This window comes from Pholcus phalangioides, unplaced genomic scaffold, assembly GCF_987345545.1.
Source record: "Pholcus phalangioides strain wild (caught in Gottingen) unplaced genomic scaffold, Ppha-v1.0 ptg000009l_1, whole genome shotgun sequence".
NCBI lineage: Eukaryota > Metazoa > Arthropoda > Arachnida > Araneae > Pholcidae > Pholcus > Pholcus phalangioides.
This window is the reverse complement of record NW_028301602.1, coordinates 24126359-24245825: the sequence shown is the minus strand read 5'-3', so window position 1 is coordinate 24245825 and position 119467 is coordinate 24126359. Positions and strand designations below refer to the sequence as shown.

Sequence of the window (119467 nt, the reverse complement as noted above, 5' to 3'; positions counted from 1 at the left end):
TATATAAAAAATTGTACTTTCAAAACTTCAGAAAATTAATCAATTGTTTTTACCAGTTCAGTTGGACCCACTTATAATGAACACATATATAGCAGAGTTTTTCCCCTTGCATGTTTAGTATTGCTTGATCTCGTATATTTTGATCTCTTAAAATAAACAAATTTACAAAAGTATATTCAATAGTTTCAATCAAATAACATTTTTTGATTGAATATTTGCTGATCATCTTATTTGCTAATACAGTTCATGCTTGATGTTATGAACTGGTCCTAACATGTTAAATAAAGGTTTGGTGGACTAGAGGTTATGCACCCCCTGCTATACAGAATAGGCAGAGGTATGAGGGTGATAATCATCACATCATGGGCCCCATTCTCCCTGGACATTCAAGTTTATCGCCACTTATGCTATGCACTTAATCGCAATAACATAATTTAAAGCAAATGAGAAAATTTCATACTCCGGAGAGCTCGTTATCACAGATTTAAAAAGGCAAAGAGGATGTGTTAATATACAGGGTGTTCCAGAACTCCTCATACAAACATGGAGCAAAAGTAGAGAACATTGTTAGGAATCATAATCACATAGTAAAGCAATGGTCGGAAATACCACCCTCAAGTTATAAAGAGACATAAAGGTACAGTAAGGACACAATACAGAAAACAGTTCAAAGTGCTTTATTACCCAAAAAAAGAGTACAATAATAGTTACAAGAATCACAGGAGGTGCTCAAAATTTTGCCCATTGGCAATAATGTATGCACGACATTTACACCGCATGGATTGCCAAACATTTTCAAAGATACCGGGCATTTTGCGGATCGTAGCAGCAGTGATGGCAATTCGTGCCACCAAGTCCATCTCTGAATGTACTGAGGTTTCATAAACAGTGGCCTTCAAGGTGACCCAGAAAAAAAAATGAAGAGTAGATAAATCAGGTGATTGGGGTGCCATTACACCCAATCCATCTACTTCCAAATGTCCATACAGCGCCACCTATCCATTTCCAACCATGCTTTTCTATGTGATTATGATTTCTAAAGATGTTCTCTACCTCCCCTCCAAGTTTGTATGTGGAGTTCTGGGACACCCTGGAATAGGGTGATGAATGAAACATTGGAAAGAAGAGACCTATAAACCACACTTTTTTGATAATATATATTCATCTAACTGCGTAAAAATTTGAATTTTTATTAAACCGTTTTTCAAAGAATTTCATTATTTATTTAGCAAATATTTCTGTGACTCTTTTTGACTTCCTTATAAGCTGGTCCAACTGTATTTTACCAAGTTTTTATTTTTGATGATATCATTGGAATCAAACAATTCAAAATTATGTATTTTTTTTAAAAATCTTGCAATGATATCGATTGTCATGATATTGTAATCAATTGATTTACAATTTGACTTTAAAGCATATAAATTTAATTTACATTCAGATCTGCGGTCATTGGGTTGTGACTATTCAATTATTCTGGTAATTTTCTGTGTAAAGTTTTTTTCAACAAATCAAATGGTTTATGAACATTTTCATTTTCTAACTACTTGAAAAATGGGCTTAAATAATAACAGTTCAGCACATCTACATATTCAGTGCCGCATATGTCAGAACAACATACAGTCAAATCTTGATAAGTCGAATGTGCAGCAGCTTAATACTTCAAGTTATCGTTAGTTCGACTTACCACAAAATCTGATTTGAGAGGGAGGAAAATAAAAGATTTATTGAAATAACAATGTTATTTACGAATATCGTATCGGTATAACATGTCAAGCTACTGGGAATGATGGAATTTGAGAAAAAAAAATTATTCTAACATAAGAATATTTAGAAATAAACTAGACATATATGGTGTACATGATATTCGTATAAATGGAACAAATAATTAATTAAAATTTTTAATTAACTAGCCTTAATTGAGTGTTAAGGGAAAATTTTAACACTAAAACATGGAAAAAGTTCAAGGGCCAAGTGAAAACTTCAACTTAAATACATATTCGAGTTAGCCAAGTTCAACTTATCGCAAATTGACTGTATATATCTGAGATGTGAAGCAGGATGTGTCTGATCCTTCAATATTTAATGTCACAACGATATCCTTCAATATTCAATGTCACAACCATATCCTTCAATATTCAATGTCACAATGATATCCTTCAATATTCAATGTCACAACGATATCCTTTCCATACAAGGTCACAGATACTCAATACATTAATTTTTATAGTTATGGCATAATGTTTGCCAAACTGGCAAAGAAGGATTCTATTCGTTCTATATTAGAGTATTGATTATCTGAAACAATTGGGGGATTGAGGATGTTCAGATAACCAATCATTCGCAGAAAAAAATTGCACCAATGTCATAGGAGCAATATGAAACAAAGAAACAGTAATATTAAACACAAAACTATGTACATTTTGTATCATGCGTCTTACAAATAACATAGAGAACTGATGAGCCTAGTTTGACAAGTTCAAAATGCCCATTAAAGTAGGCCTACAGTTTATGAAAACAAGTCCAAAATTTTCTTTTGCTCCACTATCAGCCGCCAGTGGAACTCCTACATGGCGCGTAAATTTGAATTTGCTGACTGGAATGCTTTTGTTTAACCAATGTTTCGGTTGATCTGTAATCTATTTGGACAATCGATGCTCTACTGTGTACTTCCTTCATTCAATGAATGTGTACTCTCATAATTTTGGATTTTTGAAGAACTTTGCTTGTCTTCTAATATATTCACCCTATCAATTTAAAATATCAGTATTCTCTCTCACTCACACAGAGAACAGTTTCCATAACCACTGATCTGAATGTTTTCAGTGTATGCCTTTCTATTTGAATTCAAGTAAGCAATAAATTCCTGTACGAGTCATACAGTCAAACCTTTGTAAGTGGTTCCCAGTTGAGACGATAAACTGGCTAAGATTTTCTTTCTTCCAATTAGAAAAAAATGGAAGTACATCATTTTAATAGATAAATATCTGGATGTATACTTTTAGCCCGAAATCTTGAAAAACCATGTATATAACTCTCAAGTTGAATTTTTATATTTACAGTGACAGCCTTAGGATTTATGAATTTTTTTTTTTTGGGACCCTCTTTTAATAAGGCCAGGATTATACTATAAAAGCCTTAAAAAATTTAATTTATGAAACTTGTGCTAAACTGCAACCGATAACTGCATCAGTTACATTCACTTCAATCTAGCCAATGCGCTTATTGGTTTAACTTTTTCAAGTTTTATTAATAAAATTTTATAAAACTTTCATAGTGTAATCCCGTCCTTAGGCCATAAAATTGTCTATTGAAAAAGATTTTACTTTTGTTCCTCTACATGTGCCATTTGTTTGAGATCTCCTCTGCAATTGCTTTAATTTCTATGTACTTTATTATTTTGGTATTCTATCATTAGCTAATGAATTTAGACTTGCCAAGTTTAAAAAAAAAATTTGCATGATATGCCCTCATATGACGAAATTTCAACAATAACTTTCACAAACTTGGTTAATTTGAAGCTCAAGTGGACAGCAAAGTTTTCACGTTATCTATTTCATAAATCTATATACATGAAATTGATTCTCTGTCTGTGTGTGTGTGTGTGTTTTCTATACAAATCTACAATTTTAGATCCATCGTCGTCAAATTTTGCATATATACCAAATGAGACCAGACTTGAACGATAGGCTGCTTTAAAATTGAATCAGCCCATTGGGGCAATGCCCCAAATGAGCAAAAAATTGTCGGGCAACTGGTTTTTGGGCCTCAACAATCACTTTTGAAACATTTACTTTGGTTACCGTGGTTCCCTAGCAATGCATTTCAGATACGCATATGCCATTACAATGGTTTCTCACTTCTTCAATGCTGTACGTATATGTATAATAGTTTATGCCTTTATAATGGTTTGCCACTTTTTTCAATCCTCAGTAATGAGAGCTTTTTGAATAGACATCAGCATCACTTTGAGGATGATGGCAAAGGATGATCATCATAGAAATCAGCCTTAAAATTGCCGATTTTGCCGTAGAAATGCGGAAATTTAGTGGGGGTTTCCTACTACATCAATAATTTTAAAAATTGTATTGAATTCTCGATTTTTGAAATACTGAGTTTGCTTAGAGATACGAAGCCCAGAAAATTAAGTATAAAGTAGTTAGCTGGACCTTCTTTTGAATTGGATATCCATGGAATAACACACATTGATTTCACCTTTTTATTTATATCTTCTCAAGCATGAAAATTAATGTCTCTGTATTGTCTTTTGATGTTCAACTGCATAAATTCATGTGGGTTAGGATGTTTTAAAATTAATTATGGGCCCCTAAAAAGTAAATCGAAAAAATTCCACAAATTTAACTAAGCATTTTTGGAAGCTGGAATAGGCAGATGTATAACTTGAAGTTCAAGAGGGGGAGATTCAAAATACCTAGCGCCCTCTTAAAAAAGAAAAAACTATTCATTTCTATGTTTCTTTAATCTAGATTTGTTTCTTTCGTGAGTCCCGCAGGAAGTCACCATATTGGTTAACTTGGACACAATGTATGTCCCTCAAAGAAAGAAAGAGGGAGATATCACATGATCCCAAAAGACTCATTGAAGAAAACCCAGGCAGCGCCAGGTATTATAGCTAGTATAGTATACAACTACACTTTCACAAAAATTCCAAAATTCTTTCCCATTATAAAAATGTGCTGGACACTATCACTGTGCCATCGCTTACTATGCCTGCAAAGTTTAACTGTAGAAGAAAAAAAAAACTGGTGGACTTATATATCAATGTGGATATTGATGAAGTATAGAATAAAGTAAAAGAAAAAAACAGCAGAGTTCTCTCTCTCCTATTCTAACACTAGCAGAGTCTATGGACATGTTAGGGAAAAAAGGCTTTAGAACAAGTTATATTCAGGAGAAAAAAAGAAATCAGTGAACTGTGAATAAAGAAAAGGATGACTGAAAGTTAGCCAGGAGTTTTTAGAAAAATAGAGAAATGACATATCAAACTTCAATTCATCCAAAATGTTAGGGGGATCAAATTAAACAATTTCAACATTAAATTGAATAGGAAGGGTATTTCTTTAAATTTGAATTATCTACTTATTTAAATTAAGTTCAAGTCAACCAAGTTTGCCTGCATTTGTTTACCTCTGTGTAGGACCACTAAAGACTTTTATATTTTATAGTAATGAAAGCTATATTTGCACAATTTCATAATTGAGCATATAGTAAACAAATTTAATGAAGCAATTTCATGTTATTTTGCATGTTTAGATATATATTGTATATATTTGATCTCATGTATCTACTTAGAGAGGTTTGACTGAAATTAGGATTAAGGAATATGCTCACAGGGAATTTTTTTAATCACAGTCCTAGATAACATTAATCTTATGCCATTACTGTAATATGCAATGTTTGTGTTTCTCACTTTTGTTCCCCCTCTACTTCGTTGAAGGGATTTTCTTTTCCCGTCATACTCAAATACTTAGCTAAGAACGAATATAAAAGGACAAACAGCACACACAAACTGAAGGCTCACAATTGTTACTATTTTGAAAGAATAGTTTTGTTCCACTTATCTTTTGATGTACTTTCTTCTGTTCTTTGTTACACTGTTCTGCTAATGTTGATAATATTTTATATATTTAAAAAAAAGCCACAACAAAAATTATTTACTGTACGATATTTCACAGTTTTTAGTCATATATATATTTGTATAGATGTGAAAGCCAGAAAATAAAGAATATTTTAGTTGACTTGTGCAATATTAATCTAGAAGTTTTGATTTATTCATTACTATATACTCGAAGAGTCTGATTTCTGCATGAGCAGGTTTGGAATTTTTGTCCAGTGTCCCATATCGTATATTCACTAAACATCTTTTATTGTAGTCATAGGAACTGCTAATTTCTGCCTTACCCAGCCCCACTTCCATGTCAAAGTCAGGCCCTATATACTCTCACATAATAGCTAACCAGATTGAAAACTACATTGTAATATACAAGATTCATTGAAAGACTGGTTATTTGTGGAGATGAAGGTTACAAGGAAGAAAATTCATCACTGCCCCCACGGGGACTCGAACCCTGGTCTCTTGCTTGCCAGACGAGTGCTCTACCATCTAAGCTATGGAAGCAGATAGAATATTTCAACCTTAGAGCATATATATGTTGAAAGGCACCGTACATGGACGGCGTCAACAATCAACTAATAGCTTGTGAATGACATAATCCAACCAGATGGCCACATGTGCCTTTCAACATATGTATACGCTCCAAGGTTGAAATATTCTATCTGCTTTCCATAGCTTAGATGGTAGAGCACTCGTCCAGCAAGCGAGAGACGGAGGTTCGAGTCCCCGTGGGGGCAGTGATGAATTTTCTTCCTTGTAACCTTTCATCTCCGCAAATAACCAGTCTTTCAATAACATGAACTAATTATCAAAAAGTCCCATCTTTTGCAGCCCATTTAAACGTGAGTGATCTGAGAGAGAGAAGTTGGTGTTACCGCGTGCTTTAACTGGATGGTGTTTGGCGTAAATGATTTTGTTTTAGATAAACGCAGCCCATGTTAAACAAGCAGAGGGAAGTTAGAAATTTTTGTTTCTCCACATGCTTTACATAAACAAGTCTCATTCAGGCATTGGACTGCATTGTATATCTATAGTTGACCAATGACCATCGCAAGAGGTCATTAATTGATGTTCTGGCTCACACAAGGCGTGGTAGTAGACGACAGGGCTCTTGGGGTGGGGGGGTCCAGAGATGGATTTAACAGCGGCCATGCGCCCAGAGCTTCGACTCCTAAAGGGCCCAGAAAAACCAAAGCTCCACTTTTTTTTTCAAATTTAAGGGCCAAATATATTTTCTTTTGCACCCAGGGCCTCAGCCAACTTTAATCCGCCACTGTCTGGGTCCCATGTTGTTCTGCTGCTATTACCATTAACGCACTGCAAACAGGCTATTTTACATACTTATTTAGTATTCGATTATATTTACCATTCGCCCTCAGGGGTGTGCGACAGATGAGGCCACACAGGGCCTGGCACTTAAAGGAGTCCTGCATACGTGGTAATAAAAAATTTTTTACTACATTAGAACAAGATAGCTATTTTTCAACTATAGAAATGATAGCACACAATCATTCCAAATAAACAAGAATTATTCACAACTTGGAGTCCCACGTGTCAATTTCTCTACGGGCTCCAGTGTCTGGTAATTGTGGTCCTGGAATTGACCTAATAATAAGAGTCTACTGACATTTTATTTGGGGCGTGAAATTAGTTTAACTTGCACTATAATGCAGTTATTATAAACCATAATTGAAACCGTAGAGGGGATTAAATGCGACCAATTTTTCAACTAGTTATTTTTTCCATAAACTATAAATGTCTAATAGTGCCCTTTTGCTGCCTATTTTGATCATTTTTAATGCCTAAACTTACGGGCTCTACGTATGATTAATTGCAGTCGACCTCTAATATAAAGAACTCCGATTTGAAATTTTTTCTGAAATTCTGATAAAGCTCAAACCCCTATTTAATTTTTTTTTTTAAATCCTCAATATAACAAATTGTTTTCGCTCGAACTATCCTTTTTTTTTTTCTTATCTCATAACCTAAAACCACACTCCAAAGATTTGACTTCCCAGAATTTGACCCTCAACTCTTATCTAGAGATAGGGGGAGTAGGACTGCATTTTGAGGGAACCAAAATTGTTCGTATATTTTTTCTCACATTTAATTTTACCATAATTTCCTGCAGGGGTGTATGCAGAATTGGTTTTTGTCTGAGGCACAAAAGGTTCCTTTCTGAGAAATTTGGAGTTACTAACCTTCAAAAAACATTTAAATAAAAAATAACCAATAAGAGCATCAGTTGTGTTCGCTCCAATGTAACTAATGCGATTATTGACTGTATTTTTCAATATTTTTATAAAATAACTTTTTAAAACTTTTATAGTGTAATACCGGTCTAAGGTATTGTGTGTTAAAGTTTTATAAAAGATCTATTTTTAATCTATAAAAAATATAATAATTTATATTAAAAAATTAAGATTGCCTTGTGAAAGGGTGACAGTTGTTGGGTAAGCCTCTTGATTTTACGCTTCTGCATATAATCTGCGTATGCAAATTTCATTCATTAATCGTACAATATTAAGAGAAGTATTTCATTATGTTTTTGTGGAAAAAAAAATGATTTTTCTATTTGAATCTATTGTGCATCATCTTTTAATCTTTAAAAAATTATTTTATCAAATTAAGTTTTTAAATATTTAATACTATCATGGAATAGAAAACCGTTGAAAATAAAAAAATTTTCAACCTCTCATGGGAAAAAAAATAATTGACATCAAAAAATTCAGATGTTTTTTCAATGTTGCATATTTATGGATTCATAGAAATAGATTATAAATTGTTACAACTTAGCTAAATGAAGACACAACAATTTTGGAGGAAAATTTTTTTGCAGACAGTTGATGTGCATATTTATTCTTTTAAGAAAAGGAGCAATAAAAAAAACACTCGTAAATAAATCCCATTTCATTGGAATAAATTGATTCATTTCTAAATTTTTTTCATTTCATTGTAGTCCAAATAAACGCCAAGCCAAAGAATATAAAAAAAAATAATAGGTGTATATTATGTACATATGTATAAACATGAATGTCAAATAAATATCACAGAAATTCTTAGATCAAGAGGGCCTGTCAAGAACTTTCATTCGTGAGAATGCTTTGAATTAGATGTTGGATTCGCTTCAGTTTTTCGTCGAGTGACTGGAGGTATTCCACATGCTGAAATTTAAGTAAAAACGGAATATCAGTCAATTAACTATCAAATATAATGGTGATAAAATTATACCATTTCTAAATGTCTTTTTGATCATTTCATTCAAGTATTAATGAATGAACAAAACTCTGGTCACGAAATTCATTTTTGGCCTCGTGACAGTTGACTCTCTCTCTAAAAGACATTTTTGTATAAAATTTCATATTGTTAAAATGATTTAGCTGACCAACCAAATGTCTCGTATTTACTGGGAGAGATGAAAATCAAATGAAATTGTCATATATTCTGTGTGCTTAGTTATATTTTAAGCTTCATCATTAAGCATACAGAACATATGGCAATTTCATTTGATTTTCATCTCTCCCAGTAAATACAAGACATTTGGTTGGTCAGCTAAATCATAAGGTAAGAAATCAGGGATAAAATTGTTTTATGTTCAGTGAATGTTGGGATAAAAACATCATAGTAAGCCAGAACAAAACTTCAAAATGTAAAAAAAAAAAAATCAAGATGAATTGTGTTCTGCTACATGCATGTATTGATAATGTGTGGGAGATGGTTCTGAACTCAAAAGGATGCTTATAGTGAACTGTCCCTAGGAGTGACATTGCATCAAGGTCTGACAGTATACAGGGTGTAACTGAACTAATTAATGGTCAGAACTGTAAGGGGTGATACAACACGCCTAAAACAAACAACTTTCACCATAATATGTAGGGTTAAAAACCAAGGGGCGAGAGGAGGCTTTCTCCAGAGTCGGTGAAACCCTGCCTTTTGCAAAACCCATCGTTCAGCTGCTATTTGTCACCAGAGGTGTAGCCATATTAGAATCCGAAGAAGGCCAATATACACCTTATTTACAGAACCGCAAATGTCAATGCCATAGAAGTAATAAGACTTACCAGGAGCAATTTCTAAACTAGGCAGAACCCAATCTGAAAACATTCCAACGCTTGCACAGGCAATTTGTGGAGGAGACAGCCTTGTTCCTCATCTAAAGATTGTGCACAACTAGCTTGACATTGCCTTTCCGAACAGATGGAGTAGCCACAGTTGGCCCTGAAGACCAGACAAGACCTGGACTCTGACCTCCCAGATCCCCCAATCTGTCTTGCCTGGATTTTTTCTCTTGGGACAACTCAAAAGCATAGTTTTCGAGATGCCCATCGAGTCACTAGAGGGCCTTGTCACCCAAATAAGCATCACAGCTACAAATGTTTGCAAATGATAGGAATATCTGCCAACTTGTATACAATTCACTCTGTTGTCAATGTGACGTGCGTGTATTACAGCTACTGGACACTCATTTAAACATTTGTCGTAAAGTTTACGATAATAAAGATTTTTTTATCCTTTATTATTCGCCCTTACCGTGTTTGCCATTTTAACCAGGCAGGCACCTTTTCGTGACTCACCGCTTTCTTTCCGATTCCCACATTGTATGGTGAAGATTGTTTTGCGGAGTTCTATCACCCCTTACAGTTCTGACCTATATTGATTGTTGTTTAGTTACAGCCTATATTGACTTATGCTAAAGTAAAACCGTAAAGCCATCATTTGTTAGAAAAAGAAATAATGAATCAAATAATACCTGTCCAGGAGCACACTGTAATATGAGATCCCTGCGCATATCTTGTAGCCTTATTAATTCCGACAATTTTATGGAATCACTTTTGCCGATTATACTGGGGAGAAAAAAAAAGATCTATAATATCCTATCAATAATACATCTGAATTAAATCAGTGAGAAGAAGAATACTACAAGTCCAAATTCCACATATTTTGTTCTTTTTAATACACCTGTTTCGTAAATGTAGGTGTAAACCACTCTTTCCCAAAGTGAGTAATATCACCCCCGGTGGGCAATGGAATGGCCCGGGGAAAGATATATAGAAGCTGCAAGCGAGAGAGTATAACATAGGATCCTATGGGTTCACTTGAGTTGGGGATGATGAGAGAAAAATTTTCTGAAAAAAAAGGAGCGATGGAAGAAATATTTTGGAAAACTATAGTGCACTCAACCTTTAAGAGAGTGCTAACCACTTCATTAGGTTGAAAACCGCTTTATTGATGTGGGCTCCGTTAGGTCACTTAAGTTATCTGTAAATGTACTGCTGGCTGCTTGAGAGATTTGGAATTGTGGCACGGTTCACTCGCTGCGGATCTGTAAATATATGCCACAGGTCATTCAAATGAACTGGAAATGTGCCACGGGCTAATTAATTGATTCATAAATGTGTCATAGGTGATCTGAAACAACCCCCACAGGTCATTCAAGTGATCTATAAATGTACCGCAAGTAACTTAAGTGATTTGGTAATGCTCCGGAAGCCATTTGAGTGATGTGCAACAGCGCAGTGGGTTACTTAAGTGATCTAAAACTGTGCCGTGGGATGCTTAAGAGATCCATAAATGTACTGTGGGATGCTTTAGCGATCCATAAATGCGCCCATTTTTACAAAATCAATGAGACAAAAAAGAGAAAGAAGCCACTCAACAAGGTGCGCAACTTGAACAAACAAATTTGTTTCCACCTCAATTTGTTGATCGACCCATTTCCTCCCTTTTTGTGTCTCCCTCTTTCTGAAAAAAAGAGCTTTTGAGGAGGAATCATCATCACATCTTCGCTTTTCAGAATCCCTCCAGTCATTTTCTTCATCCTCCTTTACTATAGCAGACATCTCTTCCTCCACCCTTATGCAAGGTTGGCAAAAGTCAACCCACCGGGTTTGTTGGGTTTTTTCAGGTTTATGATACTGGAGCATGAGGAAAACAAGTTATAAATATAATAGACCTCATGTGTAATGTATGGAAATTATGTAATTATTATATCAGTAGTGACCCATTACAGAAAATTCTAGGAGGGTGGGGGATCATTTTGAATCTTATTATAATAGGTTTATAAAATGGATTTTTCCAGGGGTTTTCCCCCTATATATATAACCCCCTATAATCTAAATTGCATTAAATATGTAGATTTATTAATGTATTTCTCTTCAGATAGAGTATGACAATTCAATAGCGCCATTAATTGTGCACTTGCAAACATTTTGCAAGTGCATTTTCAAGGTGTAAAGTTTGGTGGGTTTCTCCAAGGTTTTCTCTAACCCTCCCTATAATCTAAATAGCATCGAAGACGGATTTATTAATGTATTTCCTCTTTAGATAGAGTGTGACACTTCAAAAATCATACTGTTTGCGAGTAAGTGCAGTTTTAAGGTGTAATTTTTGATGGGTTTTTTGGGTTGGGCAAAATCAAACTAACCCTGCCTTTATATGATTTTTTTTTCTTCCCAATCGCAATTCCTGTACCTCTTCGTCCCAGTATTTTGTATGTGGGCAGTTTTAGGTCAGTGGTCCAGAGAGAGGCTTTGGAGACTGGGTAGGGGTTGAGAGCTTGGATGGTAAAACAACTAGCTAATTGCTTCCACATTGCTGTATACAAAATATTCTTTTGTAAAGAGGTCCATGGCCTTCATTTTATGGGCACAGGGGAGTGTGTGGGACACAAAAGGTTAAGGGCCCCTGACTTGGGCAGTGTAGGTCAGGACAGAATCATTATTTTCCGCTGCCAGGCTTTTCTGTCAATCGCCCTCCCCATATCTGTTTTTAATGAAATCACAATTGAATTTTTTATATTTTTTTTTACTATTATGCCTTGCTTCTTAATAAAACATTAAACACTACTAATACTTGAGTTTTATGGAGTGATAATATAACACATCAAAAAGATTAAATCTGATGACTTACTTATGCGTTATATGCTCGATTTCTTCTTCAGCTGCTTTGTGTCTTGTCAATGTCTGAAAAATAATACAACATGTAACCAAATTTCCAGTGAATGCTTTCATATTTTCTACCATTCAAAACTTTACATAAAAACATAGAGATAAAAACAGGAGACATAAATCACCCAAATGTGAAACATGAGACAGAGAACATCAAATCAACCATCAAGAGAAGATATGACTAGAAATATCAATTGGGGTCGAAATTGACAAAAGTGGGAATTTCTTTCACTATGAGACCAGGAAGCACCCAGACCACATCGTCTTATGGCGATATTGGTCATTTATCTTACGGACATGGGTACCTCTGAATTTCTTTCACTGGAGTACTTTCAAAGTTATGGTGTATGAAGGACCTATTGCCTCCGAACCAGGGTTGGCAGTTTTTGATGATTTAAACTGTCACGTCAAAAACCTCAAATACTACTTTTCAATATAATAACTCCCATTGGAAATACACACGTTAATTGCATGTAATGTTTAAAATTATTATGTTATGCAAAGAATAAATATTTAATATGATTGTAAAATAATTTTCTACTCTCTACAGAATTATTTTAACAATATATATGTTTTTTTTCTTATAAAATATACAATTTGAATAAAGCATAGCATAAACATTGAAGGGAAAACTATGGAATGATTTGACATTCTCTGATTCAAGATGATTCTTGACCTTCCAAAATTTCTTTAACTGCTTATATATGTGCGTCGATATAAACAACTTGATGAACTCTTTTTACAACAGATAAGTGTTTAAAAAATTTTATTACATCATATATGTAATGTTGATTTCTGTTATTATTAAATTATCTAGATAATCACCGAGATACTTAAAATGATACTCTTATTGTGCATAACATTGAAATATATCTAGCGATTAAAATACTAAATTGTAGGACTAAAATGTCATTTAATTTGGTAATGCTACCTTGTGTATGATGCTTGAGAAACTCCTGTAAATTATCCTTAGTCAAACTTAGTTATTCTTTCTTTTGTACTAAGATATGGTATATTTACTATCATTTATGATGCAATGGTTTTCCCAATTGAAGCTGCATTTAAACGTGCAAAATTTGTTTTGCTTTGGGTCCTATCAGCTCTGCTTTGGTTGAAAATACTTTTTAAAACTCTGTGAATTTATACAACCTGAGTTAAGAAACTTTTAGGTGAGAATAAATGAGTTTAATTAATTTATTAACAGATGCTGAGTGAGAATTTTCATATGGAATAAAATTTTGGGCAGATCAGAAAATTTAAAATATCAAAATAGATATTTCTTCTCAATAATCATAATTCCGAGTATAAAACCATTTAATCTACATGAAAGTCAGTGTTTTGTTATTTAATATATTTATCAGGTTAAAAAACTATTTGACAACATTGACAATAAGTTTTTTACTGTTTTAATACTGGTTTAATTTTTGAAGTCAGAAACCTAACCCTGATGCTCTATCATACATATTTTGAATAAGCAGCTCTATTTTGCTTAGCAAATTGAACACTGGTAATGAGTAGCTTAGACAAATAAACCGTAAAATTATATTTTACATGTTCTAGACTCTTTATGTTGAAAAATTCAAAATTGCAAATTATAATTAACATTTTTTTTAATTATTGTAATAAATTAATGTTTAAAAATAAAACATTGTAATATGCAAGAAGGTGAGTTCTTCATCATGTTATATACCTATTATGTTCGAAACATTATCAAAAAAGCATTCATTTACGTTTTTGACGGTTTAAACCAGTTTTTAATGCTTGTCATGTCAAAACCAGTTTTTGACATCAAAAACCCAACCCTGCTCCAAACCTAGACCTCGTGGCAAGAATCAACACGTTAGCGGCAGTGAAACATTCATTACTTGACATCTTTTTAATGTTTGGAGTTTTCAGATATTTGTAGTTAGAGGCATGCGCAGGGGATGGGGTACTCAGGCGCCCCCCTCCCCCCATGCCACTGACCAAATATTTTAAGAAAAAATTAACATAATTGAAGGGAAAAAATTTAAATATAGAAAGAAAATGCCCTTTATATGCTACATTAATCGATTTCTGTTAATTTAAATGCTCTTTGAAGAGAGTGGTAACTCAAAATTCTTCAGGAAGATCATTTTTGTGTGTCCCACCCCAATCCTTTTATGGCCCCTAAAAAGGTATGTCCCTGTTAGTAGTAGATAGGACAAATCTTGTTTCAGAGTTTTTTTTGTAATATCATCATTAGCAGAACAGCGTATCATCACAGAGCCTGTATCTTCCAGCGTGCTGTTAATTTTGAACAGTGAAACTCAAATCGGATATGCATATAGTGTTGCGCAAACTGAGTAAGGTGCTACCATTTGTCCTCTGAATTTGAAGTGACAAATTGGCCATGTTAATTCACTGTGTGTCGAAAGCTGGACCTAAACTTTCGCAATGCAAAGCCATAAGAATACCCATAAAAAAAAAATTCATACCTCGTCATTAGAATACCAAAAAACTCAGTGGGTTGCTTCAGAGGCAACAGGTATTTTAACGCTTTATGTTTGCAGTGCTGGTGAAGAGGCTACCAGATCTCTCAAATTATTGGTCAAATTTTCCTGCGTGAATATGGTTCATGTTCTATATCACCCTCTCTAATTTTTAAAACAAATTTTGATCCCCCTCAAATATAAAAACACATTTTCCTATTAAAAAACAGAAAACCAATTATTTTATACATGCTATAATGAATGCTAAAAAATTTATAAAACGAGCCATTTTTTTAACTTATAAATAATACTGTATTCAAAACCAGTACCTGCAAATCGGGAACAGTGGAAGCAAATCTCAAAAAGATAGGATATCCATCTTTAGGCAAAGAGCAGAATGGGCCAATGATCGGGGCAGGGTCGCACCAAGTAGGGGTCCTTTGCTGCATTTCATAAGCAGTTTGGATAACTTTTGAAGCCAAGCAGCAATTTCTCGAATAAACGGCCTAAAATCAAAAAAATGATTAAAAAAGGTCATCGAAAAAAGGAAATAATCATATACACATTTCCAGCCTTCAGAAGGAAAGATATTGGTTTTTGTTTAAAAATAACATGAAATATCATAATAGTGTTCCAGATAATGTCTCTCACAAGCACTCAAGATGGCAAAGCATGAAGCTTTGAAGGACGACACAGATTTATTTTACAGAACAGCTATGTTGTCAACTGCTCCTTAGTTCTGCTTTAACGGTGCTTCTATGGTCCTAGACAAGTCGAGAAGCTTCTGGAAAGATCCTTTTCTTTTTACAAATTTCTCTGGCACCATGACGCGCCAAATTATCGCAGTTTGTTGCCACTTTGGCGAGATTTACAGAGAAATACATTGATTTCATTTTTACATAAGATAATGACTATTTCCACTATTTACAGGAGGAAAATGACATAATAAAGGATAAATAAGGGCTGTTTACATAATTTTCCGTAATGATAATATTTGATAACCAAATAGAAATGGAATAGAAATTAATATCTTGTGATTATCTGATTTCATGGATAAATTAACCTTTTGCAGTACCTCTGTCAAGATGGACTTAAAATCACGAAAAACTGGTACTTCATTGTTACATCTCCTTAGGATCACAGGAATGTCCTAGTGAATTCAACAACTTAGCAGAACTCATAAGCTATACAAAAAAAACAATAGCTAGCGTTTGAGGAAGGCCTCAAACGCTAGGAACTTTTTTATTTCCAGAATAAGGGAGTATCACCTGTGTAGCATGCATCATTTGAAGCGGATGGTTTCTATTACAGTACAGGCATGACTGAACAATAAAAATATGTATGAAATGTAGATATACCCAGAATATTGTAAAATGACTGCTATACGTGTTTCGGAACTGCATGAAGTTCTTTCTTTAGTAGCAAGACAAAAAAAATAAAATAAATAAAGTACAAAATAACCTCAAAGCCAAGGTATCTCGCTTGTCAAGATGTCAAGATGTCAAGTCAAAATTTTGACTTGCAGTTTTTACGTAGCATCTTGCCAAGTGAGCAACCTCCGCTACATGATGTTATTTTGAAATTTTTTTTATATTTTACTACTAAAGAAGGAACTTCATACAGTTCTGAAACACGTACAACAGTCATTTCACAAATATTTTAGGTATATCTCCGTTGTTTACATATCTTTATTCTTTCACAGAAATATGAAGTGGAAAAGCATTTTGCATTCTCAGCAACAGCATAGCACATCAATTATGCAGCTGCTATGCAGTTTAAGTAAAAATTTTCGTGCACTAGCAGGAACTTCCCAGAAAAGTTGAACTGATTTATAACAAAAATAAACAGTGACACTGTGTTTACGCTAAAAAATAAGCACAGCTGCCATTAACTTCAGAAACAATTTACTAGAGTCAGCTTACCTCAACTTCTTTTGCAGTTTCACATCTTAACAATACCTCTCGAGAAGAAATGCTAAAAGCAACAACGACGTATAGAAGAAAACCAGGTGTGCTGCTGAATATGTGATCCCAAAGGGAAAGCCATTGATCTTTAGCAAATACTTTTGAAAATGAAGTTTTGAGAAGACGGAACCCGTATATCTAGAGCATAAAAAAATTATAAGCTCCTCATTCATTTTTATAACAATCTAGTCTACTAACATTAGTGTTTCTACCATTTACAAAACTTAAGACTTCTGATTTTTAAAGCTGTAACATATATTTCATTCTGCTATTATTTGACAGGAGGCATGATCACTTTTGAATATTCAAATCTGGATATGTGCATGCATATTAACTTGTCAGTTTAATGTATTTATAAGGTCTTGTATTTGTTTTCCACTTAAGACATTTTACACATATAAATAAGCTAATTAACGCTTTAAACGGTGTAGCAGAATTCACTAAAATGTCATTTTTTTCTGTGAGCTTTTTTCCAATTTCCAGTAGGTGCAAAGCAAGGAAGATAGGAAAATAAGTTCCATTGAGAAAAATCAGCTTTACAAAATATTACTGATTGCTATCGCTAAAGTAATAGGATTTTAAAAAAGCAGTATACCTCGTCAATGCAAGTGACAAGGTTAAACTATGATTTTTAGTTTGCACTAATTACTGTTGAACAATACTCCAAATACTGTTGAACAAACACTTAAATTTCATGATTAGTATCTGACAAATAATACAATGGATTAGTTGCAAATCTATAGGAAACGAGAAATTTAAAAGACATTTTCTGAATTTTATGTCGAGGTGAACTCAGAAGGGAAAGTCATCTGGTCTCCGATGGGACATGAACGCAGACCCTCTTGCATGCTGGGCAAGCATGCTACCATCTACACCACTGTAGACACGACTCTCTCACCGCCTTCCTAATTTCACGCACTGTGGTGTGAGGCACTGAAGTCCAGGCAGAGGCCAGGTGACTTTTCTTTCCAAGTTTACTTTGGCATAAAATCCAGAAAATACCCGTTTCCTTGATATATTAGGCTGAGAAAAATCTGTCTATCTCTCTCTACCATTCCATCTGGGGCCATTTTCTGAAGTTAAGAGAGGCTACTAATACCTCTACTTCAGTGCATGAAATAAGGAAGACTGAGTCTTAGTGTAGATGGTAGCATGCTTACCTGGGTTCGTGTCCCAGCAGAGACCAGATGACTTTTCCTTCCAAGTTTACCTTGGCATAAAATCCAGAAAATATCTGTTTCCTTGATATATTAGGCTGAGAAAGCCATATTAGAAATTTACAGTTGGTTGATATTCAGATTTCAATTGATTGATTTGATTCAGTTTTAAATTCAATTTGATTCAGTTTTAAATTCAATTTGATTCCATTTTCAATTCAATTTGATTCCGTTTTCAATTCAATTTGATTCTGTTTTCAATTCAATTTGATTCCGTTTTCAATTCAATTTGATTCCGTTTTCAATTCAATTTGATTCCGTTTTCAATTCAATTTGATTCCGTTTTCAATTCAATTTGATTCAGTTGACAACCAATTTCAGTTGATATTTCAATTTCATAGCAATTTTGAAAAATCGATAAATATGTATATATAAGAATGTTATCTGTATCAGAAAAATTTTAAGCCTCTTTCAAATTATTAAAAACTTCCCTTTTCATAATATTTTCCCCCACACACATTCAAAACAAATGTGTTTTCATATCTTGATGAAAATATTTACTGAAGAATTTAAACAATGAGAAATAGATTTATTCATGAATTTTTGCATTTCTCATTTGTTTGACCTCAAAATTTTCTGTAAACCCTAAAAATTTGTTCTTTTAGTTTTTGGATTAAAAAAATACATGCTTGAGTGAAATTTTTATGTACCCCTGGCATGTCAGACAATTTTTCCCAGCCCTGACGAATGCATATAGGATATGACGACATTTTGATTATTACTAATAGTTATTTAGATACGAATTACTATTCAATATTATAAAAAAATACTACCTCAGGTGAAACTTCTAGCATAAGCAAATGGTGCAACAGACAACGATCATGGTAGAGTAAAAGATTTTCTGCAGCGCAAAGGATGTTAAAGGGTTCGCAAGGTAGATATAAAAACCAATTTTGGCACCAATTACCTAGACATGAAAATGGACTGCTGTGAATTTTTATCACAATGTTATACCAAAACACAAGCTTTTGTGAATATTGAAATACAGTGGAACCTCATTTATACATTGCTCAGTTATGACTTAATAAGACTTTCACATTTACATGACGTTTGGCTTCCATGAAACTCCTAATCTTTTGAAAAACATAATTTATATCCATCAAATGCATACAATTTTTTTATGCAGTGAAAAAACGTTGCTGCAACAATTCTTGCATATTGTCACCACAAAAGCTATAAATTTTAGGGCGAATGATGACGTATACGAAAATAGTGAGAGCTGGCTGATGGCCATTTAGATTGGACACAAGTGATTTGTTTGATGCTTGTTTCTGAGAATATGCAGATGCGGCAAGCCCCATAGAAATGAGTTTCAATTGTTTTGACGACCATATATCTGTTCTTTCAGAATTTTTTCTCTCTCAATGTTTTCAGCATTATCTTATCCCCAGAGGGTAAGAAAGTCCAAACACACATTGTAAGCATTTGGAGGGTACAGGCCTACCAGTAAGAGACACATATGGTGCACATACACAGTAAGTTCTTTCGATCAATTTCCTGTAGAATTTTCATTCATTGTGGTGCTTTGCATGCTGGTTGTGTCAAATCGGCCATTCATAATATCAAGAAAGCAAAAATCGCTTCTTCTAAAAAAACGAAATTTTGGAAGAATTCAATAAGAATTTTGAATTAATAATGAAAGTTGGTCTTGCAAAACAGTTAAATATCCTTGCGTCAACTTTGAAAATGATTATAAAGCAGAGAAACAAAATCAAAGACCAAGCCGCTCTTTTTCTGCCAAAAAATGAGGGTCCAAGATGGGAAATTTTTAGGTCGAGAAGATTTTGCTGCAATTTTTTACCCAATGTCGTGTCCCAAAGGTAAGAATGATTTAATTTTTTTCCCCTCAAGTATATGACTAAAGTGATATTTTTATAACAAAATTGAAGATGCAATCAAACACATTGACTTCTATATTTTGTTATGTCTGGAGGCGAACAAGTCTTTTTTTTAAAAAAAAGGTCTCAGTTGGTGGTGGTCAATGGTGTGCAACAACTAACACATTTATATCACATTTTGACTTGGCCTTTTAAATGTCATATAAATGAGATTCCATTGTAGAAATCATGCAGCAGATTTTTTTTTTTTTTTTGACACAAATAGAATAATCAAAAGCAGGAAATAATATGTAAATCCAAAAATGACATGTATACAGTTTTAAGCTTAGGTTGCTTTTACAATGCAATCTACATTGAATTTTTCATATTATGATCACTGTATGTAAAATATTTGGAGTGAGCAAATCTAGTAGGCTCAACAGGTGTTTTATCAGAATTTGATTAATTTAAAATTACCAGAAAATATAACACAAACTAAAAATGCCGGAAAAAAAATCAGTACTTATGTATGTCACAGCTAGCTCAAAACAAAACTTCAAGTTTTGATGGAACAGTTCTAAAAATGGGAGAACCATAGTCATGATAAAATCTACTTCTTTCAATACTGGACACCAAATGTATAGCATCGACATCAACCTGAAATCATGAGAAAAAATAAATAAAAGGGTATCTGTGAGAAAACATGTCATGTAGAAGTACAAAAAAAAACATATTTGTGGGGTGAAAAATAATTCAATTTTTATTATTTAACTTATTCTGGAAGTTGGTGATACAATTTCACTTTTCTGCTATTTTCAAGGAGAATAGCAAGATTAGATTTTATTTAAATTTAGATTTAAGGAGGTTTTTTAACCCATAAAATTTTACAATAACCAACTAAACTCAATAGGAACAGAACGTTACTTTTCATTGTCATAAAAATGGTAATAAGTAATCTCAATGTAGAAAAAATAGAAAAGTACTAGTCATTCAATAGAAAATGACTTTTTCAGTCATGATTAACAAAAATCCAATTAGCTTTCAATCCTATTCACAATGCATTTTATGGTCTTCTCCGTACACACTTTTTGAGAAAACAATTAATGGTTATTTCCTTCACATAATCTGCAGAGGCAAATTTCACTACCGTGACCAAAAATATGTCGAACTTAGAGCAGTCCTTAATGGTGTGCAACAAGTGCAGCTGTGTTGGGCCCTGAATTTGTGGTAATAGAACCAAAAAAATTAATATATATAATAAAATAATATGTCTGCTCTATGCTGCACCAATGAAAACATTTATTTCAGAATTTTTTCACTCCACAGGGGGGGGCCCTTGGTATTATTTTCGCCCCAGATGCTGTGTCTGAAGGGGGCAGCACCCTGTATAATCCACAGCAGCATATAATCCAGATATTCAAATTAAATTCACCAATCATAAATTAAGGAAGTCTTAAATCTGAAGGAGTTGGTTTTTTTTTAGAAAAAATGACAAATTTTCTACTCGAATCTCTGCAGGCTATCTACAAATTTTTTTAAAAAATAAATTTAGAAAACAGTATTATTCCTACCTCCCAGAAAAAAAAAAGCTGCAGATAATTATTAGCAGTATAATTATCTGCACTAAGAAATTAGTTTTTTTAAAACGTATAATCCACAGATTCCCATATACAGGAAAGTATGGTATACAATAACATTAAAAATACTTTTATAATAATCAATTACGGCAATAATAATATAAAAATAATGTCTATGTCACATTGATATAAATGAATGGATAATGAATAAAATGCATATGCAGTGAACGCTTGTTATAACAACTGTTCCTTATGGCAATCATTCCATTATAAAGACTGTTACGATAAATTCCAAATGTTTCCTATTCATTCAGCGTTATTTTTCATTCTATATAATGACCTGCAAATACAATTCAATCCAATACACCATCCGAACTCAGCTATGTCCAAACACTTTTACACATGTGTTTGACTTTTGGTAATGGAGAATTCTGTAAAATTGTGCATGCAAATTATTAAAATTTTATTATTATTATATAACCTGATGCATTTGCATTGCAACAGCTTGCATCACAACGGAATGAAATTTTTCTTTCATTTAAATATGAAATTGTATCAAAAAAACCCACAAATTTTTTTAAACCTCTCAATATAATGACTGTTTCCCTGTGAAACGATTGGGAAGGAAGGTCGTGATAACCAGCGTTGATTTTATATGTATTTTGACATTAATATTACAGAACTATCACGTAAATGTTTCACATACCGAGACAGAGCTCTCCTTAGTGTTTGGTTATGATGCTGGAAATGGCTAAAGCATTTATGCTGCACCTTCCTAAAAAGCAGGATGAATTCCTCATTTTTTGGGAGACAGAGGAGTTGTGACCAGATGAGCAATCTATACGTATAAAATGTAATTCATCACAAACTACTTGTACAGTAATGAAACTCAAAAGACATATTCTCACCAACAATTCTTCATACCGAAAATTATATATTATATTGAACACTAAGAAGAAAGTTTAGCATCGATCATCAATGTGTTTTTGATGAGAACAGTCATCAAAGACAAATTGAAAAATAAACTATAAAATTGTTTTTGTGAATTCATGAAGAATATTTAATTTTTATTTAATAATGTTTCAAAAGAATTAAACAGCGATACAAGATGACAATACTTTGGTTTTCATAAACATGCGAAAATATTTGCAAATTTTTAAAAATTGGAAAGGTAATATTTTGTGTTGTTCAAAATATATAAGGTGTAGCCGATATAGAAACAACATATTGCTGCACTTTTACCTATGTTTTTCAGGATACTCTCCAGAAGCATACAACATAGATTTCAACTGATCAATCTTTATTTCGCTTCGCTAGAGATAAAAAGAAAAAAAAAATTGACCACATGCCCATTCCTATACAAATGTTTAAAAAAAGGAATATGGTCATAATTCAAATTTGTACAGAAATTTTGATAAAATGAAAGGGAAAAGCTACCTTTTGGGAACTTTTCGGCCTCCCTGTCTTTGGTGACAGGGTGACAAATTTCACTTTAGGCGATTCTTTATTAACAGCTTCCTGAAAGAAGAAAAACTTATATTTTTACAAACTGATATTCAGTGTGTTACTAAGGTTGACTTATACATGCAATTACTTCAATGAAAACTATTTTTAGTGAAATCTGTATTGTGAACTCAAGTGCAAATGTTTAAAATGTGTAATTCAATACATTTTTACGAGTTGGTGTTTAGAAATCCAAAACAATATGGCATTCCATGAAATTAAAACAAATGTGATCGCCCACACAATATACATTTAACAACAGCTAATATACATTTAGTACCGTGCCCCCACATCTTGCAACAGGGCCCTAGGTTGTGAGTTTTGGTGAGCCCCAGGACAGATTTTTTTACAGGTCTCTTAAAAGTGAATTTATAGCTTGACAAAACAAAAAATGATAAGAATTGTTCCGGTGCTCCCAGGATGGAGTCCTGTCAGTCCCCCTCCCCTTGTGGCGGCTATGTTCATTATACTTAAATACAAAAATGCCATTCTTTTGAAAACAGCCGTGGTAAACTTCATTTTGGAAAAAAATAGACACAAAAAAATAATATAAACACTTTAAGTAGATAAAATATCACAGTAATAATAATATATATTATATTAAATTAAGGCCATGATAAGCATACATGTATATACATTAAAATCACGCTGCAGTGGAATTTGATATAACGATAATAACAAATGTTATATCTTGATTAGAATCGTTTTCACTTCATCACTTAATTTCTCTTGACACGAAAAGATAATTAGATATTTTTTCACAATACGATCTATAACAGTGATTCCCAACGTGGGCGTTAACACCCCCTTGGGGCGATGGAGAGTTTCAGGGGGCGGTAGAAGCTACGGGTATAACATAGGATCCTATGGGTTAGATTGCGTTGGGGGGGCGATGGGACGAAAAAGGTTGGGAAACTATGATCTATAACAATATTTGTAGCAAAAACAAAAGAAAATGCCGATTGGCATTTACCAAGGAATAAAAGCAGTATCAAAAAAAATGTAGTAAACTCCCATAATCAAAAAAAAGAAAGAAAAATAAGCTCGTACTATATTTCTAGGCATAAGTGCTAGTGATAAAAAGTTTGTTTAACATAAGCACTGAATTTTCATAAATGCTGGATAAAATTTTGTTCACACGTACATTGTTTCTTATATTCTAGAAATAAATATTTTTCAGCAAAAGCTGGCTAAATGCTCAGACCCAATTTTTAATAGTTCAAATGCAACTGAATCTGTTAATATTTGAATGTTATATAATATTGCTCATAGTCGATTTCTTAGTGCTAAGTTTCTTGCAACCACAATAACATAGGTGGCAGGCCAGGCTGGTGCAAGCATCTCAAGTCTGTTTTTTTTTAATAAACACATAGGCCTGAATGCCAGAACTCTGCCACTGGACTTATCCCATTGCTGAGATCTCTTCCAGTCCATTTTTGTGGCAGAGTCATGGATAGGCCAAGAAATATACTAATTTTAGAGATTGATAGAGGGGGCAAAATTTTGGCAATTCATGGTTTTAGAGTAAGTTAGCCGAAGTTCACTGAAAGTAAAATTGTGATTGCAGTGCTTCTCGATATAAAAATGATTTCCCCCTTTCACTTCATCTTCACAATACCATACGCATTAATTTTCACTATGCAAAAAAATCTGAATTTCAAAGAAATATATAAATCAAACTAAATACCTTTTTCTTAAACACTAATGCTAGGTCATATACATCCACTGTCCATTCTGCAGTAAGAACTGAGAGTATTCCACCATTTTCTGTGAAAGACTCTATTTTCTTTTCAGTTGGTAGATTATAAACGTCCTCTAGCTCTTCAATGTCACAGATGTAGAGTTTTCCATCGCCACTCAGCAATCCCACAGTCTTTTATAAAAAATATAGCACATATATTTACACATCAATTCCTATCAAATTAGTAGAAAATTCTATCTCATATAAACCAATATAACCCAATCAAGCATAAATAGTTTATAAATAATACAGTAAATATAAAACTAGAAATTTAAAAAAAGAAACGCAAATTTTATTTCTATAAATGATGAAAGAAAACGAACAGAAGATACCTATTCCAAGATCAAATGGTTCTGAAACACCTCAATCATAACAATTGTATAGTGGAACCTTTCATAATGAACATTCCTTTTTCCAGATACACATAACGGACACTTTTTTGAATTACCTCAACAGGCTTCAATGTATTAGCCATGTCAGGTAATACATCTATTAATGGATACGCCCCATCAACAGACAAAATTTTCTGTCCCAAGGTTGTCTGTTAGAGGCACTACTGTATTTCCAAATTTGTCATAAATTTTATGTTAGCTTCAAGGACCTAGCATTAAACATATTTGATCACTATTCTTTTTTTTTTATTCTATGATTTGCAGACCTCACTGATCATGTAGATCAGGTATCCCCTGCTTTATGCGATTTTGCTATAATCTGGTTTTGAGAAGTTAATTTTAGAAATTGCAACCCGTGAAATTTTGTATGTGGTTTGATTTTAATATTGAAAACGGGATTGTAAATTAGATCTGACATAATTAAAATGACAAAATCCATTGTATTTGTTGATGTGATGAGACAAATATGGAAGGAAAAACTCAAACCATCTCACCAATCTCACTAATGAACATCTTTTCGTGGCATATCGACAATGCCATCAGAATTTTAATATTAAAAAATGGTACCTAGAATTGTCACATTTGCAAGGGATATTCAGAATTCTCTAGCTTTGCTTCTAAATTTTTTATAAAGAGATGAAGAACGCTGCTTGTCAGCAGAATCTTGACTGCTTTCATCAAAAAAGTTATCAGCCTATCATACCTGGCTCTTCAGAAAAAACATCCAAACCTACTATTGAGGTAAAAAGCATTATGCAAGATATACAGAAAACTGGATTTTGTGTGAAGATGCTGTATCAAGATTATGGACGATCATTCGATTAATTGATGACTGCAAGATTCTTATATGATGGACGGCTATACGCTATCACCTTATAATCATAATTTTGATCGCCTGTTGGCATAGTTTGTTGATATTTTATTTATCTGTTGCATGGTTTCAGATTGCTTGTCTACCATGACTATATCAATTTATTTTTCATTGCCTTTGTCTGAGATGACAATGTTCCTTTGGTTTTAATAAAATTTTCGGATACACCCATTCTTCAGAAACGCTTTGATATCCCTTCCTAATGTAAAGCTGGGTGTGTCCGGTCTTTCATTGTTGAATGTATGAAAATACTGATATTTTGGAAAGATGTTGATTTTTTTTTTTTTTTTGGAAAGAAAAATTCACCTCTGCCTCTACCCAGACTCAAACTTGGGCCTCTCGTATGCCGGACGAAAAACTCTAAACACTATACTACAGAGGAGATGGAAAATTTCTTCCTTGGAGTGTCCCGGTCCAAAGAAGCGACCTTTCAAGTCCCGGTAGAAGCAGAGATAATTTTTCTTCCCCCCCCCCCAAAAAATCAGCATCTTCACACAACAGCCAGTTTCCTGTATATCTTTGCATAAACAAGTGGAGAGCAACATCATGTCACATCAAAAAGTATTAATGAAATGAATTAATGTAACTACAATTGATTAGAGATTTATTTTTATATGTTTGAATAATTCATTCACCCAAACAAATGTATTTTACTGCTGCAAGTTAGGTTTGTTTATTTTTAACCTTTCCCCCCACCCCCCCCCCTCCTGTCCCTATGTTAACCATGTTAAATTTAACTCAATTTCTATGATTTCGTCTTAAGCAGATATTTTGTGGAACCAATTAATCTTCTGAAGGGAGGGATGCCTATACACTTTAAGTAGTTTACTTCTCAAATTTTCAGACTGTGTTTTCAAATTTTAAATAGATATGCAAGATCTTAAACAATACTTATTGTCATAATGAAAATATGTTTCAATATAAATAGAAATAATTTCATTAAATACACCAAAATTGTATTAATAGGATATCATAATTATATATTATGAGAAGTGAAGGAATTTGAAACTTACTCTATACAAATTACTCTCTGAAATTTGGAATGAAAGAAACGAGATTTGTTTCACGGTTGTCAAGTATTTACTGAAGGATATGTTATGCATCAGTGAACAAGTCTTGGCGGACCATATGGACATCCAGTGAGCTTTTCCACAGCATGCTATGATCATTCCATCCCTATTTTTACAGATGAAAAAATTATAGTTATTTATAACATATCTCCAACAAAATTTTCAGTATAATAATTGACAACAACAGAAATGGTGGCAAGATGCCCTGGTGTATGTGCATGCATTGCTAAAACAAATTTCTACATTGAGTGTTTAGCACAGTGTTTTCCGACTTTGGTCTGTGGACCCCTGGGGATCTGAGAGAACTCGGTAGAATCATTTCTGTAGGTCTATATAGGTAGATTCATCTCTGTAGGTCTACAGGCTCATTTTTATTTACTACCATTGCATGAATCACACATTTTGTGCTGTGGAATTGTAATTTATTTTTTTATGATATGCAAGTTATAAAAAAAAACACATTTTGGATTTTGTGGGGAGGCAGCGTGGAAATTGACCTTCACTACAGGGAGTTTGTGGTGCCTTGACCTTCACTAAAGAGGGTCCACAGAAATTGTAGTTTTTCACATTTTTATGATAAGCAAATCAGAAAAAACAATATATTTTGGATTTTATGTGATGAAGGCATCAAAATTTACCTTTAGATGCTTGAAGTTAATTTAACATACTTAATGTATTTTAAAGTGTATAAGGAACCTCTAGATTTTATGGACTTCAAATTTAGAAAAAAAAGTTAAAATTAACTATCTTAATGGATCTATAATATTATCCATGTATAGCAAATCAGCTCCTATTTTCGGGACCCAATTTTTGGCAAAAAAAAGGTTCCTTATACACGTTAAAATACGGTATCTGTCATTTATTGAAACAGAACTTAGTGTCCTATACCTATGTATAGTGTTACAAAAGTACTGAAAATTAATAACGTTATCCCAATCTTGATGATAAGGACATAGTGCTTTTTACTTGCAGCATACAGATTTATTTTTACTTGCAGCATACAGATTTATTTTCACATCCATATATGTGTTCATTTTAAACATCTTAACATCTCTGATAGACCAGTCCATGATTAATAACTGATTTAACATTAACTTTTGTCTTACTGTGAGGCATCTATTGCACGTAACCAGGGACTTTCACTCACGATGCTACAAGTAAAGTTTCCAGCTCGCGTGAAAGATGTATCCCACAAAAAAACCGAATTGTCTTTGAAAGCTGATAGAAGCAATCCCCTCATAGGTATGAAACACACCTGCAAAAAAAAAACCTTCATATACAAACAATTTTAAAAAGGAAACAAATTCATGTGTGTTCAAGAATGTAACAGGAAGTGCATTTAAATTAATATGAATCAATTTAGATTCAATTAAAACCTGAATCATTTGATCTATGATTTACTGATCAAAATAAAATAAAAAGAAAATTTCATTTCATTTTGATGTTTCATTTATTCCAGAAGCTTTATTAATATTGATGCTTTATTAGTTTCCAAAATATACAAATTATACTAATGGTGTAAAATGTCAATTGAATTGGTCCCAGTATAATCTGATGTCCTCGCTCAATTGGATATTGTGTGCTGAAACCATTGATATCTGTTTAAGCAGGGCCGATTGCAAATCTCCCACCCCAAAGCAGAATATTTTACATTGTTCTGCAACAAGCTCTCGACTGACTGAAAATTTTCTATGGTAAAAAATTCTCATGATAGTGTCTTCTGCACTTTTCTTAATTCTTCAAACCATAGGTGGAGATAGACTTGGAAGTCTGGGGGACACAGTCGTTATTGATGGGGTGGCAATGCCTGCCCCCCCCCCCCGTATCTCCGCCCATGTTCCAGACTGTTCTGCAGTAGCACTAACACTGTTCTGTGACATACATGCAGGTTTCGCAAATTCTGCTTCGGGGTGTATAGCACAAATTCCAAATTATGCTCTCATTCCCCGATTAGCAGTCCTGCCCAGCCATATATGGTTTCACTTTTCTTCTTCTGAATGGGCCTGAACACCTTTGAAAATTACCATCACAGCAAAATTCTCTTCTTTTTCTTGAAAATTTTCCATGTACAGTGAAACTTTGATATAATGATACTCTGCAGACCAAGAAAAAATATTGTTGCAGAGGGACTCATTGTTTTATCAAGTATCAAAGTAATGAACTTTCGCTGTATTTCTTGAATTTTAAAATGAACTGCCAAATTTACATTCCTTTCAGACATTTTTGTGAAACACCCTGTATAACAAATTGACTAAAATCTAATGAGCATTCTTTTTCTCTAAAATTTAACCCTTGGTACCCTCTATTCATCTCAATGAGCATTATGTGAAAAATACCTACATTGGGTATATCAAGAGTCCTACAAATACCTGACAGTATAACAAACCGTTACCTGGTTTGTTATACCACTACTCCTGCTTGTGTGGATTTGGTAATTTAACAATTGCTCTGTGATGATTCCATCATATAACATTTGAAACCCTCATGACCCCACTTCCCCCAGGGGGTTGAACTTTTAGAAATTCCGTCTTAGTGAGTTTGAGTTTCTATATTATAAAATATAATACTGACCAAATTTCACATTTATAGCTTCAGCAATTTCGCTAAGCGATGGTTGCCCAATATAACCTTTGATCCCCCTTATGACCCCCTATAGGGGTCGAATTTCAAAAAGTCCTTTTTTAGTGTGTCTTTACGTCATAATATAAAACTACTGATCAAATATCTTATTTATAGTTTCAGCAGTTTCAGCTTGGGAATGATGAATCAGTTAGTCAGGACATGTTATTTTATGTGTAGATAAAAATATGATGATTTTTGGAGTAAATATGGTATTAAAAACTGGAAGATCACAATATTTTATTCATACCTTGAGTATATCAACAACTTTGTTGATAGTCAATCTGTGCAATAACGTGAGTGTATTCAGATCCCAAATTGCAGCATCTTCTACTGACGAGGTAACAGCTTTACTCTTGTCAAAATCCACAAAAATATTGCTCACAGTAGTCCTATGAGCTTGCATTGATTTTCTAACAGCACAGGATACTGAAAAAACACCTCATATTTTACTTCAGATTTTTTTTAAATACAATAGACTCTCGATAATCCAGCCGTGCACTAGTCTGGCCCATCCAGTAATACAGCATTTTTAGGTGGGTTTTCTTCAAACATAGAAGAAGAAAACATGTCACTGCATGTCTGAGTACACAAGTTTATATTATTTAAATGTGATTTTTCAATTAACTCACAGTAATCTGGCAAAAACCCTAGTCTGATATATAGCAAATCAATGAGAGTTTACTGTATTGCACAAAAAGAAATTCTTATTCTTTTTCATATGAAAAAAAAATATTCTCATCACAGATATCTCATTTAACAATCAAAATGATAATCACCATACAAAAATTGCATGGAAAATAGTAAATTTTCCTTTGTGATACTTAGGGCTAGATTTCCCAGTATTTTTGTAGCTGCATTAGCTACTCGTGAACCCTGTTTTACAGGGCTGTATTGGTGTGTGGATAGATTCTATTTCCTAGGCAATGATAAAGCAAATATTATTTGGAATAATCCAGCCATGTGGATATCTGTTTTCTACGTCAAGTAACTTTCACAATTAATAAGTGAATTCGTAACATCTCTTGAATTTCTAACTAATAAAACAATACCAACATATTTACAGTTAGAGTTGCACATTAGTTAATGAAAATAAGACGACTGATATTAGGTTGAGGTTAAAACATTTGCCACCAACAGGTGACACTTCCATTGTTTTACTAGTTTTATCATTGATAGATTTGTTCTAACAGTGACAAGAGGTAGCTCTGGGATACACAAGCAAATACAGGTTTCTCAGACAGGGAGACAGTGTGAATAGTAAATAAGGAGAGTGGGGCGAATATTCACTTCCACCCTTCTGCCAATGACAATAATTTTTCATTAAACAGGGGGTTAGAATCACAATATTCCCCTCCCAAAGCCACCTACACTGGGATCATGTTATCCAAAAATATAATTTTCAAGAGTAATTTCACTCCTCTCGAAAATTTAAAGGCGTATTTTTGTAAAACAAGGGGATTTCTTTCTTTTTTTCCTGTCAATAATAAATAACTCTATTTTAAAAAAATAAAATAAAACCTAAAACTTGAAGTATTTTCACTTCTCAACGAAACTTGGAGTAAAATTTAATTTTGATGTGTGAATCATTTAGATGCGTATTCAAAAACACTGGCCAGGACTGCTACAGTACCATCAATCTATGGTAAATCTAACTATTTTGGCAATTAAATTTTCCTTTGTTAAAAAAATCATGTCTTTCAGTTAAAATTACGTCATAGCTAGTATATATTCTTTCTGAATTTTTACTTTTCCTTTACTTTTGGAATGCATGAACACAGCTTTAATAAAATTAAAATAAAAAAAACTAATTCATAAAAATTAACAATTCATTAAATAGTACCATTTTTAAAACATTGAAAATAAAACATACTGAAATCAATGAATGAAACAGAGCAATCGAGTGTAGCAATTATCAGGTCTCTGTGCGAAAAAAATGCCAAGGCAGTGCATGTGTGGTCCAACCGACATACCAAATGAAACCTGCATGAGGAACATACCAAAATTAAGAATGATGCATGCAAAATCAAATAACCAAGAATTGAAACATTATAATTAAATGCTACTTAATGTAGTCATATCGGGACACAGGATTTCTGATAATAATAACTGATTGTGTGTGTGATAACTATACCCAAAAAAATCCTAGTAGTAAGTACAATAGCCATATGTACCATTCAATCAAGAAGCTCGTACGAAAACAAAACAATCGTTTTTCTTTCCCACAAAAAAGGTTTCAAAGTGTTAAATCATGGTTTTTTTCGACAATTGTTCTAAAAAAAAAGGACCCCCCTCCTCTCTCTACTTTAAGTAAAATATTTTCTTTTAATTCAGAATTTTTGAGGAATTTTGAATGGAATTGTCTAATGTCAATTCAATTGTTATTTTTTAGTGTGTAAAATATGTCATAGATTTTCCTGACAAAATCTTCCGGTCGAAGAACTGTGAATGTGGTCAGTTGAAAGAAACTAGACATGAACTGAAAGAAGAAAGGGACTTTTTTGCTTTAAACATTCTTCCACTAAAGGAAAATCATTGCGAAACAGCATAACATTGATCACAGCATCTATTACAGCCTGATTAGGAGTGAACCAAGTGCAGAAATTTTTGTCAATAACAGAGCCTTCTGCCTTCCTACAGTCTTCCAAATTGATAATGATAACTTATAGGAAAAAATGAGCCTGGGTCAACCTTAGCTTCAAAATATGCAAAAAAGAAAATACTTTCGACAAAAACAAAAATTTATAACATAAACCAAAGTCCCGATAACTATAAATGAATATTTTCTTATGTTATTACATTATCCATAATTTTAATACGTGGCATCCACTGTATTGGCAAGTAAATGTTGAAGTTTTAAGTAGTGCAGTCAGATCTCACTATAACATACTACACATGATGACAATAACAAGAAAGTTTATTCTGCTAATTATGTTTATACTCTAAATTATGTTTATAGCAACTTTTAGAAAGTGATATTATAAGCCAGATGACATTAAAAGTGATAGACATCATACAAAGGATACCACTATAAATTTTGTCAACATGCATTTATTGCACTATGAGTTTGGGTTTTTAATATTTCTGCACCATTATAAATATTTGTAACATTTCCTCCAGATACATTGGTAGATAAATACAACTGAAAACAAGATAGATAAGTAATTAACTACAAAAACTTCAAAAGATGGTTACTTTTTGTCGTAGAGATCAAATATGTATATATTTCCTGAACCATCTACAGCTGCTAACAGAGAGCCCGTGACATCTGAGTTGACTTTGATGAAGCCAATATTTTGGACAATGCCAGCTTTCAAGTAAGAATTTCGTATAGACAAAATGAATCTGCAATTGAATATTGAAAAACTTGATATTTTTATGTCAAAAATAAATATATTTTTCTTCCAGGCAAAAATCATTTTGGAATTTCAAAAATGACAAATAATATTGTATATATTCAAATAAATCATTCTTTGAAAGGTCATTCAAAATGCTGTTGTACAGTGTTGGTTAAAAGAAAGTATGATTTGACATGTAAACAACCTTTTTTGTATACAACCTTTTTTTTACCACTGATATACACAGCTAAACCCCTCTTTTGTGGGCACCAGCAGGAGAAAAAAAATTCATCTATAAAAGTGGGCCAAACGTTTATCAGGAGTTTGTAATGTATGGTTTTATTATACAAGTGAAATTATTATTTGGTCATAAAAGAGGGACGACCATCAAGAAGGAATTCACTGTATTATGATTGAACTGGTCTTGATTGAACCCCCTACCTGGCTGAAAGCACAAGCATGTCAATTCACTTACAGTAATAGTCAGACTTAGGTCATCCTGCATTTATGCCCTCTCATCCAAAATTAGCAACATTTTGTGCAACAATTGAAAATTCTGATGTTGCATTTTCAGAGAACAATGTTTTCTAGAGAGAAAAAAAATCACACAAAAAAACAAATAAATAAAAATGAATTAAAAAAATCATAATTTTCTTTTTTCTACAAATTTACCTCCCTTTTCCTCCTGGGGAAGGTGGGACATAACCATTAACCATTAGAAAAAGTTTACCTTGACTTACGCTGTCAGTCTTGGAACAAATTACTGACATAAGTGGAAGTATCAATGTACAGATTTTCAAAAATCATATTGTCAGTTATTATTATTTATCATTGGAGGGGGAGCACTAAATCACCTGAGACACCCCCGAAGAGGAACCCATGTGGGATGACCTACCTATGCTTCACAAGTAATAGGAAAATCTGCAGGAATGACCATAAAAGCATTAAAATTTTATTTTTTTTTTAAATGAAAGATTAGCACACCAAGTTTTTTCCCCTCTTTTTTTGACAGAAAAAATATTAATGATTGCCAAATAGTACAGCCCAAAAACGAAAATATGCACCACAGAATGCAAATTTGAAATAGTTATCAAAGATTGAGTGCCTGATAAATTTTTCATTCATGCAAGTTGCATGGGACTAATGCATTTTTCGAAAGAGAAAAACCTCAGGTTTGCCATAAAAGTTTTTTTGGGTATGAACAATTGACAAGATAACATTGGCCACAGTAAATGTCATTCTCATTGTCAACTGAATTTTCTATGCCAATGCTACATACCAGTAATTTTTCCCCTGCCAAAAAAAAAGGAAAAAAACAGTGCTGACAATATCGAATCTATCAATAGTACTTCAATAAGATAATTTCTCCATTTTTTAATGAATTTTTGACATTTATACAAATTTTCTGCCCATTCTATAGATTCAACAATAATACAAACCTATTGTATGATGCAGTCCTCTCTTGTTGTAAATTACCTTTATCTCGTTTATGAACATTCAACAAATAAGAATCCATACCATAGTAGCTCAGAATGCAATTTTGAAGGTATCTGTGAATGTAATAACAAGTCATTAGAGGTTCGTGAATTCTGATAAATGTTTTAATTATCATGACAATATACTCAGGATGTTAAAAGAAACATGATGATCCTTTGGTAAATAAATTATAAAAGACGTGTTCTCCCCAGAAAGAAACAGTCAGAATGGGAGCTCGTGTGCAGAACATGGTAAAAATGCATAGGCCTAAATTGAAATTTTTTTTTAAATTCAGTAGAGAAGTCATACTGTTTAACTGAAATTGCAGATGATGCACCAGGGAAATAGCTTAGGGAAGAACACTGAAAAAAAGTAAACATACAGTATCAAATCATATTGATAGATCCTGGGCCGCGATTGGTTAAATGGAAAAAAAGTCAAATTGATTCATTTGTGATAAACACTTGTGAAAATAAGAAATAATAAAATATAATGAATAAATAATAAAATATAATGAATAAATAATAAAATATAATGAATAAATAATAAAATATAATGAATAAATAATAAAATATAATGAATAAATAATAAAATATAATGAATAAATAATAAAATATAATGAATAAATAATAAAATATAATGAATAAATAATAAAATGTCACTTTAGACCAGTGTTTCCCAAAGTAGGTAATATAACCCCCCCCCCCCGGGGCGATAGAATGGTTGAGGGGTGGGAGGCAGATAAAAGCTACAAGTATAACATAGGATCCTATGGGTGTGCTTTAGTTGGGGGGCAATGAGAGGAAGAAAATTTCTAATGGGGGGCGGGCGATGGAACAAAAAGTTTGGGAAACTATGCTTTAGACGAACTCACCTAGGTTGCTGAGAAACCCTGGGTCCCAGCAAAGTAAAATTACACTGTGGAATGTGTGAATTAAATTTTTTCGCATACTTTTCCGAAAACTGAGGATTTTGACTTGAGGGATTAAATTGATTTTGATGCAAGACTGGTGCAAAAGTGAATAGGATGATAAAGATGTTTGGTTTGTCGAAGGATTGCATCATCACGTTATAATGAAAACCTCATACATAATTTTTTTTTCAAAAATCACTTTTTGACAGTTTTAGATTGAGAACATATCTAACTTATTACAACTTTTGGGGGGGGGGGGGAAATTGACAACGATCTGCTATCTATAGAGGAAAAAAAATTACCCTCCCCCCACTTTTTTGTGTGTTATTCAATGAGATGACATCTTTTTTTTTCTCTTCCTGTAATATTGAGAGCTTTTGATGTATGAGGTTTTCATTATAAGGTGACTATATATTACTCATGTTTGGGAACCCTCCCCCAACTACTTAAATAACTTAGAGGTTTTGGGAAACAAAAGCCCCATTTAAAACAAAATGGTATCTTAATATGCAAGTCTACATGAGCACTAGAGATTTTCAGGTGTATAGAGAGGCCCCTGATCCATGCCCGGGTGAGCCCATGCATTAAGACGGCATTGGACAGCCGTATAAGGAGCCCACATGCCGTTGAGAGAGCCTTATCATTTGCCCATGATGAAATCAAACCCAGTCAAAAACCATGTGAGCCTTGTTCATCACCATTCTAAAGAATTTCTAGTGTGCTGATGTGCAGTCGTGTGAGCATCTTATTGGACTTTCATTGAAAAGGTGTAGATTTGCAGTGCCGCCAACGAAAGTGTAAATTTTGCATCCTTGTTGGCGGCACAGTGGTTGTCAGATGAAGTATGTTTTCTGCAGTTTTCCAACTTCAAGGCACAAAAGTGAGCCAGTCTCCCGATTGAAAAAGTTCCTCCACAGAGAGCAGGCATACCTTCGACATGAAGCTTACATAGCATGAAATTTAAGGCACTTGCCATTTACATTTCAAAATATAGGAGACAGATGGCAGTATAACACAAAAACAAACATAAAGCTGCCAACATAAATACATTAGGGCCAGGCACATTCACAACACTTTCATTAGACATTTCCCATGGGAATGTTTACCAGGTACATTGTGCGGTTAAGTAGTAGTAGTAGTAGTAGTATACAGGAGTAACACGGATAATGGCCAGGGACGTCTCAAGAGTATCACAAGCTCTTGAGATAATTCTTGAGATATCCCAAGAGTATCACAAGCTCTTGAGATAATTCTTGAGATATCCCAAGAGTATCACAAGCTCTTGAGATAATTCTTGAGATATCCCAAGAGTATCACAAGCTCTTGAGATAATTCTTGAGATATCCCAAGAGTATCGCAAGCTCTCTGGCAATTGATGATCAGAGGCTATTATCTGGCTAGATTCACCAGCCTGCCAATTTACACTCTCTCAAAAATCATGAAAACAGATCTCATAATCATGGGGACCTCTAGTGCACAAAAGGTCCAGGACCATGAACTAGCTGGCCATGCATTAAGAAGCCACTGACAATTCCCCAGGGTCTAGCATATCAGGGAGGCTCCAGTTGAGCTGATTATATGTAAGATCAAATCTGATCCCAGGATTTCATTCCCTGGGAGAGACAGCTATAGTATAATCCCTTTTTTTCCTTGGCAACTTTCTTTGACAATTTCCTTTTTAGTCAGCACTTTTCTTCCTGGTTGGTGGTAATTGGCTATTTTCTTCCATAGGCATTTTTCCCCATGCAGGTTATTATTACTCCTTCGGCTTCACATTTCCTTTTTTACCATTGGTTATCGTTTGAAGGTGATGTCACCTTCAGAGTTTGCTATTAATTATAATAGGCTTTAGCACAGCATTTGAATTAATTGACTTCATTAGCACATGCACACATATTTTAGAGCTTTTTTGTTTGTTTGTTATACGTTGTACCATTCATACTGTTTTCCCAGTATGTTACATTGTTTTGTTTTGGAATATCTCAGTTAGACTTTTGTGTGCTGACCATTGTGTTATTAAAAAAAAAAAAAGATTCCTGGTTTTTATTGTTTCAAATTCCATATTTGGTCTAGAATAAAAATATAACAATCTTGATCCCTTATTTAGTCTAATAATTTTGTTTTGCGGTTGTTTTTGTGTTGTTAATTTTCTATCTTTTTTTTCCCCCATTTTAACAGCCATAGTTTTATCTTTTTCTTTAGCAGGAAATATAACATCTGAAGATACAGGCAGGCTCATCAAATGTCACAGGGCACAGTAATGGGGGATATGACGGCCAGCATTCACTGTTGTAAAGCACAAGCTATTTCAAACCATTACTTCTTAAAGTTTTCAATTTATTATTTTCTGTTTTTAATATAGGTACGTGGATACTGAACTAGATATTCTTGTCTTCTACAAGTGAAATGTTTTAATGATTTTTTTTCAACAATTTCCAAGACATCGTCCGCCATCACTGTGTTTACAAGGTTTCCCACTCTTACCATTTACAGGCTTCCTAGCAAGAAAGACTTCTGAAAGCATGACTCCATTTTACCCTTGGCGACTTCTCATTATGCTTCTGGGCATTTTTCCTACCAAAGAAAAAATCGCCAACACATCGCCAAAAGGAATTATTGTATAGCGGTTCTATACAATAACTTTATATATAATACTATACATAACTTTGATGAGGGGAGATCCCTGCAGCTCATGGTAAGGCCCTGATAATAACTACATCTGACTTATAATAACTCCTATGAGGGATAGAAATTATTTCAACCTGACTGACATTCAAAAATTAGTAAAATCAAAACAATTTACAATGAAATGGATTCTTTGATTGATGACTGACATGAACTAATGATTTCCCAAGTGTATAAAAAGTAATTATTTTACAAAAGTAGGACTTGTACATACACAGTATAAAACACTCATATAAAACGTTCCTATGAATAAAAACGTCTCGTCACAATTGAATACATAACACAAATGCCTTTTTTGCCATTCTTTTGACTTAATAAACAATATCCTATTTCATAACCAACGTCAAAACATTCATAATACTCACGTAAAACTACATTTCTTGTCTCAGATGCCCATCGAATATTTTTGAACTTTTATACGGACGGCCGAGACTGCCGTTTTTTCCAGATGACAAAAAACAAATTTTAGAGAAAATTAAAAATTATCTTCCACATGTATAATACGCATTAAAATATAAATTCCATATAATAAATCGTTTTATTACGGTGAATGAAACGATCAATTAATTTGAATTTTTAAAAAAAAGTGTCGCAATAGTTTTCAATCAAGTATTTATACATAGGGATGTGGCAACGGTAAACACTGCTGTCTGTAAAAATTTGTGATTTTTAAATACCTCAGCACTTTACAGGGCAAGCGGAAGCTAAGCGGAGTGATCACAGGTGGTTGGTGTTACGCCCCTCTCGCTCTGCGTTAGTGCCTTACCCTTTATTTAATTTTTCACTAGTGTTTCCCTCTTTAAGTACAGTTTTATTTATTTATTTGTTCCGAAGGAATAATTTTATTTAATTTCCTGAAGTGAAGGATCAAGGCTCTTGGTTAGGGCTCTGCCCGTTTCCGGGGTCTAGTTTGACTCCGTCAAATGTGCAGCTATGGCTGTTCAAATAGATACACAGCCAGCGGTCAGTGCAGACAAAATCTCGTCTACAAGTCATAATTGGAATTCTCCATTAACTGATGAAGACATCTTGGACGGTTTTGGTGAGTCCCCTCGTATTTTGCTAACTTTCAAGTTTTCGGGTGCAGAAATTATTCCCAGATCCAGGCCTTTGTGCCTGAAAAAGGATATCTGCTCTAAAATCACTGATCCTAAACACATCTCAGAGATTCGATTCACACGCTCAAGTGAGCTGTTAATCTCTACGGAAAATATTCACACTGCGAAAGAGATAAATAGGATTGATAAAATTTTGAACATTCCCGTTAAATCGGTCCTTTTGAAGGATTCGATTACCTCCAAATTTTTGCTAAATATTCCGTGTGATATTGCAGTAGTGGAAATTGCGGAAGAACTGCAATCGGAGGGGTTACAGGTCATCGGTATTCGAAGATTTATAAAAGAAAGAATTCCCTTACAAACTGTTCTGGTTACGATTCTTGGCAGGAACATTCCGCCGGAAATAAAGTTATGGTTCTTGATATTTCGGCCACGTAAATTTATTGAGCGTCCTAATCAATGCCTTCGGTGCTGGAGCTTCTTTCACCGCTCAAAGTTTTGTAGAGTATCATCTCAGATCTGCAAACGATGCGGCCAAAATCATAACCACGAAACCTGCCAAAACCCTATCTCCTGCATTAACTGTAAGGCTTCCACTCATCTTGCCTCTGACCGTCAGTGCCCTGCTTATGTCTTGGAGTCAAAAGCATATCACTATAAAGCCGATCATCATGTTCCAATAAACATCGCTCGAGAAAGATGTAAAATGAATTCCTCTTCATATGCTGCTCGGACCAGCATTTCCATGTCATCTGACTTCAGTGCTCTCAAGGCCGAGATCAGTTCCCTGGTCCAAGCGGAAGTATCGGCCATTAAAGAAATTGTACTTAAAGATCTGAAAATAAGTCTTCAGGAATCGCTGAATGACTCTATTAGAGCGCTTATTCCTGAAATAGTCAATTCGGTTAACCTAGCTGTACATAAGGTGAATATAATACCGTCACTTAATTCGAATGTGAATATGGACACTTCTGGTCCTTCGACTGCTATTTTCAATCAACCTTTGCCCCCTGAGCATAATGACGACAGTGACTTTTCTCAAGATCCTGAATCGAATATTTTCTACACGTCTCCTGCGGAAAGGGTTAAACAAAGACGATTAGCTAAGAGACTGAAAAATGACTCAGCCTCAAATGTGAAAACCTAGTTTTCACTTAATTTCGTTTTTTGTCTCCCCCCCCCCTTTTTTTTCCCCCCTTCTCGCTTAAAGTTTGTTCCTCGCTTGATCTTTTTTCCTTTCTCTCTGTTATCGAGTTTGATAATGGTTTTTCTTTACCTCATTTAGAGCTGACAAGAGTTCAGTATTCTTATTGTTGTGATCAAATCGAGTTTGGTTTGGTTTTTTTTTCTTTTTTTTTTTTTTTCCCCCTCCCTTTCCTATTGTGTTTTTCTCGCTTGATATTTCCTTTTTCTTTCTCAAAAAATAAGTGTTTTTTATTTTTTTGTGTTTTTTTTATTTTTATTTTTTCTGTGAATTTGATGCTTTTTCCCTATATTCAGTTCAATATATTTTTCTAGTTAATCCTTTCCAAAAAAAAAAAAACTATGAATAATATGAATTTTAGAATTCTTCAATGGAATGTCCGAGGCATCAAGTCCAAATCATCCTTTATCAGAAATTTTTGTTTAAACTATGATATGTTATGTTTACAGGAGACTTTTCTGGAACCGAAGGACCATTTTTTTCTTGCCGGTTTTCAGATATTTAGAAATGATCGACTTCTCCCAGGTGGTGGTTTAGTGACCGCGGTGAATTCATCTCTTTCCTCATCTTTGATATGGAAAATTTCCGACCCCTTTTTTGAAATTATGATTGTTCAAGTCTTTCTAAATAATTTTTCTATGTATGTTGTTAATTTTTATCGTCCTCCAGGTGTTTTCAATATCGCGGCTATTGACAATATTTTCTCATACATCTCTGGGAATTTCATCATAATCGGAGATTCCAACAGTCATCATCCAAACTGGGGAGGACATATTGTATCTCCTGCAGGTACTATGTTATTTAATTGGTATCTTAATCATAACCTTTGTCTAGTTCCTCCATTTTGCCCCACCTTTTATAGCAAAGACTCACAATCTTATATCGACTTATGTTTCTGTAGTCCAGGTCTTTATAGATATATTATCTGGACTCCCTGTGAATCCTTATTCAATAGTGATCATTTGCCAATTAAAATTTCCGTCTCTTTGAATAAACAATTCATATCTCAGGAATTCCGTTTCATTAAATGGTCAGCGGTAATGGCAGGTCTCTCTGCCATCCCCGCTACTAACGATTTCGACAATATCTACAATCATGTTGTTTCCATTGTTAACTCAGCTAGGTACTCCGTGTACCGGAAGAAACAACCTTGGCTTAAGTTGGATAAAGAAGGGCGTATTGCTCTTATCGAAAAAAAACGGGCTTTCCGCTTATTTCGCCGTGTGCCCTCTCAGGACAACTGGTTTAAATATAAAAAATTAGCTTCTGTTTTTCGTCGCCACCTTCGCATTCTACGGTTGAAGACTCTGGCTCAAGAACTTCATCCTTTTACGCAGCCCTCAGCTCTTTTTTCTGTCTTGCGTAGACACCGTTATATCGTGGCGAAAACTTGGGATGATTCCAGGCATATTTTCAAGATTGCTAATAATAGTTATGTCGATCCTCTCGTACAGATCCAACTTTTAAAATTTAACCATTTCTCTTCACCTGGCCGATCTCACACCGTTACTTTTTATGGTCCTCCTCGTGAGTTCCAGGCTCAGATGGATGCACCGTTCACTCCCACGGAAATTCGTAGAGCCATTTCTTCTGGTCGCTCAACGACCCCTGGTCCAGATGGTGTTCCATTGAAGGTATATAAACTCCTTCCAAATAAGGGGATTGAATTTCTGAATGCATTTAATACCCTTTGGTCTTCATCGCTGGTGCCGCCGACTTTTAAAGAAGGACGTATTATTTTTATTCCCAAGTCAGGAAAACCAACAAATGATCCGAAGAACTTTCGTCCTCTGACCCTTATAAACACTATTAGCAAAATCTTTGAGCGAATCATTCTTTTTAGGATCACCTGGATTGCATTACGATTTGAGCTCTTTCCAAAAAACTTTTATGGTTTTCGACCAAAAACTGGTGCTGAGGTTTGCATGAAAGATATGGTGTTCTCCATTTCATATGCCCTCCAAAGGGGCTATACTAGCTACATTATTGCTCTAGATTTGAGAGCTGCTTATGATTCTGTGAGACATGATTTGCTCATTGTCAAATTAGCCCGCTTGGGCTTTCATGGTAAATTTTTAACTTGGCTCTTTAATTATCTCTCGAACCGTAAACATGTCATTCATTGGAGGGGTTCCAGATCTGGTGCTTTTGCTCCCAATTGCGGTCTTTTACAGGGTTCCACCCTCTCCCCTGTACTTTTCACTCTGTTCACACTAGATATAACCTCATATATTAATTCTGACATTAATTTTTTTATGTATGCTGATGATATTTTTCTTCAGATGAATGCGTTAGATGGGAAGTATGCTGAGTCTAGATTGATGAACACCCTGCCTAACATTCTCAGATGGGCTGAAAATAGTGGCTTGTGCATCTCTCTATCCAAATCTCGTTTTTCTATTTTTTCACGGAGACGTCCTCCATACTTTCCTTCTTTCAGCATTAATGGCGAATCCATTCCGTTTGATCCGTATTTGAAAGTTCTAGGTGTTCATCTGGATTGTACTCTCACCTGGAAAAAACAATTATCATCTCTGCGTTCTAAGGGCACTCTATCTTTAAACATTTGTCGCTCCATCTCTCACTCCTCAAGAAATATTCCTTGCAAGTTCCTCAAACCTGTGCTAATGAGCATCATTGGAGGTACCATTGGTTACGGAGCTGTGGCTTGGTTCAATGCAGCCAAATCTTCTCTCACTAAGATAAACACCATTTATAACTCCTCGATGAGATCTATCTTAGGCCTCCCTACGTCAACTCGCATAGATAAACTCAGAACCATTCTCGCCCTACCCTCCTTTCAGGATTCTATTCTCTTCAGAATTGGGTTATCTTGTATTTCTGCCACAGCCTCTCCCACGCAGGGTCACTCTAACCATATGGATTCGGGTTTTTGTCGCCTCTCTCCATCTTTGGCTAGGAAAATATCACAGTTCAATAATACCATTGGTTTTTCCCATAGGTCCATGTTGCGTCCAATTTATTCCTTTTGGCCGTGGATACCCTCAAATATTTATTTCATATCGGAGGGTCTTAATTTTCAAAAAACTAAGTCTACCATCCCTTATCAAGCAATATTCCAAGAGTACATTGAGTCTCTGCCGCTGAATGCTCATGTAATTGCTACAGATGCATCTAAATCATCTCAAGTGGTTTGTGGAGCTTTCTGTTTGGTTACTAGAGTTATCAAGTCTTGGTTCATTAATAAAGACTCCTCAGTTTTCACTGCGGAGGCCCTTGCTATTACTTTGGGTCTCAGATCCTTCATTCAATCGTCTAATTCTTCAATATTCATATTTACGGATTCCAAATCAGTCATCATGGCTCTCGACAATTTCTCTATTCATTCATCTACGGTGACTCATCTCCTGTATGCTCAACTGGTTCATACTAGTTCTTTGGTTAACAGCATATCACTAATTTGGGTCCCAAGTCATTCGGGCATTACCATTAATGAAACCATTGACAATCATGTTCGTACTGTAGCTTCTTCTACTGTTGATCTTCTACCTTCTAGCCTTTATGTGGAGGACATTCGTTCGATTTACTATCGCTACTTCAAGGAAAATATTCGCAATGCTCTTTTCTTATCTATTCCTGAGTTTAGCTTCTTCTATAACTGCTGCCAGAACTTCTCCCCTTTGTTTTCGAACAGAAGGTTGGAATGTTTATTTTACAAACTCATTTGCAATAGAGCTCCCTTGAACGAATACCTACATCGTATCAGGAAAATGGCTAACCCTCTCTGTCCACAATGCAAGATTCCTGAAACTTCATCTCATTTTTTGTTTTCTTGTATTGGGTTCTCCCAGGTTCGGTTCTCAACTTTTAATTCTCTTTCTCCACCAGTTAGGTGTTGGTCCGAGTTCTGTTCAGGCAGACCTGAGAACATTATCTGTAGCTTTGAGAGGTTCGTTACCCTTAGTCAACGTTTTTCGTAAGTTTTTATTATTTTTTTTCTCTCCCCCTTTTCTTTCTCTCGTTTGGTTTTTGTCCTTTTCTGTCTTGGTTGTTTGGTTTCATTTTTGTTACCACACACTCATCCAGGGACTCCATGTCATCATATCATTCTAAAGCGGCTTAGCATCGTCCCCTAAGCCTGAAGACTTCTTCTCCATCTCATATAACATCTCCATCTGCGTTTGTTTCGTCTGGTTTTTTTTTTTTTTTTTTCATACCCTTCTGAAGAAGAGGGAAGAATGGAAATTGCTGGAATTCCCATGTGTTCTGTGATTGATGACAGCTCTTTCGTTAGTATATTTTATAACATTTTCTATGCTTTTGTGGAATGTTTCTTTCTCTAACAGGGGATGGCCCGAAGGCATAAAGCCCTGTATAATTGAAGAAGAAGAAGAAGAAGCACTTTACAGGTAAAAGAAATAGTTGGCTCTGAGTAAACATTTTTATTTCCCATTTATCATTGATGTTTGGATCGAGAAATTTTTATTGTACATTAAAATTGGATAAATTCAACTACAAAATGTAAACGAGGTTATTCTTGTGTAAATATCATTGAGAATTGGGCCAATTAATTACAATTAATTACAAATTACGTCAAAATTTAATTTTTGCGTGAATGCGAGCTATTTGTCATTTTGTTTCTGACTAAACGTGGCCATCAGAGTTTTCTTTGCTCAAATAACTGATAATACCTAAATAGACTTTTTTTTTTTTTTTTTTAATGATTGATGGGTTCATCTTTGTTAACCTGTGGTATGCGTATCCAGTGGCGTATTTACAGGGTTAGGAGCGACGACTAAGCAGGCCGTAGGCCCCCAGGGCGGAGTGATGAAGGGAATTAGTGTAAAATGGGAGAATGGTAGCTAAACCAATAATCCGCTTCTGCCATTAATAGATCAAGGGAATAGGTTAGTGAACGACCAAAAGAGTGACCTACAGGATGTGCAAGTATGGGAATGACTGAAAGAGTGATATATATATAGAGTGTATCAGGTCAGAGTGAGCAACGAAAAGAGTGTGCACACATGAGTGATCGATACAGGCAGGGCCGCAACTAGGGGGGGCAGGCGGGTCTGGTGTCCCGGGCGCCGGACTAGAGGAGGGGACGCAAATTTCATTCTTTAACTTCTTTGACATTATGAGGGGACACCAAAATGCATTCTTGCCCTGGCTGACCAAGCATCTAGTTGCGGCCCTGGATACAGGGTGTGAGTATGGGAGTGATCTAGAGGGTGTGTGAGTACGGGAGTGATCAAAAGAGTAAACTGCAATGAATGAATAGATGCCAGAACTTTCAAGAAAGAGTAAACTACAACTTTGATGAATAAATAAAAATAGGCTTACAGGGCTCCGCAAGTCAAAAAAAGGTTGAGAACCACTGAACTAGAGAGGGTATGGGAGTGACCAAAATCGTGATCTAGACTTCTGAGGAATCCCCACAGAATCTCAACTTTATATTTTTTTTCTAGTTTAAGGGGGGTCCCAATATTTTCTTATGTGCACTGGACCTATAAAAATTATATAAACATGTAGTTTTTTTGCCAAATTTTGGAGTGATTACCACATCATAACTACAGTCTGATGAGTTGTCATAACTATTGTGGATATAATTATCACCAAAAAATATTCTAATTTGACGATCTTGAATCGTGTCTTTTGGTATCAGACTTTTGCCATGGATCACTGGCCGAGTCAATATTTAACAAAATTGGCCCATTCGTGAATTGGCCAATTTCAGGCATCAGTAAATATATTTATATATATAGAGAGAGAGAGAGAGATGGATCAGGACAGTGAGCAATTAAAACAGTGTGTAAGCATGGAGTGACTTGGAGAGCAAGGAACCCGGTCAGTGAGAGACGAATACAGTGAATGACAAAAGGGTGACCTTGAGAGTGTGAAAGCATGTCAGAAAAGTTACTTAGAAACAAAGGCATGTTGAGAGGGATCGTCTCTATAGACCTTTTAGAGATCCTTGAGATTTCAGGTATTCCCATTGTAAAGTTATTATAATGGGGTTTGACAGTATATTATAACAATAACATACAGATGTGTTTTATATACAGTAAAACCTGTCTCTAACGATACTGTAGGGACCTAGAAAAAAAAATATTGTTATGGGCATGTTTGTTTTTGTTGTAAATAGTTTGAGCATTTGCGTCATTTCCTATTGAATAGGAATTTCGCCGGGATCAAAAAAATTGTTATAGACAGGTTTTTTACATGGATTCACATCTGTAAACACAGCAAACAATTTTTGACAAAACCAATGAATGTATTTATATCTATTGTATCACGGCTGCGCAGGTGCAGACAGACATTTTTATGTTAAAGAATGTTTGCTGTGTCTGTAGATGTGAATCCACCCTTATCGTTATAGACAGTATCGTTTTCACATGTGTCACTGGTTTTTTTTCTTCCTTTGACTATTTCATAGGATGAATCGCAAAAGAGCATTTATAGACAGCATATACAAGGAGAGAAAGAAAAAATTATTGAAAATAGGTTTACAAAATGAAAAGGGTTAGTATTTCAATTGGTAGATTGCGCATTGGTAACACGCTCTTGTGACCTTCAATTTGGTCATGATGAAAAAATAAATTACTGATCAATAATTATCCATTAACCCATTAAATGAAATTGATTGCTGCATTTTTCTGATAATTCTTGTAAATAATGCAATAACGACAAAAACGATGACCACAGAAAGCAATTTCTACTGTGGGGAGTCCCACACTGAGGGGGTTAATGCCAGCGTTGTATTAACTGGCCTGGTCGATAAAACTTCTAATTATTTCCCATTACTTCTTAAAAGGTAGTTACATTATACTGCCTTAATAACTCAATGAAATTAATGACTGAAGCAGTGAAGTATGAATATTTAAATGTATGCTAGTTAATTATATTTGAGTGAAGATTTAATGTCAACTTGAATAAAATTTAATTAAAGCCATAAAAAATCATCCAAAATCTCTCTCAACGAATTATCAGTACAAACCTCAGGGTTGAAGTTCTTGTCATTATAGTAAAAACCAGGGTATATATATATGTTTTTATCATTATTATCCAAACCCTTATATTCTAAACTGTTCAAAACCTTCATTTTATTAAGGTGATTCATTTATACATGAAAATATGACATGAAGTTAAAGTATTTATAAGCGGATTAAAAAAAAATTAAATTTAAAAAAGAAAAAGTTAATGTTGTATATTTATATGAGCCATAAATGTGTGGATGATGGAATGAGATGGAGAATCGTCAGTACATTGGAGGCAGGACAATCAGAAGTGCAGGTGGCTACAGAGCTTGATCTGATGCCTAGTGTCATCTGCAACAATCTGGAAACAGTTTCAGGACAATGGATTCATATTGAGAAGACCTAGACAAGGTCGTCAAAGAGAAACGATGGCCAATAGGATTGTTATTTGGCACTTTCAGCGCTACTACAGCATTACAGCTCTCACGTGAGCTGCATGCTGTCGCTGGAGCTCAAGTTTCACGGTTTACTGTTGCCCAAAGTCTTCATGAAAGAGAGCTTTATGCCAGAAGACAGAAGACCCACTTTTTACGTCTCGCTCACTGCAGCACACAAGACAGCAGGTTTGGCATGGTGCATACAACATCAGCCTTGGACCAGATTTCATTGGAGCACCGTGCTCTTCACAGATGAGTCTAGATTCAGCCTGGACACTGATTTTTCATGTACCAGCATCTAGAAAGAGCCTGGCACCCGATAACTCCTTCCCACTTTCAGGGGGGGGGGGCGCTGTTGGCCCTAGTTCCTGTTCATGGATGACAACCCTCGTCCACATTGGGCTCACCTATCAACGATTATCTAGAAAGTGAGGATATTCAGTGTATGGATTGGCCAGCCAGATCGCCTGATCTAAACCCTATAGAACATGTCTGGGGTGCTCTTGGGAGGGCAATTGCATCTTGCCATCCTTCTTCGAGAACCATCCTGGAGCTGAAAACTGCATTGCTGCAGGAGGTAGACCAATTGCCAGAGGGACTCCTCAACAGCCTCGTGTCCAGTATGCAGTTGCGCTGTGCACCTGTAATTGTGAGAGAGGACCATACCCCATATTAGACTTATTTTCAGTTCGATCTCGCAACATGGATTTTGGACATTCCTGCAATGATGAGCTTTACTGACAATCATGTGTTTGTACTATGACTTTTGTATGGTACATCTCTTTTTATGATATAATTATGTAATTGTACCAAATTTCATTAAAATCTGTCCACTACTTTTTCAGAAATTTGACATAATGTGCTATTTCTCTTAATTTTGCACACGAGTGTAGTCAATGAATAATACCAAGATAGTGAAATTAAATAGGCTAGTAGTTGTATAGAACTTGCTGTCAGAGCTGCACCTAGAAACAAAAAATTTGCTCTGTCACCAGGGGCCAGAGTCTATTTTGGTGCCGTTCCTGATCCAATGCATGAGGCACTAGATCCCCCCTCAAATTGCACTCTACTAGTTGCTGTCTTGGCTGCTGTGAGAAGAGGGTGGCATGATACTATGGCAGCTCTATGAGAAACTACTTATTAAAAAAAATAATGGAAAAATTGGTTGCTGTTGCTTTTTCGACCATTTGAAGCAGTCTTTTGTAGTAAACAACTGAAAATAGTCAAAACTGTTATCAACTAATACAGTTGAAACAGGTTTTCTGCATGGTAGAAAGGCACTTGGTCAAAGTGAATGCAACCCTGTTTTCTTAAAAATACATTCTATGCATTAGAATGCATTCTAATCTGCTTGTTAAAAGTAAAAACTGATCTTAAATTTAATCTGAAAGAAAACAGAACTATTACTGTGAGTGTATCAGTTTAAGACCATTTCAGTGTATTTCAATAGAATAGTTTTGATCAGTTTTTACTACTTTTAGCCATTTGAAACCACTTTTGGCCAGTGGTCTGGTCAAAACTAATTTTGACTAGTAAAAATTACAACCCTGGTTAATGCACCAATCTCTGTGAATATAAAAAAGACAAAATGCTGCGAACACTATGGTTTGGAATCAACAATAAGTTGAAGGTCAGGGTCGAGTTAGCTCTCGTGTGTAGAAAATGGCTGTGGTGCGACAAAAATGATAAATTGTAAGAAAATGCAGCAGTTGATTTCGTTGCAAATTTTTCTACACAGATTCTTAATTTCAAATGTTGAAAAATGGGTTTTTTTCTGCATCTGTCATCATGCCCCAACTAAGGTCATTAATTCCTTTCAAAACCACTGATGTATGCAAAAAAAACTATACGAAGCTAAATTTTCTAACGTTAATGCCCCACCCTCTTCAGGAGGTAAATTCTTTTTTTTTTTTAAATTCTTTCCCATCTGTGTGCCTTTTTGTGTTTTTCTCTCTAAAAAAATGTTGTGGAAAGCCTTCCAGCTTTGTTCAAAATGTGTCTTGATAACCCTGTTATGTACAGGCTTTTGGCAATATATTTTTACACTTTTTGTAATTGAATTATTAGAGATAAATCTCAAAAACGTGTATCAGTGTTTACACATTGGAAATGAAGAAAAAAATGAGGAAAGCAGACTCTTCCATTCTTTCTTCTTCTCCTAGTTATCCTTTACCTATGTATGTTATACCTTTTTTTTAGTCATCAAACTGTAGCGAGGGAGAAGAGATATAAAGATAATGCTGAGGAAAAGAAAAAGACAATTTTCTTTTACAGTGTTACCAGTAAGAGTTTCTAAGGAAGGGAAAAGGAGCTCAAATGTATTTCTTTCATTTACTCAGGTGAGATATCTCGTCCCTGATCCTCAAGGAGTAAAGAAAAATATGTTTCAGGATGAGAAGATGTAAATTGGTACATATTGCTCTGTGTGATAAGGGTAAAGGTGTAATAAGGATTTAAAGTGCAGGCTAATTAAATGCAGTGCTTTTGACAAATTCCAGGGTACCATAGTAACTGGAAAATCTGAAATTTGAACCTAAAATTTCCTGCAAGTGATTTATAAATTGGATTCTAAGAATGACATAAAATTTTGATTTCATGACAGCATGCCCATCAACATCGTGGTGAGGGATTGGCAAGTCCTGGATAATTTTTTTTTTGTTTAAAAGGATTATTTAGAGCTGTTGTTTTTGAGAGAGGAAAAAAAAATGTTTTTTTTGTTAAGAGATTTTGCTGGTGCCCGATTTTTTTATTTTATTTTTGTCAAACTCTGTTTACGATAATGTGAGTATTGTCTTTTGTGATTGTTACTTTTTTATACTGCTTTTCCTTATATATTAGTTGCTTATATTTTATATTTTTCATTTTTGACTTTTGTTACAAAGCAGATGTTATGACAATTCATTATACCTTATTTTTCAGGTGATTTCACTAGTGCCAGAAGTGTGTTCAACTATCTCAGGTCATTATTTCCTAATGGGAAATTTCAGAGCAGTATACCGGCTCTAATAATGAAACATCAGCTATACGCTTTCATCCCGGAAAGGACTGAAGTTGACAAGGAACTGGTAACTAATGTCAGATTCTTCTTTAGAAGTTTCTGAACAATTTTTTTTTTTTTTATGAAAATTCAAATTTTCATGTTGCAAGTTTAATTTCATGTGGGAATGATTTCTATGAGTTATAAAGAAATCAAAATATTCTCAGAGGCTCCAAACAAATTCTGTTCACAAATAAAACCAAAAATGAAACCTTGATACATAACAGTAAATGTAAGAATTTTATAAAAAATATTTTTTAAATCACCAGTTTAACTAGGTCCGTGATTGGGATAATGAATACAGGATATTGCCAGTGGTCACCAATAAAATTGTTATGTGATTGAAATTGTCAGCAATTGCTAAAATTATCAGATGTGACCACGAAAATTGTAGATTGGCTCTTCAGCAAATCTGTTATGGAAAGAAATGCAGTCCATAGAAAAATTCAGAAAAATGGGTTTAACATGACAAATATTTGAGTTGAATATGTTTTTCTCATAATCATACATTTTTGAATAGTGTTATCCAAAAAATATGATATTTCAGTTTAAAAAATCAGGATGATCGAAAATATAGAGGAAGTCCAGTTAAATATGGGTCATATAATGTGAAAATACCTTAAACTTAGGTGACTAACACCACACCACATGACCCGGGCTCTGTCGCATGGGGAAATGTAAAAACTCATGTGAATAGTCTGCATTCTTATTACACATATGTTCTTGAATTGGAATTGCAATGTGCTTACTACAGAAATATGCATTGATAAACTTTTTTTTTCCACTGGACCTTTTAATACAATTAGTTCTTATTTCAGAGTGATATGCGCAGGAATGGGGAGATACGTCTCTTTAGATTAGGTGCAGCAGATGGAGAATTGGCTATTGTTGCATTGGAGGACTATATTTGCCATGTTGAAAAAACCTGTGGAAAAACTCCCAGCATAGGTTGGTGGTTTTTTTTTTTGTCACTTTTCAAAAGGTAATAGCTGTGCTATCTTAAAAGATAACTTTCTTCAAATGCTTTGGGGGGTCTATAATGTAACACAAAATGCTGAGCTAAAGGAGCAATTTCTGGTTGAATAATCAATCAACGTTCTACTTTGCAGTGATACCTTAGCTAACAAAGATTCGTTTGGGAATCTTGTTTGTGAGTCAAGATCTTCGTTACACAAAACGTGGTTTCCCATAGGTTTCTCTGGAAAATCATTTAATTTATTCCAGGTACTACCCGAAATTTAAAGATAAGTTCTTAAAACACCAAGGAACACTAAAAAAAGACAAACGAACTGATGCCTAAAATTAACCAGTTCAAAATGAGAATTTACATTAAGATGAGGTACTATTGGTAATTTTTTTTTACACTATGTACACAACCAACACCAGCTTTAGTCTACTGAAGCTACTACTTTACCCACACACCAACTCCTGTTATATATTGCCATACGGCAACTTCCAACCAGTGAAATTGGGTGGGAAATGAAGGCCCTATCTATCTATGTTTGCCGCAGGCTCAGCAGATAAAGAACTTGTTTCGAATGTTCTATGCTCAGATTCCAACCCTTGGATCGTCATGGTAACCTTCATAGTGGAAGATGAGTATCTTACCATTGTGCGCCAGTTCTACTGAAGCTGGTGTGGACACAACCCAGTCGAGTTTGTAGGTGTCCCCATCCATTTATGATTCGGTCAGATAATTTCTGTGTGATACATGCAGATGGAAAAAGTAAGCTCCTAGAATGTCCAGAAGTTCAGTTTGATGCTAAAAGTCTTACGCTGAAAATACTTGTGCTCTGAAAGTATAGGCTTATTATTTTTTTCAATGCCTTTTCTGTTAGCTAAATATTTCATTTTACATGAAGTGTATGAAAAACTTTCAGAAAGAGGTATAACTGGAAAAGATTCTGAGGTGGACATGAGTTAATCAGGCTCGAGTAGTGGCAGAAATTCTGATGATGATTGGTGTTAAATTAATTCAGTTTAAGAGGCAGCTTTTATATGTTAATGTGTGCATCTATATCAACAAAAATGATCAGTAGCTGAGGCAGAAAAAATCATGAAAAAAATCTTTGTTAACCAAAAAATTCATAAAATGTATCACTGTATTGTCAAATTTGCGTGTGTGGTTTTTTTCTCACTGATGGGTTATCATTTTGGTTGTGTCACATCCTCAGAAATGCACCCTCTATCAGAAACAAAAATGGAAGTCCTAAACGGGGGGGTCAGGAACTTTTTTCTTGGAACTTTTTGCATTGTCTTATAATGTAAAACATGGAAGAAATCACAAAAACAATTCTTGCACAGAATTTCTTATTGAGATAAATTGCTCTTAACTCATTTCATTTCTCTTAGAAAATTACTTTAATTCTTTTTTTGCAAATTCCAAGGTCTCTAGATATTTTTGATATCCTTATGCACAAGTAATAAATCATAACTCAAAGGTAATATCAATGGAGGAACAGAAATATATGTTATTAATTCATATCAGTATAATCCAAGTTTTCTTTGAAAGAAAAATAAAATTTCATTTTGTTCACATCTGAAATTTATTGTTTATTTCAACAGTTGCATTCCTTGAACAAGTTGTAAAGAAATGTCCAGATATTAGTTACACAAAAGAAGTCTTGATTCGAGATTATTCATTCAGGGAAGAAAGTGTTAGGTAAGTGAACATAGTAAAAAAGTCACCTTTAAATAGTTGAAAGTTTAATCCATTTTTTCTCAGCTGCTTTCTTTGATTTATCTGATTTGTCACCATTTGACAAGACATGGTGCTAAGTAACTACATAATTTTTTTACAAATTCAATATGTGGCCAATGCTCAATAAGTTTTATTGTATAGTAGAATAATTATTCAACCCTCATTAATCAAAAGCTCTTAACTGACATCTATTTTATTAAACGATTTTTTTTTTTTCTTTAGTGATGAGGAAATTATCACCAAGTCCAAAATTCTCCTATTGATGAAAATAAAAATGTTAAAGCCAAAACATTTTGAAAGTTTAAATAAGCAACATTAATGTATTTGTTATGTTTTGAAATATTTCTAAGTTGAAGCTTAAAGAAAATTGCCACTCAGCAAAAAAAAAAAAAAAAAAAAATGTTGTACAGCAAAACCTGTCTTTAACGAAACCTGTCTTAAGCGGAAACCTGTCAACAGAAAAAATTAATAACACATTAAAAAACCTGGATCCAACACAACCTGTCTAACATGGAAACAGAAAATTTACTACTCTTAACTGAAAATTTCACGCTCAAACACTTCAAATTTTTCTCAAACCAATAGGCCAAGAGAATCACACAATGTGAAGTGTGATAAGATTAATACAGTGATATTCATACAGTGTATGAATTCCTTGAACAAGTTGTAAAGAAATGTCCAGATATTCATACAGTGTATGAATACGCATCTTTTTCAATTCAGTCTATGTTTAAACACTTTTTATAGCTAACTACTGTACTTTCATTGATGTATACCTTGTTTGATTACATCCTATAAGAATTATTTGTTATGAATCAGGCTTTCATTAAAATGGACAACCAGCCTCCTGCCAGACCTCCAGCCCCTATTAGTACCTTATATATATACCATAATTTCACACAACTATGGTCCAAAACAACACCATTTTCTAGATTAATCATAACTTCTGTATTCAAGCTGTTCAAAAAACTTATTTTGCTGATATTGCCTGTAATAAGATCAAGCATTAATATTGAAAATGTTTTTTATTCCTTATGTAGCTCTTATATGGATTTTTAAAAATTATATTTTGGACCACAGTTGTGTTATGAAGTCCCAACTGTAGTCCATCATATATTTCATGTTATAAATCGCTTACGAACTATAGTTGAGAGAATCTACTATATCATATATCCATCTTTATCTTTGCTAAAAGAAGATCAAGGGGGTTTTCTAAATTCAACCCCTAAGGGGGTCAAAAAAGGGTTCATAGAGAAATCATGCTGAGCCAAAACTGCTGAAGCTCATCATAAAATTTGGTTAGAAGTTTTGTTTCATCACTATGAGAGGGTTTTTCGGAATTCAACCGCTAAGGGGTTCAAGGGGGGGTCATATTAATTTGGTTAGTATTTTTGCATTGTAATGTAGAGATTCACTGAGAAGAGATTTTCTAAAATTCAGCCCCTTAGGGAGGGGAGTTCAAAGGTTATATGGAGCACTCATCAAGTGCTTATCATACACTATTTTAGCCGAAATCACTGAAGCCATAAATATGAAATTTAGTCAATATTATATTTTACAATATAAATACCCACTAAGACGGAATTTCTGAAAATTCATCCCCCAAGGTTGTCATGAGGGGTTCAAATGTTACATGGGGGGGGGGGCGGAATTATTGAATAATTTTCATATTACCAAATCCATGCAAGCGATGCTGCGGATAACAGCTTGTGGTCCATAAAAATTCTTGGACCATAGTTGAGAGCAAAGTACAATTTTTTCTATTATTTTTCCTATAATTATTTTTATATGCATGCAACAGCAAAAATGTTTATTAAACATATGTAAATACTAAATTGCCTATAATACAGAACATCAATAGCGCAGAACAGCTTGTTGTAGTAACGTGTAGTTGAGAAAGTTTGCAGCTGATAAGATAACGTGAAAAACATAACCCCCAACTAACAGCTGATTCACCTGAAAGTATCAGAGAGAGGGGGAGTTTAAACCACATCTCCATATTACACTATGTATGTTCTTCGCTTTAGTAATTAAATAGTTCACTAGATGTTGTTAGCGTTTCGATTATCAATTCTTTTAGTGAGCACAGGTGTTTGGATCATAGTTGTGTGAAATTATGGTGTATATATATTTATTTATTTTGAGTTCCTATTGTATTTCTCTTTTAAAACTTAGGAATTTACCAACTTTTCTTCAAAAAAATAAATATATTTTCAAGGGTTGTAGTGTGTCTTCTTGAGCTCTGGGGCAGACTTTTCCCTTGGAGCCGCTCTTGAATGGGTTATTATTATGCAAAACAAATGTAAACTTTTGTGGTGACCACCATTTGGCTTGAGGCCCAGGGGGCAGCCCTGGTTGTCCCAACCTAGTTACGGTTCTAATATTTTCCTGTGTATAATCAACATTTGCAATTTTCATCCATCAATAATAAAATTGTGAGGAATAGAACAGGTTTTAGTTCAAAGGTTTTAGAGGTTTTTTTACTTTTATCTGTTATCTATAAATCTATATCAGGGCTGGACAAATCCCATGTGCCAGTTCGCCATGGCGAGTGAAAAATTGGGATTGGTGCTCAAAATTCTCTGTGATTACTAAATTGGAGTCAGGACAACATAAAATTTTTGGAATTCATATCAGCATATCTATCAACATGGAAGGGGACCGCTATGTCCTGGAAAAGTTGAAAGAAATATTATTTGGAACCTGTTTTTTATTTAAATTTTTGGCTCCAAAAAAATTTTTCTGGCTCCTAGATTCTTATTTGTCAAGCCCTGAGAGATCAATATATAGAAAAATTATTTTTCACAAATTAGTTTTTTAATATAAAAAAAATCTGAAAAAAATCAATTTTTTAACATGGATTATATACCTCTGCATATTATCTGTAGCTTTTTTCCTGAAAGGTTGAAATGCAGAAACAAATTAATATATTTATTTCTCCATTTCAACCTTTCAAGGAAAAAGCTACAGATAATATGCAGAGGTATATAATCCATGTTAAAAAATTCTGATCTTTTTTGTGTAATCCATGGTCTAATCCAGCGCTGCCTGGCAGTCGAGTGGTTAGGGAGCTAGCCTCTGACCTTGCGGGTCTGGGTTTGAATCCCAGTTTCAGCATGGATGTTTATTAACACTAACAAATTACCTGGACAGATTGTATGGATCTCTTGGGAATACATGAGGATCACATTATTTATTAAAAATAAAAAATACTGTAAGAGGTGTATAGCTGGCAAAAAAAATTAACAAGAAAATATTTAATGTGGTATATGTCATCAAAGATATTTTAACATCTCTTTTTCTTTTTTTTTTTGCAGAGAACTAGTCCATTGCGGAGTTTTGACATCAAGAGATATTGGATGCTATTGGCTTTCTATTCCTCTTGTGGGCGAATTTGTAAAGACGTTCCTTTTTGGTCGAAGAGCAACCTTGCAATATGTGCGTAGAACAAAGTATAAAGAAATTCTGCAGGCTGAGCTGGAAAAGAGGAAATTACCCAGAAAAGCGATTCTCGGCATTATGTTCCACATTTACGACTTGATTGGAGCTGATATGGTTAGCTGGTATGTTTCACATCCTGACTTAGCGAACAATTTATGAAAAGATTAATGGGATTTGGTATGAAATAAACTGAACTTTAAGCTGATACTTGATCAGTGCCAAAGATCAGAAAATTATCTGTAGATCATTTGAGTGACCTGCAGCACAGTTCCAGATCACTCAAGTGACCCGAAGTACATTTACAGATCACCTAAGTAATCTGCAGTGCTGTTCCATAACTTAAGTGTCCGGCAACCCGTATTTAAATAATCGATGGCCACACTCTTCTAAAGGTCTAATACCCTTGATTTAAGAGATACCTATGTTTAAATTTTTTCCCAATGAAACTTAATCTTTATTGAAATCATGGATAAAGATAACTTCCGTAACTTATAGTTTACATCAGAATAATTAAGAATATATATATATAATTCAACTAAGATATTTGCACATTCAGCATTTTATTTTTGTGAAATACATTTTAATTTGCTATGATTTGCATTAGCACTTTATTTCCCATTATACCCATTTTGCAACTTGTTTTAGTATTGGCATGCAATATTTTAGCAATAATTAACAATTCTGCCAAAAATTTGTCCTTTATTTTTCTTAATGAAATATTATCACACCACCTTACATTTGACTTTTCCTTTATTATTATTTTAAATTTCTTCCTATTGCAAGTTTTCCCCCCACTTCCGTGTGATTTTTTAGTGGAAAAAGTGGTTAGAATTTGCCTGTGACAGTCTGTTTCATGACCCCCCATGGCTAACAGGGCTTCAGACTGGGAAGAAGCTTACCAATTTTTATTTCTTTTACACTATAAATTTACTATATGGGGGACCTGTGAAAAATTCCAGGTGGGGTGGGGAGTCCAAATTTCTTAGCTGATGGAATCCAGCTCTGTGATAAAGGTTCCCCTGTCTGTTTCATTCTCTTTCAATGAACTTCACAGTCATTTGTTTCATTGAATTTCCACTTCATTTTAGTTGTCATTGTTGTATTTTTTATTTTATTGTTTTTTCTATGTATATACATGTTTTCGTATTCGTTTCAGTGTCGAGACATCAGCCGGGAAAATGCTCAGGTTGCAGCAGGGAACAGATATGAGTCGATGACATGAAATTGGTGTAGTACAAAGAACATTGAAGTCTCTGAGGCTGCACAACAATGAAAAATGAGCCAAACCCCCTCTAACCCTCGCATGCAGTGCTTTCCCAGTTCCGCCATGTGCATATCATGTTGTAGTAGGAACAAAGCATTTGAAAAGAGAAAGAAAGAAAGAAAGAGAGACAGAGGTTATGGAATTTTATATATTTTTGCAATAGAGAAATCTATAGAACATGTGTAAATGTTGTTTGCTTTAATGACCACATGAATAGTCTTCTATATATATGAAGTAGGCAATGGTAAAATGTAAAAAAAATTCATGAGGTTTTTCCATTAAAATATGGTGTTGATTTAATTCATTATATACATATATATATATTACAGTTGCAGAAATATTACCAAATTATTGAATGATAAAATCATAACGTGAACCCAAGGTAGTTTAACCCTTTAAGCATTTTTAAAATTTTTTCTGATCTGCATTATAACTGCCATAGTAGAAATCAGTACACCTAGAAATTGCCATCTATTTTCAAGAAAACATTTTTTTCGATTGTGTGAGCTGATAAATGCCCCCCAAACACAAAATATAATAAAAAACAAGAGGAAAAAACTATCGTTTTCTGTTATTTATACTGTATGCTTAATCATATCCTACTGCGAAGGGAAAGGAAAACATCCTCTCTCCCTCTTCCGTTATCAGACTTCGAATAAAAGCTGACTCAGCCCACTGGCTGTTGATTGACAGGATGGGATAAGGAAAACGTGTTATCAGGAGAAAAAAACTTATATCTAAGCCCGGGGTTGCCGAAATAAGAATGTTTTAAGCACCCAAGACATTTTGGGATTGCCCTGGTGGGCGTGTACTGTAATACAGCAAAGAAAGCACTTCATATTGCAGCAAACTGATTCAACTACTGCAATTTAACTGTACATGCACCTCGTACACATTCCTCTAAAAAATTTCAGTATGGGTGCTGGAAACTAGGGACTCAAGTCACTCGAATCAGAGGCATATGCAGGAAAGAGTAAAATGATAGTTCTGACCTCTGTCTCAAAGCAATCAAAATAAAATGATTAAAATACATATATATTTAAAAAAGTAATATTTATTTATTGTTAGATTTAAAAGTTTTGAATGTTAAGTAGCTCAAAATTTTTCTGGAAGAGATTCCCTGTACCTTTTTTCTCTTGACCCTCGAAGGTATTTCTCAAAACTGTGCCTCTGACTTGAGCCAGCACCTCCGAGAGATAGAAAGACTCTGCACTGTTTGCCGTAAACGTCATTCAGACTACCCAGCAAGTTTTCCACATTTTGAAACACAGCATCCTATTTCATTTCTTCTTATTTTGGCGCAGAATCTTCCTGATTGGCTCACGAATACCACATAGTGATTGGATGTGGGGCATAGAAAGTGCCAATTCTTAGCCCGATTATTTCTTTTTCTCACAACAATGATACTGGCACGAGCAGGGAATTTTTTCCCTGAATATTCTGAGCGAAAATGGACTACTTACTAACATCACATGCAGAGGCTTTCTATCTCTAGGAGGTGCTGCTTGAGCCCCCCTCCCACAGTAAACTTTATGGGGGGGATTTTTTGACTATCTGAGATTCATGATGATGAATAGGACAGACCATCAGGGATTACCAAAAAATAGGCTTACCTGAAATAACAGAAAATTCAAAATTGCTCTAGATGTTTTAATTTTTTAAAAATACAAACATCCATGTCGATCATGAATGATTTTTATAAACTTTATGATAAAAAATGACTTAATTCATATTGCATGATTCAAATCTTATTAATTTAAATCTGATTGAATGATCCGATTTATTACTGACTGGTGAGATCAGCTCAAAGAAATTCAAGAAATTTCTGAACCTCAGGCTTTCAAGACTCTACTATGCTTACAGGCATATGCAGGATTGATCTTTTGAGGGAGAATACTTTATTGTTGGGGGGGGGGGGGAGGGGTACTTGGAGTTACTAACCTTCAAAAAGCACCTGAATTAATGAATTAAGGTTACAGAAAATGCATTGTCGTTCAATATTTTAAGAAATTTAAAAATATTTAGCATTTTTGGTTACATTGAGGGAGTAGGTAGCCCATGCCTACTGTGCTCCTCCCTGTGTAAACTTACATATAACACATGCAAACAAACTTTTAATGAACAGTTGGAAAGAGCAGTCAAAGTGATTTATCACTTAAAATTCTTATACACAGAGCTACAACTGGGGAAGGGAGGAGCAGGCAGATCTGGTGCCCCAGCTGCTGAACCAGAGGGGGGATACCAAATTCACCCTTAAACTGTAGTGCCAGACATGACTCAGGCTCTGTCTTTACCCTTAAACTGCTCCTTCCAAATTATGCAGGTTGACAAAATGTGTTATTGCCCTGGATGACAAAGAAACAAGTTGCAGCCCTGATCATGCATATAAAATCTGTCAGATGTTTCACATGATTATTACAGCCGCAGTCTTTATAGTGGTTATAAATATACTATAATTGAAAAGCTGAAAGCAGTTTCTGTATTATACGAACTTTATTGATAAAACTAATACATTCAAGCAGTGTGTATAAAACAAGAAGTGCAAAAAGAGTAATAATATTTTATTTGCTTGTACACGATCATGTCCAACAGCATCACATGATTATTCAAAGTCTCATACATTCGGACTAGAATATCCCACATTTTAATTCAGTCATTAGAAGATACCTGAATATGTTGGGGAAACTGGTATATTTACATCTGGTGATTTGATGCAGCATTCCATGTAATCATTAGTCATCTTTTTTCGATTCATTTGGTGTCCAGAGTTGAACATTCGTATTATCATGCAAATATTAATGAATGTTAATTGGGAAAGATGCTACATTCATTTCTGACAAAATTTTTGAGGGTAAACACATATGGAGCTTTTATGTCGATATAAAAACTTATATATCTTGAACAACCAAAAATAATTTTTCAACATATGCATACGCAGAAATATCTATAAGCTGACAGGGTGCATATGCAGTCAGTTACCATAGATATAGTGCAAATAACTCATGATTTGATTGAGTACGAATTAGTTTAAACTGTTCTTGAATTCTGTAATCAATAGAAATAGCAAATAAAAAGTTTAAAATCCAAATGAACACTCTCGCGCACACACACACACACACATAATAAGTGTTGTATTTTGAAGAAGTCAGAGATATGTATCTAACTCTTGGCCACAGATTTTGCTAACACTGTCAGGCATAGATTGACATTTCTCCACTAATTGCTAAGCAGATTCTTCCTCTGACAATAACTTCACTGATTGCGTGTTGAAACAAAACTTGTCATAATTGCAAACTTTTTATTTGTTATCTTTTTTGGTTATAGTGTCGCAATAGATGTGAAGTTGATAATAAAGTAAAACAAAAAAAATTTTTACAGGTTTATTTATTCAAACCCGAAATGAATTCAGCCTCTTTTTTTTGGGATAAAGGAAGGTTCTACATGCATACATACACGTGTCACACAGGGAGGGGGTTATTCAGGGAAGTGGGCCAGTGCCCCCTGTCCCAAGCTGACAAAAAATTAGAAGAAAAAATATTCTTGTAAAAAAATTGAAATATTGAATGAAAATACCCTTTATATGTTATAATTAACCGATTTATGTTGATTTGAATGTTTTTGAAGTGGATAACTCAAAATTTCTGAGAAAAAAAAAATTTATACCCCAAAAGGTTGATCCTGTATATGCCCCTGACACATGTCATATTTCATGATTTACCCATTTGCATCGAAGAGCAGAATAATACAGGATTTTATGTCCTTATCACAGTAATCCACTTGCATAGCATGTAAAAAGGGTGATGGGTGCTGATAAGGACCATATAACAGATTTAAAAGGAGGATGCAAATGGGTTAAGTGCCATGATGAATTTAATAAAAACACTTTTGATCCAGGGCTGGACAAACTATTGCTGAAAACAAAAACTATTGCTCGAAGCATGTAAAAACTTTGCCAGGTATTTTTTCGCCTACATGCTGTGCAATCACTCTGTCTGAGGCCTGTGATGCTCTTAAGATGGATCTGGCTGAACAGCAACTTGGCGATTTCTTCTCCAATGCCAGCAGGGCAAAAAATTAAATTAGGTGAATCTACTGTTTAGATTTTTAATTGATCACATTGCTTTTGAATTTCTTTCAAAATTTCAATTTCTTATACACAAATATATTTTAAAAAATACCAATCTACAAGCAACACAAAAAGAATGCCTGTGTTTGTGGCCTGTAAATGGTAGCCAAATGATCTGTATCAGCCTCAAAATATAGTTGAATGCCTTTTTGCTTTTATTTTCAACATTATATTTTTCACAATGCAAATCAGCATGTGCACCAGTGCTCTGAAATTAGGATATAAATTATACACTATATGCTGGACTTGACAAAAAAAATTAGGCACCAGCAAAATTTCTTAGGAGCTAAGCAGGGTTTTCTCTAAAGGAAAACAGTCCTAATAATTTTTTTTTCGACTTTTTTTGGGACTAAAATCCTTTTCACTGAAATTAAAAAGAAAATATGTCACTCTTGTAGACTCCAGTTTGCAATCACATATAGAAAGGTTTAGGCGTCAACACCAATTTTCTAGTCGTCTGGGATTTGTCAAGCCCTGAGTACAGGTGTATATACATTTTTTGTTTGTTTCAAACCTGTTTGGTCGACAACAAGTATATAAAGTGTTAGTTTGACTTATATGAGTTAAATTTTTCCAGTTCAGTTATAAATTAGTGTTTTTACAGTTTTTGTTGCAGAAGGAAGATGTATATATGTTACGATAAATGCGATAAAAAAATTTGGTGATTTTTGTTTAATGCATAATCTCCAATTTATCACATTTACTTTAACACATACATTCCATTCTCAAACATGAATTTCTTTTCATGAAATGACAGCCTTTGTAGCATAAATCACAAAAATTTAATACAATAATCGCTGTATTGCTTTCTGGATAATGATCAATATTGCTTTCTTGACTGGGGTGAAACTCCAATTACACTCGCTTAAAAAATTACAATAATGCATTCAGTATATACAAGTTCAACATGTATGTAGAGATGTCCTCTCTACTTGCTAATACAACATTCCTTGAAAGACTCTAAGGAAGAAAAATTCTGTTTCCGCAGCTTAGGTGTAGAGCAATCGTCCAGCAAACAAAAGACTGAGGGTTGATACCCCCATACAGGCAGAGGTGAATTTTCTTTCTAGAATCATCTCCAAATATATAACCAGTCTTTCGAAGAATCTTGGAAGTTTAACATTTCACAATTCATGGATGAATTTGTGGAAGAGAATTATTGATCAACTATATATACAGAGTTATAATAATTGAGCTAAAGTTTGTCTCATGAATTTGGTACCTTTTAACCCTCATAACCTTTGTTTATTAATGTCTCATAAAATTTACAACTCATTTTGTTTCTGATCTTTTTCTTCAGATGCTTCTTTCCACTTCTTACAGCTATCAGGAGTTTAATGATATTTTTTCCAGATACACTGCAGCCTGATTTGGGAAAACCACAGTTAGACTTTTTCACTTCTAAATAACAACATAATGTTTTAAAACTTTTTGTTTACCATAGGTGTAACTATGTTTGTAAATGTGAATTTTTTTTTTAAATCATTGTATTTATTATTTTAGTGCAACTATCGAGGATAACTATAGAAGCACTGGGGCATAGGATTTGGGAAAAAAATGAATTCTGCAATTTAATGACCATAAATTATTGGTGATCGGAATCTTGTCATAGAGTAGGAAAAAAATTCAATAGCCATTATGTTCAATTAGATCAGATGGGAGATATTTTATTGTACTAATAGCTATGTCAGACAGACTTAGTATTCCAAGTCTAATTAGTCTCGACTGATAAACTTATGAGGAAAGGGTCCCAAGGTGTCATCCTCAAAAAATTATGAAAAAATTTAAGTACACTTATCAAACCCATGAAAACTATTAAATTGGCAGCCAAATGTATTTATTACCCACAAAAAATTATTAAAAATTATAACAATCGGCTACCCATTCCATATCACTCTTCTTCGTGATATATATTAAAAAACTTGTTTTCACTTTCTTTCCTCCAGCTTCTCTAAACTAGAAACTATTTATTTCTGGTTTTTTTTCATCTTTCTTTGTGCTGTACTTGTGTTATTTGAATGTCATCTCACTCTAGAGTTTTTAAATTCATTTTTGGCTTCTATTGGTGTTCAAAATATTAATATTTGCATTTTTTTGAGTGGCCCATAATAATTTCGCAAGATTTTTTTTGTATTTTTGTGCATGTTCAAATGTACATAATAATTAGTGGTAATTTTTTGAAGACCTCACCTTAGAACCCCCTTTCCTTATTAGTGATTATTGAAGTGAAATTATCCATACTTAAAATATCTGAATTTCAAAATATCTAAAACCTGTTAGTAATATACATTACAGGTGGTTTTTACTGGTTCTCAATTACACAACAGTATTGCTATCACAAACCAATAGATATTTAGTACAAAAAAGTATGAAATTATGTAAATTGCATAGCTTTGTGTTATTTATTGCATTATTAATTTGCATATTATATGAAAATCTTCATGCAAAGATATATGGGTACATTATTCTGTTACAACCATACCATTTGGTGCCTTTTTTGTCTTGGCAGATTTTCTTCAAATTTATGACTTTTTTTTTTTCTCCTGTTTAATGTTAAATATTTTCTTTGGTACAATGTCCATGAATCTGTTTTTTTTAAGTAAGGCATGCAGAAAAAGAGCGCCAAAATTGAGGGAAACAAGCTAATTTGGCATCAAAAATGTGTGGTTATAGCGGAAGAATACCCATATCAGTTTCAGGGGTTCCCAGCCTGTAGTAAACTCAACTCATGGTGTGGGGGGGGGGGGATTGAGTAAATATACTATGAAAGAAGTACAATTTAAAGTTATATATTATTAGGATGGCATATGGCCCTTATTACAACCTTCCATCTGTTTTATTCAACCTTTAAAATGAAAGTTTTTTTTTGTATTTGAATCGTAGTTGCACAGTAGCTTATTCATTTTTTTATCAGGGCTGGGAATGGAGTTAGAATTTTAATTGGTTAATCAAAAATTTTTCATTGACTAATTAATCAAATTTTAATCGAATATTTTTCGTAACTATAAAATATTAATTAATGCTATAAAAATGTAATCATTCAAATTGTAAAGTAATGTAATGTAACATTTCACGCACCTATTTGCTAGATGTAAACAAGTATAGGAATAGACAATCGACTAAGCAATTAAGGCTGCCACTTGTAGTAATTTAATACTTACATGCTGAACATATTTTGTTAAAACCTTGAATTTCGTTGTTTGGATCTTGTGGTTTTTTAACATCAATTATTTTAGGTTAGTTATTGATTTCAAAACTACTTTTGATCATACTATTACTTGTTCTTCAAACTCCCAAATGGTGCTTGTGAGAAGAGGGATTGATAATTCCATGAATACAAACAACTACTGTTCATAGTACAGACAATAAATTTTTGTCTTGCCATTTAAAACTCCCCTCAAACTCAATTTTAACCTGAAATTATCACAATTTTTTGTTGAATGGACTTGTACTTCCTAGTGACAAAAAATGTGTTCAAAATATTGATTCAAATATTTCTAAATATGACCACTTATCGAAAATTTTATATATTGGTAGAATAATTTGGGGCATTTAATCGGTTTCATTAAATAAATCAAGTCAAATTACTAACTTTCTACTCAAATTTTAATCAAACTGTAATCATATTGATCAAGTTAATTCAACTAAAACTTCTAACAATCGATCAATTAACCAACCCGATTAATTGGACCAACCCTAGTTATGATTTTTATCTTAACCACATATCAGCAGTGCACAACCTCTGGCCCATGCTCCAAATGCAGTTCATCAAAGGGTTCTGTGTCTAGCCGGTGAAAGGATTTTTAGAATACATCAATACAAATGACATCATAAGTAGGCCGACATCTGTTTCTGGGCCATAGACTAAAGAGGTTGTGCACCTTTGCAGTTCAGGGTGCCCCATAAATTTGTAACGTTTAAAAATTCATAAAATATGATGGAATTGGAAAAATTTAAATGTGGTTTGCAAAAAAGTTCTCACAAAGTGGTATTTTTTTAGTGCACAAAAAGTTTAAATTTTTATTGAATGAAGGTGCTGCACCAAAGTCTGGCAGGAGTGATTGGACCTGAACCTTTCTTCAATTTCTTCTGTGTCAGAAAAATTCACGGAGCTTCAGCCAACGATTTGTGGCTGAGGTAAAGTGACTTTGCCAATAGTGCTTTATCCATCAATGTTAACCTAACCATCATGATAAAAACCTTGTGTAAGCACCAGTAACAGAAAAATTCAGAAATCATCTGTTAATCATACACCCTGCATTTCATAGGATTTGCGTGTTTACAGTGATTCAGTTTTTCACAGCCCTCTCTGTCAACTAAAATTTATTCATTTATTTATTTCTGTCAACTATTTTTCTGTTCCAAAAAAATATATAAAAGCCGTACTTCCCCCCCCCCCCCATTGTAAGAATAAAATTTTGACAAACTGGATTCAAATAAACTAATTCCTTCAATTTATATGAATTAAAATTACTTACGAATGCACAGGACACCCTGTATATTTCCTAATGCAGAATTTGAAATAATTTTCATCCCTACAAGGCAGAATTTTATGTGGTGATCTTAGGGATTAGATACACCTAATGGATGGTGCTAGGGTTGACCAATTGAAGAAAAAATTAGGTACCAGCCAAATATTCTTTAGAGTTTTTTTTATGGGACAGGATTTTTTCATATGTTAGTGAATTGTAAATTCCAGAAAATATATGTTGTCTTCACACTTCAATTTAGTATAACATTATCCTAAATTGTTTACTGCATATATATATATATTTTTTTGTTGACCTGGCACTCGTTGCCTTGTGGTCAAGAGACTTTTTTTTTTCACATTATTTAACTGCTGTGTCATTTTGGTAAGACAATTTTTTTAAATATTTTTCCCCTACCATTTGGTGCATAAATTTTTCTTTTATAATTTAAAATTTTTTATTTTTGCCATTTGTTTCTATAGATCAAAACATAAGGAAATCATTTTTTTTGTGGTGCAAATTAAATGGAACTATTGATTATTGTAGATATTATCAGTTATGATACATTGAAGCACAAGCCGAGATACGCTTGAAGGTCTGGGGGAAGTGGGTGGTACGCTATGATGATGTTGATACATATATGGGGTAGTCAAGAAGTCTATCCCTTTTAAGAAAAATATATTGAAACAAAACGGCTTGAAGTGTTTGAAAGAGAAGGTTTTTTTTTTTTCTTACTCCTATCCATTTTGCTTCCATTCTTTGTAGCAAATATTTATTTCTTATAAATAACACATGGCCAGAAATACTATATAGACTTAACATCCTTCGCATCACCAAAAATGTGCATATGTAGAAATTTTACTGTATAAAAAAAGTAAAAATATATATGATGTAAATATTGTCATTCCCTACATTATATTAGAGAAAGGGTTTTAACCTGTGCTTTGCAGAGCCCTTAGTGCTCCATCTATATTTTTCTAGAGAGGTTCTGTGGCCCTTCCAGGACCATAAAAGAAATCAGTTAAGTTTGATAAATTCTCTATAATAGAATTTGAATTAAAAATAGTCTAAAAAAGTATGAAAAATATGCTACATTAGGGAATAAAACTAATAGAAAAATTTCTCAGAGGAACGCTCACAAGGTGCATGGCTGTCAGACCGGAGGCTCAGTCCCTTCCGGGATGTAAGCCTTTTATCCAAGTGGGTTGGGTCGTGCTGGGGAGAAAGGTGCATGACTGGGAACCACTGGTGAAATCCACAAACATTTCTAACATCACACACATTATCTGCTTAAATATACTTCAGAATATATAGTGAACATTTATTATTGCATCTTGTTAGCATGGGCAATCAATGTTAAGAACATCACTTGATTCATGTGTCCTATCAGATAATAGATAAAAATTTCATGAATGATTTTTCATAGAAAACCTGAGATTTTCTAGTGATGAAGGATGGGCTAATCAATTTAAAGAATGGCATGGTATAGTTTTGTGTACAATCAGTGGTGAATTCAGATTCTACTGTATCTAGATGCCAACCAAATATTTTAGGAGCCAAATTTATTTTCCCAAATTCAGTACTTTATGCATAGAAAATTTAAGGCATCGATATCAATTGTTTAGTCGACCTGGTGCCTGGGATTTGTCACTACCTGGATTTTACTATCAATGATGGCACGATTGGAATAGCAATAAAAAGTTTAAATTTTTTTCAGCTACAAATGTATACCAGATATCTTTAACTTCTCAGCAAATTTTAATGAAACCTATGAGCTGTTAAACTACAACAGTTTTTTTTTAATTGCTGGCAGACCATGCATCATATGCCAGGTCTTTAATAGTGTTTCTTAACCTGGGCCATATGGTTATTCCAAGGGTGCCACAGCTGAAAATCTTGAAGGGGAGCTGGGGGCACAAAGCACTGTCACTGAAAATTTAAGCTATGAAGCTTCAAGTGAAGTATGGTGTAAGGAGGCATGACTAAATTCAGAATGAAGTGAAACTGCCGATATAGCCAGGGCCACCTTAACACGTTCTCACTCAGATGCAGCTCAAGGTCTTGAATGCATAGGAGAGCCCTACAAAAATTTGATTTTAAACAATTTTTTTTCTCAAAGCTGTAAATTTGTATGCATGTATTCCCAGTCATGTAAGGGACGCGTGATGCAGCTAAAATGGCCCCACTTGGAACCAGGGCCATCTTGAAACATGGGTCAATGCAGGCATGGCCCTGATGTCAATAGGATATCCTATATGAGAGATTGCAGACCCAGAAAAAATTATTCTTGCACTAGCAAAAAACAGGAGAAAATTTGCAGACCTGCTGAACACTGACAGAAATCAAAACCGACAAAAATGTAGCAGTTTTGTTTTAGGCAAAGAGTGTCTACACAATGACAAATTAATGCGAACAATATGTGCTAATGATTCATTACCATCTTTTATACTGTTGGAAAAAATCTGTTTTGGGAGTCTGCAGTAACGAGATCATGGCATACTTGTACAAAGCTGTACATCATTACAATGCAAATTACACATGGGAACAAAATAAAGTTAAATAGTTGGACTCAAATCAATAAACAATATACAAATTTATTGAAGCATCGTTGAACTGAAAACTATTTCAGTTCGGCCATGCATATTAAGAATTCACTCAAGATTATTAAAGTGCATTGATGTGAACAAGTCAGCGTTTATTAAGTGGTCTCAAAAGCATTTTAACTGTGAAATCAGTTTCATATATGAAATATATGTAGAATTTCTCAGAACATTCTAAAAGTATGATGCTGGAATTTCATAAAAACAATGAAAATTCAATAACAGCTAATTATGAGCAGAAATTGATAATCAGAGCTTGACAAGTCAATTGGACATCAGAAAATTCCTTGAAAACTAAGAATTTTATAGACACCCGGATATAAATTCTGAAACTGTTTTTCCATAAATTCAAATTTGATGAACTATCGCACAGAAAATTTCAAGTGTCATGACGGCCTATGATTTTTCAAGCCCTGTTTATCTAACAAGTCCACCAGAATTTTTTTCTTCCAAGAACAGCATTGAAATCGAAAGTGAGAAAGGCAGAATGATATTCTTGGTGCAAGATGTACAATTCTTTAACCTAGCTGCCTAATTAAAGCATTAATTTCATCTAAATTCATCAAACCAGGTAAAATACATATGCAGGTTGACACGAAATTGATTAAGATCACAAGTATATCTTCACATTAAGAGGCTGAATTCAGCTAATTCTATTTATAAGTGCTAACAAATTTTATAATAAATATCTGAACTCGTAAATGAGAAGGGGAAGAAAAATCTCCATTTACATTCATACCAGCTATACAAACATTCCATATTAAAAATAATACTTATCGAACCGCAAACGTAACACAAAATTCGGCCCAATAAACTCACATTGGTAAATTTCACAGGAATAAATATCGTAGATATGGAATATATGTGTACATATGGCGGACATGAACAATTGTGTATTATGAATAAACATTCAACATATTTTTTTTTTTACGCTATATATGCTCATATATAACACTTCGAAACTAACATCGCCACCCCTTCCTCTAAAAAATCTTGTATCCACAACTGCATTTTTTTCTTTGCAGTTGATATAAACAAACGCCAATCATGTGTTATATAAAGTAACCAAAATAAAATTCTGGCAATTTCTGATGGTCAGAAATAAAAAGGCATACAGCAAACATTACATGCTGGTAGTCTTCAAACTGATCCCTATCTGTGTCCAACACTTCTCATTAGCATACCTCCTGCTATGCAATGCCCTGACAGAGAAAATCTAGAAGTCTCGTGCGAAGTTATATGCAAGTCTGTCAGAATTTCTCATATGTGAAAGTATATTCATACTTATTTTTTGCTATGAAGGTGTTCATCCGCAGAATTTAGGTGATTTAGTGATATTAGATCCAGGAAGGTCTGGTGGTTTGGATTTTTTTTGCAACAGTGTCTCTCAGCAAATTCGACTTATGGTATCAATGGCAGCCTTGTGAAGGAGCAGTATATATTGTTAAATTGGTTTATTCACAATTTACACTTTTCTTTTTGGTCACCAAGTTTTCAACTATGCAAAACACAGTGATATATAGGTGACATCATCCTGACAAAATGTATGGTATACAGGGGTATAACGAATTAAAAAGAGATTTTTTAGAGGAAGAAATTTTAATTTTCTTCTTTTCCAGGGCTTGTTGAATCTTTTTATGGTATTAGACATGGCAAATTCTTGAGAATAATCTTTAGAAGCATATTCTTGAGAATATTCTCATAGAGGAGACTATTTGAGAATATTCTCTGGAAGGACTACTATTATAACTTGAGAATATTCTTATAAATTCCATAAATAACTTGCGAATAATTATTATTTTTGATAAGAATATATTCTCTAGTAATTTATTATAGTAGTCCTTTAAGAAAATATTCTCTGTTCCCGTCTCTCTCCATGACCGGAATATTAAAGGTTGCAATCCACAATATTGAAGCTCGAACGCATAAAAATTAAGCAAACATGGCTGAATTGCACAACTTTTAAAGAAATATGAGTGATACACAGAATTTAAGTGTACGTACTGAAGAAAACAACAGTACTGTATCTTCTTAGAATGAAGGTGATTATATAAGAATAGCTTCTTTCATCAATCGCCTTTGGTTTAATTTTTTGTTTTGAAATTCACAAATACAAATACAACGCCACAACAGGCAAATTACCCAACGAGGTGGCTGACTTAAGAACATCATGGATCCCGAGCCATTTTTTGGAGATTTATCTAATTTTAAAATAATATTTTACAGTTTCAATCTTAAGGCTTCTAAAATTTTCGTAACCAAACTTCTAAAACCTCTCATCATGACCAAGAGAATATTCTCAAACTAAAAATTGTCATTGGGGGTGATTATGCCAGAAATTACTGTTTTAAATGTTTGGGACAATGAAAACTGATTTATATTTCATAATATAAACAAAATTAGTAAAAAAAATTTCATTATTTAAAAGAAAAATGAATATTCTCGACCATTCTCCAATTTTTTCATCCAGACAAAATCATCACCTCACATCTCTAGTAGGTATAGGCGTAAAAGTTCACATAAAGTCTAAATATTTTGTGCTGCCCAGAAACCAAATTAGTAACCATGCATGAAAATTTAAGATGGCAACATTAATTTTTTTTAGTTGCCTTTGTGACGGGAGAGAGATTTGTCAATTCCTGCATCATACTGTATATTATAAAATTAGCACATTTCCCAACTCCTACGCATACAGATCTAGAACGACGATTTAATCCATTGGCAGCAACTTGTAGTGCCAGACCATCACCGTAGGCCAGTGGTTATCAAGTGCTCATTACTAACTGCTCCTAGAGCCTTATTCAACGTTTATATGCGGCTCCCCAGAATAGTCTGACAAAGAACTACACCAAAGCACTGACATCTCCAGCTCTGACGTACCCGACAAAGGAGCTGTGACCCATGCTTTGAGAACCACTACCATAAGCCTGTACTCAATGCCATAGAAACATTTGTAATAAGCACTGAAACAAAATGAGCCAGAACCAAAATCAGACGAGCATGCTCAGAGGCGGATTTAAGGGAGGGCACACTGGGGTCCCAACTTTTAAAGGGCTCCATAAAACTCAAATTTTCCACTTTTTTCTAATTTAAGGGGAGGGAGGGCCAATATTTTCTTCCATGCCTAGGGCCTCAACTGATTTTAATCCATCTCTAAGTGGGATGATTCTTCTCTGCAATGTCTTAACATATATTGGGCAGTAATGTCACACAATGACTTGACTGTGCCACCAGACTTCCCTGGATGTTACACCAACAAACCATGGCAACACTCATGCCAGACAATCACCACTTCGCACAGGAAACCTTCACAAATAAGAAAGACTGCAGCAATAGCTGAGATTTTGTGTCTAAGACTTCCCCCCCAACTCCTACCACTAGGACATCGAGCAAATATGGGTATATCTGGAGGATGCTGATGGGAACTACTTTAAAAAATCTGCATGCGGGACTGTCTTAACGTACTGCTAACACCAGCATGATCTGGACAACTTCTTGGTGCACAAGAAGCCTCTGATGACCTCATGCAACAATTTGCATTGCCTTGTCAGACTCATGGGCAGATACAGAGAAAGCCCCCCCCCCCCACCCACACTTTCTCCCAAAAAATTATATTACTAACATAGGCAGAAGCGTGGAAGTTGAAAATCCACCCCTCTCATTCGAAGAGCCTGTATCCACTTTTACTCAGACTTATAGGAGTCCCCAATACATTGATTGGCCCATAACGCTAAAAGATAGCTCTGAATCAGTATTTCATTGTGTGCGATTTTGTTTCCGATGATCAAAAATCAATAGAAATTTTTTTTTGGTTACCTCGTAAATGCATAGATTACACAGGGTAGAGTTGAGAATTCAACATTTAAAATATCTATATATATATAAAAAAACTCAATTCGAACATTTTTGAAAAAAAAAAATTCTTTTTTAAAATTGTTCATTCCTATTAGATAGATTACCATCCACAGGTGATGTGAAGCCAGTGAGTTCATTTTCGATGTTTTTCAGCGCCCACTGGTGCTCACAGATTTCCAGCGCCTCCCATTCGGCTTTGAAAGCCTGCTTCGGATCTGGGGGCATCGACATGGCTGGTCCCGACATCTGGTCTTGCATAGCCCTCATATGGTCCGCAGCGTTGTTTTCACCGAGAACTAAGGCATATATGCTACGCAGTCCGAAAACGTTGAGGAAGTACCACGACGCGGAACTGACCCAGGACGCGTCCAGGGACAGCAGCTCGATCCCCCTCTGCAGCATCGGCTTGAAACGCAGGGTCAGCGGGAACGGCACCTTCGTGGTGACGAAGCCCGAGAATGTCCAGTTGATCCACCCGCCGATGACTATCATTGGAATAACGTTGGTGAAGTTGCCTTTGACCATGTCGGTCATCATGCTCGGGTCGGTCATCGGGTTTTGAACCGGGGCGGTACGCTTCTGGGTCTTGAAGAACCCGACCTCTTCGTTGTTGAAGAAATGCTTCCTGGTGAGGAATGCGTGCTTCGGAATGTACTTGCCATTCTCTCGCAGCAGGCGGCTTCTTATTATCGCTTGACTGTCCTGGACCTGCGTCAATTCGACTTTCTTGGACGAAGACAGCAATATAGACAGGTAATGCCGGACGATACCGAAGAGGAACGTTATTATAACGATGGGTAGGAAGACCCATAACCGAATGTCAGGATCGAGAAGCAATTCCGTCATGACTATGACTCGGTTTGATTACTATTTGACAGACGAATGATTTGGAAATAAAAACCTTACGAATGCCACCCTTAGCACACAAACTCACACATTCATCAACAGAAGCAGATCACTGTAATAGTTTTTTACTTCACTTCTCACATTTAATACTAGTAGTTGTTGTAGTTATGCGATTTCCCCAATTCTTCATTCTGCTGCCATTTTGAATATGATTAATCAAATAAATTACATCAGACAAATGAAACTCTGTAAAAAATTATTTGATAAAATCCTACACACACATCAATATCCAATTTTTTTTTTTAATTGTGTTTACTTACATTTGCTAGGTACTATAATGAGGGAGGTATATCTTTCATCAAGTTACGTCTTGGGAGGTAGAGGACAGAACCAATCAGAATGTAAGATTGTGTTTGTTAATAAATTTGACTAAAGGGGTCCTTCAAGTATTACGTCAGCACAGATGGGGGTTTCCAATTTTCTGACTTTTGATGACAAGGGGGAGCAAGGGTTTGGGTGATGCTTATACGTCATCAACTACCCTTCATGAAAATATGAAATATTCTTAATGGCATCTTACTCGGTGCGCCAAAAACTAGAAAAATCTTTCGCTAGTTTGTGGGTACCCGAACTAACATTCTCCCTAATGATAAATCCCTTGCAGAGCTACTTCAGCGATCTATATGTTTCACGGATCCTTCAAGTGCTAAATGTTTCCGGGCAGCTTAAGTGCTCTGGAAATGCGTCCGGACCGCTTTTAAGTGTGCAACGCATCAGTCAAGTAATCCGTAAATATGCCCCCCCCCCCACCTAAGTAATCTGGGAATGTTCCGAGGGTAACTTGAGTGATGTAGAACGGCTCTGGGAGGCCGCTTAAGTGCTCTAAAATTGTGCCATATGTCACTCAAGGGATCTCTAAAGGTGCCACGGATCGCTTAAGTGTTCTGGAACTGAGTCGCGGGTTACTTCAGTGATCTTTGAATGTGCCACGGACCACTTAAATGCTCTGGAATTGTGCCACGGGTCATTTAAGCGATTTGTAAATGTGTGCTACTTAGACATTTTTACAAAATTGGGTTTGAGGGGGAAGACACATCAGATAACCTTCAGGCCCACATTTGGTCCACAGATAAAGGGCTTATCATACATGGTTTAAAGAGCGGGCCGCAATGAATTTCCTGAAGAGAAATTTTGAGTTCTTAGCATTGAAATTAAAAGAAATCGATTATAATAACACATATAAACGTATTTTCCTACGAATTTTTTTTTTTAAATTGCTTTTTTACATTAAAAAAAAATTGTCTGGGGAGAAGCGCACGAGCCCCGTATTCCCCCCCCCCTTACGTTTCTGATCCCACCAATATGCGTTATGAGGTAGGGGGCAGTGCTGACGAAATTTTGCTGACAAGGGGAGGGACGAGGGTCAAAAAGACTAAAATTTGCTGACGTAATACTTGAACGGTATTTAAGTTTAAGGCGCGTATCATGGCCCCCACATGGTAGTGCCGGGCCCCCAGGCCAGGATTTTTCGCGGGCCCCCTACCCCCCCCCCCCCCGAAAAATTTTGTGCAAACCTTGAGAAATGATTATGGTGTATTTTTTCAGTAAAAAAAAAAAAAGAAACCCCTTTCGGGAAGAAAAAAATGTTGAATGCCCTTCTCCCCCCCCCCCATGAGAAATCCTGCATACGATACGGTATTTGTATATGCAGCAAAACATCGCTACAACGATAATCGATAATAAATACATCTACAATGATATTTTTTTTCAAATCTTGTTTGGAATTGCCTGGCTTAATGTTAAACTCTCAGTACAAAGACATCATCTACTATGATAAACGCCTCTATAACCCGATATTCTTAGGAGAATTTTTAAATCGCTACCACAATATTTTTCACTAAATGATCACCGAAAGCTAACGTTATTTGTATTGCTGCAATATGTGTACGACACACAAAAGCACTATGCGGTAAGCTTCTGTACAGGGACAATACACATCTAAGTGAATTTTATAAACAAACTAATCAATTACAATTTTTTGTAACGAATAAATACATAAAAGCGTATTTTCCGATAATATTAACAATGCCCATATAGAAAAAATGACAATAGCATAAATTTGATCACACGTGAGGATAATGTTACCTCTTTAATCTCTCTACCACAATATTTTTTTTTGGTCCGTAGAATATTGTTATATCAAGGTTTCACTGTCTATTTAAACTAAAGAATAAAATATAATTGTGTGTGTGTGTGTGAGATAAATATTATCACATTTCGAGATATGATCATGTGATTTGTATATAATTTTACGCAATATAATAGAGCTCCCCTATGGGCCAGTTAAAAGAACGAATTGGTTAGGTGATATGGTTTTCTCATAGAAACTTGTGATTGCCATAGGCGTATTGCCATTTTCACGAGGGTGGGGGGTTACGTTCTTTTTTCCTGCAATAATTTTATATTAATTTTCCCTATAATCTCGGCTCTGGGGGGGGGGGGGGGTTAGAACCCTAAACCTTCTTTGCATACGCCAATGGTGATCGCGATCCATGGTCGGCAGGGCCGCAACTGGGGGGGGGGGGACAAGCAGGTATCTTGCCCAGGACTAGCAGAGTGCGCAAAATTCACCTTTCATAGCCTCTTCTTCAAAATTAGATGGGGGGGGGGGGATGTCAAAATATGTGCTTACCTCAGCTGATCAAGCATTTAGTTGCGGCCCTGATGGCTAGTGTTCAATGTCAAAGTCTCTCGATTAACGATAATACCTCTATTATGGTATTTTTCTTCGTCCACAGAATATCGTTATATCGAGATTTCACTGCAATTTTATCATGCATAATATTAGCAATAACAGCTACAATACCCGGCGCTGCCAGTGTTTTCTTCATTTATTGGGAGGATTGGAAAAGTGACAAACCATTACAAAGGAATAAATATATAATACTGGCAGGATTAAAGAAGTGACACGCCATTGTAAAGGCACGTGTACAACGCATTACTAGGGAACCACGGTAATCAAAGTAAACATTTCGAAAGTGATTATTGAGGCCCAGAAACCATTGTTGCCGACGATTTTTCGTCCATTTCGGGTATCTGCCCTTCTCTGACGAACTTTTGAAGTAGCCTATCGTTCAATCCGGGCCCTGTTTGGTATATATCCAAATTTTGGCGACGATCGATTTAAAATTGTGGATTAGTATATAGAACATACACACAGACAGAAAATCAATTATATATAGATATATATGCACAGTATCAAATTTATCCTTAGTTTCTCTCAGATAAGATATCCACCGCATCTCTATAGTTTCGTTGTTCACCAAGCAAGCAAGTATACTCATACTACACCAAATGAAACTACTGTAGAATCTTTATACATGACGAACCAGTTTGAAACGTGTTTTACACAAAACAAAATTTCTATCCAAACATTTAACTTCAATTTAGAACATCAAAGATTATTCCTATAACGCATGAGTTCTCAAACTGTGCGCCTCCAACCTTTGTCATGGTGTGAGGTTTTCGAAAATATTCTTTGTTAAACAGGTCTGGAGAGCCGGTGGAGCTCGCGGATAAGCATTGAATAGGGGAAAAGGGCGCCTCAGGTGGAAAAAGTTTGAGACGCCCTGCTCTAACGGGAAGTTATTCCATGCAATGATTTTTTTTTTGATAAAACGAAGCGATTCCGTTATGCCAGGCGATTCACTACAGGCGTGCAAAAAGAATAAATAAATTTAGTGAATTAAAAAGTTAGAGTAATAATACTGAAAACTATTTTCATTGGCCTTGGTTGAAGCACCGGCCTGAAAAATTGTGCGTGTGAACTGAAATAATCCAAATATTTATGTTCACTTCATCCAGGGGCGTCGGAAGTGTTTCGAACCTGTGGGTGCCCGTCTTGAGATTCATGTAGGAAATTTCGATTTTTGAATCAATTCTGTGGGTGCTCGGACCCTTTCTACAAACTTCCGTGGGTGCTCGAGCACCCACAGCACCCCCGGCTCCGACGCCACTGACTTCATCTATTCAACTGAGCAACTTTACAATTCTGTTACAGTCGTTTATACGACGTTCAAGAGGCCGAGTCAAGACGTTTTATAAAACGTTTTAACTATAGGGGAAAACAAGGGTACTCAATGTATGTATATATATACCATTTTTAGTGTATTTTCAAAAGCCAGGGCCCTAATGACCCTAAATGACGGGCCTGTTTGCAAGATGAACTTTCGTTATCAATTTAAAATTCTTGTTGAATTCTTCCAAAATTTCCAGTTTTTTTAGAGAGAGCGTTTTTTTTTTTTCCGACATTACGAACGACGAATTTGACACAGTTAGCAAGCAGTGCCGTCTGAACGCATGGACCCACCCGAGCACGGCCCGGGGGCCTCAAGAGAAGGGGGGGGGCCTCAGTAAAATGGGAAGTAATTGAAATTTTCGAGAATGGAACAGCTGTCGTATGGTCCGCCACTTGGCGATTATTTGGCGCCACACATGTCTGATGGCCCGACGAAGAGTCGCCAAGGCCGTCAGACACTACGGACGCCGAAAAAAAAGCGTGCAAAACATAATAGAAACCACCAAGCATAAAAATATAAAAAAATATCAGTTAAAAAAAAATTACACCTGGCCCATTTTTTTAATAATAAAAAGATCGGGGCATAAGGAATTCCGGGCATAAATATTCCATGCATTAAAACTAAAACCCGGACCCTTTTTTTTAAATAAACGGATCCGGGCATGTTGAATAAATAAATAAATATTCTATGCATTAAAACTAAAACCCGGACCCTTTTTTTTAAATAAACGGATCCGGGCATGTTGAATAAATAAATATTTATGCATTAAAATTAAAACCCGGACCCTTTTCTTTAAGTAAACGGGTCCGGGCATGAAAAATTCTGTAGGTTCATTTTAAATAATAAACCGATAAAACAGAAGGCATGGCAATGGATGAATAACTAATAAATACAACGAAATAATAAAATGGTATGATACAACCTGAGCAGTAGATAATCCAAATAACTAGAGCTACAGAAGGGAGGAATAATAATGAGAGAGAGACGCGCTGGAAATGGAACAACGGCTGCTTAGAATTTTTGAAAAAACGCGGTGAACAAAAGAAAAATCCTGTTTGTTGAAGCTAGCGCCATCTAGTATCACCCAACGAAACCGGAAAAGTGTTAAAAAATACGGCAACCCAGAGAAGCATTATGACGGTCTTGGCGACTTATCGCGAGAAAAAAGTCGCCAAAGTCGTGGCGGACCATACTGCATCTGTTCCAAATTCTGAAAGGTCATATGGCCGTCAAAACAATTGAAACCCATTTCTTCGGGACTCTCCACATCTGCGTATTCGCAGAAAGAGGCAATAAACAAATCATCTAAGTCCACTCTAAATGATCATCAGCCATCTCACTGGCAATTTTCGTATACGTCAGCAATCACCCTAAAATTTATGTCTTTTGCGGTGACAATATGCTAGAACTGTTGCAGCAACGCTTTTTCACTGCATACAAAAATTTTGTGCGCATTTGATGGATATAAATTACGTTTTTCTTTTTTCAAAAGTTTCCGAGTTTTAGTCGAAGTGAAAACGTTAAATAAATGAACGAAATATTTTAACATTAAAATGTATTGTTACCAATTGCTTCCCCAAGTTAAACGTCGTATAAACATGAAAGTTGTATAACTGAGTGACATATGAACGAGGTTACTCTGTAATTTGTAGATATGCCCTATTAAAAATAATCGTTTTTAAACTTTATGAAACACAATTCAACAAACATCGCAACTAGCCTCGATGCAGGGCCAAACTCTTCTAACATAGATTCATTACAGTTAACTCTTAATGCTCAAAATAAAAATTTAACAAAAATTCAAATTTTTAGTTTTGCTTACCGTTCTTTTGGGCTAGAACCGTAGGATTCATCCACGTGGGAAAAAAATTAATCCTTTATGTACGCAAACTCGTTCAACTATTTTACTAAAAGATTTCGAACAACTGGATTTTTGCAGACGCGAACCGTAAATATTTTTCTGTTCAACAATATCGTCCGTGAATAGAAGTTTTGAGGGGAGATGTGTCCTCAAGACAGTACAGCAGCGAATAAAAAAGGCCGATGCGGAATGTAGCCTTTTTTTTTCAGAAGCAAGGAAAAAAACCCCTTGATTTGTTCGGACTGGGAGAGGGAGGGGGTTACTAGAGGGGCCGTGAGCGAAATCACGTGATTCAGTACACACGTCATTACAGCTATTTCGTACAATACTTTTTGCGGGAAAACGCTTTAAACGAGAAATCTCGATGAGTATCAGTAATAAAAGTTGGCACCAGAGAGTCGCAGGACCCAAGAAGGAAAAAATAATGCGGGATCCACTGTATACAAAAGCTTGCAGCAAAGCTGTCTCAGTATCGTAACCCACCCACGAGAGTGGGGCCTGGATAATTCTTCTCATTTTTTGTCTTTTTTCCACAATATTAATTCACTGTAGAGGGGGTCCGCTGAAGAGCGCAGTCTACGGGCCCCTGTTCCAGGATGTTGGGGGGGGAGGGGGGTTCATGTGCTTTATCGGCACCCAGAGGCAATTTCACTGTGGAATACGACGTCTGTTTACTCCAATTTCCATTCTATCGAGACATTCTGGCCTTCTACGAACTGGAACAGCAAGGGTCGAGCGGTAGCCCTGTAGGTCCCTACACACGCTCGACGACTAGATAAGGATTATTCTAGTGGCTATAGCCCTGAGGACACTTTTCTTCCTTCCTAGGAGAACGACTGCCATGAGAGCCGGGGGGGGCGGCCTTGTACAATGTTCTTTTCTTCGTTTCCGGGGTTTTCTTTTCGTTTTTTTTTGTTTACTTGTACATGTGTATAGTTAAAAAAAATTTCAATGAGATCTAAGGTACGTAGTTCAAGATATCCGTCCATACGAGTACAAATTGATGTGATTGATATTAGAGTCCTGTCTATTTTCCTATGGGGCATATATATATATCAAAGGGAAAAAAATCGAAAGATCTTTCCACGGGCCCCCCTGACTCCCGGGCTGGAGCCCTGTCAGCCCCCCCATGTGGGGGCCATGGCGCGTATACACTAGCGCACCGATCTTGCAACGCACGACCACCTGCAGCAGTTCTAATCCGCTCGTGGGTACACTTCGTTGAAAAAACCGATTCCAGGGTGGGTCCAACGAAAACAGCTTAAGAATCTTTCACAACACCGTACAAATTACTGAACAACCTATTTCGAATGCTTTCATTGCATGACCCGCGCGCTTGTGTATATGCGCCTTGATCCCGTCGTTGACAGATGGCATGGCTACAATTTCTTAACATTTTTCGTTATTTTTTAGAAACTTGGCCCTGGATTACATTCCAGTTTACAAACAGGAGACGACTAAATATGTTTACTAAATCACTCATTTTCGTTTATAAAAAGAAATGGTTTCTCCAGTGCACAGTGGTAGGGTTACCAACCATCCTCCTTTTTGATGTCATTTCAAGGGTTCCCGCCCTTTTGTGGGAATTTTTTTTTTTCCACTTTGATAGGGTTACCAGATCCGAACACTCAGAAAGGAGGACGTCTGCGCACGCACCCTTAATGACGTCATTCATCCCAATTTACCCAATAGCTGGCGTCATTATTCTGATCAACAAAACCGGCCACAACAATTATTTTTCTCAACTCTAAAACAGAACTGCTAAAAACAGCAAAGAAAAAAATCTGGAATTTCGGTGGCTATTGGTCAATGCTTGTAGGAAAAAAACAACCATACTAATATCAATGAAGAATCAACGTGTTTCAAAGTTGAGGGAAAAAATTCCCCAGAAAAAAAAGAAAAATAATTCCGGAAAAATGAAACGGACAAAAGGGTGAATTTCCCAAAACGTAGGAGGACGCTTGAAATGACATCGAAAAGGAGGACTGTTCGTATATATATAAATAACCCTACTCGGAAGCATATATTTCTTCATTGATATGAGTGCTTTGGTGTTTTTCCCCCACAACGCATTCACCAATAGATGTCGAAATTCCCAGAATTCCTTCTGCTCCTTTTTTTTTAGCGTTTGTTTTAGAAATTGGGAAAAATTATCGTTGTGGCCGGTTTATTGGGCGAATAGTGGTGTCGATCTATCAGGAAAAGTGACGTCTCTTAGGAAATCATTCCATCCAACACTTTTTCGCCTCCCTTCTAAACGGCCGCACAACCTTTGATACCGGAAAAACTTCAGCTTAAAGGGAGGGGGGGTATGAAAAGTGGACGCTGGTTTCAGATTCTCAGAATCGGAACCATTGCTGATTGAAAACGTGAAATTCTGATATTTCATCAGCAACAGTGCCACCGCGTAGAATCGGAAGCCATGTTTGATTTAGGGGCCGTTCAAGTATTACGTAAGAAAATTTTTTAGCCATTTTTGACCCCCTCCCCCTCTTGTCAGCAAAATTTCGTCATCAGCTCTGCCCCTCTGCATCCTTATATTTTCATAAAGGGTGGTCGATGACGTAAGCATTATCCAAACCCCCCCCCCCACACTTAAAAATCGGAAACCCCCATCGATGATGACGTGATACTTGAATGACCCCTTACAGACTGCTTTCCGTTATTTCATTTTCTGCCTTGGCCTATGTAAGTTTCTACCGAACACTACTGTATCGGTAGTGATGCTAAGCCACGATCGCACTGCGGTGCTCAGATTGACTGATTCAAGAACTGCCGACAGGATCAACCATGTTTCCGCCGTTACCTTCAAATAGGTTCATAAATAAAGCCATGGATGTGAAGTCGGAATTTTTAGCACCCCTGGTAGATAACAATCAACCATTATTCCCAAAATTGTTTAGCAATGTTTTCTGGTCCTAATTAATCATGAATATACTATACTATACTAATATAATATACTCTGTTCCACAATGGTCTCAGAGCCGGGAATGCTGTGGATGTCCGAGTACCCCAGAATTGATTTAAAAAAATCAAAATTTCCTACATGAAAATAAAGGGTTCAAAACACTTCCAACGCTCCTGCTATTCCTCTTTTTTCGCTATCCAACGGAGCACTTTTGAGACGCAGGATTAGAAACAAAAAAAAAACACAAGCAAAGTTATTGCTGTCAATTAGTATTTTTTTTTTTATCTCACAAAAAAGCTCCCAAAATCAAGTTACATTTTTTAAATCCCTTTAACCATGCTTTGGATGCTCACCATGATGCGTCAGCCAGTGTGTGGCAATACACAGAGAATCATAAGGATGCTGCGGTGCAATTTTGTCTCAACTGAAAATGGCAGCACATGTACAGAAAATTTCAAAAATTAAAGAAATGATAGCGACTCACAGAAAAATAGTCTGAAAGCATCAACTTGACAACTGTTGTGTGTTTAGGGGTGGAAAATGAAAATTTGATTTTTGTAGCAGCATTTTATCAGTACTGTAGCACTTCAAAATTTTGGCAGTAAAGAAAATGCATAGTTTTATATACATGCAGTAGCGTACACAGGATTACTTTTTACTTTAAAATACAGTGTTATCTCAGCTCAGAAGGGGTACCCTTCCCCAGGCACCAAATACATAGAGATTTCCTCTAGAAAAAAATTTTTAAATCAAAAAAAATTTGGGAGACCTCGATTTAGTCGAATCCCGTTACAACGAACTCCAGGAGACCGGAGAAATCACTTCGATATAGCAAAATTTGGTTAAAAAGGAATTACAGGTATTTGTATTGTTCGTATGCAAACTTATCAGGGGGAAATTAGAAAAGTGCTCGTTAAAACGAGATTTTCGCTATAACGGTATGCGTTAAAACAGGATTCGACTGTATATATTTTTACATTCTTTACAATATCAACAAATGAGAGGTTAACACGGTATTTCAGGTTTCGAAAATAATTAGAAAATTAGTGTTTCAGATTTAGCTTGCAGACTTGATAATCATTAATTTAAAAAAAAATCACTAGAGAGACTTGAAACAATTAGAAAAATAATTATTTTTCTCGTTTTTGCCACTGTTGCAAATTATGTTTTTGTACTCTTCAGTTTCAAGCATTTTTGAACATTTGATCTTGCTTCTTTTAACCACACAAAATTTACCCATTTCATATTTAAAATAAGTGTTTCTTTGAGTTTGCTCTTGATCATTACCTGTTTGATTCAACATACTTTGAGATAACTTCTTTTGCTGGGTCATTCTTAAAATATTTATTAGATATTCTGAAAAAATTAATAGGATGATTAAAACTATAGACTTAAATTATTTTTAACAAATAATAGAAATAAAAACTATAGAATAATGATTAAACTATTAGAAATTTAATAGAATGATTCTTTCACAAAAAATTCAATACACCTGTTCACACCACAATTCGAGCATACCTGTTTTCACTTATTTCCTGACGTTTTTCTCTTTTTGTTACTTATTTCTGGGATTTCGTCACTTTTGCATGATCGTAGATACCTTGAATTTATGGGTCTTGCGTAAATTCAGGGTGGCTGAATTCAGTGGTGTTCGATGGCTTTTGCATCGCAACTCCTGATGAAGATGGATTCACCACTGCTGTTTTCCAGTGCGATAATACGTTCTTTTGCAACCTTTTCCATTCTGTTAAAGCATACATGAATGTTTTGTCAAGTACAGCCAGTCAGGGAAAATTGATGCAATTTAAAAAATAATTAACATAAGGAACACATAAATCAAAGGAGCAAACTTGTTTTGTAAAAAAAATAGCTGAAAACTGCAATTGAAGGTTATTTTTTTCGTTGTACTGCAGATGAGCAGCAATTTGCATAGTTTGACGCCCATTTTATATATTTTCGGAAGCTTGGGCGCCGAATCCTGGGGAGGGGCCCCAAGAAATAAAACTGAGGACAAATGATGTTATCGAAAAGTCAGCTTCCATTGTGACACTACTTCATAGTTTAAGGGAAATTTTTGTTTTTGGCACAAGATGGCACAGAATTGAAGAATTTTGGCATTTTTATAGCAAAATGTAACAGATATAGGGCATTGTAGCAGATTTACCACCCCTGGTGTGTTATCTATCATCTGATTTTAACGTATCATAATAAGTCTTTTCTATGGCATGGATACATTTTATTCACTCTGGAATGTGTTTTTGTCAAGTTAGTCTTGACAAAAACATATTCCAGAGCAAATTTTGCAAAAAATTCAATTTCATAAAAAAATCAGACAATGTTACAATGGAAAAAGATTTCACATGAAATTTGTAAGGAATTCAGATACACTTCATTATCATGGCATTTATACAATTCATGTGTATATATAATCAACAAAAATAACATGACCTTAATACAAGAGGCATACAGACAAAAAGAAAAAAAATCTATGTGGGTGTTTTCTTTCCCCTTCCCATAAGATGCAACAATTCGAATAATTAACAGTACGATTTATTAAACAATAGCAAAAAAGAATGACCTTTATATATTGATAAGGAAAAATGAAACATGTATAATGATCAATGCAATACACCGCACATTTTATTGCGTTAAAACTAAACAAACGAGACAACATTTATGGCTTAAAAAAAAACTTTGCCACTGCTTTTTTTCTTTTAAACAAGGATGTAGCAGTGATGGTTCGTCTTGATTATGGGACTTTCACTGTGAATTCCACTCCCTTTGATGATATTGAGGCCATATTCCGAGGGGATTCAGAAAAAATCGATGAGGCAGTTTGACGTCCGAAATGAGGTGTAGTGACCAAAGAGGTTTTCCCACCTAACCTGAAAAACATACCACCATGTTATTAAAAACTGAAATGAATAACACATTTCCTTAAACCATACATTCTGGGTTGAAGTATCACATGTTACAATGCAGATTGATTATTGGAGTTTACAGCAAGATATCAGTTTGTACATGGTTGCAAAAGACCTATTCTGCCAGAATGTGGTGTGTGTGTACATGCATGGCTCTAGCTCATTTATGATGCCACTCACTCATGTTTCGTGCTCTAGTGGCACTGCAAGCTGTCAATATTAGAACTGAAAATATACAGTAGATTCTCGATAATGCCTTGCATTAATCTGGAGATTGTGTTTTTAGGCAGGTTTTCTTCGAGCATAGAAGAAAAAACATGTCACTGTATGTCTGCACAGAAGTTTGTATTATTTAAATGGGTTTTTATTTGACTTCCAGCAATTTTGACAATATGACACCCTGGTCTGATAATGTGCCAGATCCTAGTTTCTCAACCTTTTTTGTCCCATCGACCCATTCTTCAGCAATTTTTTCTCCCAGCGCCCCCAACTCAATCTAGCCCATAGGATCCTATGTTATACTCGTAGCTTCTACTGCCCCTCCGGAACATTCCACTGCCCCCAGGGGGCATTTGTCCACTTTGGGAATCACTGCGCTAGATTATGAAGTCTACTGTGTATTGAAATTGAACATACAGGGCACATTCGTCAAATTAGAAAAAGTACCCAAGTATGTAATTTATGTTGCAAGGGGTTTTGTATAGTTATTGAAATAAAAATGTTAACTTGTTACAAGGAAAACTCAGTGCTCAAGAACCAAATTACGAAGTTGTTACGCCTGTCTATCCTGATGCCAAAAAAAAAAAAAATGTTTTCAAGTGCAATATTCTGATATTTGAATTTAAAAATTGGAGGCAAATTAGGGAAGAACAATGCTAAATACTGATGAACCATTTTACCCGCATTTAATGCTGTTCTTCCCCAATTCTAGTATCTCAGCAAATATTGAACTTAAAAATGGGAGAATTTCTTTGTTGGCATCAGGACAACTTTGTAATTCAGTTCTTGAGTACAGGGTATTCATAAAAAAAGTTGACATTTTTATTCCCATATCTATACAACTTCTTGCAACATGAATTGACATACTCATGTACCTATTTGGGTACATTTTCTAATTGGAAGTATGCTTCTAGGACCAACGGTGAGTTCGCCAGTAAAATACATGCCCTGTTACCTATGCACCCTTTATATGAAATATAAAAATGAAATTGCATATGCCCAAAATTTGATTATATATAAGTGTTGTGTTGAAGGTACATCCATTCTCAGGCAGATTTTGAATGGGAAACAAGCTCATATTTGCACCCTGAAGTTGAAAAACCACAGACAAAACAAACTTCAGCAGACTACCACTATGCTGGCAGTAGGAATTGGAACCCATGCCCTTGCAATGCAAGCCCATGATGATGAACACACAGCATCCAACAATGAAGGCTGAGAGTCAAGTTCCACACTTCATATGCATCTTAGATAATTTATATTTTGATTAAAAACCAGATTACAAAAAGACTATAAAAATCTTACCTCATGGTTATTGGAGGACGACTGTTTTGAGATTCTCCTTCAATTGTACATTGCATTGGTTGACCTAAAAATATTTTTAAGGTTAAGATATGGCAAATTTTTTTAGATTTCAATATAGTAGACATCTAGTTTTCATAAGACAAAGTAGTCACTTTGTTACAAAAATTTTTCATATAGAATGCATTTTTTTAATATACTATATTCCCTCGCATCAACCGGCATGCCTGGATACAGAGGGTGACCAGCCTGCAGGGAAATTTGAGTCCTTGATCGTGGAAAATTCTTGTACACTAAGAATAGATTTAATTGGGAAATTTGAACCTTGTTTGTCCTATTCATTTTAAAATTAAATTCTTTTGTGCTTTACGAATGCTATTGGTATAGTTTGAATTTTACATCTGCAATCTTGAAAATTACAAATGTCTGATACTAAACATACTTGTTCCTTATATTAGGTGAACCAAATGGGTAAAATAATAGATTGCAAAATATGTTGGTATACTTTGATCACATTATTTCAATCAGTAGGCAAAAAGTTGAATTACACTGCAGAATATGATGTTATAATACAAAAGAGACGCAAAATTTTCACAAAGCTCAGAAAGATTTTTTTAAAAAAAGTACAAAACACATTATCTCTATTTTGTATTACGATGGCAATGATTAGGTAAAAGCAATAACTGCTTAATTTTCATTTTTAAATTCCTGGACAAAACATATCTCTACTACAGTGAAAACAGATTCACTGTATTAAGTATTTAATATAGATTGATATTGGTATTCTCATAATGTATTACATAATTCTCATTGAACCATGCTTCACCCAGGATGGACCAGAACCCCCAACATTAAAAGAAATCTGTGTCCCCCCAATTTTTTTAATGGCATACCGGCTGTTACGGGGGAACGTGATACGAGAATAAATTCAACAAGAATATAAGAGTTTAAGCAAAAAAATTGGTTGATATGATAGATGCCTGTTTATCGAAGGTTATCCAAAATTTTTTGTTGTACCACTCCATACTGAAATTTTTTTTCCATTAAGGACCTTCACCTTCTTCATCACCAAGCGTGGTAAAGAAGGTGATTTCTCTACACTCAGAAGCTGGGTCAGCATCATGTATAATAAAGGTCGACTCTGGCAAATCCAAAGGGGGAACGAACTACAAGTTTATAATAAAAAATTACTTCAAGTTTCGCTGTACATAAAAATGACAGCCTTTTTTTAATCACAGGGGTCTACCACATACCCAAAGAAAAATTTTGTGATTTTTCCGTGACTTATTTGGAGACTGAGAATTTAACGCAGATTTGATAAAAAAAAAATAGCTCTTTGGCTTGAAAAATAAAATATATTTGTCTAGATTTGGCACAATGACAATCGACAATAGAAACCTTGATTGTTTCGGCTGCTTGCTGTGGTGATTTAATTTTGAACTGAAAACAGACTCGCATTCATGACGGGAAGTCTGAAAATGAACCATGATTCTTTTGGATAAAATCCAAGAACAAAATTTGTTTGGAAAAATCCAAAAATAGATTTGTAAAAAAAGAACGTGTGACAACTTTTCTTATTTCATGACTTCTCCATGACCCTTTTTCATTTTTCGACTTAGACTTTGTGACCTTTCCATGACGACACCCAAATGTCTCATTTTAACAACCTTGTCAGGCGATTTTACCTGTTTTGGCTTATGTGCTTGTATTCCATTGTAGAAACATCGAAAAATATTAAAAAAACATGCAATACTGTATTCAGACAGAAAAAAGTAAAATTGCAAAAAAATTTTGCCTAAAAATGTGAAAAAAAATCCTCCATATACATTTTAGTGATCTTTATGGTGGGAGTAAAAATCCAATCAATAAAAGCCGACCCCAATAATATCATTATGGATTATCGCTAAATAACATGACCGCTCAAAGTATATCAGAATAATTATTTGATGTAATATTGTTTTTTGCCACCAGTGTCATTAGTAAGTGGAAAACCTTGTGTAAGCATGTGGTGTAAATTCTAGACATTACTTGCATAATACAGTAATATTCAGTAATCATCAATATTCCAATAGTTTACATGGTGTTTATACAAGATGTATGGTTTAGTAGTTGATGAACCATTTGATAGTGTAAGCATTTTTTGAATCTTACCATCGAGAAGACGATTGTGATATTCTTCACAAGCTAGAAGTGCTTCCACTTTTGAAAAATATTCAACAACTGCAAACCCAGGACGCACTAAGCCAGCACTTTTCACACTTCCAACGCTACTGAATAGCTCCTGGAAATACAGAAGTGAATATCATTCGAGCAGAAACTCAAGAGATTTCAAGTGGCAAAAGAAAAATATTGATGTTATTAGTTCAAAAATATAATAACGCTGTTGCCAAACAATATTTAATAAATATATCCTTTAGGCCAGATGGAAGGACTTCAGTCCTTTGAGGTCACAAAGTGTTTGTCTATGTGCGTGATTTATGTATTACATTTCTTCAGCATGCTTTTTTTAGTACGCTTATAATACTTCACCTCCCCTTTGTTATTATTCAGATCATATGCAGTAAAAATCTGATATTACAAGTATGGCTGATACAAGAACTTGACTATTCTGAGCGACTTATGATGCACCATCAATGAAGCACATGAAAGCCATGAAATTGAACAAAGAGATTAAAACAGAATTTTTGTTGGCTTAATCATTTTGAAAATAAAAAAGGCGTGTCTATGAAAAAAAACAGTTTTTGAGAATCAGTTTACAATCGAATGAGTAAACTTCAAGAAATAACTTCAGACTGGCATCCTATCCAAACACTGATATTGGCACCAATTAATTAAAAAAATATATTCATAATACAAATGTAAATAACAACTGCACTAAAATTTACATCCTGATGGTACAAATGTAAATTCACTTATAAGATTAAATCTGCTGTAATGATAATTTTTCCTATTATCGTGGGCTTTATCTGAAACAAATTCTTATTGTATTTTATGGTATTCGCTAGTGTTTTACACACCATCTAATCAAGGAAGCTCAAATTATCTTTCTGTACAAAAATTAGGGAAAACTTACAAATATGTCTTGTTCAGAGACAGTGGGGTCTAAATTTGTAACAATAACTCTCCAGCTTGACTGACTACTGGAAGCTGAAGCAACTGAGACAGTATCTGCAACCATTGTCCTTTCTGGCCCACTATGAAGGCGACTAAACAATGAAGTTGATGATGGGGAAGTCTGTGAATAAAACAAATGTATTAACTACAAACATAAAATCAATGATCTTACAAAAGTAATAAACAGATATAAATAACTGGCCATGTCTCGTAGTAAAAACTATAGACTTATTAACTCAAAAACTCATGTTTACTACATTTGCCCAATATTCGCCTGACTTAAACTAAAAATTGAAATTTTCATTCAAAAATGATCAATGTGCTGGTATATTTAGATGAAATAGATACAATATGATAAAACCACAAATTGTAGATTCATTACCATACAATTAATCAAGTCTGGCTCACAATGAAAATTTGCATAAAATGTTCACGTTAAACACCTCTTACTTAACAAATTTTTAAATTTCTTCTATTAGTTTAACAATATATTTTGAGAAGATTTCGAAACTGCTACAATGATTTTTTTATATTTTGCTCAAAATCACCATTATATAATCAAACTCTTCACTAGTTTGCTTTTTCAAAGGTGTCAAATAGCATTGGTATTTAGCACTATCTACCCTTTCAAAATACTAATGACATTGCCCTGAAGCCACTTTTTGTGTGTTGTTCCATAAACTAGTTTACAGGATAAAAGAACTGAAACTAATTAATTAAAATTTTTCCTGCGAATTAACACTTCATTGTTACATCAAAGGTTTCACTGTAAATCATAAATCCTATAAGAACAAAAAATGAACTGAACAATATACCCTTGAACTGAATATATGTTGGGGAGGTGTCTTCAATGCTTTCATTTCTGGAAAATCTTGTATTGTCATTCTCTCAAGATCATCCTCCTCCATGCGCTCATTAAACCTAACACGCTAAAATAAAAATAAAGAACTAAGCTCAAGAAAAAGAAATTACAGTGAAACTTCGATTAACCGTCACAGCCCTTTTCCGGGCTGCGACGAACAGAACTCTCGGTACAGATGTACAGTAATGTGATTTCACTACCGGCTTGAGATGAAAATTGAAATAAAATCTTTTAAAAGTGAATAATACATACATATTGTATTTAATTTTACAAAATGATCAATATAAACTGCAACATAACGTAAGTCAAGCAGTGGCAACATTGAAAATAACATCTTTTATGTTGTATTTCTTCCAAAATTCTTAGACAATCATGGCATCAGAAAAATACAAGCCTTCGATAAAAACTTTTCTGTAACGTTGCTTCAGATTTGATTATGCCCTGGTCCTTAGGCTAGGTAAGTGGAGTTTTATTCGCGCTGGGCTGGGAGAACAGCATCTCTAATCATCCATTGCTTTGACTTATGTACAGGTGCTTACACAATAGAGAACATGTTAATTTTAAAAAAGTTATATATATACACACACACACTTCAATTTCAATACATTAATTTATCAAACATAATTCAGACTGACTCATATGAAAGGATATGCAGGCTTATATTAAAATAGCTCTTAAAAGCTTACCCTATTGTTTTTTAATAAATTTCAAAGCCATATTCAGTATAAATGAACAAATATAAAGGGAAATATAATTATATATTTAAAAAAAACTAACATTTACAGCTGTAGATGGTTTGTTTTTCATGGTAACAGTGATGCCACTCTTGCCTGACACAATGCACTTCCCAGCGGTATTTAGCTAAAAAACAAAAGCTTCATTTATAATTTTTCATAAACATGTAACTTAAAAATTTCTAGATACATATTTCACAGAATTCTTAGAATTTAAAAATACAGAACTGAACAAGTATAGAATGACTGAGAAACACAAAATTTATGAATGCTGTGATCCTTCTAATTTCACAAAAATAATTATTGGATTATGATCTTAAAAAAATATCACAAAAGACATATATTTTAATTTCTAAAAATTATCGACATTGAGTACATGTAAACAATTTGACATTTTGACTGAATCATCGTAAGGCTCAATTTCCTTTTTTGAAAATATTCAAAAACTACAGTAGAACCTCTATAGCATTTTATTTTTATATCTCAATTTATACAAATACAAAAACAATACCACAACAGGCAAAATGCTCAACGAGGTGGCTGAGAAAAAGATGCCCATAACAAATATGGATGCGATATATTTCAAAAATACAGCAACCCAATTAAAAATGCAATTACAAACAATATATATACGTGATAAAAAATTATACAATGCCCATAAAGAATATTTATGGTTGCCTTATTCTAAGCAGCTTCTCGATTTACCCAAACATGTTTATCTTATTTCTTTTCAAATGTGCCAATTGTGTTAGAATTTACTACCAACGCTATTAGAGTGAATAGAGAAATTCCCTGCAACACCATAACCTACAATTGTTCCTTACCAATTGATACTGGTGTCCCCTTGTAAAAGCAGTAAATTGACAGTGTACTAATAATTCATGGTCCATCATATCTATCCCTTTGAAAATTTTGAAAACTTCAATCATATCTCCCCAACACCTGCGTTCATCCAATGTAAACATTCAAAAAATGAAGTAAATATAATAAATGCATTTCACCTCTTTCGGAGAGCATATTATTTGAACCCCCCCCCCCCTCTTGAAACATGAACCTTCTTAAATGTGAAAACAAATTTAAACATCAAAGAATTCTTGGTCTTTCGCAAAGATATGGCTTTTTGCAGATACAGAGATGAAAGTTTGAAAGCTAATTATCCTAATATTAATAGATGAGTTCAATGATAATGGCTTATGCAATGCTGTGACAGGAAGGGGGGTGGGATTCCAATCTCTGTAGAACCATTTCAGAAAAGCTGCAGATTCTGATAAGACCACAGCTTTTTTGCAATGCCCTTGAAACATCATATAACCAAGTCTCTTGTCAATGTTTTTCATTTTCTAATGGTATTTATTAAGTAATTGATCACAGAATTTACATTTAGAAATGAAGTGGTGTGGTACTAATTTATGGATTTTCCATAATCACAAGATTTTCACATTGCAAGCAACACGCTGGTTTTTTCAATTAAAAAAGTTATATATATAATTGACTTCTTTTTTTTTCTTTTATGAAGTTTTTTTTTTTTACTTTTACATTTGTGGCAAGGTAAACTTGTTAGTTATTGAAAAGGCTGAGAGAAAATTTTTTATTGAAAGAGTCTGAAGAAAAACGGGATCAGGCATAACATTTTAACTTTATGAAAAATTAGTAAATTAAGCACTGTGTCGTCTTGTCTTCTTCAAAAGGAAATATGGGCATAGTTTCACACAATGTCCTTATTTTGGTCTAGAAAAGAACCTAACTTTTCATATAACTACTGCAAATATATCATAGCTGCCAAGTTTAAAGAACGAGAACTAGAGAGATTTTCCTGCAGATTTAAATTTCGTTCAAAAATAAATATAAAAGGGATTTTTGGAAAGCAATGTATATAAGAAGTTTTCATCCTACTATAATGTATAACTGTAGGAATTTTTCCCTTTCACAAAAGCATGATATCGCGCAAGCCATCACAGATTAATACCCAAGTCGCAAATCAAATTACACCAACAAAAAAATCACTCGAAACAGGATATATGGTCAAAGCATACATACGTCATCTCCAATTTCAAATGTCTAAAGGCCTTATTTGATGCTGGCTATCTGGTGAATTTTGTCTTTTCCCTAACTAAAAATAATATATATATATTGTGATTTGATACAATGGCAGCAATTTACATCATGCTTGTGACATCAATTTAGGGATTAAAAACGAAAGAAACAGTCTTTTTCTCCGGGTAAATTCTTTGGGAATAATTTTTCCACTCAAAAAAGTAGGAATCTTTTACATTTTACAATCATGGTCAAAATTCGGGAAGATATATTTTTGGGAGTCAGCCTGGGAGATGGAATAGAAATCTTGGAGACTTGACAGCTATGACATATATATGAAAGAATTTTAGTTTTTTGCACTAACTTGATGACTGTCCACAGTCTTTGGCCTCGATGTTACTTTCAGAATTCCCGACTTCCCCACAATGACTTTTTTTGAATCTGCAATTCCCTGATTCATTCCCTAATAAAAAGAAAAGATTTTTGTGAAGTTTTTGAAATGAAAATTTTTTAATCTATGGCAGAAAATTTAAATAATGCAAGATGAAGGCGAATAACACACACACTCAATATATAACAACCTCATTTATATGGAACTCTATTAATCCAAGTCTGTTTCATCAGCGATGATTCTGTTTAGTGGATGAGGAAATTACCAGCAGAGAATGAAATTTTTGTACAGATGAAAATAAAGATGGCAGAGGCAAAGACACACTTCCCAAGCACAGCGATTAATCATAAATGTTACTAAAAACCACTTCATGGTACATTTGCAAAACAAAGGATGAGCAAATTGTCTACGCATCAGTTGAAGGAATGATACGGATATAAAATATTCCTACACGTGTTAGACTATAATTATAGCAGAAGCTGGATGAAGCGGAATGTCAAGACCAAAATAATATTTTGCTTTAGATAGGTTTCTGTCTTCAAGAGGTCCACATCAAAACATCAATCATTAATGCGAGTATATTTTCATTTTACTCAAGAGCCAGGGTTGTTTGGTTTAAACCAAGTGGTTTTTTTTTGGCTAATAATGAACCAATATAATTTTTTTCCTTGCAAAATATCATATTGGTTCATTATTAGCCAAAATGTTTCATTTTTACCACATTTTATATCCTTGGGGTACATTCTGATGATATATCTTTAAATGACAAGATTTTATGTGGTTTTTTTCAAAAAGTCTCATAAAAGTGGCCAGAATATATATATATTTTTCATATGAAGTATCTTAGTTATTTAAAGTTATAAACAAAAGCCAACATTTTTCATTCTTACAACATTTTCTAACCTTTGGCTACGTTCTGATGCTCTATCTGTAGCAAATTCATGAATAAGGATTGCAACACAAATCTAAATGTAGTGGTATATTATCTCACAGGGTTTCTTTTTCCCTTCACAAAGAAGCAGCTACAGTAGTGACGCCATCATGCTAGAGGCAGGTGGTCCTATAATCCAATAAAGACACCAACTGTCCTTAAAGGACAAAGACTAGTGTACTAGTAGTTACATTACCTCACATAAATTTTCATTTTCTTTCCCATAAGAAGTAACACATCTCCTACTGTATATCTCCCAGTCTTAATATTCAATAGTTGTTTTTTTTATATACTTTCACTGTTAGGCCCAGTTAATCAAAGTTCTACTGTATGGTAGTACCAGATTTATGAAAAATAATCAGCTATATACAGGGTGATTATAATAAGTTTTGATTCCAAAACTATACAATAAGTACTGATCGGAATGACTTGAAAATTTCCATGGATACTCCTGAAGCAATGGAAGTTTCTTTCGCAAAAGAAAAAAGTGTAAAATGTGCAAGTAGATGATGCTGTACTTGGCCAGCAGTATAATCTATTTTGTGCAACCACATCATTTCGGCACTTCCACAGCATCAGTGTGTTGATAGAACTTCTATCAAGATGCACATTGCAATACCAGCAAAGCGGCTGCTGAAGACCCATTTTGACAGGATTCGCCTTAACCCTTGCAACTTCTGGCTGTGGGGTACCTCAAAATGTTATAAACAGTGGTCAGATTGCAAACTTTGGTGAATTGCAATCTCCAGAAAATTCCCTATATGTTAGAAGTTCCTCAGGAATATTAACGGGGAAAAACGCTTGGTTTAATAAAGCTGAATTGCAAGCACATCCACATTATGACCATGGCATACTCCGATTCTGTTGTTGAACAAGAACTTTTGTGCTTTCAACCTCATAGCCAGAACAGGCGGTGGACAACATATTTAACATTTCTTAAGTAAGTTGAAGTTATTTGTTCAATTACTTCGTTTTTTGTGATGTTTCCATGAATTATGAAATCGTGAAATGCTATAATTAAGGTATTCTGCCATGACTGGCTATCGTTTCCATTCTGCGAGCAAATTTCCCACATGTTGAATGATGTCATTAATTTTACATTTTCAAGTATTTTTTCCCCTTTATCAAATAAAATTGAATTTTTTCAGAAATATTCATGTCAATTTTCAAGTCATTCTGACAATTGTCCCTTTTTTACAGTGTGTTGAAATCAGAACCTTAGTTATAATCACCCTGTATATCGTAAATCATTGCTAATTAATCTGCATTATTTATGCTTCATTAAATACATTATATTCACCTAATTTTTATTACTTTTTGCAAAATAGCTTCCTAATTAATTGTACTGAAAGTAACTGGAGAAAAAAACCTTTATATATTATATGATTATTAATAACATTAAAAGAATTTTCAAAGAGACAGTAATCCATTGAGTTAAGCAAAAAATAATTAAACTGCAAAAGTTGGTTTTTGTTAAAATGTAATAAATATTTATTGATTAATTAGCATGGGAATAATGTTAATTATATTAATAAACATTTTATTTTAGTTAATTATTAGAAGTTTGAATGATTTTTAAGAAATTTCATTGTTTTTAATGTTAATACTATTTAAAACAAAAAAACCGGTTTAAACCAAAAAAACGCGGTTTAAACCAAAAAACCCGGTTTTTTTTACCAACCCTGCTCAAGACAGTTTTTGTCTTAGTGTCTGTTTGAAGTTTCACTGTACTACGGACGATACTGGCCTTTGTGGTTAACTTCGAGGTAAAAATGTGACCTAATCTCCCCGTTAAAAAGTCTCGTCACAGAGAGCAACAGGCCTACAATGGTATACCATTCAATCATTACACTTCATGAATAGTTAGAAAAATTGATGGCAGCAATACACATAACAAACATTACACAGAAACAAACTTCATGGAAGGTTCACTATACACACACACACACATTCCAACATGTACCGTCAAACCAAAAGATATCCTAGCCACATCGCCATATGGCAATATCGGCTCATTGTCCACACGGACTGGATACCTCTGGCAATTTATTCATAAAAAAGCATACATTACAAAATATACATTACAATCATAACTATAAAATCATAATCTAAGTGTAAAATCATAATCTAAGTATAAAATCATAATCTAAGTATAAAATCAATTGCGAGATCACAAATCTATGTATACAATCGGAAATCAAGCATATAATCCTATATATTCCATATTAAATCTTAATTCGAATATAAAGTCCTAAATCACATATTGAAATCAATAATAAATCAGATAAAATTCATAATGTACCAATTCATTAGAAGCTCCACAGAGGAATTGGACGAGGTGCATGTCTAGTTTAGTAGCAGTTAGAATTTTTGAAAACTAATTGGTAACTACTTCAATTATGCATATTATTCTTGTAGATTTAAAAACACATTTAAGAACATGTGTGAAGTTTCAATGTATTCATAAGAAAAATTTAATTGGGAAAATATATTTTCCCAATGGTTTCAAACTTTTAAAAAAGGGAAAAAAGAGAAATTAATTAGCCAAATGACTGGTTAAACAGCAACATGATTATCTCTAAATTTTGATTTCTTTGACAGTAGCTTGCCTCAATTTGACAGCAGGACTTGACAAATTATAAAACATCTAGGTGTCAGAACAATTTTTTTTAGGTGCAACAAACATTTTTTCCACAAAAAAAAAAGTATCTTTCCACTTTCGTGGGACATAGTGACAACCTTCGGTATTGACAGATATGGCGATACAGATTCAAAAAAATTTATATTATCCTCAGATTCAAATTTAGTAACCACCCCAAAGCAGAATGTTTTGCATTGTTCTGCACTAAACAATCGGCTAACTGGAAATGTTCTGCGGTAAAAATCTGCACAATAGTGTTTCCTTGCACTTTTTCTAAAAATACTTCGATTGTATCCGCAATAGCGCTAATTGTTCTGCGACGTACGTTGCAGATTTTGGTATATTCCGCTTTGGGGAGTAACCATACATAAAAAAATCTTAAAAACAATTTGAGCTATTTCCTATCAAATAGGAATCCCGTCAGACCACAGAAATATCATTATAGACAAGTTTCACTGTATAACAAAATAAACAACAGCTTTGACGACTACTACTACTTAACAGTACATGCACATAGTACACATTCCTTTTCGTAATTTCTAACGAATCTGCACATGCCGGAATGCGTGGCCTTAACATATCTATGTTGTAAAGTTACGCTTGTTTCGTGTTCATGCTGCCATTTTCCGAAGTAAAGATGGAAATGCTTGCATTTTTTCATGTTATGTCAGTATCATGTTGTAGGTCTGTCTCTGAGGAAAAACTTTTTTAAGTGGAAGACCGACCCGCATTCGCGTCTCGAAGACATGGGAAAACCGATGAAAACAGCTTTGACTGAAAGAAGTAGGCTAACCATAATGGAAACAAAGATATAAAATTGAATAAACTAAAATTAATTTTAATACTTTAAAAAAACTCAGTCCCTTGAATGCAAACTCACCAAATTCCTCCTCAAATTCTGAGCTGAAAATCTGTTTTGTGCATTTCTCTGAAAAAAAAAGGAAAAAGTTATCCAAGCATATTTTCTGGAACATGTGGAGTACATCTGAATTTCTACAAAAACACATGCTGGGAATACAGATTTTTTAGGCTTACTTTCTGGGCGAAAGGTGTGGTGAATTGCTTCTTGACTACATTGAATGTCTGGTTCTTCATGGGGTGAGATTTCTTTTTCATTTTCATCTTGATAATCTGACGAGCGTCAACAATATTTCCAGACGACATTTTACCATGCACGTTTTCCCTTTGTTTTTGCCTCTGGCGAGCTCTAATGACAGATCTTGCATCACGAGCCATTTCCCTCTGAAATATGGACCATCAAACAGCTACATCAAAACCATCTGCTTCTTACACAATATTACTCTATAGGATTAAGACAGTTTAATATATTGGTTGGTTTTCATAAGGTCACGGAATGGACTACTTTTTTTCATACAGTACAATCTGTTTTTAATGGAAACTGTTTCAAGCTGAAACCTGTCTTCAACAGAAAAAAATTGATTTCAATGCTAAAATATATATTAAAAAACCTGGATTAAATGGAACCTTGGGGGGGGGGGGGGGAATATATCCTCTTTCGAGAAAGCAGAATGTTTTGCATTTGTTCTGCAACGAGTACTCGGCTGATCGGAAATGTTCTGCAATAAAATTTTCCACAATAATGTTTTCTATATTTTTCTTAAAAATTTTCCAGATTGTTCTGCAGTTGCACTGATTGTTCTACAGCGTACATCACAGATTTCGGCATATTGTGCTTTGGGGTCCTCTTTTAACTGAAAATTTCATACAAGCACAATGTTCAATGACCAATAGACCATAGGATCATACAAAATGTTAAAGTGCTCTAACAAAATTTTTTGAGCAATCTCTGCTTGCCAATGCGAGTTCAACATCTATAGATTATCAAAAACTGTTTCCATACTTGATGCTGTAGTTTCGATCGGATATAGGTCAGGGAGTTCTCAAACTTTTTCCACCTGCAGTTCTTCTTTCCCTAATCAACACTTACCCGCAGCTCCACAGAGCAGTTTAACAAAAAATCTAAAAAAATATTTGTTAGAGCCGCCATCCATGACGCACAGTTTGAAAACCCCTGCCATAGGTAATAAAGCAGTTGCCTTCTGAAATAACAAAATTTTTCAGATAAGTAGGCTTTTCCATGAGAGAAATCAATATACGGGCTGGATTTCAGAATGATATGTGACTTACAAAATTATATGTAAGGTGCTTTGTGAGCGCAGTGCCGAGTTAGGCCAAAATCACAGGCGGGGGTGCGGGTAACAGTCTCTGGGACACCAACTTTAAGGTGAGGAAGAAAAAAATCACTAGAAAATAAATGAATTTTACAATGGTTGGGACAAAACTTTGCATAACCCCGATCCCCTAAAAAAACCTAATCACAGCCTCCATACTGAGTACATAAACGTAGACAACAATGTACAAATTGAACCTGAAACGACCTATTGACCCTTATCAAAAATTTTAGAGAAAGTTAAAAAGAACATAAATGGTGTAAATTCAGAACAGTATGGGGTAAAGTTAGCAATTTTATACATATGTTTTGAGAACCTATATAAACATTTACTAATTATAAAATAAATATACATTATTTTGTCTCTAAATATTTACTTTATTTTTATTTTATTTCAATTACATATCTGATACTACAAGATCGCATAATTTCACACACATTAATAATTATTTCACATACATAATAAAACATTGCATAATTTCACACACATTACGTCACTTGAACCTTCATTAAGCGAAAACTGTTGAACGGAAAAATTTGGATCCCTTGCGATTCTATTGAAGACAGGTTTTACTGTACCCACCTTCAATTTTAGACAAGACTGTCTCATCCCTTTGAAGTTGCTCAGTCGGCGTTGTCTCAGATCAGGTATGTGAAGTCATTGCTCCAATACTTAAAAGTGTGACCTTCAAATACCAGGGAAGCCAACAGCAATTAACCGGTTCTGTCAGGACGATGTTAGCTAGTACAGACTCTGGCATATCCCAAGACAGCCCTTATTATATGGCCCTGCCATAAACCAAATGTTTTCAAACTACGTGGCATGCCTTCTGAAGAACTAATAAAGTTTCCTGAGGAAGATACAAGCCCTCCCAAATTTGTGAAGCTATTCGGTAATAAGTCATCCAAAATATCTCCAACTGGTATGACTGCTGTCAAGATCCTGCAGCAGTTAAAGAACCCTATTACAGTATATGAAAGCATAAAACAAAATAACTAAGCAAATTGAAATCACACAATTGCCAAAGAGATTTTTCTCAGCTCAGAATACAAAGAAAGATATTACGTTGAGATGAACTCAGTAAGAAAAGTTTGCTGTCTCCACCAGGAACCAAACCCTAGTATTACAATCTAGGCAAGCAGCAATATTAGCCTACGTTATGCATGAGACACAACTTTACTTTCCTTATTTAATGCACAGCCGCATGATGTGCTTAAATGAAGACTACCTTAACTTAAGGTAGTGTTGTATATTACACAAAAGACAGCATTGTTTCAAGGCTGAGGGTAAGTACACAGTGACATGAGTTCTTTTGGTGTATGGCGGATGCTGCAACGGAAGTGACGTCCAGCACACTGTAGCATTTTTTTACGACTAAGTCAGTCATGCATTTATTTGATATACGGAAAGCTGATTATTTATCATATTTTTTAAAGCATTAGTACACTGTAAATTTATTTGATGTACAGCTGTTAATAGCTAATAGCACCAGAATGGCAGGGCGGTAAGATATTCGCCTACCATTGTGAAGATTGTTGTCAGGTCCCAGGTTTGAACAGTGAGAAGAATATAGATAAGATATTTTCCCTAACGAGCTTAAGGTGACCACCGATAGATGGCACATTCATTTCTAACCCAACGCGTTAATGGTAGTAAATTTCAATAAAGTGATTGGTCAGAGTTGGTGAAACAGTGTTAATAGCTTGCTGCACCTTGCAAGTGCATTTATTAGGTGCATAGCTTACATGCAAACATAGTTACATGCCAGCATTAAGTGTGACACATATATTTTAAGCTGTATTTTTGCAGGTTTGTGTAGGATTGGTGCCAACTCAAAAATGTTTGATAGCTGAATTCATAAGTAAAAAAAACTACCATGAAGCAGGTGCCGATTAATGTGTCAGGAGGAGCGGGAGAATTGTATAAACTCTATACATTCTCCCCGGACAGACAAATTTTCCCATATTATTCTGACCTTGGGAAGGGGGCGTGCATTCCCATCACTACCCTTGGATCAACACCTGAGCAAAGACAGACATTTTCAGCTGCAAATGAAGCCAAGGCAGATATTGTCAGCTTTGAATGGAGGGAAGGGAATCCAGGATTGTTACAGAAACGACAGATAGTATAGGTACATTGGATAATCCTGTATTTTATGGGACAGACAAATTTCCTATACATCATTCAGCTCCTGGGAGAAGATGGCCACCATCTGGATCCACGCTTGCTATGAAGGAAAATAAATAAAAAATCATCAAAAGCACAAATGAAAGAGAAGAAAAAAAAAGTTCATTATGTGGATTCAAACCAGCGATCCTTACGGTGATAATCCTCAGCACACAACAAGAACATTATAATACAACTGTATTGGCAGTGGCTTGACTGTATATTATGTCATTTCTGCTTCAATTACTTAGTTCTACGCCACTTAGTTTTCTGCCGTACACCAAATTAGCATAATACACTGTACATATTCATAGAGTTATTTCAAAGTGTTATTACGTGTTTATATTACCATACTAGCTATAATACCCGGCGCTGACAGGGTTTTCTTCAGTGAGGCTTTTTGGATCACGTGATTTCCCCTTCTTTCTTTGAGGGACATACAAACTGTGTCTAAGTTAACCAATATGGCGACTCGTGAAAGAAACAAATCCAGAAACGTAGAAATGAATACATTTTTTCCTCTTTTTTAAGGGGCGTTAGGTATTTTGATGCCCCCCCCCGAACTTCAAGTTATCCATCTACCTGTTTTCAGCTTCCGAAAATTCCTTAATTAAAACTGTGGAATGTTTCGATGTACTTTTACGGGCTTATAATTAATTTCAAAAAACATCCTAAACATGAATTTATGCAGTTAAATATCAAAAGACATTACGGAGACATTAATTTTCATGCTTGAGAAAATATGAATAAAAAGTTGAAAAATCAATGTTATTGTACGAATATCCAACTCAAAAGGCTGGTCCGGCTAATTACAGTGAGTTTAATAAGGATCGCTGTAATTAACGCCACCATCATTTGTACTATTTGTACCATCATATTGATACCTTTCAGCGAATGCAATGGATTTTTATGATAAATATATTCAAGAATTTTCGGCCTGCTGCCCTACCTTGATGTTTTCCGACATGCCGGCTAATACAGAGGAACACAGTATTATTTAAATTAGTTTTCAGTATTATTGACTGTGTAATTAAGCATGACAGTGTTATGTAGAATGAGTATCTCCAGAATCAAACTTTTCCGTTTCCTCGAGTATTTCAATGCAAAATTTAAAACTTCACCTTCCTCCATCCTATAAATGACGCCTAATTATAATTATTCACTGCCATTCAAGGGAAAGATAGAGCATATCTCATGAAAATGAAAACTTTTGTGGTATACACAAGTAGAGAAAGAGAATTTATACAATTAAATAAAAACTACATATAAAGAAGCCACAGCACCTGTAACACTGGTTGATAAACAGGTTAGGTAAAGAGAAATAAATGATATTTAAGCTTTAAAAAAAATTTACACGATAACCAATTCACGCAGAACAGGCATTTACCGGCCAACTAATTAAATTTTAAAAATTAACCCTTGAATTAGGACCTAATACTCACTATAAATGAATAAATGCGAATAAATTTCGGGATGCACACTTCGCCGAATTCACCTTTACTTACAGCTCCTGTTCAAATAAAAATATTCTCGTTAAAAATCTCGCTGCAACAAAACTTAGCATTCACAGGGAAAGCACACTTTAGCAAACTTGCTCTACTTCATCAATTATACAAGACTTTACGCCTGAGAGCCATCCTCTGTTTTGTAAAAAAATTAAAAAAAGTAAAAGACCCAGGCATGATTCTAGCGGAATGCAAAAGAAACAAACAAACGGTGAAATTCTCAGGGTCGGAAGCAGAAAGGGATTATCATATTTACACCTTTTCTATTTTTTAATACCACAAATCAGCAATCTTGTCTATAATGGAAGGGGGGTAAAAAAAAAAACAAAAAAAAACCCACAATAAAAAAAAAGAAAAAAGCAGAGTAAATAGAAATGGTATATGAAATGAAAAGGTCTTCAGGCTTAAGGTATAATCTTGAGCCATTTCTAAATGAAAAAATCACATGGAGTTACTGGATGAATGTATGTAAAGAGACCTGCAAAGCAAGTAATCACAAAATTTTATTCTAGATCTAGATCATAGAGATTTATTATTGTAATTCATACCAAAAACTTCCGATTGATTATTTGTGTGACGTCACACAAATGTCGTATCCCAAAACCCCCTAAAATACGATTACATTCAACAATTATAATTAGAAGAAGTATTAATTGGATAAAATGTCTTGCAAGTTTGATTCTTAATAAAAATTCATATTTCATCACGATTGTTGGAATGAAAAATTTCAATCTTTGAGTGTGACGTCATTCATTCGTGTCCATATTTGATCAATCAAAACAGCAAGAAAATTCGATGAAAATATTTTCTACTTTCATAAATGAATATTTTACTTTAACTTTATAATGTGAATTTAAAATTTCATATTTTATGATAGCATTTCTTTTTTTGCATTTTCACAAATTTTCCGGGATTTTTTTTTTGTGGTAAAGGCGTGAGGAACGCACCATCTTCAATCCCCCTAAAAATTTTTACTGTTCAATTTTTTTTTATAGGATGACTTATTTTTTTGTTTTCCAGTGCAATCAAATAAAAATAATTTTGATATCGATTTAGATTTTGTTTAATTTATACGTTATGGTGAAATTAGGAAAATAAAGCACCCTCGTAGTCTCATAAGCTACGCTGAGGAGCGATTTTGTTTTGTTTGGATTTGAGTTTGTTTTTTTTGTGTGAAGGCGGCAATGACGGATCACAACAATTTCGGATCCAGGAATGTCTCTCGCAGTCAAGGTAAAAGATTAAAAAAAAAAAAGACAAATAAAATTTGAATATAATTTATTTCGAACATTTTTCTTCGATATTTTATAAATTCACTTTACTGCCCATTTTTACAAATATTTCATGCTTTCACTGCTATATATTTCTCACCTCACATGACCTACACACAGCGGCAGTAACAATTATCTTTATCCACATTTATATTTGAAATTTCACGTATTTCCACATAAAATAAGCACACTTAAGGGAACAACTTTAGGGAAAACAAAGCGTGCTGCTTCACAATATATTGCCTTCCACTCCTCCCTCCCCTAAATTGTGAACTATGTGTAGAAAAATCTAAAACAATCGTTGATTCAAAATATCTTTGTTCTCATACAATTGTGTTAACTCATTCTCATGAGCATTCACAAAATAGCTATGGTATAGTTTTCATTTTAATGAGAAAATATCTTTGATACTCTCATGAATAACTGTACATATCGGAATCGTTGAGTCACAATCTGAGGAAACCTAGAGACATCCAGGCTCTATCACACAAGGTGATTTCAGCACATTGTCCCGTAGGAACTTGATTGCCCCCAGTGATTTATTGGGATTTGAAAATGTCAATGCCAACCATCAATAATAAAAGTTTTTATACATGGCCAGGCGCAATCATGCATATTGCCAGTGAGCTCCACCTAATATAATAAAATTATCAAATTAAAAACCAATCACTTACAAAATCAGTAATAAATCAACAAAAATCATTAATATGTAGATATAAGTCAATAATAAATTAATAAAAATTAGTAATTTAATAATTCAATAATAAATCAATGAATAATTTAATAATCGAACTTCATATTTCTGTAACAGGTACGGTTCTTGATAATGCATATGATGTTAATCCTAACTCAGTCGCAGGTTTCTTCACAAATACTGATGTGAAGAGGATTGTCTTTGTTGTAAGCGCAGCAACATGGTGCACTCAAAGGTGCCATATTCACAATCAGGGCTGCTGTCCGTTGTACCAAAGAATTTTTATTGGCTTTAATGCATCAGCTTTTATAGTTTCATAGTACCAGGATGGCGGGTGATATTCCTTCTCTACTGGCATACGTTTGCTGCACTTGTTCCCCCTTAAAGTGTAGGTGTGTTGTTCGAATGCAGCTATTATAATCTAGTGCTGTACCTTCTTAGTGATTTCCATAAAGCATTTGAGATAAGCTGGGAAAGGGCTATGACCAGCGAAAAGAATTGCTGCCCTGTGCCAGCCCAGGCGTTTCACTGAGACCTTTGGTATGATTTGCTAAATAATTCTAGGCCTATCATCACAACTTCATTCCTACTATTGATCAAGCATTTGCTTCCAAAAATGCACCTTTGCAGCTGATGATGGCAATGTATAGTACAATCCAGTGGTGCATAACCTCAGTGGGTCAAATGCAGCATCCATGTCCATAATTTATCATCCATGTTCCATCTGCCCTATGAAAAGTGTTCCTAAGAAAAATATAATTTCCCTCATAAATGGGCTGACAGAGCGTCAGCCTGGGATGACTCTGGTAATTTTTTTTTTTTTTACCCCATAAAATGACTAAAAAAGAAGCCTGTGAAAAATCTGGCTGGGACTGACCAAAGATCCCAGCCCATAGGTCCTGCTATAGGATGTGGGAGCTATGAAAAGCAGGCCTATGAATGTATATATTGTGTACTTCAAACTGAGAAAGAGAAAGTTGTGCTCCCTTGCATCCATTTGTTGCAACATTCTTTTCTGGGAAGAAAATTACTATTACAATAATCTCTGCAGACAAAAGATGCTTTAGAAAAAACGGGGACAGTGACTATGTCTCCTGGACTAAATTTAGAATGTCATCTAGGTCAAAAATAATAAAACTATGGTAAAATAGGTATAATAGTTTTCTTAACACATATAACAGTGAAATGAAATGATCAAATCTGTCTTAAGAATTGAAAAGTCTCGTCACAGAGAGCAATAGGCCTACAACGGTACAAATATTCACTCATAATTACACTTACTCATTACACTTCACTCGTAATTTCAAAAATAGATGGCGGCGCTAAAGTTCCAACACTAGACACACACTCAAACTGTTAGGTACACGCATAATTCATTCTGCGGTAAATTGCCCATGGTTGTAGTTGGTTTGAACGAAAAAAAAAAAAATCTTAAGACTGACTAAATGTCTAACATCTTTGTAATAATATTACTCTTTAGTCCTGGTACACTTGTCATAGAGTTAAAATACATTTATAATGATGCGTCCTATGCATCAATAGATCTATTTTTTTTCCGGGTCACTTGAGCCTATTCAGTAAAAATCGTTGTGGGGGGCCATGGTGGCCTAGGCGGATAAGATACTTGCCTAAAGTACCAAAAGAAGGCTATAAGTGTCATGAATTTGATACCAGATTTGCCCTTGTCCGAAACATTCCAGACATGGAAATACAACAGATACATTGATGAGATGTATTCTCAGCCACCTCGTTGGGCATTTTGCCTGTTGTGGCATTGTATTCGTATTTATATGACCACTCTGAAAAAAGGGTTGCTGCTGCAGGGAGTCTCACTGATGCGCTAACCCATTGGTGAGTATAAAAAAAAAGAAAAAAAAGTTTCACATCAATTCAGAATTGCAATAAACTGCTGCTCCCGGTTTGATTAGCCCTCGCATGTGGAAAATGACCATAGTGCAACAAAAATGGTGAAAAATCAGATAACAATAACCTTAGCGAAAATCACATATATAACAAGCTACTCCTCCGTTATAACCATACCACACATTTTTCATACCCAATTGACAAATTTTGGGTCATTTCTTTCTGCATGTCTTGTTTTGTATTTTTTTTTTAATTATGGACATTACACTAAAGAAAATATTTAACACTTAACAAAAGGCATAAATTTGAAAACATTCTCTAAGACAAAAAAGATTACAAATAATCCTGATGCACTCTTCATAGTGTTAGCATATTCCATCTACAACGATACATCCTTTATAATGATATGTTACTGTGGCCCATTGAGTATCGTTATATATGCTAGGGGTTTCACTGAGTAAGATTTTCACTATAATAGTAATTCCAAAAAATATATAAACAAAATGATTTTTTCATAAGTGGTGTAATGAAAAGAAATGGTACAACTTGTGAAAAGATGGTCCTCTGACCTCTCATGACAAGGAAAAATGTCATGAAAAATATCACCATATTTTGTCATGATAACAGAAAACTATTTAAAACTTCCATGGAAACAAAAGACTGTTTCAAGCAGAACAATCTATAGCTAGAGATGTTCCTGTTCAAGCGCACTACCAGTAGGAAGAAATAAATCTTTAGGCAGTAGGGGGAAATCTAAAAAAAAAACAGCTGCCAAGTACGAAAATGTGATTGTACCTATAGCTCAGGGTTTAAGCTAGATAAAAAAATTCCTTTAGCAAAAAAGCGAAAATGGAAGAAAATGTTTAGCAAAATGCTGCAATGCTGATAATTGATGGTTAGATGTCTACTTGTTTCGTACCTCCTGCATGCATTTTTGTGAAGGTGGCAACTACTACTTTCGCATTCTACGATTTTCTTTTGTATTTTGCGAAAAATGCGACCGTAGCTTAAACCCTGCTATAGCTGTTCCATCATAAAACATGATGTTCTGAACTCCTTCATGACATAATAATGGGGGGGGGGGGGGAAACACATCCTGGTACTTTTTAAACAGAGCTTGACAAATTCCAAGTACCAGATAGCCATGACTACAGAAAAATTGGTATTGGTGCATAAAATTTTCCATCTGTGATCACTATGTTGGGGTCTGAGAATAACAAAATCTTCAGAATTTGTGTCGGCATATCTGCTAAGATGAAAGGTCAGTAAATCTTGTTAAAAAGTGGTAGAACAGGTTATTTATGACAGGTTTTCGTATACAAAAGTGTATAGGTACTTTGCTCCTAAGAAATTCTGCTGCCAACTCTATTTTTTTTAAGATTCATCATTCCTGATTTAGCCTATCTCTATATGACTGTTTTTATTATTATTCAGTGCCTGTATCAAAACATAATTTAAGTAACAATGTTCTAAATACTGCTAATATATATATTCTTTTCTTTTTTTTCAGACAATCCTAACTTCGGTAAGAAAAATTCTGATTATGTCATGTCTACTTCAATTTCAAATGAAATTATGATCTAATTATTAGCACAATTAGTCTAGCTTAGAAAATTTTTGATATTTGCAAAAGAGTGTTATAAACCAGAATTTTTTTCTCTTTTGATCTGAATTTTTCGTTCCTTATATTTTTCATTTCCTTTCGGAGAACTTTTTTTCCTTCTATTGAAATGTGCTACAACTACCTACATTACATTGTGTTTGTTGTAAGAGAAAAAAGTATGGCATGCACGCGAAATTCGTGAAATACTGCACATTTTATTTACTTATACCATATTGTTGGCCCTGCAGGCCTGTGCAAGAGAATGTGGTTGAATGAGACATATTGTTTAATATTGTACAAAAAACTGGTGATAGTGGGGGGAGTTGACAATAGAGCTGGGGAGTTTGTTCCATTCACCAATGGTATAAGGAAAGAAGCTGTATTTAAAACACTCAGTAGAAGCAAAAATAGGTTTTATTTTAAGGGAATGATCGATTTTTCTGGAGAGGTAGGGTGGTTTGGCTTCATAAGGTGGATTGGGGTATTCACATGCACTAAGATAGATTGTTATCTGATAGTCTAGATCTCTCTGTGTTGGTAGAGGGCTGTAGAGCTCAGAAGTGTTCGCCACCCACACTCATTCCTTGTTGGTAACCTATTAGTTTATAGAAGTACAAAGTTGCTCTACATTAATTCATCATGGTACATATCCATAGGAATATTGGTTTTTTATTACTTGTAAATGCCACACCACTGCCTGCCCATTGTGTTTCTCGACAAATCAAGGAAAGTATTCAATTCAGAAAAATTGTTTTTTGTAATAGTTTTTAATACCATATAAAAACACTGTGTGATTGAAATTTAAATTTGCAACACACTATGCCAATTTTTTTTTTACGAAGGCAATTGTAAATCTGGCTCTTTTAAATGTTCTGTAAAACATTAATTTGCATTACAGATAGACGAGGTCACTTGAAATTAAGTTTCGGGAGTGGTAGCAGAAAGAAAGAGGTTCAACCGCCGGTGTGAGTTTTAACTCATTTTTTTTAACTCTTCAAAATGAATCATTGGAATTAAGTAAATGTATGAGTTTTGTGAGATTTTTATACAACAAACATATTGGTCTTAGTTGCTATAATTTATTGCATTTTCATCTTTTTTTATTTTATGGCTATCTGACTATCATATGATAATTATATTTCTGGCTGATAGCTCTTTAGCCCTTAATCTTAGTTTTTTCTTGATCAGAATTTTAAAGATTTTTATCGCTTTTAGTAATAATTGATTTAAGAAAATACCAAAATGTTAATCTATATAAAAATCTGTGAACATCTAAGATTGAAAATGAATCGTTGAAGGTATGTCCTGAAATTATGCCAATAAATTGGCAATGCTGTTTATTGGTTTTAACTTTCCGTACAGTGTTGATTTGTTTGACAAGAATTAATTACTTTTCATCTTATTTTTAGGGAAAGAGGATGGGTGACCAGGAGTATTCAAACATCCGGAAAACTCAAAATATCCCCAGAAGTTGTAAGTCTTTATTGATACATATTTTTTAAACATTTTCTTTAGAGTATTTCTTGCATCCTTCCATGAATTGATACTATGAATGAACACATTTCCTTCGAGTCAAGAAATAAATTTTTTTTAGACATATGACTTCACTGCAGATGATCTCTCTGATTTGGGTGAAATCGGTAGGGGAGCTTTTGGTACAGTGAATAAGATGGTTCATAAAAAAAGTGGTACAGTGATGGCTGTGAAGGTTTGTATGTGATTTTTTTTCCATGCTGAGCACTTAATTTTTCATTGCCTATTTTACTTCCATTTAAATCTTAATTTATTGAGGTCCATTTATTTTCTCACAATTCAATACTTTTAAAATGGCCTAATGGAAGAAATATTCTTGCAAATTTGTAACTTATTATTTAATAAGAGGCACATCTTTTTCTATGTTTGTTTTTTTGAAAACTTGCGAAGTATTATTTAAAAAAGTATACCTAGAAATTACTAGACAGTTATGCCACATGCAGATGTACAAAATTGTTTTTACCAAAGGATAATGCACATATATATTATTATATATTATATATTCAACTGATATTATTATTGATATATTAAGAGAAATATATTATTATTAATATATTAAGAGAGTTTTTTTCTTGGCTCCTCTATATGAGAACCACAGACACTGCTTTAGCTAGTATAATAACACACACACATATATATATATATATATATATATATATATATATAATATTTGTATCTATTTATAACTTAAATAATTAAAACTCGCTTTGTAGAGGATCAGGTCGACTGTTGATGAAAAGGAGCAAAAACAATTACTGATGGACTTGGAAGTAGTCATGAAAAGCAACGACTGCATATATATTGTACAGTTTTTTGGAGCAATTTTCAAAGAGGTGAGTTGTATTCAGTTTGGAAAATACTGTACATTATTGTTTTCAGCACTGATACATAATGTGAATTACTCCGATGGGGCAGAACATGTATGGATTTGTTTTAGTGGTTTTATGTATGTGTGGCAGTGTTTGCAAATGAACATAGCAATACCTGTAAAGTTTCAAAATAAAAGGGCCACCGATAACCACACAAGTCAAATTCGTGGGAGTTATGTTACAATGTTGCATATAAATATACATTAATGTTACTTAATTGAAACCAAATTTCAGGATAAATATGTGTTTTTCCTTCTTAATATTTGGCTGTACTATGTGTTTGATATGGCACTATGTGGTCTTTAAAAAAGACTGTTCTCTTTAAATTAACTTCACGTATTGTATACTTTGAATGTTTTGGTAACACCCTGGTCCATCAAAAGAGACGAGCTGCTTATGTTTGAGGACAATAAAACAACACTTATTCAAGGTTTCTGAAATTAAATAAAATTTGCGGACCAGGCAAATTGTCATTAACGGGCATCACATTAAACAACATTTTTTGAAGGCTGGTAATAATATTGGATTTCCTGTATAAATCTGTGACCAATCTGCAAAAATGGTAGATACCAAAAAGATTTGCAATCACATTTCTAAAATCACAACAAATTATTCACCTTTTACAGTTTAAATTGTAACCTCTTGAAAATTTGGTAAACCTCTCGAGTAATTGTAACCTCTCGAGTGGTTTTGCTGCATTTGTTTTCTGATTAACCAAACAATTTTTACTCTAATCATTTAATAATCGGTGTCATCTCTGCAATGATTCTGTGATTATGCTTGAATTTCTGGTTTGCAAATTTTTCACAATTGCTTTAGTCTGATGTATTAATATTGAATTATATTCATCACAGAGTAGTGAAAATATTAATGGCAATAAATAATAAAATGCAAATCTCAAAGAATTGTCAGAAAATTATAAAATTTAGAATGCGTGAACCGAGAGATCTTGAAGTTTTTTCTAATCAGTTCTCTCTGTGTTGGATGTTTTATAAATAAACATCTCGAAGAAAAATTTTTTATATTTGAAAATTCCATATCAAATTTTGAAACATTTATTGAAAATATAAATAGGCATCCAAGACAAAAAAATTGAACTGATTTATAAAAAATCTTAAATATATTTACAGAGTACTGTTGCTTATTGAATACAGAAATTTCATTAAGCTGTAGGACAGATGAAATAGGTCCCTAAAAGCTGTACAGTCTATGTTTTTATCTTTGTATTATCTTTCTTTTGTTATTATATGTGATTGTGTTTGTTGTTTACGCAAATGAAGAAAAAGGATGTTCAACTGTCTTTATATTATATTGATTTCAATTCGTATGTTGAACAGGGTGACTGTTGGATATGTATGGAAATCATGGATACTTCACTAGATAAGTTTTACAGAGTTGTCTATGAGAAATTAAATCAAAGGATACCTGAAAACTTTCTAGGAAAAGTCACAGTTGCAGTAAGTTATTTGGGTTTTTTAAACAATGCTTGAAATGTCATTATTAAAAAAAGGAACAACCACTTGCATTCCTTAAAGTTTAAAAAAAAATTGTGTCAATTAAATGTGAAATATATGAGTTTATTAATTATATATCTTTATCAATCTATAATTTATTCTACAATTAAACAAAAAAAATAATTGAATGTAAGAGCAATAAATAATTCAAAATGAAAATTTTTTGAAATTGAACGAACTGGTTATTTGTAAATAAATGACACATTTTTTCATAAATCTGAACTCTTAGGCCATTGATTTTTCTTTAATGAAAGCTAATAGATTCACTGCATTAACATAAATAATGTTTTGAATTATTATTTTCTAAAATTGAAGTGCAGCTGTACTTCAAGAAATACTGCAATATATGTGCTATATTTCTGAATAAATATCGTGTAGGGTATATCTACAGGGTATGTTATATAAGTTTTTTATATTTATTTCTACATTTTCCCCCCTATGAATAATGATATTAAGGGGATTAATTATCTATAAACTTGTTCATTCAATGGTTTGTGAAAATGTTGTAGTTGGTTTCTCCAACTTTGAGATGTTCAATGCAAGCCAGCTTTCCCGCTATAAAAATATATCCCAGATGCATATTAAAAATTACATCAATTTCAATATTACATGCATGTAACTAAATATTTAAATACAACTCGGACAGTAGGAAATTGTCATCTGGGGATGGACCGAAATTTTACTCATTATCTGGGAAGTGAATTAGGAGGTCTGTAGGAATGTCTTTTTACTTATTGGTTGTACTGAACTTAATTATGTTTATAACTTGACTCATATGAACTTTATCTTATTGCAGACACTGAAGGCATTAAATTATTTAAAAGAGAAACTTAATATTATTCACCGAGGTAAGTAGCTTGTGTACTCATTTAATTTCAACAGTTTGTATGATATCTTTACCAGCTTTGCAGGTCTATAAGATGAACATTTTACTTTAAAAATACATCTGAAATGTATCTTATGTGTATGTAGGAAATGTATCTTCCTGGGTGTTTAATTATGTGGGCATAAAAAGGAGGTTCTAAAATAGAGCTAAATCAATATTTTTATTGGTGATCTATTTTGAATCTCATTCAAATAATCATATGAGCAACAATTTATGAATAATATGTGCAGCATTACCTTTTGAACTTCAGCATTAATAAATTTTGTAGGGAGTGTTTACAGAATCACTTTGTTGTGATGAAAATAAAAACAGTGACCTTTCTCGATAATTCTGCCATGTGCTTCAAATTGCCCATCAAGTAATATGGCATTTTTTTAGGCAGTTTTCTAAGATCCCCTATAGAAGGGAAAATGTGTTTTTGCATGCCTTTGCGCAAGAAGTTTATATTATTTAAATGGGCTTAAGCTAGATTTAAGATATATTTATATTTTTTTGAGTTCTTGTAAATCATATTATAGTTTGTAGCTTTTATTTAGTTCCATGAACACATGGAACATTTTTATTTTCATCATATGTGTGCATATATATCCTTGGAATATCCTCTGGACAGATGAAGCACATTATCACTTGGATGGCGCAGTCAATACTCACAACTGCCGAGTATGCACAACAAAATATAGCTGAGTTATCTTACTTCGTATTAGTATTCAATGCCATTTTATCAATGAAGTATTTGTTACACCTAAACACTAATTATTATGATCTACCTTGTTTATTGATTTCTTGGTAGCCTTATTTGTTTTTATTCTGATTTTTATGAATTTTATTCCACTATTCAATATATGATAGTGTTTTTCTGAATTCTTTTCAGACGTGAAACCTAGTAACATATTGTTAGATATGGGAGGGAATATAAAGTTGTGTGATTTTGGGATTAGCGGACAGTTGGTGGATTCAATTGCCAAAACCAGAGATGCGGGATGCAGACCTTACATGGCAGTAAGTATTGTTAGACGTAATTTTTGTTTTTTGGTAAATTCAATAAAATAGCCATTCTTTGTTTAATAAAACCTTGGAAATGTGCAATCTTGGGGCAAAATATGGTATGCTATGTGACATAATTATCAAGTTTCACTAAATTTGATGTACATTTGACCTGAATTAATATTATTAAAAACATTGAAATATAAACAACAAATAATCACAAAGGGTTGTGTGTCAATGACAAAATGTTCATAAATTTTTAAATAAATTAAAAATGCCATAATTATCTTCCTGTAATCTGTGGATTATACATTCAGAAATGGACTGCTGCATATTATCTGCAATGTTTTTTCCTGAAAGGTATTGGATCAAAATAGCAACTTTTCATCTGCAGATTATACACAGTAAATTACAGTATATAACATGTTTGCATTAAAAGAATGCAATAAGAAAAACTTGATTGACATAAATTTATTCAAAAATAAAATTGATAAACATGACCAATAATGCATTCAGAATGTTATTGCATTTATCATGTATGGAAAATAGAGTGTGCTTGGATAAACATTTTTTAATATTCATTGCAGCCTGAAAGGATTGATCCAGGAAGGGCTCGAGGTTATGATGTTAGGTCTGATGTCTGGAGCTTAGGAATCACATTGGTAAGTCTTGTTAAATCAAGCCAAAAAAAACCTTGTCAAAACTCAAAATCAATGTTTTCTCAACTGAATGAGATTTCCTATGAATTATATACTAAAAAGTTTGTGCATTACATAAGCTTTGGTTTCTTGATGAAGTCAGTTTCTATTCATGCAAAAATGTATCAAAGTCTCTTGTGATATTTACAACTCTGGCTTTGCAACATTTGATAAGTTTAATCATGGTGTGTCGTCCATTGGGAAGACTATTTCTTCTTGTATGACATTTGTTTCTTACTATATTTTAAAAATTGTTTAGAATTACAAGAATTATTTTTCGTATTTGTTTTTCTTATGATGTAAATTTTTTTTAAATTTATTTATTTTTTATTGCTTTGCTTTTTTAGATAGAGGTAGCTACCGGTCGTTTCCCTTATCCCAAGTGGAACAGTGTGTTTGAACAATTGACTCAAGTTGTACAAGGAGATCCACCTCAAATCAGTCCCAACGAAAACGGAAACACATTCACTTTGGAGTTCGTGAACTTTGTGAATACTTGGTAATTTTCTTTCTTTTACACTCAGAAAATTGACCAAATTATAGGACTAAGTAATAAAAATGATGAAAACAACTTTTAATACCAAAATTTTCATGTTTAACTAAAATCTATGATGTGTTATTTTCTTTCATGCTTTAAAAATGGATCCCTAGTATCAAACTTAATTAACAATATGCCTGTATTTACCTTTTCCTTGAAGTGGCTGGGTTATTTTCCCCTACCCAACTTTTTTCTTTTTTGTTATGAATAAGACATCTTGTACTTCTCATAAAAATTCAAAGTTAGCTCTAAAAATATTATAATCCGAAACCCTTTCTCCATCATCCTCTCTTCTTTCAGCTTTTTAAGTCTTTTAGTAAAAAAGTATAACATTTTTAGATGATTGGTCAAAATAAAGTCCATCAGGGAAAATGGTATCAATTAGAAAATGGTAAAATTACTCTGAACTACATGATATCGTTTTTGTATGTCTGAGAATTTGTTTTTCTTTTTTTTGCGTTTACAGATTTATTGATTGCAAAAAATCATGTATAATTTTCTTTTATTCATTCAGCTTGATTAAGGAAGAGCAACATCGACCAAAGTACAAAAAATTACTAGTAAGTTCTTTCTTTTTCCCCCTCTTGTTTTTTCTTTCAGTTGAATGCTGAAATGTTTTCCAGTCTTAATGTAGCTTGATATCTCCTATGAATTTCCTTAAGATATTGTGCATTTAACTGTTTTGTTTTCTCTTTACAGGAACACCCATTTGTGATGCGCTCAGAACGTGAGACTGTCAATCTTTCAGACTATATATCAAGTGTCATGAGTGTGGCAGAAAAGTCAAGCTAGATCAAAGGAAATAAAAGATGAATCCTTTTTCAAGGGGTGAAAAAAGTTAAAAGAAACAAACTTTCATTTTTTCCCCTCCTTCCTCAAAATGGAAAGTTAAGATTAACGAAAATCAGATTTGTAAAGGTTTTTTTTATGGGGCATGTGGTGGTGTCGGACCATACTCATGTATTTTTTTTGCTCAAGAACATGTCATCTTCCCTTGATATAATTTCACCCCTACCAGTCGAAAAGCTTTTTGAAAACTATATCCAATTGTCTTTTAAATATTGATTCTTTTCCTCTTATGACTTCTGTTGAATTTGGGATTATGTTCCTGTAAGCAATGAATTGAGTCTTCAGACACACCACTGGAAATCAGCTTTTGCATCTTCGGATTGGAAATTTACAGTTCAGAGAATATGGATTGAATCTGTATAGTGTCACCCTCTTTGATATTAGTTTGTGTTCATGCTTTTCTTCTTCTCTGTAGTTTAGCTGCTGCCTTTTGTCTCTTCCTATTTATTTTCTTTGTCTTCTAGCCATGTATCCAAAATTTTTCAAGTTCCTGTATAAATACTAATCTATGCAAACGTAGGTTACTGATACTGTTGTAAATTTTCTAGTATTGACCCAGTTTTTAGATTCACCGTTTTTTGGGGTAGTAGTAAACAAGCAACATTTGCATTTGTTGTAAATTTTAGTGTTGTCTAGATGATGTGGACTTGTATACTGCCATATACAGATAGACTTATACGTAGAGACTCCTTTGGCACTACAAACGAGTCTTAGCTAAATTTTTTATTGCGTCCATGTAGCAATATGTAATGGAAACCTTAGTAAATCTCATACAAGTATAAAAATACTTCATCTTCATGACAGTTATATGATTTCAGCACTGTAGACTTTTTTTATCATTCAAGACTGAATTTGTATTCTGTGGTACTAAGTTTGTTTTCATGTTTTAAAATTATTTTATTTCAGTGACAACGCAAACATGAGTAAAGGAACCATGTTATTGATTCCATATAAAATCCAACATATTATGCAAGTTGTAGGCATTTGTTTTCATGTAGGTTTAATATTTTTTATTCTTAAGCAAAGAAATGATAAAATAGTAAGTAAACTAAATGAGTGAAATGAATTTTTGAAATTATAAGGATAAAATGATTGGCTTATTATTATTTCAAAGAATGTTGCAATTTAAGCACTTATTTTTTTATATCATTTTACTAAATATTTCAATTCAACTAATGCTGCTGAATTTTATGAAAATTTTTCTTGAATGTGTTACGATAGTGGTTCTCAAACTGTGTGTCACAATGTCCTTGGGCACTGTTGTAAAATAAAAAAATGTGTATTTATTTCCTACATTTCACCTAAATTATTTGCAAATTGGAATTATTTTTTAACCAATCTAACCACTTTGTAAGTGTTAGATAGGTCGATGTTTTGATTGGGGCGTTGTGGAAAAATTCTGGTACACAATGGGCATGTTAACCACTGTTAGGAACCACTGTTTTATGGTAATGATATGCTGTTTTAAATTATTATTGTTATTCAAATTATTATTAATTTCATTCGAGCTCCCTGTATAATGCTGTTACATTAGATGCAAAGATGATTATGTATGTCTATGTAAGTCAACATGAGAGTGATTTATTTTTAAGACTGAAAACAAGTTTTTTAAATCAACAATCCTTGAAATTCTTTAAGCACCTAAGGCAAATTGCAAAAAAAAAGTCAGTTAATAAGTGCCTTATATATTCATGTTTTTAGTTTTTTTTCTTGTAAATTAACCCTATCCTATCGTATGTTGGATTTATCTGACATGTTTTCTATTTTTAAATGTTTGTTCGCCCACTCAGCATTGGACTGTTTCAACCCATTAATTATTTCATGTAACCTAAAACTGATGATGTATCATCAGGTAAGATCATATTTATCTCTTTAACATCTTGAGATAATTGTAATATACCAGACTCTTCTCTGACAAAAATGAATGCCAGCCAAGCCATAGAGTATGGGAGACAGAGGATAGGAAAGGGTTAATCGTCTCTCTTTTTTTATTCATAAATTTACAAATACCAAGTATAAAAAGCTCAGTCAGATATAATGTCACATATTTTGAAAAAAATCATATGCTAAAATGTCATTAAAAAGAATGACTTTTCAGATTTTTTAATAAATTTTAT

The 119467-nt window shown here is 34.2% G+C and overlaps 5 protein-coding genes and 1 long non-coding RNA gene across 12 annotated transcripts; 3 read left to right on the top strand and 3 right to left on the bottom strand.

Moving 5' to 3' along the window:
• Positions 1-8373: 8373 nt before the first annotated feature.
• LOC149082567 (TBC1 domain family member 31) lies at positions 8374-38657 on the bottom strand. Of its 2 annotated transcripts, none has more exons than XM_089235815.1 (18): positions 38578-38657; positions 34578-34688; positions 32996-33145; positions 31674-31783; positions 30051-30229; positions 28288-28436; positions 27125-27287; positions 24795-24980; positions 23042-23122; positions 22847-22917; positions 22311-22442; positions 20551-20684; positions 18984-19117; positions 16952-17131; positions 15359-15535; positions 12542-12594; positions 10383-10476; positions 8374-8796 (listed from the first exon to the last, which is right to left on the bottom strand). In XM_089235815.1, exons 2-18 carry the CDS (start codon positions 34652-34654, stop codon positions 8710-8712), a joined length of 2157 nt encoding a protein of 718 aa, XP_089091941.1. In that variant the 5' UTR covers positions 34655-34688; positions 38578-38657; the 3' UTR covers positions 8374-8709. The 2 variants fall into 2 exon arrangements, with proteins under 2 accessions (XP_089091941.1, XP_089091942.1); XM_089235816.1 differs by having other exon boundaries at positions 8452-8796; positions 38427-38586.
• A 265-nt stretch (positions 38658-38922) lies between these two features.
• Positions 38923-44836, top strand: LOC149082566 (uncharacterized). 2 transcript variants are annotated; one of them, XR_016193178.1, is made up of 3 exons: positions 38923-39254; positions 41144-41263; positions 44782-44836. It is a non-coding gene; the product is annotated as an uncharacterized LOC149082566 (long non-coding RNA). The 2 variants fall into 2 exon arrangements; XR_016193179.1 differs by lacking the exon at positions 41144-41263 and having other exon boundaries at positions 44782-44832.
• On the top strand, positions 44828-58592 carry LOC149082565 (winged helix repair factor 1-like). Its single transcript, XM_089235813.1, has 7 exons — positions 44828-44844; positions 46872-46957; positions 50769-50914; positions 51705-51834; positions 53452-53548; positions 56905-57150; positions 58185-58592. The coding sequence occupies exons 2-7, from the start codon at positions 46873-46875 to the stop codon at positions 58243-58245; spliced, it is 765 nt and encodes a 254-aa protein (XP_089091939.1). The 5' UTR covers positions 44828-44844; position 46872; the 3' UTR covers positions 58246-58592.
• A 2246-nt stretch (positions 58593-60838) lies between these two features.
• Positions 60839-74308, bottom strand: EMC3 (ER membrane protein complex subunit 3). The gene has a single exon (XM_089235812.1). The coding sequence runs from the start codon at positions 74186-74188 to the stop codon at positions 73415-73417; it is 774 nt and encodes a 257-aa protein (XP_089091938.1). The 5' UTR covers positions 74189-74308; the 3' UTR covers positions 60839-73414.
• Positions 74309-85601: 11293 nt separating this feature from the next.
• LOC149082563 (uncharacterized) lies at positions 85602-104254 on the bottom strand. 5 transcript variants are annotated; one of them, XM_089235807.1, is made up of 10 exons: positions 103986-104136; positions 99221-99427; positions 99066-99113; positions 94587-94685; positions 92232-92315; positions 91408-91521; positions 90552-90713; positions 89630-89759; positions 87482-87545; positions 85602-85921 (listed from the first exon to the last, which is right to left on the bottom strand). In XM_089235807.1, exons 2-10 carry the CDS (start codon positions 99419-99421, stop codon positions 85786-85788), a joined length of 1038 nt encoding a protein of 345 aa, XP_089091933.1. In that variant the 5' UTR covers positions 99422-99427; positions 103986-104136; the 3' UTR covers positions 85602-85785. The 5 variants fall into 5 exon arrangements, with proteins under 5 accessions (XP_089091933.1, XP_089091935.1, XP_089091934.1 ...); XM_089235809.1 differs by having other exon boundaries at positions 104049-104124; XM_089235808.1 differs by having other exon boundaries at positions 99221-99487; positions 103986-104123.
• An 878-nt stretch (positions 104255-105132) lies between these two features.
• Positions 105133-119005, top strand: Mkk4 (dual specificity mitogen-activated protein kinase kinase 4). The gene is made up of 13 exons (XM_089235806.1): positions 105133-105281; positions 109387-109401; positions 110378-110444; positions 110889-110952; positions 111074-111187; positions 111726-111845; positions 113219-113338; positions 114192-114243; positions 115153-115280; positions 115853-115927; positions 116311-116462; positions 117016-117061; positions 117201-119005. Exons 1-13 carry the CDS (start codon positions 105233-105235, stop codon positions 117291-117293), a joined length of 1095 nt encoding a protein of 364 aa, XP_089091932.1. The 5' UTR covers positions 105133-105232; the 3' UTR covers positions 117294-119005.
• The last annotated feature ends 462 nt before the right edge of the window (positions 119006-119467 follow it).

Bases quoted from the DNA above. Each gene is read 5' to 3' on its own strand.
- Mkk4 (XM_089235806.1), top strand. From the start codon at position 105,233: ATGACGGATCACAACAATTTCGGATCCAGGAATGTCTCTCGCAGTCAA. The intron at 111,188-111,725 runs GTTTGTATGTGA...CTCGCTTTGTAG, and splicing joins GTACAGTGATGGCTGTGAAG to AGGATCAGGTCGACTGTTGA. The intron at 117,062-117,200 runs GTAAGTTCTTTC...TTCTCTTTACAG, and splicing joins CAAAGTACAAAAAATTACTA to GAACACCCATTTGTGATGCG.
- EMC3 (XM_089235812.1), bottom strand. From the start codon at position 74,188: ATGACGGAATTGCTTCTCGATCCTGACATTCGGTTATGGGTCTTCCTA.
- LOC149082567 (XM_089235815.1), bottom strand. From the start codon at position 34,654: ATGGATTCTTATTTGTTGAATGTTCATAAACGAGATAAAGGTAATTTA. The intron at 27,288-28,287 runs GTAAGACAAAAG...CTGTAAAAATAG, and splicing joins CGTGCAATAGATGCCTCACA to GGATGGAATGATCATAGCAT. The intron at 24,981-27,124 runs GTAAGTTTCAAA...TTTTTATAAAAG, and splicing joins CAGAGAGTAATTTGTATAGA to ACTGTGGGATTGCTGAGTGG.
- LOC149082563 (XM_089235807.1), bottom strand. From the start codon at position 99,421: ATGGCTCGTGATGCAAGATCTGTCATTAGAGCTCGCCAGAGGCAAAAA. The intron at 92,316-94,586 runs GTTAGTGCAAAA...TTTGTTTTTTAG, and splicing joins AGACTGTGGACAGTCATCAA to CTAAATACCGCTGGGAAGTG. The intron at 90,714-91,407 runs GTATATTGTTCA...TTTTATTCACAG, and splicing joins AACATATATTCAGTTCAAGG to ACTTCCCCATCATCAACTTC.
- LOC149082565 (XM_089235813.1), top strand. From the start codon at position 46,873: ATGAATCGCAAAAGAGCATTTATAGACAGCATATACAAGGAGAGAAAG. The intron at 50,915-51,704 runs GTAACTAATGTC...TTCTTATTTCAG, and splicing joins CTGAAGTTGACAAGGAACTG to AGTGATATGCGCAGGAATGG. The intron at 57,151-58,184 runs GTATGTTTCACA...TATTCGTTTCAG, and splicing joins GGAGCTGATATGGTTAGCTG to TGTCGAGACATCAGCCGGGA.